This window comes from Microcaecilia unicolor, chromosome 11, assembly GCF_901765095.1.
Source record: "Microcaecilia unicolor chromosome 11, aMicUni1.1, whole genome shotgun sequence".
NCBI classification, from domain to species: domain Eukaryota; kingdom Metazoa; phylum Chordata; class Amphibia; order Gymnophiona; family Siphonopidae; genus Microcaecilia; species Microcaecilia unicolor.
Window position 1 is genome coordinate 122,343,830 of NC_044041.1, and position 123,869 is coordinate 122,467,698.

The 123,869-nt window shown below is 44.0% G+C and overlaps 1 protein-coding gene and 1 long non-coding RNA gene across 2 annotated transcripts; both read right to left on the minus strand.

The window, feature by feature from the left end:
- Positions 1–10,757: 10,757 nt before the first annotated feature.
- LOC115479931 lies at positions 10,758–21,768 on the minus strand. The gene is made up of 2 exons (XR_003943770.1): positions 21,162–21,768; positions 10,758–11,835 (listed from the first exon to the last, which is right to left on the minus strand). It is a non-coding gene; the product is annotated as an uncharacterized LOC115479931 (long non-coding RNA).
- Positions 21,769–59,682: 37,914 nt separating this feature from the next.
- FRMD8 (FERM domain containing 8) lies at positions 59,683–121,469 on the minus strand. The gene is made up of 11 exons (XM_030218251.1): positions 121,380–121,469; positions 120,155–120,275; positions 119,774–119,944; positions 107,291–107,392; positions 99,710–99,768; positions 98,859–99,025; positions 85,485–85,706; positions 80,091–80,214; positions 79,844–79,987; positions 60,644–60,857; positions 59,683–60,464 (listed from the first exon to the last, which is right to left on the minus strand). The coding sequence occupies exons 2-11, from the start codon at positions 120,234–120,236 to the stop codon at positions 60,346–60,348; spliced, it is 1,404 nt and encodes a 467-aa protein (XP_030074111.1). The 5' UTR covers positions 120,237–120,275; positions 121,380–121,469; the 3' UTR covers positions 59,683–60,345.
- Positions 121,470–123,869: the final 2,400 nt, after the last annotated feature.

Consider the following 123,869-nt stretch of genomic DNA (forward strand, 5'->3'; position numbering starts at 1 on the left):
CGCCCTCCGCCGCTGTGTAAGAGATGAGGAGTAGTCCTGAAATACTTTTATTAATCCTCCTTCGTACTTCGCTTCCTCTTTGTTGGCTTTATAAAGGCGCAGTATTGCTGCCTTCTGCGAGTAATCGTGGAATTTTGCTATAACCACCCGAGGGCGATTGTCGCGTGGCTGCTTCTGGCCTATTCTGTGCGCTCTGTCTAGGCGAATGTCCATGCCTTCCCGGGCCTCCGGATAGCGCGCCTGCAACCACGTTTCCAAAGTTGTCTTTAATTGCCCCTCAGCCAGGGACTCTGGAAATCCAATGAACCGTAAATTCTCTCGTCGAGACCGGTTCTCCAGGTCATCTAGTTTTTGCTGATATTCCATTGTCAGCTGTTCCAGCTTATCTATGCTCGTCCTCTGTTCTTGCTGCATGTCCTCTACTTCGGACACCCGGGCTTCGAGCTCGCCAGTGCGGCGCGTAAGTTCTGAAGTCATATTTTTAAGCTCAGCTATTTGCTCCGATAGTAAATTAAATCTGGAGTCCAGCGCGTGAACAACCGCCTCCGTTAACTCTGTTACCAGGGTATCAGTTGGGGCATGCGCCGGAGACACGGACGGGGACACCGGCGCCATCTTGTTTTCCGCCCCGCGGAGTCTCTTGTCCTTACGTTTAGCTGCTTTCGTGCTCGCCGACATTTTCTGCTGGATCAAAAATTTGTCCATATATCCCAGGTCCGGTCAGAAGCTCTTTTTCCGTTCAATTGCGGGGTTTGAGAGCTTTAATTGTTAGGTTTAGCAGGGGGCTCCGGAGCCACGATGTAACTTGCGTCCACCGCCGCTCACTGCATCACGTGACCTCACTATTAAAGGTTATTAAAACACGTATGAACTGTGAAATATTGCAGGAAGACCTTAGGAAATTGAAAGACTGGGCATCCAAATGGCAGATAAAATTTAATGTGGACAAATGCAAAATGATGCACATTGGAAAGAATAATCCGAATCATAGTTACCTGATGCTAGGGTCCACCTTAGGGGTCAGCACTCAAGAAAAAGATCTGGGTGTCATTGTACATAATACGCTGAAATATTCTGCTCAGTGTGTGGTGGTGGCACCCAAAAAAGCAAACAATGCAAGGAATTATTAGGAAACGGATAGTGAATAAGACCAAAAATACTATAATGCCTTTGTATTGCTCCATGGTGCTTCCGCACCTTGAGTATTGTGTTCAGTTCTGGTTGCTGTATCTCAAAAAAGATACAGCGGAATTAGAAAAAGTTCAAAGAAGAGCGAACAAAATGATAAAGGAGATGGAACTCCTCTCATATGAGGAAAGGCTAAAGAGGTTAGGGCTCTTCAGCTTGGAAAAGAGACAGATGAGGGAAGGTATGATTGAGGTCTACAAAATCCTGAGTGGTGTAGAACGAGTAGAAGTAAATCATTTTTTTTACTTGTTCCAAACATACAAAGACTAGGGGACACTCAAGGAACTTACATGGAAATACTTTTAAAACAAATAGGAGGAAATATTTTTTTACTCAACAAATAGTTAAGCTCTGGAACTCATAGCCAGAGGATGTGGTAACAGCGGTTAGTGTATCTGGGTTTAAAAAAGGTTTGGACAAATTTCTGGAGGAAAAATCCGTAGTCTGAGACAGACATGTAAAGCAACTGCTTGCCCTGGGATTTATAGTATGGAGTGTTACCACAATTTGGGTTCTTCCAGGTATTTGTGACCTGGCTTGGCCACTACAGTGCACTCCATTTAAGTGCACGTTGGATAAGCGCATGCTCTGTTTAACTGCATGCCGTACTTCAGTCCTGTTTTTGGCACCATCAATTTCTATGGAGACAAACTTTGTTTAGCGCACCACTGATAAGTGCAAGATTCGCTTATACGCATGGTTTAAGACCACTCCTCTGCAGGAAAGACGCCACATAAGCGCACGCACGGATTATGGAAGCCAATTGGCATGTGACAAAGGGGCGGTTAACTGCCACAGGCAGAATAAGCGAAAGAACGTTGTTAGAGTGTACACTGGAGTCGTCGTCATTGTGCAACTGTAAGACTTTAACACTGGCTGAACGAATAGAAATTTTTTTTAAATTAGAAGACTATGAGGCATATTTTCAAAGCACTTAGCCTTCCAAGGTTTCTATGGAACTTTGGAAGGCTAAGTGCTTTGAAAATATGCCTTAAAGTCAAGCATCTATTGCTAAAGAATATGGTGTCAATCCCAGTCAAATTTCACATATCTTGAAGCAGAAAGACCAGCTTCTGGAAGACTGGCAAAACAATACAAATCCACACTGAAAACGTAAACGTGCGGGAAAAGCTGAGGATGTAGAAGATGCTCTTCTTCAGTGGTTTTCTCAAGTCAAGAGCAGACAGTTTCCTGTCAGTGGTCCACTGCTTATGGAGAAAGCTAATCAGCTAGCTGAAAGTCGTGGACTAACTGAATTCAAAGCCACTGTTGGATGGTTGGAAAGATGGAAGAAGGAGAGGAACAACAAAAAATTCAAGAAACAGCATGGCGAAAAACAAGACGCTGATGACTTTGGTGCTGAAAATTGGGTTGTTTCAGTTCTTCCTACCATCTTGAATGAGTTTGTACCTCGTGACATTTCAATGCTGACGAAACGGTCTCTACTGGCGAGCGATTCCTGATGGAACACTTGCATTCAAACAAGCCGAAACTACTGGAGATAAAACGTCGAAGGACTGACTGACGATCCTCCTTTGCTGCAATATGGATGGGAGTGAGAAGTTGGGACCCCTCGTCATTGGAAAGAGCAAACAGCCCTTTTGCTTCAAGAAAGTTAAGTGACTTCCTGTGTCATATGAGGCTTAACGCAAATTCATGGATGACTGGGGAAATTTGGAAGCAGTGGCTAAAGAAGTTAGACACTAGGATGCGGGCACAAAAGCGTCAGATTTTGTTGCTTTGTGATAATTTTGCTGCACACAGTGATGATGTCAGACTGTCTAACGTCAAGGTGGTCTTCCTGCCACCAAACACTACCTCTCTGATCCAACCTATGGATCAGGGCATAATAGCCAATTTCAAACATTATTGGGCTCTTGTTCTACGTTGTCTGATGAGCATTATGGATGACCAGACTGGCAAGTCCCCTTTCTCTAGTTCTGTTCTCGGCACATTGCCTGCCCTGCTTCCCCTCACGTTCATGTGCATGCTTGGTTTTAGTGAAAACTGAGCATGCATGAAGTGTCGTGCATGCTCAGTTTCACTAAAACTGAGCATGCATGCGACGTGAAGAGGAAACAGGGCAGGCAATGCATAGAGAACAGTGCTGGAGAAAGGCTTCAGCTGGCAGGTGTTGGGGACCCCCGCCAGCCAAACCAGGGGCCCCGGATCAATTTGGGGGCCCAGGCCCCCAAGGATCCCTCCCCCTAGTTTGTGCCACTGGACAGTATATACCTGGCTCTATGACAGCTTCAGATATATATATAGCCATTCGTATTAGAGCAGCAAGCTGGTCCAGGAGTAGGCTAGTGGTCAGTGCACTGGACTCAGAGAAGGGGACCCAGGGCCATATCTCACTCTAATGGTACTCTTGTGTGCCCTCCAAAAATTAGTAAATACCTGTTGTACCTACATATAGGTGACTCCCACACACTTAAGTGGAGAGGAAGCCTAATGCTTAGTGCAGCAGGCTTTGATCTTGGTGACTTGGGTTTAATTCCCACTGCAGCTCCCCGTGACCCTTGGTAAGCCACTTACTACAAAACTACTACTACTACAAATCATTTCTATAGCGCTACCAGTCATACGCAGCACTTCACAATTGAACATGAAGACAGTCCCTGCTCAAAATATAGGGGGCAAAACTTGCACTGAACTTGCAAAATTTGCACTGTTTACTTTATTTGGACTTTTGTGGACTTTTGCACTAGCAGGATTTTCTATTTGGACTTTGCATTCACACTTGCACCTTTGCATTGTACCAAAACCTCAGCTTTTCTATGATGAGCCTAAACTAAAACCTAAAACTGTGCAGTTTGGACTTTTACTAGTAACATCTATTTGTTAACCAGCAGCTAGATACAAGTTGTAGTAGTCAGCAATTTAGGTTTGTAAGGGAGACAGCTGGCTCTGCCCGTGCGTCTCGTGATCCATGTACAGAGGCTGTATGTTGTGATGTGCTGAAACACTGCAATAAGTTACATTTCTTGCAAAGTAAACAATCTCTATGAAAGCTATGAAACTGACGTATCTTTTCTCTGTGAGAACTACAGAACTACTAATGTACTGCGCATGTGCATGTACTGCGCATGTGTATGTGTGTTGTATGGTGTGTTTTATGCGCATGACCACTAATTTGTATAAGAACGAGTGTCAGGTGACGCTCGGGGCGCAGTATCCTGAGTCTGAACTTAGTACTGTGACAGCTAGCTAATAAAAGTTGCCTTGCTTTGGAAGTCTGTGTCTTGGCCTCCTGATTTACTTGCTGATCAGTCCGGTTACAAAAAGAGCTTGCAATCTAAGGACAGACAGGACAAAAGGGATAACAGTAGGGCAGACAGATAGGACACATAGGAAAGGGACTGTTGAAGAGAGGAAGACAAGATAAGGTTACAAGCAGGTGACAAGTTAAGATTTAAAAGCAGCATCAAACAGGTAGGCCTTTAGCCCGGTTTTGAAGGTGGCCTAGGGTTGGAGCTTGATGTAATGGCTCAGGAAGTCTATTCCAGGCATAAGGTGCGGTGAGATAAAAGAACTGGAGTCTGGAGTTAGCGATGGAGGAGAGGGTTGGCAATTAGCAGAGATTTGCCTAGTGAATGGAGTTCTTGGGAAGGAGTGTAGGGAGAGATAAGGGTGGAGAGGTAGTGAGGGGCAGGCACTTAACCCTCCTTGCCCCAGGTACAAAAACTTAGATTGTGAACCCTCTAGGGACAGAGAAAGTACTGCTATAATGTGTACAACACTGTGTCACGATCCCAGGCTTTAAACAAACAGTCACGAACTCTGGAACAACGTGAGCCCTTGGCCTACTGTCATTGAGCAGCAGCAGGAGGCAAAACCCCCCAAGCAGGACTGGACTAACAAGCTTGACTTGGCTGGAACCAGATGCTGGGACGGATTTGGCTTGACAGGAACTGGATGCAGGACTGGACTTGGCTTGACTGGAACAGGATTCAGGATACTGGAACAAGCTTGGCAGGAACAGGATTCAGGATACTCAAGCAGGATTCCGGATTTTCAAACAAGCTTAGCAGGAACAGGATTCTGGATACTGGAACAGGATACTCAACCAGGATTCAGGATTTTCAAACAAGCTTGGCTGGAACAGGATTCAGGATATTTGGAACAGGATTCAAGATACTCAAACAAGCTTGGCAGGAACAGAAGCTGAAAGCAAACAGGGCAGAGACAAGCAGGAAGGGGACTGGAGCTGAAGACAAACATGGCAGACACAAGCAGGATACAAAGCTGACCCACACAGACAAACAACAGAACTATGGCTGAAGGCTGAACCTAGCACACATACAGACCGAGAAAAACAGAAGCAGAAGTGCACACAGGCACCCTAAACAAGGAATCAAGACAGAAGTGCCCACATGCACACAGGCTAAGAACAAAGCAACAAGAAATCAAGGCAGAAGTGCCCACAGACACACAGATAATAAACAAGGCAGAAGTTTTTCACTGCACACGCACTAACCTGGAGACCTTTGGCATTGCAAAGGCACTGAATGAAAGTGCACCACTCCTTATAAACAGGATAGAGGCAGGACACACAGAGGATAGAGGCAGCAAAGTGAGGCTTGACAACAGAGGAAGTGGAAACCCTACAGGACAGAGGCAGGAAATACACAAAACCCAAAGTGAGGCTTGGAAACACAGGAAGTGGAAACCCTACAGGACAGAGGCAGGAAATACACAGAACCCAAAGTGAGGCTTGAAACACACAGGAAAGAAACCCTACAGACAGTAGCCAGCACAGCAGCTGACCATCGGGACATAAGGTGGGTCAGAGAGGGTCACGCCACAGTCGTGACAGTAGGGCTACTGTAGTGGTGCACAGTGAAGCTAGAGTTGTTGTTGGGGTTTTTTTTCTATACTTGGGATCTTTTTATGTGAAGTAACATAGAGGAGAATAATCGAACGGTGCCGGCAAAATACATGGCCCGGTGATGTATTTTGGCGGCGCCGCAACAGCTGGCCAGACCCATATTTCGAAAAAGATGGCCGGCCATCTTTTGTTTCGATAATATGGTTCCGGCCAGCCAAATGCATTGGATTTGGCCGGGGTTTGAGATGGCTGGCTTCGTTTTTAGCGATAATGGAAAGTTATGTCGGCCATCTCAACCCTGGCCAAATTCAAGGCATTTTGGCCGTGGGAGGAGCCAGCATTTTTAGGGCACTGGCCCCCCTGATATGCCAGGACACCAACCGGGCTCCCTAGGGTCACTGCGGTGGACTTCAGAAAAGCTCCCACGTGCATAGCTCCCTTACTTTGGGAGCTGAGCCCCCCAACTCCCCCCCCCCCCCAAACCCACTACTACCCACAAATGTACTGCACCCACTAAACTGCTCCAGGGACCTGCGTACAGCCTCTAGACTTATTGCTGCTGTATAACTTTGGCACACCAGTTCACACCTGAAAACTAATCTCTCTGAAAACGTCCTTTCTTGAAATAACCACGTTTACTCACAGTTAACTGCAGATCAGAGGTTGTGCCCCACTGGCAAAGAGTCCCCTGGTACTAAGATTAGCAGTAGGTCAGAGCTGGCACAATGGTGTACAATGCCCTCTTTCAGCACCATTCAAGGTAAGAAATACGTTCTCTGACATGGGTAACATAGGAAAGGGATCTAAAACTGTCTTACAAAAATGGCCACTAATGCATAGACTACAACAGGAAACAAAACAGGGCACACTCTGACCCAGTAAGCAGGGGGAAAAGCAGAGCCTACCAACTACCAATACCTATACCCACCACAATGCATTGCTGATGTGACTCTGCAGTGCAAATAACAGAAAAGGTGCCACACTCACCCCAGAGCCACATCACAAGCAGGCAAAGGCTGTCGGAGGACAGAACACATTCTGCTGTCATGGGAGGTGGGTACGGCATTTGAGGCTGGCATAGAGGCTGGCAAAAAAGTATTTGTAACCTGTTTTTTATGCTGGGAGGGGGTTGGTGACCACTGGGGGAGTACGGGGAGGTCATCCCCGATTCCTTCCGTGGTCATGTGGTCAGTTCGGCCACCTTTTTGAAGCTTGGACCTGAAAAAAAAGGGACCGAGTAAAAGCGGCCAAATGCTCTTCATCGCCGGGTTTTTTTTTTCCATTATGGGCTAAAGCCGGCCATTTCGTTACCCCGCCCATGCCCACCCATGTCCCGCCTTCGCGTCGCTGCCAACACGCCCCCTTGAAGTTTCACCGGCTCTGCGACGGGAAAGCTACCTACGTTCCTGTACCCGCTCCGCCGAACGCCTCTGGCGGAAATCTCGGGCCCTTGCTGATTTCTTACACTTTAAGTTCATGCTGACCTCCTTCCAATCTGCTCTTTTACGTGCCAAACAGGATTATATATCCAACCTGACCAACTCTCTTGGCTCTAATCCTCGACTTCTCTTCACCACATTGAACTCTCCTCCTCAAGGTGCCCCCTCCCCCAACTCCCCCTTCATTATCTCCTCAGACCCTTGCTGAATTCTTTCACAACAAGGTTCAAAAGATAAACCTTGCTTTCTCTACCTCACCACCTCTCCCTCTACTAGTCCATTCCCCTCTCTCTCCTTCCCCTCATTCCCTTCCTCCTTTCCTGAAGTTACTATTGAGGAAACTACACTTCTCCTTTCTTCCTCAAAATGTACCACCTGTTCCTCTGATCCCATTCCCACCCACCTTCTTAATGCCATCTCTCCTGCTCTTATTCCTTTTATCTGTCACATTCTCAACCTCTCACTTTCCACTGCGACTGTCCCTGCTGCCTTTAAACATGCTGTGGTCACACCTCTCCTTAAGAAGCCTTCACTCAACCCTACTTGTCCCTCTAATTACTGACCCATCTCCCTCCTTCCTTTTCTCTCCAAATTACTTGAGCGTGCTGTTCACCGCCGCTGCCTGAGTTTCTCTCCTCACATGCTATTCTTGACCCACTACATCTGGTTTTCGCCCTCTCCACTCAACCGAAACTGCGCTTACTAAAGTCTCCAATGACCTATTACTGGCTAAATCCAGAGGTCAATATTCCATCCTCATTCTTCTTGATCTTTCTGCTGCTTTTGACACTGTCGATCACAGCATACTTCTCGATACCCTGTCCTCACTTGGATTCCAGGGCTCTGTCCTTTCCTTGTTCTCTTCCTACCTCTCCCTCCGCACTTTAGTGTTCACCTCTGGTGGATCCTCTTCTACTTCTATCCCTCTGCCTGTCGGCGTACCTCAGGGTTCTGTTCTTGGTCCCCTCCTCTTTTCTATCTACACTTCTTCCCTTGGTTCATAATCTCATCCCAGGCTTTTCCTACATCTCTATGCTGATGACTCCCAAATCTACCTTTCTACCCCTGATATCTCACCTTGCATCCAAACCAAAGTTTCAGCGTGCTTGTCTGACATTGCTGTCTGGATGTCTCAACGCCACCTGAAATTAAATATGACCAAAACCGAGTTTCTCATTTTCCCCCACAAACCCACCTCCCCGCTCCCCCCGTTTTCTATTTTCTGTTGATGGCTCTCTCATTCTCCCTGTCTCCTCAGCTCGAAACCTTGGGGTCATCTTTGACATCTTCTCTCTCCTTCTCTGCTCATATCCAGCAGATTGCCAAGACCTGTCGTTTCTTTCTTTACAACATCCGTAAAATCCGCCCCTTTCTTTCCAAGCACTCTACCAAACCCTCATCCACACCCTTGTCACCTCTCGTTTAGACTACTGCAATCTGCTTCTTGCTGGCCTCCCACTTAGTCACCTCTCCCCTCTCCAGTCAGTTCAAAACTCTGCTGCCCTATCTTCCGCCAGGGTCGCTTTACTCATACTACCCCTCTCCTCAAGACCCTTCACTGGCTCCCTATCCGTTTTCGCATCCTGTTCAAACTTCTTCTACTAACCTATAAATGTACTCACTCTGCTGCTCCCCAGTATCTCTCCACACTCGTCCATCCCTACACCCCTTCCCGTGCACTCCGCTCCATGGATAAATCCTTCTTATCTGTTCCCTTCTCCACTACTGCCAACTCCAGACTTCGTGCCTTCTGTCTCGCTCCTCCCTACGCCTGGAATAAACTTCCTGAGCCCCTACGTCTTGCCCCATCCTTGGCCACCTTTAAATCTAGACTGAAAGTCCACCTCTTTAACATTGCTTTTGACTCGTAACCACTTGTAACCACTCGCCTCCACCTACCCTCCTCTCTTCCTTCCCATTCACATTAATTGATTTGATTTGCTTACTTTATTTTTTTTTTTTTTGTCTATTAGATTGTAAGCTTTTTGAGCAGGGACTGTCTTTCTTCTATGTTTGTGCAGCGCTGCGTACGCCTTGTAGCGCTATAGAAATTCTAAATAGTAGTAGTAGTAGTAGTAGGAAAGCGGCGATTGTTTCAAAATAGCGGCTTTCGATTATACCGATTTGGCCGCTTTTGCGAGATCGCCGGCCATCTCCCGATTTGTTTCAGAAGATGGCCGGCGATCACTTTCGAAAATGAGCTGGATAGTAACATAGTAGATGACGGCAGAAAAAGACCTGCACTGTCCATCCAGTCTGCCCAACAAGATAAACTTACTTGCGCCATTTTTTTGTGTATACCTTACCTTGATTTGTACCTGTCTTTTTCAGGGCACAGACCGTATAAGTCTGCCCAGCACTATTCCTGCCCCCAACCACCCGCCCCGCCTCCCACCACCGGCTCTGGCACAGACCGTATAAGTCTGCCCAGCACTATCCCTGCCTCCCAACCACCAGCCCCGCTTTCCACCACCGGCTCTGGCACAGACCATATAAGTCTGCCCAGCACTATCCCCACCTCCCAACCACCAGCCCTGCCTCCCACCACCGGCTAAGCTTCTGGGGATCCCTTCCTTCTGAGCAGGATTCCTTTATGTTTATCCCACGCATGTTTGAATTCCGTTACCGTTTTCCTCTCCACCACCTCCCGCGGGAGGGCATTCCAAGCATCCATTACTCTCTCTGTGAAAAAATACTTCCTGACATTTTTCTTGAGTCTGCCCCCCTTCAATCTCATTTCATGTCCTCTAGTTCTACCACCTTCCCATCTCCTGAAAAGGTTCGTTTGCGGATTAATACCTTTCAAATATTTGAACGTCTGTATCATACCACCCCTGTTTCTCCTTTCCTTCAGGGTATACATGTTCAGGTCAACAAGTCTCTCCTCATACGTCTTGCAACGCAAATCCCATACCATTCTTGTAGCTTTTCTTTGCACCGCTTCCATTTCTTTAACATCCTTCGCAAGATACGGCCTCCAAAATTGAACACAATACTCCAGGTGGGGCCTCACCAACGTCTTATACAGAGGTATACTGCAGCACCCCCTAGGTTGCCCTACTGTTGTGCTAGTATGTCTGTTTGGCCAGTACTAAAAATGCTGGCCCCCAGAAATCCCAATGGCATGTTTTGGTTTTTTTTTGCAGTTTTCACTAGGACTTTTTTTTAATGGTACCTAAAGAAAGGCGCACTATGCACAAAAACATCTAAAAATGGCGATTTTCAAAACTAAAAAAAAAATAAATGTTTTTCTAGCTTGAAAATCGCTCTATTTGTCACTCAATTTTTGAATGTTTTTGTACAAAATGTCCCAAATTGGACTTAGACGTCATATCAAAAATGGATGTGGCATATTTGATCCTGTGAGTATAATTTATTGTTTGTAATATTGTTCTATGAGCATATGCTAGCATGCAAGAAGAAACCACTATATTCCGGCAGTTTTTATTTTTCCTTTTGAGTCAATAAAGATATGTGACACATGTAAATAAAAATAAAAAACAGGCTGACTAGAGAAGGGGACAGCCATTTTATTAAAAGTATGAGTAATTGTTTTATAGCAGCATGCAAGAGCTGTAATATTTGTAATAAGCAAGGTGTATTATGCTCCCTTTATGACGACCACACTGTTATAAAAAAGGGGATCACCACACTTAAGTTCTTTCTGATTCTAGAAGGATGTGTAGCACTATGAAGAACACTATAACACTAGGAATGTTGATGCAACCAGCCTATTTTCAGTTTTGACCTGTACTTTATATTATTGTTTCATTCTTGATATTTTTGGAAAGTGGGGGCAGAAGTTCAGGTCTCATCCTGAACTGGACTCCTGGGATTACTCAAAAGTCTCCTGGCAAAACCTACAGATCCTCAGCACTGTACAGAGTGCAGTAGTGGAAGGCAAGGGTTACCCTTTCTATAAGGAACTTTCCTCTTTAGGGTCTCAGTTACCCCTATCTATCAGTTGGGAGAAACTAACAGGACTTCCATGCTGTAGCCTCTTGATAGCTGTGAATTTCCTGAAGCAAGGCTAGGCATAAGTACACCCAAAACAGCTGGGTTTCCATAAAAGGTCAAGGCTGCTTGACAGACCTGATTTAGAACATGGCTGTAATGGAGTCTGAGAAGTAAACAACATTCCTCTCTTCCTTCCTTCCTCCCTCCCTCCCTCCCAATCTTGGCATGCAGCAAACAAATCGAAGCCAAGTTACAAACAGTTCAGGTCTCTTAGCTACAGTCCTTCAAAACAAGAAGAAATGGAAAATTCCACTGAGCTTGCCAATAGTGTGGGTGGAGTTCAGATTTTTTTTTTTTATAATCCATCTTGCACAACTGGTGACTTTGGATCTTCTGTAATAGATTCTTCAGTATTGATATCTGAAAACAATCAACAGACATTATCTTATGGTACAATTAAAAGAGCTTGAATTCTGTTGTGTATTACATTTACATACAAACATCTAGCAAAACAGTGCAGGCAGCAAATTTTTAATGATTTTGCCCCAGATATGCTGTTTTACTGGAACGGGGTTTCAGATGAGCTCTGATAGGTTGAATATGAATTCCATTAAACCTCAGAGAGTGCAGTAGCTATGCCAGGAAAATGTGGGACTGAAAATAATGGGAGAGGACTCCAGCACAGTGCAGACAGTACAGGGAGTGAAAGCACTGGCAGAGATTCCAGCAACATGCAGAGAGTATGATTCAGAGACTGCAAATAGCAACGGAAAATATAGCAACATGAAGAGCAAGCAGGGGCTAGAAATAAGCAAAATGCAGAACATAGGGGCTGAAAATCATTACAGGCTGGATACTTGAGGGATAGGTTATGTTTTCATCGTTAAACAGCCTCTTCCACACTCTTAATAGACAATTGCAAGAAGCGGTACATTCAAGTAACATAGTAGATGACAGCAGATAAAGACCTGCATGGTCCATCCAGTCTTCCCAACAAGATAAACTCCTAGTACATGATATGATAACATATGCATACTTGATCTTGAGTTGTCCTTGCACAGGGCACAGACTATAGAAATCTACCCGGTCCTGGCTTAATTTTCAACTACTGAAGTTGTCATCGAAGCCCACTCCAGAGTCCAGCCCAATCTGACTGAACTAGCTATAATCAGGACACAGACCAGAGAAGTCTGGCTGGCACTAGCCTCACTTCCTAACTACTGGATTTTCCACTTAAGCTTGGTTATTTTAAGTCTGTTCTCTTTCCATATATGAATCCCTTTGTGCTTATCCCATGCAGTCTTGAATTCCATTACCATTTTTGTCTCCACCATCTTCTGCGGGAGGACATTCTAGGCATCCACCACCTTCTCCGTGAAAAAGTTCTTCCTAACATTACTGATAAGTCAACCCCCCTGTAACCTCAATTTATGTCCTCTTGTTCTACCGCTTAAGTACTTAGAAGAAGAGGATAATTAAAAGACACAAGCAAATTTGTCTGTGGAAGGAATATTAAGGGAAAGCCCAGTTAGGGTGCATGTAGTAAGAAAGGATACAATTTAAAAAATCGTTAAATATAAGAGTACTGTGTAATTGTGCTCTAAAGAAACATAGAAACATGATGGCAGATAAAGGCCAAATGGCCCATCCAGTAACTACTAACTCCTCCTTTTCCTAAGGGATCCCACATGTCTGTCCCATGCTTTTTAAAATTCTGACAGTCTTTATCTTCACAACCTCCACCAGGAGATCATTCCACGCATCTACCACCCTTTCTGTGAAAGTGTTTTCTTATATTCCTCCTAAGCCTATTTCCTTTTAGCTTCATCCTATGCCCTCTCATTCCAGAGTTTTCCTCATTTGAAAAAGGCTCACCTGTATATTGATGCCACTGAGGTATTTAAATGTCTATCATATCCCCTCTCTCCCACGTCTCTTCCAGCGTATATATGTTGAGGTTCATAAGCCTGTCCCTATATGTTTTATGACAGAGACTGCTTACCAATATTGTAGCAACCCTCTAGACTGACTCCATCCTGTTTAATTTTTCTGTAGGTGCAGTCTCCAGAATTGCACACAGTACTCTAAATGGGGCCTCACCAGAGACTTATATAAGGGCACTATCACCTCTTTTTTCCGCTGGTCATCCAAGCATCCTTCTGGGTTTGACCATCACCTTTTCTACCTGTTTGGCCACCTTAAGGTCATGAGACACAATCACCCCCCAAATCCTGCTTTTCTTTCATACACAGAAGCATTTCACCCCCTATATTGTACCATTCCCTTGGATTCTTGTAACCCAAGCACATGACCCTGCATTTCTCAGCATTAAATCTTAGTTGACAATTATTGGGCCATTCTTCAAGCTTCGCTAGATTCTTCCTCATGCCATCCACACCCTTCGGAGTGTCCACCCTACTACAGTTTGGCATCACCCACAAAGAGACAAACCTTACCAGTCAGCCCTTCCTCAATATCACTCACAAAGGTGCTAAAGAGAGCTGGCCCAAGGACTGATCTCTGTGGTACACCACCAATAACATCCCTTTCCTCGGAGCAAACTCCCTTTACTACTACCCTCTGTCTCCTCCCACTTAACCAGTTTTTGACCCAGTCAGACACTTTAGGTCCCATACCGAGGGCACTCAATTTATTTATCAGTCGCCTGTGCAGAACCGTGTCAAAGGCTTTGCTAAAATCCAAGTACACCACATCTCACGTTCAACTGTTTGGTCACCCAGTCAAAGAAATCAATCAGATTTGTCTGACACGACCTGCCTGTAGTGAAGCCATGCTTCCTCAGATCCTGCAGTCCAGAAGTCTGTGTTATTGTTAGAACTCCACATTATGGTCATTAAATTGTGAGCCCACTGGGGATAGAGAAAGTACCTGCATATAAATATATGTAAACTACTTTGGCTGTACCTCAGAAAGGCAGTATATCAAATCCATGACCCTATTACATTTTACATCAAATCTCCAACATATTATAAATGTTCTTGAAACATTTTATGGATGATGTAATAAATCTCTCAAACCTCCCAAGCCCCTAGCATTAATCTGGCAGCAGCTGTCACTGGGTGTTATGATAATTCTTGCAAAATCCTCCAGCGATGTAAATGACTCTCAACTGACCTGGCAGGGATGAGGCAAGACAAGCAGATTTGATGCCATGTCACACCCTTTCACCAACACACCCTATGCCCTCATTCCATGGGTCCAGGAATGGTAGTACTGTCTGTCTTATCCAGAAAGGACGAGACTGAATAATGAAGCATTATTTTGATGAGACAGCGATACATGCTTTTCTCATCTTGATTATAGTAAGATGGTATATGCTGGTATAACAAGTAATAGTATTAAGCATTTGCAAATGCTACAGAACCCAGCTCTTAGAGTTCTTGGTAATTTTCATAAATACAACCACATAACCCCTTTGTTTATAAAATATCATTAGCTGCCAGTCCGATTTTGTATTTCTTTCAAAATTCTTACCTTGGCATATAATGTTGCGGCTCATTTTCAATGCACATAGATTTACAAAGTTACATAGGTTACTAGAGGGCTCATTTTCAAAGCACTTAGACTTACAAAGTTATATAGGCAGTGGTATGCTGGAGCCGGCTCGCACCAGCTTGCAAGAGCCGGTTACATTTTTAAAGCTCTTGCGAGCCGGCTCCCAGGGGCGGCGCAACCCGGCGGTAAGTGAGGTAAGCATGGCAGGAGGGTGCCACAAGCCATGCTGATTACCTCACCCACCACCATGGGGGTTTTAAATCTTTGATTTACCTCCGTCGCAGCAGCCGCAGTGAAAGCCCTGCCTGTCTCTATTCTTCCCTTCGTTCCCGTCATTGTCCCGCCTTCTTCTGATGTCATTTCCTCTTTCCGTGAGGGCGGGACACTGACAGGAAATGAAGGGAAGGCTAGAGATGGGCAAGGCTTTAACTGATGCGGCCACTGCGACGGAGGTAAATAAAAGATTTAAACCACACAGGGTGGCAGGAGCAAAAAGAGGGATGTTGGGGGGAGAAGAGGGTGGGCAGGTGGACATGGGAGCGAGGAGCATTGAAGCCATCGATGGGCATGGATGGGAGGGCAGGGCACAGGGAGAGAGGAGAAATTGCTGAACATGGAGGGGAGGGCAGGGGAGAGAGGAGAATTGCTGAATATGGTTGGAAGGCAGGGGAGAGGACAGTTCCTGGACATGGGTGGGTGGATGGATGGAAGGGAGGGGAGAGGAGAGTTGCTGGACATGGGTGGATGGAAGGGAGGGCAGGGGAGAGAGGAGGGTTGCTGGACATGGATGGATGGATGGAGGGGAGGGCAGGGGAGAGAGGAGAGTTCCAGGACATGGATGGAGAGGAGGGCAGGAGAAATTCTGGACATGGATGGAGGGGAAGGAAGACAGGAAGGAGATGCACATGGATGGAGGGGAAGTGAGAGAGAGAAGAAATGCTGGACATGGAGGGGAGGGAAGAGAGAGGAAGTGAGATGAACATGGAGGGGAGAAAGGAGAAATGCTGGACATGGATGGAGGAGAGGAAAGGGAGAGAGAGGAAGGAGATGAGAGGAAGAGAGGAGAAAAACTGCACATGGATGGAGAAAATAGGCAGAAGCTGGATCCACTGGACAGCCAAGTCTGTGGAGGACCCAGCTTTTACTTATGGAGGGCAAGAAATGAAGAAGAAAGGAGGAAAGAAAATAAATAAATGGAAAGGAAGCCCTGGAAGCGGAGCAAAGATGGAACATATAGATAGGTAAGAGAGTAAGAGGAGTTAGAATGTAAGGTGACTAATTTAAAGAAAAGTGCACATGAGGTCAGAGAGATGGTTAAATATTATCTCAGCTATGGTAGGAGTAGATAAACATGTCCTGCTGCAGTATGTGCAGCCTGTGTCACTTCTCGTGTGTGTGAGTGAGACTAACAAGTTAGTTACTTCTTCCATTAAAGGCCTGGTTGAAGAGCCAAGCTTTCACCTGCTCACTGAAGTACAGATAGTCTTGTGTTAAGCGGAACCTTTCAGGGAGTGCATTCCAGAGTGTGGTGGCTACTCCGGAGAAGGGATGCTTGCGAGTATCACATCGTATAATGTATTTTGGAGAGAGTGTGGTTAGTGATAGTTCTTGAGAGGACCTTATTGTCCTTGGAGATGTGTAGAGGATCATCCTATTCAGGTATTCGGGGCCATTTCATTTAAGGGCCTTGAAGATCAAACATAGAGTTTTAAATTTAGCTCTGTGTTGTTCTGGTAGCCAGTGAAGTTTTTGCATTGTATGAGTCTTGCTGCTGCATTCTGAATCAACTGGAGCTGGTGCAGGTCCTTTGTAGTCAGACCATTGTATAGTACATTGCAGTAATCCAGTCTTGATGTTATCATGGCATGCACAACTGGGATAAGATTTACCTTCTCAATGTAAGGAGAGGGGCAGCGTAGCTGTCGCAAATAGTAGAAGCAGCTCTTGAAGGTTGCTTGGATTTGGAGAATCAGAGTAAGTGTTGAATCTAACTGTATTGCAAGGTTCCTGACTTGTGATTTGAGGGGGAGTTTGTATTTCCTAAAAGAGATTTTGATGTATCCACTTGTGTTAGGACCCAGAGAAGCTCAGTTTTACTTGGGTTCAGGCAAAGTTTGCTGTGTTTAGCCCATTCTTGAATTGATGTAGACAGGTAATCAGGGCTGTAGGTAAGTCAGGTTCAATGGGTATGAGTAGCTGCACATCATCCGCATAGAAGTAGAACTGAATATCCATTGACCGAATCAGCTCAGCTAATGGCTTGAGGTAGATAATGAACAGAATAGGTGACAGTATCAATCCTTGTGGTACCCCACAGGTACCCATGGTGGCAATGAGTTACTGACAAACATTATGGATTGTTGCTTGTCTGATAGACAGGATCTAAACCAAGCGAGTACTGTTCCATTGATACCTGTTTCTGTCAGTCGTATTAGCATGATATCATGATCCACAGTGTCAAAAGCTGCTGAGAAATCTAGCAGTACTAATACTGAAACGAATCCCCCGTCTCGGTTTCTGTGAAGATCTACTCTCTTCTAGCAAATCACTGAGTTAAACACAGACTGTTCTCTAAGTTTCCCTAGAAATGGGATGTTGGATACTGGCCAGTAACTTTCAAGTTTGTCCCAGTCAAGGTTGTTTGTCTTTAGCATAGGGTGAACCACTCCCCTTTTTAGTGCTGTTGGTAGTTGCCCATTAGAAAGAGAGGAGTTCATTTTTGTGGTGCCTTCTGTGAGGTCCATACTTGTCTGCAGCATTATCTTTGATGGGCAGGGGTCGTAAGAGCAGGTAGTTGGTTGAAGGTCTCTTATAATTTTGTCAAGGCTCTCCTCTGTCATTGGGTTAAAAGTGTCCCATCTGTCTCTTGTCAGGAGGGGGTGAGTTTGTGCACTCCTAGTTAACTGATTGGAGACTAGGTGGGATTGCTTGTAAATCCTGGTGGATACTTTTAATTATGTTGGCAAAGTATGCACCAAAATCATTACAGTTCAGTTTAGACTGGGCAGGCTGGTTCTGTTGTGAGGTTTGCAGTAGACTGTTTACTATACTGAACAACTGCTTGGTTGAATTGGCAGCCTGTGCAATGCATTGACAGAAATATTGTTTGTCATATGCTTCCTACAGTTTAGCCTTTCTTCATGCAGGCAAGATTTATGCCATCTCCTTTCAAGTTTCTGCCCTTCATGTTTAAGGATCCAAAGTTCTGGATAAAACCAAAGTGAGCGTTTGCTAGTGGGACATAAGACCTTTTCTAGTGGTGCCATTTTCTCTAAGGTCTTGGCTAAGTGTGTATTCCAAATGTCAACCTGTTCTGACACTGTAGTTGTCATTTCTTCCACATGTGGATAGTCCAAGGCCTCTAGGAAATTCTCAATGGTTAGCTTTTTTGTCTCTGATCTCCTTCCAAACTCTAGGAGGTGCCATTTGTTTCAAGTGGTCACTTAGGGAAAATTAGTCATCTGTGCAGAGAAGCTCTGCCTTAAAGTGACCTACTGGGCAGGCCAATGAGTTTTAAATGGTGGCTGTCACCCCCTCTAGCCCATGAGAAATGCAGCACTGACCTTCTTGTGGCCAAAGAGATCTAGACACAGTGCCTTGCTTGGTGCCAGTTCAATTGTGAAGCTCCTGATCTGCCTCCTTCTCACAGGGGATGACTAGTGTAGGCACAGGCTGGGCTTATAGTTGTGCAAGTAAGAGGGCCCACTATAGCACTGATATCACCTAAAGGGTGAGAGAGAGCAGTGCTGCTCAGCCACCTGTGGCTATCCCTAGCCACAGAATGGTGCTACCCCCTTCATGCAAAGGTAATGGATGCCACCATTACTTTGCTTCATCCCATGCATGCCATTGCCCTCTGTATGGTTAAAACTGACTCTACCACAGAGTCAATGCTTTAATTTGCCTCCTCTTCATGTCAGCTTTCTGCCTTGGTACCAGGCGTCAATAACCCCTGGTTTTTCCCTTGCTTTTCTGCCCTTTGAATTCCCTGCTCCTTGGTGATATCTCAGCAGCATTCTCTTCCTGCTGTACAGCCTGGGATAAGATGTAGCAACAGGCATCTCTAGGGCTCAGTCCACTTTAAAAAGTAACAATGGGGCATCTCTGAGCTCATATCGCTCTTACTGTGACTGTTCTCTCCATCATGCCTCCAGGCACCAATTATAACATAAGTGCAGCACTAAATAGCCTTGTACAGTGGTGTTGACAGAACAGCACTGCCAAGGGCCTGATGGGTTCTACTTCTTCCTTAGTGTCGATTCGTCCCCCGCCTCCTTCTGCTGATGCTGACCACAGTGAGCCTTACCTCCATCGCTTCATCAGTAGAGAGCTGGAAGACCCTCCTTTTCTCCTTCCATCTGTTCTTATATCTCTGCTGCTGGTTCTAGGTGATTACCAGGGCCAACAAAAAAAGGGGGGGGGCAAGATTCCCCAGGCACAGCCTCCAAGGGAAGCCTGGCACTAGAAGGTTCTGCTCCCTCTGTCTGTCTCTCTCCTGCTCCTGTGTGTCAGGACCTGGGTGATTGCATTAACATGATAACCTGGCTCCCCGTACACAGGAGCGACAGACCGAGGGAGGATCAGATGCAGGAAACTAAGGGGGTGGCCTGAGTGGAGGGGTCGGTGGTAGTGGAGGTCCTGCTCTGGGTCCGGCTCTGTTACTTGGAAGTCCTGGTGATTACTACATCCAAATGAGGCAGATAGCTACCTGCTATGTCTGGAAGGGGCTGACTAGAGAGAACCCGTGATCTGCAGGCAGAACTTTGCTATAGCCTGCTGTCCTGTAGACCTTTGAGACAGAGTCTTGTGCTAACAACCAAGAAAACCACAGCACAAGTAACTCTTATACTTTTTGTGACCTTGGGCAAAATCACTCCATTGTCTCAGATACAAATTGTAGGGCAGATATAATAGGCATGCCTTTAGATTAGTGTGCTGAAGTTCAGCGCACACTTCTCCCAGAGATGCAGACTGGCCTTCCCCACCAGTTAAGGCATTTTCTCCTAGGATCTGCTAGTCCTGGATCTTCCTAAGGATGCTCCAGAGCTTATCATGAGATTTTTCAGAAGGAGATTTTAGCACATACCCACAGTCCTACTCACTGCCTTCTAGTTCCACCTCCTGCCCCACCTCAACCCCCTGGTCATTCTAGAAAATGCCATAATTTATATTGATAGAATTACTCCATTGCTTAAATCTTTACACTGGCTTCTTATATCTGCCAGCATACAATTCAACATCCTGTGCTTGGTACACAAAATTGTTAATGGAAATTGTCCTGAGTATTTGAGTTCTTTGATTACACTGAGAAGCAATCAAGCCACTTGCTGGTCTTTTCATAGAAATAAAATTTTGGTTGTCTCATCGTCCTCTATAAAGTTAAATTCATCTTGTAAGAAACTTTTCCAGTTTACTGCAGTTTAATCTTGGAATCTATTACCTACTGATCTTAGTTTTATTTATGTATTTAAAATATTCATAAACCGCTGTATCCAATCGCCCTAGGTGGTGTACAACATAGGAACATACACAATCATCAGCATCAAGACAGCACATATTAAAAAAACAAACAAACAAACAACACTGTAACTAACAGTGTACGGTGAGCAGCCCCCTACATTGCAACTCCAAATGGCTAAGTAAAAAAGAGTGATTTTGACTGCATCCTGAACTGTGCAAGGTATTCCTAATTGAGGTGCCAGCAATTTGAAGCATTGCAGATCAATTAGCCTCAAGCAGACGCACCTAAATGAAGAGACATCTAATAAGCACTTATCAACAGAACGTAAATTTTGAGAGGGCTGATAAAAGCTAAAAGAAGAACCAAGGAGGAAGGAGCGTCACCCCTCAAGGCTTTAAAAATCGGAGTCAGAGCTTTGAACCTGATCCACCAGTACACTGGAAGCCAGTGCAGATCCCTCAAAGCCAGAGTGATATCGAAGTGTGTTACACTATATCAGCATTTTCATCTTTTTCACAGAGAAAGAGAGCTTTCTATTTTTTAGCTGCTTCTAATTGTGGTTTTGCTAATTCAGGTTTCAGTCCTTACTTGCAGTTCCGTGACCACTGAAACAGGCGGCTAGTTCACCGAACACAGACCCTTGTCAGGTCTCACTTTGGTGCCTTAATAAATACTTTTTTACTGCTACTTTCATTGAGAGTCCAAAGTTCATAGCATCTTCTTACAGTTACATTTCACTGTCCCTTCAAGGTGACTCCCTAGGACTCACCTCTTCTTGAAGCCATATTTCTTGCGCTCATAGAATGAATTGGTCTTGGAGTTCCCTAGGTTGCCAAGCTTCGGCCAGCCATCTCAGTCTTTCTCCTGGATGGTGCACTTGAGAGTCGTGAATCATCTTCTACTCCATGTTGCATCAAAGTTTGACAAACCAGCCAAATCTTGGCAGAATTTTGCATAATCTGCAGGGAATGAATCATGGACTTTGAGATGCCAAGGTACAGAGTGTTACTGTAATCCTACACTGTCAGTACCAAGCCTGCAAAACAGTCCGAAAATTAACTTCAGAGAGCAGCTTCTTCAAATGTTGCAACAATCTCAGTCTATAATAATACCTTCTTTGAGACTTAAAAGATAGCTTAGAGTCCAAGATCACACCAAGGTACTTTCACTCAGCAGTTAAAGGAATTTCAGCACTGGCAAAATTCACTGTACCAAGCCAAGACCCAGGATCTAAATGATCTGACAGAAACAGAATCTGAGTTTTTTCTAGATTAAGCCTCAATCTGTTGGCAGAACATCAAGCACTTAGCTTTTGAAAGCACATCGTAAGAAAAGACAAAGTATCTGGAACAGACCACTGCACCGGAAAAAAAGAACTGAATGTCATCAGCATAAAGCCAAGACCAATATTGAACTCCCAAGCATGAGATCACACAGCAGACTGGCATCAAATAAATATTAAATAAGATTGCAGAAAGGGCAGAACCCTGAGGGACTCCTGTTGTGATAGGAGACTAAGCTGACTTGTTACCATCCAGAAAAGCTTGAAAATAAGGGTCAGACAAAAAAAGAGCAAAACTACTGTAACACAGTACCCTGAATACCCAAGGAATACAGCCTATTAATCAGTATTTCATGATGAAATGTGGCAAAGGTGGCAAAAACATCCAAGAATATCATAAGATATTCCTTGCCGCGATCAAATTCAGCATGAATGGAATCCAAAACAGAGACTAACAACATCTCGGTTGAATGCTTAGCTCTAAAGTCATACTGACATAAAATGAACTAATTCTGCTCCAGAAAATCCTGCAGAAAATCCTCCAGAAATTTGCCAAAATCTTTCCCAGAAATTTCAATGATAAAATAGGACGATAATTAACCACCTGAGTTGGATCCAGAGCACTACCCTTCAACAAGGGATGAATAGAGGGCTTTTATAGAGCCACGGGAACAGCCCCTTCCTGCAATGACTTATTCACGATGGCAGACAGAGGATCTAAATGGCCATTTTTCAGAGCTTTAATAATTATCAGGGCACAGTCATCCAACGGACAGAAAGAGGGGTTAACCCTACCCACCACAGTCCTCACCTGCTCCTTGGAGACTATTGAAAAACTCAACCATCTATCTTCCCGAACACAGGCCTGCTCCTGAGCTAATCCAACATCTCCAAAGGAACTACAGCTACCTTCTTTAGGAAAAAGTCTGCAAACTCCAGACATGGTGTACTACAGTTAGGGTTACCATACGTACGGATTTACCCGGACATGTCCTCTTTTTGAGGACATGTCCAGGCGTCCAGACGGGTTTTGCCAGTCCGCCCGTTTGTCCGGATTTCTGGACAAGTGGGTGGATGGGCGGCGGGCCTATCCTAGCCTCCCCTCCCCTTATTTACTATCTACTGCCCTGGTGGTCTACTGACCTCTTTGGGCATAGGCGGTCGGTGGCCCAACTGTTTGGGGAGGCTAAAGGGGGCGGGGTTATGGGTGGTACCAGGGGGCGGGGCTTACATCCATAATTGTCCGACAACACACAGGAAAAATAAATAAAAGTAAAATAGTCACAATTAATACCTTTAACAATTCAACATCAGATCCTCCAAAATATTATAAAACTATGTCTGATGTTATGACAAACTAAAATGAATTTAAAGTGTTGATGTCACCTTAGTACGGCCAACACACAATCTTTCCACTGCAAAACACTATACACAAACTTGTGCAAAAACACACTCAGAAACTTACCAAATCATAACAGCACTAATTCCAAGGACAGGACGAGCTACAATCTTATGCGTGGAAAAGCAGCACTGTAATTACACCAGGCTCTAAAACACCAATACACTACCTAGTGAAAACACCAAAACCAAAAGGGCTGCAAATAGTACACGCTAGCAGAATACTGCACCTTGATCACACATGAAAAACACATGACAACAGATATGACAAAAGGAACTAGAAATCAAAAGATATGAAGGCAAAATTATGAATTGGAAAATTACCTCAAGAAGTCAGACTTGGCATGCAGCAATACTAGAGAAATTGAAACTTACGTGCAAAATATCACAGATGCACATTTCCAAAAGCTGACATATTCCAATTAATACATTCTGAATAAAATACTTTTTTCTACCTTTGTTTTCTGAGCATTTAGTTTTTCTATTCGCTTTGGTCCCAGTGTCGACTGTTTTATGGTGTCTTTTTTCCATTTGATATTCTTTCATTCACCATGTCCACCATCCTCCTGTGTCCTTATGCGTTCTGTCTACCATCTGTGGCACCCTGTCCCTATCCTTCCTCCAGTTGCAGCATCTGCCCTCAAAGCGTTTCAATCCAGTCCTTAAATTCAGCAGTTTCCCCTCCATCCATATTCAGCATTTCTCCTCACTCCCCTCCCCTCCCCTCCATTCATCCATCCATCCGTGTCCAGCAACTCTCCTCCCTCCCCTGTCCTCCATCCATATCTAGCAAATCTCCTTTCTCCCCGGTTCTTCCATCCATCCATCTAGCAAATCTCCTCTCTCCCCTGACCCCTCCATCCTTCCATATCTAGCAATTCTCCTCTCTCCCCTGCCCTCCCCTACATGTCCAGTCCAGTGATTTCTCTTCTCTCCCGTCCCGTCTATCCCCCCTCTCCTCATCCTTCCATCCGTTTTCCCTCTTTATCTCCCCATCCTTCTGTCTTCCTCTTCCCTCTTTCTCTCCATGTCCTTCCATTCGTCTACCCCCTCTCCTGATCCTGCCATCCAACATCTACCCCCCTCTCTCCCAATCCTTCCATCCAGTGTCTCTCTCTCTCTCTATCCCCTTTTCCATCCAGTGTCTCTCTCTCTACCCTTTTCCATTCATCATGCCCCCCTCTCTCTCCCCATCCTTCAATGTTTCTCCTCCTGTTAGTTTCTCTCTCCCTTCCAGTGTCTTCCCTCTTTCACCCCCCCCCCCTCCCATTTTCTCCTCATTTTAAGCAGCTTCTCCCTTTCTCCAGGACTCCAGCCCTTCTCCATGTCCCCTCCTTCTCTCCCCATCTTCCCACTCTCTCCATTATACCTGCCTAGTGCCTCTCGCTCCCCCTTCCACCCGGTATTAATTTGTTGGCCACTGCTGCTGCTTCTCCTCTTCAGCAGCAGCAGCGCCCCGAGTCCAGACAAAAAAAAAAAAAGGTAGCACGCGTTACACGCACCCAAAGTGCAGGAATCAGCTGGGAGGACCGACACCACACGCAGCTTCAACCGTTTTGGAGCCCCCAGGAGCAACAGTTGGCTGCTGGAACAAGCGCGGGGCTGTACCGTAGCAGCTTTCAGCATGGGCTATCGGCACTGCAGCCGCTCCTCTCTGTCCCCGGAGCAGAGCAGGAAGTCGATGTCAACTTCCTTCCTGCTCCTCCAGGGGCAGAGAGAGGAGCGGCTGCAGCGCAGACAGCCCATGCTTGAAGGCTGCCACGGCCCCGCTCTTGCTTCTTTTTTTTGTTTTATCGCGCGACTCGCGCTGAAGAGGAGACTTTCTTCCCACTTTGCCGGCCCAGACTCGTGAGTGCGGGAGACTCCGGACTTGGCAGGTCTGGATGAGTGGGCCTCGGGCCTGGAGGGAAAGTGGCTACGTTTGGTGGGGGGGGGGGGGGCAATGCAGCATGGGCGGGAAAGGTCACGGCTGGGGAGGCTTAGCCTCCCCAAGCCTCTTATACGGGGCGCCTATGTCTTTGGGGCAGGAAAGAGCCTCCTCTTTCCTGCCTGGAACACTGCCTTTCCCTGCATTCTGTTGCTGTGACGGTCTCGGGATTCAAAATGGCCACCGAGAGTTGAAGCGGCCTCGCGAGACTTCAACTCTCGGCGGCCATTTAAAATCCCGAGATCGTCACAGCAACAGGATGCGGGCAAGGACAGAGCTCCGGGCAGGAGAGAGGGGGCTCTTTCCTGCCTCGATGAGGTCACTAGACCACCAGGGCAGTAAATAGTAAGTAAGGGGAGGGGAGGTGACCGGGGGAGGGGGGTAGGGGAGGGGAATATGTGACAGGGGACGGGGTGTGGGCAGGGGCGGGGCGGGACATGTGTCCTCTTTTTCAGAGGATAAAATATGGTAACCCTAATTACAGTAAGGCGCAGATGGAAGAGAAGTTAAAGTCTTAACCTGCTTAAACAATTCATGGGCAGGGAAAAAAGCCTTAGCACTTCTTTGCAAGTAACAACTCCCACTGATAAATGTTCTATAATGTTCTACTTCAGGTATACTGCACTACTTCCCACCTCCATCTTTCTTTTACTGTCAGTCAAATGCAGGAATTTCTAGCTGATCACAAACTCTGATAAGGCCTCCTGTTGTTAGGGCAACTCAGCTGCCTGGTATAACTTGTTACAAATGTAATTTACTGAGAAGAGGTGTGGCAAGGACCCAAATTACAAGCCTCCAGCACATATGAAGGTCCAATTGCAAGTCTCCAGCACATATGCAGCACCTATTGTTATGGAATTTGTCATGCAACTATGCTTCTTTGTGCTTTGTAAGCATTACACCTTGAAGGGAGCAATAATATCCAAACACTCCACCTCTGAGCTATACTAAAGGTCAACAGCATCAGAAGCAGATAGAGCACTTATGTTAGCCAGCTTGGGAACCCAAAGACCCTTCAATTGTACAGGATCAACAGCACCCCTTAGATGCCTGGCCCAGCAAAACTCCAGGCCGACAAGTTTTATGAACATCAGAACAACCAAAGAGATCGAATGGTGATCAGACCATGGCACAGGTGTCAGAAAGGCATGACTAGATATGAAAGACTCATACAGAAAGCATAAGTCAAGCATATAACCACCATATGAGTACCAGAAGTAAAAATTTGCTTCCAGCCCAAACCCACAAGAGCCCCAGAAAAATCAGAAGCAACTGAGTCAGAAGTGACTAGATCAAAATGGAAATTGAAATCACTTAATAAGATAGCATTATGAAGGGAGATGCCATTAGAAAGCAAAATATCAGAACTACTTGCATAAAGAGCCTCAGGCAGTGGTGTGCTGGTAAATGTTTAACAACAGGCTCTCTCCCCGGTCCACCTCTGCGCCCCTCGTCCACCTCTGCGCCCCCCCCCCCCCCAAATTGCAGAGCTGGCTATAGCCGGGGAGAGAGCCTGGGGGGGGGGGGGGCAATGTATTACTCCAGGAAAAAAAAATTAAATGATCCCAGGTTCCAATCTAATTCATGTTTAATGTGGGATAAAGTGCCATAAATAAGTAAATAAATATAAACTTTTAATGTTGAGCACCTGATTCTCAAAGTGGACATATTCCAAACACTATAATGAATATAAAATTATTTTTTCTACCTTTGTTGTCTGGTGACTTTGTTTTTCTGATCATGCTGGCCCAGTATCCGATTCTGCTGCTATCTGTCCTCTTAACTTCGTTTCCAGGGCTTCCTTTCCATTTATTTCTTTACTTTCCTGCTTTCTTTTTCATTTCTTGCCCTACATCCATAAGTAAAAGCTGGGTCCTCCACAGACTTGACTGTCCAGTAGGTCCAGCTTCTGCCTATTTTCTTCATCCATGTGCAGTTTTTCTCCTCTCTTCCTTTTCCCTCATCTCATCTCCTTCTTCACTCTTCCCTTCCCTCCATCCATGCCCAGCATTTCTCCTCTCTCCCTTCCCTCTCCTCCATCCATATCCAGCAACCCTCCCCTCCCCTGCCCTCCCCTCCATCCACCCATGTCCAGCAACCCTCCCTTCCCCCCTGCCCTCCCCTCCATCCACCCATGTCCAGTAACCCTCCTCTCCCCCTGCCCTCCCCTCCATCCATCCATGTCCAGCAACTCTCCTTTCCCCTACCCCTCTCCATCCATCCATACCCAGCGATTCTCTTGTCTCCCCTGCCCCCCTCCAGCCATCCATACCCAGCGATTCTCTTCTCTCCCCTGCCCCCCTCCAGCCTCCCATACCCAGCGATTCTCTTCTCTCCCCTGATTACCTCCGTCGAAGTGGCCGTGTTATTGAAAGCCCTGCCCATCTCTAGCCTTCTCTTTGAGTTCGTTTCCTCAGAGTCCCACCCTTGCGGAAAGAGGAAATTACACCAGAAGGCGGGACTCTGAGGGAACGAACTCATGAAATGAAGGCTAGAGACAGGCAGGGCTTTCAATGACGTGGCCGCTTTGACGGAGGTAATCAGGGGAGAGAGGAAAATTGCTGGGTGGTGCAGGCAAACGAGGGCAGTGGTGGGAGGTGAGGTAAACAGGGTAAGCATGGCTTGTGGCTCCCTCCTGCCATGCTTACCTCGTTTACCGGAGCTGGCTTGCCATGCTGAACAACCAGCTTGCAAGATCTTTAAAAAGTTAACAACCGGCTCTTACGAGCTGGTGCGAGCCGGCTCCAGCACAACACTGGCCTCAGGAGAACAATAGCAATGCTTGTACAGATAGAGGTACATAGGAAAACAAAATTTGCCAGGGCTAGGATGGAACTATGAGAGATTACATTGGCTTGGACATGATTTATGTTTTGTATAGTTTTCAATATTGGACAAATAGGGAAGTACGCATAGAAGAGACCTGTTTCCTAGCCTGTGCTGAAAGTATCTGCTAACAAACTATGCCTGTTTGGTCTCATAAACAGAACTGAGGAACTTTCTTGTTTGAATTGGAATCAAACATCTATTTGTGGAAGATGCCATTGGTTAGGTGAATTCCACCTTGGTGTCAGTTCAAGACTGGCTGCTTCAAGAAGTGGTATCACTTCTTGACCTTATGGCTAAGATTAAGTGCAGTTTCCCACAGACTCATACAGTGGAATTTGATTCGGGAACTGGAAATCAACAAAAGTTTCATCTCTAAATACGTTATAATACCCAACAAATTGGGAGGTATGAGACTGATTTTAGACTTGCAATTGCATCCTCTGTTGCCAACAAGTATGTTCCTGAATTTTCATGGTCTTTGTGCAGAGGGAGTAAGATCTTATGTTCCCTTGCTTGTTTATGCAGAACATTACTGTTTAGATATCTGTATGGATCAATGTGGTTCTCTGCAACTTACCCACTATCAACTTTTGAAAGACAGAATCAAACAAAATTGTCCAGCTAAAAGTAAGCCTCCTGCCCTTGCATCTCTAGCACATTGCATCAGATTGAATCCTGGGAGCTATATTGCTAGTTCCTGGCAACATGAGGTCAGGAGATGGAAGGCATAATGGCAGACAAATTGTGAATGTCAGCATTCAAAAGCAGTAGTTTGATGCATACAGGACTGGAAATTAAAATAGAATTATTAAATTTTTGCTGTGTCTATTTCCCAGTCCAGTTTAATTCTTAAAACAACACTAACATTGTTTAGAAGATATTGTGTTATATGCATTGCACAGTGTATAAATGCAGATATTTCAGATAGTTGGTAAAAAACTGTAATAGTAAATACTGGTTTGGTGGGGGGGAATTGGGAGCAAGGTGGATGCACTCTTCTTTCATAACATCTTGATGAACTGCTTGGCATAAGCAGTCTTGCTCTGTAAGAAGGTGCATGGGTTTTTCTTTGAATTGCTAATCTTTCACCAGCACCTGTGAACTTGGAGGGGCATTTTCAATATGACGTCTACATCGGACTTTGGACATTTTGCACTAAATGTCTCAAATCTGAATAGGAAATATAGCCTTTTTTGAAACAGCAACACAAATGGCAACAGACAAGATGTTTTTTTGTGCTCTATGCATTTATCTTTTTGGTCCATTTTTGAAAAAAAAAAAAAAGTCCAAGTGAAAAATGCAAAAAATCAAGCTATTGGAATGTAGGAGGAGCCAGCATGCTTAGGAGACTGACCAAACAGACATCACAGGAGAGCAATGGGGCACCCTAGGGGGCACTACTGTGGACTTCATATAAAAGCTCCCAGGTACACATCTCACCATTGCTCCCTTATCTTGTCTGCTGAGCCCTCTAAAACTTACCCAAAACCCACCGCCCTCAACTGTACACCACTACAATAGCCCTTATGGATGAAGGATTGAGCTCTATGTGGGTACAGTAGGTTTCTGGTGCGTTTGGGAGGGCTCACACTTTCCACCACAAGTGTAACAGTTGGAATGGGATATGGGCCTGAGTCCTCCTCTCTACAGTGCACTATACTCACCACCACACTACTCTAGGGACCTGCTTGCTGATCTAGTAGAACTGGCTATAACATCTGAAGCTGCCATAAGGGCTGGTATGTACTGTTTTATTCTCATCTTTGGGGGGGGGGGGGGGGTGGGAAGGGGTCAGTGACCACTAGGGGAGTCATCCCTGATTCCCTCTAGTAGTCTTCTGGTCATTTAGGGCACCTTTTTGTGTCTTGTTATAAAAACAGGTCTAGACCAAAACGTTGAAGTTGTAGCAGTAAAACGTCCAAGTGTAAGGAACGCTGTAAGCCCACCCTAATCCCGCCCATAACATGTCCCCTTGTGATTTGGATGCACTGCAGATGAAATGCATAGATAAATGTCTGCAGAATAGGTTTCGAGAATATCGATTTGGACGCTTTGTGAAGAAATTTATCCAAATGCTGGTTTATGACACTTTTTGGACATTTTTTTCTCTTTCGAAAATGAGCCCCTTGGTCTTTCTGTGACTTCCACAATAAAATCTTAATTTTACCACCAGAGGTAAAGATTTCTGCATTAAGCGGGGAGTAAATGAATGAACAACAAAAAAAAAAAGATAAAATTGTGTCTCCCTTTCCCACACTAGCAGTAGTTTTTATTCTGTCAATATGCCTGCATTTACATCTTATCTTCTTTACCCTTTAGCATGGTGGTTTAGTTAATGTTTTTCACGATAAAACCCTTAGTACTGTATATCAGGAAGTCATATCTAAATAAATCTAAATAAATGAATAAAATATTACCGTGAAAAAAAAATCTACACAACAACTGATAGCATAGCATATTACATTAGTCCCTCTCTGCCAGATTCTATATATCTTGCCTTAATTTTTACGTGGAAATTGAAACGTATTCTATAACAATGCGCGCAACTTAGTTGGTTAACTAGCTAATCAGTGCTGTCAATTGGATGATAAGCAATTATCAGCATTAATTGGCATTAAAATTGACACGCAGAACTCGCTAAGCTTATTCTGTAACACGGTACGCGTGCATTCTAAGTCGCAGAGTTCAAAAGGAGGAATGGCCACGGACGGGCCATGGGCGTTCTACAACCTATGTGCGTTGTTATAGAATACACCTGCTCTGCACCTAATATAGGCATCAGGATTTACGCCAAGTAAAATGTGGTGTAAATGGTAGTGTCTAAGAACCATGTTTACTAAGCTGCATTATAGGCATGTTAGCGTTTTTAACGCGTGTTAACCATGTACGCGCCTACAATATACTTATAGATGCCTACATGGTTAGCGCGCGTGCTAATTGTAGGTGTGTTAAAAATGCTAACATACCTTAGTAAACAGGGCCCTAAATTTGGTGGCGTGGAGAGGTGCTTGGGGTATTCTGTATACGACACAGAAATTTAAGCCAATTCTATAAAATGTAGGCGTACATTACAGAATACTCCTGGAGCCAACTTTTCAAAATTATTGGGAGTGCTAAGCCCAATGGAAATGACCCCTCCTTGAACACAGACAAGGAATTTTTCTCAATATTGGGGGTGCTCAAGCACCCACAGCACCCACAGAGTCGGCTGCAATGTAGTATTTTTTTCCTCGCATGGAATTTTTAGCCCTCTGTGTGTGACCTTGAGAGTGAGTCACATTCTCAGTCTTGTTTTAATCCCCGGCTCTGTCCCCATATGTGACCTTGCAGTGAGTCACATTATCTTTATATGCCTCTGTGAGCTAAGGCGTGTTCTAATTTTTGCTTTCTCAATCAACTTTAGAACATGACACGTCTGCACTGCACCACAGAAACAAGAAAAACAAATTCAGTTATTACATCCTGCCTAGGCATGCACAAAACAGCTATAAACAGAGTTCTGAAAGCCAAGATGTACAAATCCTTTAACAAGTGGCTACATGAGAACATTTTATCAGGGAAAAGATATTCCAGGTCAAGTGGTTGCCTGTTTACAGTCAGCAGACTAGCTTCAGAAGTGGTGGGGGTGGGGCTAGAAGCAGAAGTCAGCCAGAGGTGGCTTACTGGTTGTGCTACGCCACCTTGTGGGAAAACAGGATTGGAGATGTACTCCATGGAGTACTCAGAATTTCCAAAGCCACCTTTACTAATGCTAAAGCTAGGCTTATATTTGGAAAAACGCGTTTTGACAGCGCCAAACCCCTCCGAGAAAAACTGCACTGGCTCCCAATCAAAGAACGGATTGCTTTCAAAATCTGCATGATAGTTCATAAAATTATCTACGGTGAAGCCCCGGGATACATGACAGACCTCATAGACCTACCAACCAGAAACATTACAAAATCAGCACGATCATACCTAAACCTCCTCTACCCAAGCACCAAAGGACTCAAATACAAATCTACTTATGCATCCAGCTTTTCCTACTTAAGCGCACAACTATGGAACGCACTGCCAAAAGTAGTAAAAACTACGCTCGACCAGCTAAATTTCCAAAAAGCACTAAAAACAAACCTGTTCAGAAAGGCTTACCCCACCGACCCAACATAAAAAACCTGGTTACCTGCGACATAACATAACCAAAGACCGTAATGGACATATCCTAACTCTTCCTCTTCCTCTAAGTTCCCCTAATGTATTCACCATCCATGAACCTTAGTCTACCACAATATCACCTTGTATTTGTTCATACCGGAACTAGCTAACGCCGTTACGGAACTATGTAAGCCACATTGAGCCTGCAAATAGGTGGGAAAATGTGGAATACAAATGTAACAAATAAAAAAAGACATAAAATACAAATATATAGGTGTTTTGGAGGATGAGGAAAGGAAGGTCCTCCAGCAGCTATTGGGGAAGTGTATGCATATCTTTGTGCTCCTGCTGTAAACTCCTGTACATAGAGCTTTGAATGATAACCTGGGAAGCTAGTTTCCAAGCTTATTTAGTATATACTACCCTGTCCTATGGAAGCCATCAGGGCGGTTTACAATCTAAAATAAGAGGAGAACAATATGGAGGTAGAAAAAATAAAAATGCAATAGACGAGAGGCTTGACACAATGAGGGTAGTAAGGGGAGAACTACAATTATGATAGTAAAGGGGGTGGGAAAAAAGCAATAAGAGTGCTCAGCTATGAACAGACTACTATGTCCAGACATTCAAAATAGAATCATTGATAGGCATCTGCAAATAGGTGAGTTTTAAGGCGGTTAGCTTGGCAGAGTTTAAAAAGGGGTTGGATGGTTTCCTAAAGGACAAGTCCATAGACCGCTACCGCTACTAAATGGACTTGGGAAAAATCCACAATTTCAGGAATAACATGTATAAAATGTTTGTAAGTTTGGGTAGCTTGCCAGGTGCCCTTGACCTGGATTGGCCACTGTCGGGGACAGGATGCTGGGCTCGATGGACCTTTGGTCTTTTCCCAGTATGGCATTACTTATGTACTTATGTACTTAAGTTCAGTTTTGAAAGTTGACAAAGCAGATTGAAGTCTAATACCCCACTGCTGCTCCTTGTGATCCTGGGCAAGTCACTTAACTCTTCATTGCCTCAGCTACAAACTTAAGGCCTCTTTTAAGTACCTGAATATATGTAAACCAGGGGCGTATCTGCGTGGGGCCACAGGGGCCTGGGCCCCCGCAGATTTCGCCCTGGACCCCCCTACCACCGACCCTCTCCACCTCACTTCCGCCCGCCACCAACCCGTCGCCGATCTTTGCTGGCGGGGGACCCCAAGCCCCCGCCAGCCGAAGTCCTCTCTTCCGTGCAGGATGCAAGTTGCAACGCTTCCTGTTCTTCTGAGTCTGACGTCCTGCACGTACAACAGGAAGCATTGCAACTTGCAGCCTGCACGGAAGAGAGGACCTCGGCTGGCGGGGGGTTGGGGTCCCCCGCCAGCAAAGGTAAGTGACAGCAGCGGGGGAGGGTTGGCGGCGGCGGGAGGGGGTGGAGAGTGTCATTGGTGGCGAGGGGGGGGGTCTGGCAGTGGCGAGGGGGTCCGGAAATGGTGTGGGGGGGATCGGTGGTGCTGGGGGGGGGGCTAAAATGTGCCCCCTCCCTCTGGCTCTGGCCCCCCCTACCGCCAGAGTCCAGATACTCCCCTGATGTAAACCGCTTTGAATGTAGTTGCAAAAACCTCAGAAAGGTGGTATATCAAGTCCCATTTCCATTTCTCTTTTAATAAACCATGCTAGCGATTCCTATGTGGCAAATGTGTTGCTGCCCATTGGGCTGTATTGCATTTGCCGCACGGGAATTGCTAGCGCAGTTCAATAAAAGAGGCCCTTAGATTGTAAGCTCTTTGGGAACAGGGAAATACCTAGTATACTTGAATATAACTTACCTTGACCTACTACTGAAAAGGTGTGAACTAAATCCAAATAAATAGTAAATAATAGCAGATAAAATTATTTACCTGTAGCAGATGCTCTCTGTGGATAGTAGGATACAGATCCTCACTGGTGGGTAACAGGATCCATTAGAACCCAGGATGGTACATGTAAACAAAGCTTTTCGATTTTAAAGCTTTCTGGAGTATGTATGTGCATAATTTCCTGTGCTGACATCACACAGGGCTACCTGGGGGAGTGGAGTTGGATTCTATCCACCTTATAATTGAAAGAGAAAAACGCCTAGATTTCGACCCAAATCGGGAGATAGACGTTTATCTCACAAAAACGAATAAATCGGTATAATGGAAAGCCGATTTTGGACGTTTTCAACTGCACTCCATCGCGGAAGCGTACAAAGTTGACGGGGGCGTGTCGGAGGCATGGCAAAGGTGGAGCTGGGGCGTGGTTATCGGCTGAGGAGAGATGGGCGCCTTTCGCCGATAATGGAAAAAAAGTATGCGTTTGTAGCTAGAATTTAGGGCACTTTTCCTGGACCCTGTTTTTTCACAAATAAAGCCCCAAAAAGTGCCCTAAATGACCAGATTACCCACAGAGGGAATCGGGGATGACCTCCCCTGACTCCCCCAGTGGTCACTAACCCCCTCCCACCACAAAAAATGATGTTTCACAACTTTTTATTTTCACCCTCAAATGTCATACCCACCTCCCTGGCAGCAGTATGCAGGTCCCTGGAGCAGTTGTTAGGGGGTGCAGTGGACTTCAGGCAGGTGGACCCAGGCCCATCCCCCCCCTACCTGTTACAATTGTGCTGCTTAATGCTTAGTCGTCCAACCCTCCCAAACCCACTGTACCCACATATAGGTGCCCACCTTCACCCCTTAGGGCTATAGTAACGGTGTAGACTTGTGGGCAGTGGGTTTTGAGGGGGATTTGGGGGGCTCAACACACAAGGGAAGGGTGCTATGCACCTGGGAGCTCTTTTACCTTTTTTTTTTGTAGTAAAAGTGCCCCCTAGGGTGCCCGGTTGGTGTCCTGGCATGTGAGGGGGACCAGTGCACTACGAATCCTGGCCCCTCCCACGAACAAATGCCTTGGATTTATTCGTTTTTGAGCTGGGCGCTTTCATTTTCCATTATCACTGAAAAACAAAAACGCCCAGCTCACAAATTGTCGAATAAAACATGGACGTCTATTTTTTTTCGAAAATACGGTTCGGTCCGCCCCTTCACGGACCCGTTCTCGGAGATAAACGCCCATGGAGATAGACGTTTTCGTTCAATTATGCCCCTCCACGTCTCAAAGATTTCTCATGACAGAATAATGAAATTTACTGTCACTTCAAGAATCCCTTGCCAAACAATAATGAATGCATAGAATGAAGACCACGTCACAGTCACCCAGAGTCCTCCTTCACTGAGCTACTGACTCTGCCAGAACTCTAACACTAGTCTTAATGTGCCCTGCAAGACTCAAGCCTTCCTGGGTATAATAAAGAAGATGCAGTCTCAGGGGCGTAGCCAGACAGCAGATTTTGGGTGGGCCTAGGCAACAAGTGGGTGGGCACCAAATGTTCTCTCCCCCACCCCCACATAAAAAAAAATATCTCAGCCGGTGGGAAAATATTTCTCTCCAGTCTCCACCTTGGTAGTCTGCAGCAGGCATGCGCTGAAAACTGAGCATGCAAAGGTGCCAGTATTGTGGAGAGCAGCATTTTCATTACCATGTGCTACTGTTGGATGGCCCTGGCCCACACAGGCCCACCTGTGGCCAAGCCACTGTGCAGTATGCTAACCAATTAGGTACAGTGTGTCTGCAACAGCAAATTGAAGTTTATGGAGATCAAAATAAAAGCAAAGCTGAGTTGACTTTTAGTCCACTCCAGGTAGAAGACTAAGCATTGTCCCTGGTTTCTCAATAGATTTTTTGAAGATTCTGCGATATACTTTCAAGTTTGCATATTAAATTATTACATTTGTAAAAAAAAATATGATGTAATTTTCTGGAATTTATTTTTTTGGGGGGGAGGGGTCAGTTACTTTATTTAGCTTTTGGGGGTAGGGGGAAGTGAATGTCATGTTTGGAGCTGTGAAGGGTGGGGAAAATCAGGGAGTGAAGGAAGGAAAGGTGCCCAGGATCAAGAGGGTGTTTTCTATATGCAAAGTATTTCCATAGCAAAAAACTCTCAGACCCTCTTCCAGACATTAATCTCTTCTCTCACTTACACTCTGCCCCATCTCAACCCATTAGTTCACAGTCCTTTCAATCTCCTTTACTCGTCCCTTGTTCCACATTCATTCACATGCTTGCCTGTACTCCCCCATCCACTCACTTGCTCGCTCTCCTCCTCCCTCTGCCCATCTGCTCCCTCATTCTCTCCATCACCTCCTTCCATCTACCCCCTCACTCTCCGTCATCCTCTTACTCACTTTCCCTTGCCCCCCAACCCATACTCTGATTCACTGTCCTATCTCAGCTGGTGCTGCCATCGGCAGTGTAGCACAGTGTATAGAACCAGATTTGGCCTTTATATCACATGATTTCAAGGCAGTCTCAGACATAGAGCAGAATAAAGAAAAAGTGACTGGAAACACTGAGCTGTGTTGGCTGAGGAGTGGGGACAAGGGCAGGAAGTCAAAAATAACACAGCTGCCTCCAATATTGCAATCTGCAGAAACTTTAGCCCTCGGTCACCTGTGGCAATTCCATAAGAATTGTTGCAATTCAGTGTTTGTGTTCTTTATGTTGGATATAAAATATATGCTAATCATATCTGATTTTTTTTTCTTGCCTGTTAGTGATAGTCTCTTGTTTGGTCTATGGAGGCTTTGTTATCTTACTGTAATTTGTGATTGGCTAGACAAAAATTCTCTCATGCTGTACCTTCATAAAACTGAAGCTTTTATTAAAACTAAAGGATTTACTGTTGACATGCTTGTTTTAGAGATAAAGGGGCCCTTTTACTAAGCCGCGTAGGTGCCCACGAGTGCCCAACGTGCGCCAATTTGGAGTTACCATCCGGCTACCGTGTGGTCCTTGCGGTAATTTCATTTTTGATGTGCGTCCACTACGTGCACCAGAAATTAATTTTTATTTTCTGGTGCATAGCAGATACCGGGCGATAATCATTTCCATGCATGTAGATTACTGCACAGTTAACGCGTACGACCTTACCGCTAAAATGGATGCACGCCAATTTTGATTTTGCTGTACGTCCATTTTCGGACAGGGGCAGTGGGTCACTGTAAATGAAAATAAAATCATTCAGTATCTAATAACAAAATCCTATAACACCATAATTATAAATAAATAAATAAACTATAAAAACACAAGAGGAACTCTTAATAACAGCACCATACTAAAAACCCAAGGGGTTCTTGTACTAAGTCGCATAAGCATCTACGCGCACTCAACATGCGCCAAAATGGAGTTACCGCTCGATTATCACATGGCTCTTGCGGTAATTTCATTTTTGGCGCGCATCCAATACGTGTATCTGAAAAATATTTTTTATTTTCGGGTGCATGTAATGGATGCGCGCTAAGTGCCATTTGTCGTGCATAGGTCATTATCACCCGGTTACCGCTTGAGTTTTTACCGCTAGATCAATGGTTGGCGGTAAGGTCTCAGACCCAAAATGGACAGGCAGCAATTTTAATTTTGCCACACGTCCATTTTCGGCAAAAATTTTAAAAAGGCCTTTTTCACAGGCATGCTGAAAGATGGATTGGCGTGCGCCCAAAACCCGTGCCTACACTACCACAAGCCATTTTTCAGGGCCCCTTTGTAAAAGGACCCCCCCTAATGTCTAGGTGCTAAAACAATATACAATGGTAAAACAATAAAGCAACCAGAAAGGCTTACCCAGCTGATATAAAATTCCAAAAATAGCCTGGCTGGTTTAACGTAGCATAGCTGAGGTCATGCACACATAATTAGTGCTAAAAATAAACCAGTTCAAAACAAGCAATACTTGGTTAAAAACTAGTAAAATATGCCTGAAATGCAGAACCACTAAAAACAGCTTGAGAGTGTCATTAAACCAAAAAATTGCCAGTGCTTACATCTGTGGACAATCACTAAAATGATTGGAAATAAAAATATAAAATGAACATCCTGAGATGTTCTAGGATCCATAACAACTAAAATAGCTGCAAAAAACTTCTTAAAGGGTCTTTAAAACAGAAAAAATGATTTAAAAACATGGTGGAAAGCATAGAGAGCTTAATTATGCGTTCAATGACATCAATGTAAACACTGATAATTTTTTGGTTTAAGGGCACCCTCAAGCTGTTTTTAGTGGTTCTGCATTTCAGGTTTTTAACCAAGTATTGCTTGTTTTGAACTGGTTTATAAGTTTATTTTTTGCAATAATTATGTATGCATGACCTCAGCATATATGCTTGGTTGATACAGTAAGTTTGCTTTCACTACAATCACAGCATTTTTATGAGAGACTGATCCCAGAATCTGTAACTATATTGTGCACTTTTAATGGATTCATTTTCTTTGATTCATTTTCTTTTTTAGCCCAGTTAAGCTGCTTTTATAATCTGTGGTGTTTTTGTTTGTTTTTTAGAGCATGCTATGTTTTAACAGTTTTACATCAGCCAGGCTATTTTTGGAATTTTACATCAGCTGGGTAAGCCTCTCTGGTTGCTTTATTGTTTTACCTTTGCACATTCTTTTAGCACCTAGACATTAGGTTTTTTAATATGATGCTGTTATTAAGAGTTCTATAATTATGCTGTTATAGGATTTTGTTATTAGATACTGAATGATTTTATTTTAATTTACAGTAACCCACTGCCCCTGATGCAGCCATTTTAAACTGGCGAAACATGGCCATGTTGGGCATTTTATTTACTCACAATGAATATTTAATGAGAGAGATTTGCATGCAGTAGAGGTAGTGCATGCAAATCTCTCTCATGAATATTCATTGTGAGCATCCTGAAAACCTGACTGGCTGGGGTGCCTCCAGGACCCAGGTTTGGGAACCATTGGCATAAGGTATGATGTGATTCTACATATGTATGCTTGATCTTGAATTGTCCTTGCCATTTTCAGGGCTTAGACTGTAGCAGTCTGCCCAGCTGTTGTAGCCTAAAAACAATTTGGGTGTTTTCTGGTTGCAGTATCTCCAGGTTCTAAATTTTCTTTTTTTTTTTCTCTCTGTTGAAGGCTGCTTCTAGCTAGGGAGTCCCATATGTAAGGATTTAATTATACTGCTTGTCCTTGGAGAAAACAGTTTCTTAACTGTAGATGTTCTCCAAAGACAGCAGGATAATCCTCCTCCCCCAGTTGTATTCTAAAAGCTTGCAAGGGACTGTACAAATCATTGATGAGGCCCCTCTTGGAGTATTGTGTTCAGTTTTGGAGGCCACATCTTGCTAAGGACGTAAAAAGAAGCGGTTCAGAGAAAAGCAACAAAAATGGTAAGGGGTTTGCATTGCAAGATGTATGAGGAGAGACTTGAGGACCTGAACATATATACCCTGGAGGAAAGGAGAAACAGGGGTGATATGATACAGACATTTAAATATTTGAAAGGTATTACTTTACAAACAAACCTTTTCCAGAGATGACTTGAGGTAGGGGGGCTGACTCAGGAATAATATCAGAAAGCACATCTTCACGGAGAGGGTGGTAGATACCTGGAATGCCCTTCTGCGGGAGGTGGTGATGAAAATGGTAACAACATTTTAAAATGCATGGGATAAACACACAGGAATCCTTTACAGAAAACATGGAACCAAACAAGTTAGTGGTAAGATGACAAAACCAGTAATTGGGAACTAAAGTCAGTGCTGGGCAGTCTTCTACAGTCTGTGCCTTGAAAATGGCAAGGACAAATCAAGATCAAGTGTATGTATGTAGTATCACATTATTCCTTATACTATAAGTTTATCTTGTTGGGCAGACTGGATGGACCGTACAGGTCTTTATCTGCCATCATCTACTATGTTACTGAGGGGGTCCTATGCCAACAGCAGCAGGCAGGAGCAGGTGTGCCTGTACAGTAAAGCATTCTCAAAAGCTCTGGCGAAATCTTCCCATGTGAGCTCCATCAAATCTGAGAATTCCTATCCTGCTGTTCTTGGAGAACACCTGCCACAGGTAAGTAACTGTTTTACAGTTTCCAGTGGATAAGATGTTCCACCTTATTGTGCCTCTTTGTGTTTTGGAGGGCTGCAGTTTTGCAGCAGAGTTATCTAATTTCTTCTTGTTTGGGTTCATTGGGAAAGTGGGGTGGAAAGCATTTTATGCTATTTCCATAGGTACATCAGTTGCCTCAACTGGGATCAGACCTTTATGTGCCATCTTGGCTGGGTTGTCTTTTCTTTTAATTCTGTTTTTTTTTTCCTGGTTCACAGCTAGTGATCTTCTTTTCTTTATGTGCTTTTCTTTTCCAGTGGAGAAGAGCGATACGCATCTGTGTGGAAGCAACAGAGCATGCTCCGAAAGACTTGATTGTAAAGGAAACAATGATACAGTATGGGCTCCTTCCAGAGAACATTGCCACAAGTATGCCAAAATTTCCCCGTTTTTCCACCATGAAATCTCTTCTCCGACCAAGAATTGATAGTGTTGCTTTTTGCTCAGCATCAGTGTCCATCAGTACCAGAACTGCTAGATTGGAGTCCTTCAGTGTAAGCAAGCAGGAACTTGATAGGTGTAGATGGCCTGTACAAGTGACCATCTCCAAAGGGGAATGATGACAATACATCCCTAACATCTGGTGCGACCTCTTGGTCCTTTGGGATCAATGCCTCCAATGCCAGATTACTTGGGTCAATCTTAGGGGAGCCAAAAGGCTTTTTCCTATGATTTTGGCAGCCATAAAATATCCTCTACACAGCTTTCTGACAATGCACAAGGTCTTGTAGTCAGGCCCCAGACATATATCTTGGGTATCTGTGTCAGATAATCTTAGGGCATTGACTGTAATGCCTGAGACCAATGCCCTTTCCCTAGGGCATTGGTCAAAAATAGCCACACCAACATCCGACTAGATGATGAAAAACTACCTGCTCAGTACACTAATGTCAGTGGAAGACACAGCAACATGAAAACTTAAGAAAGCTTTACTTGACTAAAAATTCTAAGGCAACAGACTGAGAGGGATGAAGAGAAAATAGATGGCGACCTAGCAGCAATGCAAGAAAACTTTTAACTGTAACTGTGAGGAGATACCTCTAAATGGCTCTGCAGAAAAATGGAAACTGAGGTGGCCCCGGGTGATTTTGCCAGCATGGGATGCAAAGGGAAGGTATTCTGGATTTAGCTCATACCGTTTCCAATAGCAACATACATTACTAAGGTGGTGTAGAAGACTGTAAACGTTAAGAGTTTTGTGTGTACATGCTCCCTGTTGGACTCTGGCAGATAACATTGTCTGAAAAGTTGAGAGCCTTTCTCCTCATACGTGTGTATAAATTTTCTAAATGCAACTTTCTTCTTGCTCATGTCTTCAACCTGAATTCCCAACCTATCTCTCCCAAGCACGACCAAAGTATATTGCAGCTCTGGTTCTCCATGTTTTTTGGAGTCCTAGCACAACTGTACCACTGCCATGTAGGGTTATAACTGACGCTCTATGCAGTTTACCTGCCCACTGTTTCATGTCCATCATCAGCCATTATGAGATCCTCTGTGTGTTTTCAATGCATACATATAAACTTAGAGAAATTCCAAGAAAAAAATCTGATACATGTAATCTGTCTGCACATAAACATAAAAAAAGGTCAGAGATGGACTTGGGTACAAGAATATATCTCACATTACACAAATTTTACTCACATGCTGGCAGAGGGTAGTGAAGCCAGCAGAGCTCTCTACATGGAGAACTGATGCTATCTTCTTCCTGTACAGCAACACTCAGTGCTTGATTTGTGCAGTACAAAGTCCTGTGCTGTTCTCACAAGACATCAAGAAACACCACAGACTTTCAGGTGCTGGGTGGCTCACACTTAAGACAGATAAGTACATAAGTATTACCACACTGGGACAGACCAAAGGTCCATCAAGCCCAGCATCCTGTTTCCAACAGTGGCCAATCCAGGTCACAAATACCTTTATGCTGCTTATCCCAGAAATAAGCAATGGATTTTCCCCAAGTCAATGTAATAATGGTCTATGGACTTTTCCTTTAGGAAGCCGGCCAGACCTTTTTTAAACCCCGCTAAGCTAACTGCTTTTACTACATTCTCTGGTTACAAATTCCAGAGTTTAATTACACGTTGAGTGAAGAAAAATTTTCTCCAATTCATATTAAATTTATTACTTTGTAACTTCATCGCATGCCCCCTAGTCCTAGTATTTTTGGAAAGAGTAAACCGATTCCCATCTACCCGTTCTACTCCAGGATGACAATAACTGTGGAAGGAGAGACAGAAGAGAGCTAGCTGGAGATGGGGAGAGTGTCTGAGGATATATTGCAGGAGTATTTGTGGCAGGAGAGAAGTTGTGGAAGGGGCAGAAAAAGTAGTTAGAGGAGGGGGAGACTGATCTATTGCCATATGGTTAGAGTTTATGGATTTTAGAAATCTTAATTTGCAATCTGAAAAAAAACAAGCAAAGTACAGGCAGTACCAGTTTCTTCCAATAGCTGCCATTTGTAGAAACTACCATGAATACTACCGTGTTGCCTCAAGTATGGTAGCTGGAAGATGCCATACTTGCCAGCCTTGGACTCCATGGATTGGACTGTTTTACTCCTGGCATAATTCTGCACCAAAAATATGAATATATCTTATAGAAATACAACAACATGTATTTCTCCTTTGAAGTTTAAATTATTTATTACTCAGTTATACTGTATTTTGATAAATTATAAGAATTTTGCTGAATTTTTAAATATGAGAAAGGACTACCTAGAAGCATAAGTAATAGAATATATGAGGGGAAATATGAATTATTTTGGTGCTCATTTTCAAAACAGAAAAACATCCTAAAAATGGCACAAAGCAAATGGACGTTTTATTTGCCAGAGTTCAAATTGCTAATTTTGAAACCCATTTAAAGATGGGTTTCTATGCAGTTCATCCAAATCACAAGGGGGCATGTTGGAGGCAGGATCTGGGCATTCCCAAAACTGGGAAGTTTTTCTGCCATAACAGAATAAAGCAAAAACGCCCAGGGCTAAAAGTTGGCCTGTTTCAATCACAACTAAGGGGTCCTTTTACTAAGCCTCGCTAAAAAGTGTCCAGTGACAGTTTGAGCTTGTGGCTTCCCCACACATTCCAGCCACTTTTTTTTTTTTTTTTTTTTTTTTATGTTTAAACTTTTTTTATTATCGAAAGGCACAATACAATGCAACTTGGAGGCTTCATACAACAAAGTTCAGTTTTCCAATCAGCATTGCAATAACATTATATCTGCTTCATTCACTGAATCCCATTTTTTTTCCCGTCCCCCCCCCCCTCAACCCCCTCCCCACCTTATATCATTATTGTCCACAATTGTTAAAAGAAAGTCATAACACATTAACAATATAACACAACTTTTGCTTTGGCAAATATACAATTGTTAATCAACCATTGTTATACCGTGATGTAAAGTGATCAGCTTATCACACTAATGTAATTCAAAATCTCTTATTCCTTTATCCCCTTCCCTACACCCTCCTCCCACTCTTCCCTATTAACCCCCCCCCCCCACCCCCCTTGACTAACTCAAATTAATATATCCCAATATTGTAGTGATGTATGGTTCTTTTATAAAGTATTAATGACCAAACTTCGGCCTCTCTGTGTCATTTTTTCCAGGTAGCTACCCCATGTTTTAAGAAACCTTATTTTCCTTTTATATTGTCCTTTAACTTCTTTCGCCTCCCACACTAACAATTGATGCACCCTGTTACGCCAATGCCAGTAAGGTGGTGAACTGGCTACAGTCCAATATTGCATAATACATTTTTTCGCCACCAGACATAACTTTCGATATAATAATGTTTTGTCAGCATTGAGTCTTAAAGGTTCATCCTTCAAATCTAATATCAACTGTCGTGGATTCATGGCTATTCTCCTACCCAAAACATGTGACAGGTAAGTAACTATTTGTCTCCAATATCTCTGTAGTACTACACACCCCCATATCGCATGGTATAAAGTATTGTCATGTCTATTACATTTCAAACAGAGCGCTGTCTCTATACCCCCTGATTTATATAATTGTACCTGAGTAAAATAAGCTCTGTAAATTATTCGATACGCGCATTCCCTGTAATCTGCGCCCCCAATTATTCTTGGTATATTTTTTATCTGCGCAGTAATATCCCATGATTCCAAATTACAACTCATATCTTTTTCCCATCTCTGTCTAATCATGGTTGTCTCCTTCAATGGAGCCAGCTCCCACAACTTCCGATGTATCTGGGATATAGATGGGGCGTTTTCAGATATCTCATCAAAGAATTTTTTGATTTTGTTGCCCAGATTACTCTGCAATGCTGTTTTATCTAATGTTTGTACATAATGTTTAAGTTGACAGTGCGCGTATACATCACCCCAGACCTGCTCCCTCTGAGCCAATAGCTGTGACAGTGGCAGTATGTCCCCTCTCTCTCCCAGTACATCAGCTATACAAGTAACACCTGCCTGTGCCCACCTATCAAATGTTTTATTTTCCAGCCCGGGTACGAAAGACGGATTTCCCCTAATGTTTAAATACTCAGTTACTCTTGAATCTCCCCCCAATAGTTCCCCTAAGAATCTCCACGCTGCTCTAAGTGATAATATCAGAACATTTTGTCTAAGTCTATACGGTATCTCCTTTTTCTGTAAATGTGCTAATGTTATCCCATGATATGGACTATATAACGCTTCCTCCATCTCTAGAGGTGTGTGTTCCTGGGTTTGGTATAGCCAATCTCGTGTTTGGCGCAGGAGGCATGCCATATTATAAAACTTTATATTAGGTATTCCCAGGCCCCCTTGCCTCCATCCCCCCAACATATGTTTCAACTGCATCTTAGCCAGTTTTTTTGCCCAGCAGAATCTAGATATCAATCGATATAAGTGCTTAATATCTTTTTGCAATAACACTATGGGCAGTACCTGTAATGTGTATAGCCATCTTGGCAATATCACCATTTTGATAAGACTAATCCTCCCCATCAAAGATAGTGTTAAACTGCCCCATGAATCCAACTGTTGAGTTGTCTGTTCCAACATGTTTGTAACATTTAAAGTATAAAGCTCCTTCAATTTAGCCGGTAGTTCAATCCCTAAATATGTAAAAGACTTGCTCGTACGTTTCAAAGGAAATCCTTCCGGCCAATAGGCCCGAATGTCTAAGTTTATCCCAAGAGCTTCAGATTTGTCTATGTTTAATTTAAAGCCCGAGTAATCTCCATATTCTTGAATTAACTCTAGTAGATTGTACAGGGTCTCCTTCGGTTTTGTAATAACCATCATTAGGTCATCCGCAAACGCGGCAAGCTTAAATTCCTGATTTTTAAGTTGTACCCCAGGAATCGCCGCACAATCATATATGTCTCTAATTAAGGGGTCCAACTGCAGTGCAAAAAGTAGAGGTGAGAGCGGACACCCCTGTCTAGTACCTCTACTAATCTGGATCTCCTCCGATATATTCCCATTCACCATCACCTGTGCTCTAGGTTGGTGATACAATGCCCTAATCGCCTGTACAAATCCACCCTGAAATCCATATCTTTCCAGCACAGAATACAGGAAGGGCCACTCCACTCTATCAAATGCTTTCTCAGCATCGAAGCTTATCATTAATGCTTGTGCCTGGGAGTGGCCCAAACCTTCTAATGCTGTCAGAATACTCCTCAAATTTTTGGAAACTGATCTACCCTGTACAAACCCCACCTGAGCTGTGTGGATAAGACGAGGTAGCACTCGCCCCAGTCTATTTGCTAGAATTTTTGCAAATAATTTTGCTTCCTGGTTAATTAATGAAATAGGTCTATAGGAGGTTACCAGTTTTTCATCTCTTTTAGGCTTAGGAAACACAACTATCCTAGCCAAATTTAATTGGTCTGGCATCCTACCATTCTCCATCCATTCATTAAACACCTTGACCAGTGTTGGGACCACCGAGTCACCCACCAATTTATAAAATTCTGCTTTATACCCATCCGGGCCCGGGGCCTTGCCCATTTTACTTTGTGTTATTACCCATGTCACCTCATCAGCATTAATCTTTGCATTTAATTGAGTACTATCCCCATCTTGTAGTTTAGGGGTCTGAACCCCATCTAAAAATAGCTCTCCCGGAAGTCCTTCTTGTTTCGACGCCTTATAAAGGCTTTGGTAATATGCCTGGAACGCTGATCTAATCTCTTTATTAGTGTGGAGATAATTCCCCTCTTTATTTTTAATAGCTGTTACATTTTTAGATGAATATTTAGATGCTATAAGTCTAGCTAGAAATTTGCCTCCTTTATTTCCATGCTTATATAGCTGAAAGCGATAATAGGCTTGAGATTTCAATTCTCTATCATGTATCAGGGAGTTCAAAGTTGTTTGTAGTTCTATCACCTCTTGTCTAATCTTACTACATGGGGTTAGACCATATTGTCTATTCAACTTAATTAGTCTCTTTTCTAGCCGCACAATTTCCCTATCACGGGCACGTTTATATTGTGACACATAACTTATTATCTCCCCTCTCAATACTGCTTTCGCGGCTTCCCAAAAGCTGGTGGAACTGTCTACCGTACCCTCGTTAAAGTGCTTATATTCAGTCCATTTAGCCCGTAAATATTCCCCAAATCGTGGGTCTTTAAACAAGTAGATTGGAAACGTCCAACTATTTAATTTCTCTTCCTCCCCTCCTCCTTTCCAGCACATTCTAATCACTGAATGATCCGATATAACACAAGGTTCTATATGTGCCTCAGTAATATCTGTTAATAAAGTGTGGGAAGCTAGCAAATAGTCAATTCTGGCTGAGGTGCCATGTGCTCTAGATTGATGGGTATATTCTTTGTCTAGTGGATGCAGTGTCCTCCATATATCTATGAGCCCGAGTGTTGTGCATAGATCCGGCAGACCTCTGGTACTAATCCGCCTTAAATCAGCCGGGGGATGTGATCTGTCCATTATAGGGTCCCAAGTCATATTAAAATCACCTCCCAGCAATAAGGGCAATGGTTCCAGTTGAGTGATCTGCCTAAGCAATCTTTTATAAAATTTTAAATCCAATGTATTAGGAGCGTAAATACTACCCAAGATTATTTTCTGTCTATTTATTGTGGCAATGCAGAGTACAAACCGGCCTTCCACATCTTTAATCGTTTTATGCACTTGGACAGTTATACCTTTTCTAAAAAGTATCGCCACCCCCCCTTTCCGGCCCAAGGCCGCCGTTGCCACACAGTCCGCAACCCACCACTTAGCCAATTTGGTGTGTTCAGCATCTGACAAGTGCGTTTCTTGTAACAGCGCTATATCTGTTCCAAGACGTTTAAGCTGTCGCAGAATCTTGGAGCGCTTAATAGGGGAGTGTATACCTCCTACATTCCATGAGACTACCTTAATTGTTTACCCTCCAAAGTCTCGCCAATCTGTATCAGATTCATCTTCTCTTTTTGAGAGAGGCCAGCCCAGCCTCCAGCCTCCCTCTCGTAAATTTCGGTCCTCTACAAGTTGTAATAATTTCACTTTTAATACAAATTGAGTTAGTCCCCCCCCCTCCCCTTTCCCAACCCAATGTTCTCCCTCTTCCCGTTCCCTCCCAGTTCCCCCTCTCTACCCCTTCTGTTCCCTAAGGAAATGGATCACTTCCGACACCCCTTCTCCTCTCTTAATAATAATCTTCTATATGGTTACTCATCTCTTGACGTTTCAACATTACGTTTTGCATTCCTCATCTCACCATATAGGTCTATATATCAATCGTGCTATCACATCCATTCTATCACATATTTCTTTACCGCATTTAAACATTCTTATCAATTAAATTGTCTATCTTTTCTCTTCAGTATGTCCCATATCAGTTGCTATCTGGGAGATTATCTCCCCTTCTTTATACGATACCTGAAGCATTGATAAACAGTTCACTTTTACTTCTGTCTATGTTTACCAGGTTGACGAGTTATAATGCCTTCTTCAATTATTAAGGTTTACTAAAATAGTCCAGTTTCCAACGACATTTATCAGCAACTGTCTCAGTCTCTATGATCTTCTCCTTGACTATTTGATATAGCCTCATCTTTTAATTTACTCTTCCCACTGAGTTTCCCCAGTGGGACATAGCTTTAGGGTCTATATGCAGACTTTTTATAATTCCTTGGTGCGTCTTTTATCCGTAATCAGTCCCCCTACAAATTATTCTCAATCTCAGATTTTATGGCATCGCATCATATCACCGCATTATTGTCCATTTTCCATCTGTTGTACAAAAAGTTTTGCTGTTTCCACTGAGTCAAATATTTTTATTCCCGAGTGATGATTAATTCTCAATTTCGCCGGGTATAGTAGCGCAAATTTAGCTTTCCGGTTGACGAGTTCAGAACAGATTGGCGAAAACTTTTTCCTTTGCGCTGCCACTGCTGCTGAGTAATCTTGAAAACATAATACTTTGCGATTTCCACTGTGCAGTTCTTTCCCATTCCTTAAGGCCTGCAAAATCGCGTTTTTATGGGCAAAGTTTAAAATTTTGCAAATGACTACACGTGGTCTACCTTCTGCCGTCTGCTTTGGGCCTAGGCGGTGAGCTCGTTCAATTTTCAGCGGGCCCAAAGATTCCGGTAGTTCAAGTTCCTCTGCCAACCATGTTTCCAAGTATCTGCTTAAATCTCGATCTCCTTGTCCCTCCGCCAGACCCACCATACGAAGATTATTTCGTCTTGACCTGTTTTCTAAGTCCTCAAGCTTTTCTTCATAAGAGGCAAGTGTTTTTTTCAGCTGGTTTACTTCTGACTCTAAAGTACCAACGCGATCTTCAGTATCACTGGCTCGCTGTTGGTAAGTCACCATTTCTAGCTGAATTTGATTTACACTGTTATGCAGCGATTCTAACTTAGTGTCTAGTGAGCTGAGTTTTTTCTCCAAAATAGCTTCCAAAGCTTGCGTGACTTCGCCCACTATCTCGGCGGCCCATGCGGATCCAACCGCTGAAGTTCCCGGGCTCGCCGGCGCCGCCATTTTGTCCTCAGCCTGCCGGTTTTTATCTTTCTCTTTTCTGGTTGATTTGGTCGCCATTAGCTTCTGAATCGATAATAAGTAAATCCTCTAACGTTTCCCAAATCTTCCTCTTGCCGATAACAATCAAACAAATGCTTTTAGATTGAGTTTTTTCAACTCGATTCTTGAGGAGAAGGCAGGAGCAATTCGACTAGCGTCCGCTCCTGTGCATAGCGTCACGTGATCCACTCCAGCCACTTTTTAGCGTGGCTCTAAAAATGGCTGAATTTCTATTTCTCCATTAATGGCCACACGCTAATTTCCAAATGAACACGCGGTCATTACTGCCTCAGCCCTTATCATCACCTATTTGGTAGGCAGGAAGGGCTCACATGCTACTTGTGCAATGCGTGGCTACATACCTACACTGCCCGATTACAATCAGGCAAACCTACTACCTGCCCCAGAAAAATAAACATTATTTTCTAGCATGGGAAACGGTGCGTGGCAAAAAACAGAACTACCACAGGGTGCCTGGGCACACGTGTTTTGCTCTACCACGCCTTTGTAAAGGGCCCCTATGTCACAAAAAGGTACCTGAAATGACCACTGGAAGGATTACAGCATGACCCTTTCCAACCCCCCCCCCCCCCCCCCCCCCCCCGAGACATGAAAGAAACATACCAGCCTCTATGACAGCTTCAGATGTTATGGCCTGTCCTATTAGCACCAAATCAAATCCCCAAACCGCTCTGGTATCCAATACACATGATATCCACAAACCAAGGGAATCAAAATCGCTCATATAACTTATACAATAATGTGCATACACAGTGTAATCATTTAAAATTAAAACTTAAGCCCCTCAAAACTATAACTCACCCATGCAGCTTACCAGAAATATGGTAGCTCAAGAGGATGGACAAGGACCTGATGAATGAAAACAAAACTGTCCACCTTCTTTAGCTAAGCTGCATGGGTCATATTTCTGAGGGTGTTTAATTTTAGTTTAAAGCAATTTTTATTGAACTTTCATTGAAACATTACAACTATGAATTTGTATCACTTATTCATTTTCTCCCCCTTCCCCCCAATTACATATTATCCCTCCTTCCTTTACAAGAAAATTATCGCTTCTCTATATATACTAACAAATCCAAGCTAATTCCTACCATCCTAATAATGACATATCATTCACACCAATGGGGATGGTTCGAAACCTAAGACTAATCTCGCCTAAGTTGAGCAGAGTCATGAATGTCCGTCTCTGTAAATACATATTAATAGTCTTTGACAATTGCTCCTTCCCCCCTCCCCTATTACCCTCCCTCCCTTCCCACCCATATCTCCCCTCTCCCTTTCCTCCCCCCCCCCCCAAATGGTCAAGTCTTTCATATGTTGGGATTGACTGTTACCAGCTTGTAGTGGGATGCACCCTCCATTCCATTAAAGACCTCCTAATTGGTTGAGAACAGTACTGCACGCACGTGGGGCCAAAGTTTGTATGTAAGCTTTCCATATTAAATAAAACGTTTTTTGTCTCTTGAAGTTCCATTGCACTTCTCGCAGCTCCATTAATAATAACGCATGTAGTCTATTACGCCATTGCCAATACGTAGGAGCCTCTTGATGGACCCAGTTAGTTAAAATGCATTTTTCCCTATTAAAAATGCTCTATACAGCAGAAGATCCTGATGGACAGCACCAGCACCCCCCAGTGTCTCTACTCCTAGCAATACACTCTCTGGGCCCATTAGGATATGTTGGTTCAGTATGTGTGCCATAAACCGACCTATCCTTACCCAGAATTGTTTTATCAGAGGACAATCCCACATGGCATGAAAGTATGTACATTGTGGCCCTCCACATTTAACACATTTTGGTGAGTCCACTCCTCCCATTTTATACAATCTAAATGTGGAGGTATATGCTCGAAACAACATTCTGCCCTGACACTCTCTTAGATCTGCACTACTTATTTTCTGTGGAATGTGTCGCATGCTACTCAGTAGCCTTTGTGCAGTAATTTCTTTTTGTAAGTCCTCTGTCCACTTCTCCCTCAAGTGCGCGCGTGCAGTACTATGCATAAGCTGTTTCTGTATTAAGGAAATAGATATGGGTTCCTCAGTAGGCATGTCAAACAATTTTTCTATCATGTTAAGTACATCAATAGCAAGAGATTGGTGCGGGAGGCTGGCAATATAATGGGATATCTGCTGGTATGCAAATTTATCCATCCACACAGGGGTGTGCTGGTAAAATTTTAACAACAGGCTCTTTCTCCGGACGTAGCCAGCTCTGCAGTTGGAAGGGCCAGGGGTGGCCGGGGGTGGGGGAGCAGCAACACTTGCCTCTCTCTCCTCCCTCCCTTCGTGCGGGCATGCTAGGCATACCTTTGCTGGCAGCCAATAAATGGACTGCCACCACTCCCAACATCTTGCTCTGAGCTGCATGCTGGAACTTCTCTCACATGCTGGAGAAGTCCCAGCCTGCTGCTCAGAGCTGGAAACAAGGAGTGGGGAGCAGCAGCAGTCTATTTACTTGGCTGGTAGGGCTCAGCATCCCCACCAGCAAAGTAAAAGAGAATTCAGCAGGGGGCCCAAGCCCACATTTTGGGAGCCAGTTGTTAAAGTAGCCATGGAGGGCCCTACTTTAACAACCGGCTCCCAAAATTCTTAAAAACTTAACAACCGGCTCTTGCGAGCCTGTGAGAGCCTGCTCCAGCACACCACTGCATCCACATTAGATCTCCAAGACCCAGAGAATCCAGTTTTTTGATATGACCATTGGAATCCACAATATCCTGTAGGAGAATAAGCCCTTTTTGCTGCCATCGTTTGAATCGCGTGCCTTCTATACCCGGAAGAAATTCTCCATTCCCTGTTATAGGTAAAAGTCTGCTGTGGTGTTCATCAAACATCCAAAGTCAGCCCAGATCTCGCCATACCAATCTATGGGGTCGGACCACTATATTCCTCCGTAAATATGCTGGCAGTACTTTTAACTTTGCCTGCAGCACATAATGGAGTTTCAAGGGGTATACCCACTCTTCTTCTACTGCCCTCGGGGTATAATGTGAGGTTCCCAACAGCCAGTCCCCTATATGTCACAACAGGCAAGCTTTATTATAACGATTTAAATCTAAGACCCCAAATCCCCCTCGATTCCACGGGTCTAACAGGTTTTGCCAACTGATCTGTGGACGTTGTCTATTCCAAAAAAATTTTTGAAAGGAGACCCATCAATTTTTTCCAATCTCTTTTAGTCAGATAAAGTGCCAAGATCTGGAAACAATAGAGCCACCTTGGAAAAAGTATCATATTGAACAGAGAAATCCTCCCTGATAATGAAATTGGTAAATCAGCCCACCTCCCTAACGTCTGCTTCGTATGCTCAAATAATTGAGCCATATTTAAGTGGTATAATTGTGCCGGATCTCCCGGTAGTTGTATGCTAAGGTACTTAAACGAGCAGTCCACTCTTTTAAAGGGGCAGCATAAATACACCCATTCCTCTTCAGACATCCACAAGGGCTGGACCTCAGATTTATCTAAGTTCAAGCAAAACCCTGAGAAATCCCCATATTCCTTAAATATTTCCAAAAGAGCTGATAATGAGTCCTTTGGAGTCTGGAGGATAACTAAGAGATCATCTGCAAAAGCAGAGATTTTGAATTGTTCAGCTCCTAAACATACTCCTTTGTATATCTTCTGAGTTCATAATATCCCGGATTAAGGGGTCTAACGCCAGTACAAACAGAAGAGGCAAAAGAGGGCATCCCTATCTAGTACCTCTGGTAATTGGGAACTGGCGTGAAATCACTCCATTCATGGACACCTCTGCCACTGGGTTTTTATATAAAGCTTGTATGGCGTCCTTAAAGAATCCTCCAATTCCGTATGGCTCCAGGACTCCAAACATGAAGTCCCACCTCACTCTATCAAATGCTTTATGTGCATCGAAACTAATAAGGAGGGGGTCTTCATATATTTGACTTGTTCCAATGCTAGTAGTATTTTTCTTAAATTCTTTGCCACAGAACATTCCTGGACAAATCCCACCTGCGGATCTAATATCAATTGTGGGAGAAATCTGGCTAATCGGTTGGCCAGGATTTTGGCCAACAATTTAGCTTCAAAAGAGATCGAGATGGGCCTATAAGATTCTGCCCGGCTCGGCTCTTTCCCTGGTTTCAATAGCACAATTATCTGCACTGTTCGCAGCGAGCTTGGCAACTCTCCCCTAAGCATATGCGAGTTGAACAACTTAGCCATACAAAGTGCAATGTCTTCCACTAAAATTTTATACCACTCCACTGTATACCCATCTACTCCCGGTGTTTTATACAGGGAACTAGCCCGTATGTTCCAACTAACGTCATCTTCCGTGATATCCGCCTCCAGGACGTCTTGCTGTCGTCTCGTGAGTTGTGGAAATTTTTGTCCCTCTAAGTATGTCATTGCCTCTAAGCCCTCATCTTGTGGTGGAGCATACAACTGAGTATAAAAGGTTTAAAAAACCTTACCAATCTCTTCATTCGTATGATGACTCACACACTGTGTGTCTTGTATCTTTGACACCCATCGTCTGCCTCCTACCTGTTGCACCAATCTCGCTAGTAGCTTCCCTTGCTTGTTAGTGTGTTTATACATCTGGTATTTATAGTATATCTGAGACTGCTGTGTACGGGTGTGAATCAGATGACTTAATTCTATTTGTGCCATTAGATATAAATTCTTGTGGGTAGTGGAATGTGTTTGCCCATAAATTTGTCTCAGTTTCCGTACCTTTGTTTCCAGCCTTAACATTTCAGCTTCCCTTACTTTCTTTTTGTGGGTAGAATAAGAGATAATATGCCCCCTCTATACAGCTTTGGCCGCTTCCCAAAAAAGTATGGGATCCACTTGAAAGCTGTCCCTATTTAACTCAGCATATTCGAGGGTGTTTAATTTTAAATGTGTATACACATTATTGTATAAGTTATATGATTGACTTTGATTCCCTTGGTTTATGGATATTAACTGTCCCATTGGAGCAACAAGCAAATTCCCTGGAGTAGCCCAGTGGTCGGTGCAGGGTCCATAACTGGTACACTGGTGTAAAGTGTGAGCCCACCAAAAACCTACTGCACCCAAATACAGGTGCCACCTGCAGATGAGGGCTATTCTAGTGGGGTACAGTATGTTTTTGGAGGGCTCACCATACAATATAAGGGGGTAATGGCGAGATGTGTAGCTGGGACCTTTTATGTAAGCTCACTACAGTGCTTCCTAGGGTGCCCCACTGCTCTACTTAAGTCTGTGTAGCCAGTCTACTAAGAATGCTGGCTCACAGTCTACTAAGACATTGCAATGGCTTCTTTTTGTTTTTTTTCCCTCGAAAATGGTCCAAAATGATAGACGCACTGAACACAAAACATCTAGCAAATAGCCATTTTCAAAACATAAAGCTGGATGTTGTTCTGGTTTGAAAACAGCATGTTCACTATTGGATTTTTTCTGCAAAACATCTAAAATTGGATTTAGACATATTGAAAATGCCCCTCTTTATCTGGCATGAATCAACACTTCTGAAAAACAGATTTGATACTTACCATTGCATATACAATTCAAAAATAAAAATTTTCAAGAAGTGGGTGAAGAATTTCCCCAGGAGTAAACTGCAATATTATGCATGCAGAATGTGAAAATAAGGGCTGCAGATGAACACCCCAACCATAGCAAAAAGGCGGAGCCAATATTGCCACAGCCATAACTCATCAATGCTTCTCTCCATACCGCTGATCATGTCAACAGAAGGGATTTGTGCCTGAGACAGTCCTCCTACTTTCCTCCCAGAGCCCAAGTAATCTTCTCATGTAGCTAACAGCACCAGTAGCATTCCAAGTGACTAAAAATGCTGTTCTCCTCCTCCACAATGGCATGGAAGGAGGTGAGGAATGGTAATAGAGATGAGAGATCAAAGACATTTTTTTAAAAAATAAAATTGATCCACAGTTCTGCTTGTGTTAACACAAAAAACACAATCCTAAGTTGCCATGTAATTTAAGACTTGTTTAATAATATACATGATGCTCAGGACTAAGTAGGAGGCTTAGGTTCTATCCCCCTCTGGCTCCTGCAAAAGTTAGGCAACCTGTTGGGTTCCAATTCCAGGCTCAAGCTTTTAGGGCTGGGAGTGCTACATGTTAGGAGACCCAAGCTCCAGCCCTGCTTCTTAGAACAGTCAATTGCTGCTGTTCTACCAACACCACATGGTCATTCAAACAGCATCAGTGGCCACAGTTGTAACCTCTTAAGGCTGAAGGAAGCTCTTCAACCCTCGGTTGTAGACAGGGGTGGAACCAGAAATTTATATTTGGAGGGGGGCCAGGTATTTTCTCCCTCTCTTCTCTCCCCCCCCCAGGTGCCGCCATCACATTGCGGCATACCCTTTGCTGTCAGGGATACCAAGCCCCACCAAAGAGATCTCCTCTGTAAGTCCTGCCTGAGCAACTTTCAAATCAGGAGCACACTTCAGCCATTTCGTCGGCACTCCTGCACATGCTCAGTTCAGTCACTGAACTGAGCATGCATAAGAGAGCCGGCATCAAAGGCTTAAGTGCCCCTTTGGCAGCACAGACAGGACTCTCAGAGGAGATCTCTTCAGCTGGCAGGGCTTAGCAGCCCCATCAGCCATTAAAGCAGAGGGAGCCTAGGCCCCCGTGGCTATGCCACTGGTTGTATATAACAGAAAAAGTGAGAGAAAAAAAAAACGTGTTATGAAAGCAAACAAACTCCAAACATTACAGTTTCATGAAATACACACAAGACACAAAAGATCAAAACACTCCTAAATGTCAAGTTTTATTCATGTGAAAACATTCTTTGGCATTGCAAGTGGATTTGTATTCTTATTTCTTGACCCATAACAGGCACAGCTATGCAAGAAGAAGGCACGTTACAGAGGCACTTTGGGTCAGGGAGTGATTTAGACAGCTTTTCCAATTTCTCATATACATTGCAGGCATAAGCCTCATCTTCTTAGCACTACAATTTGTTCCATTTAAACCTGCCAGAAAGGAGCCCTCCAGCTGACTTATGGCTTGTCAGGGATAGACAGACAAGGAAAGGCAATGCCTCAGTTGGATGTGTACAAGCAGTGAGCTTCACATGAGTTCCTCCAATGGAAATAAAAGGTGCTCACACACAGGGTGATAGAAACACCCAAATGGCCAGTAATTGCAAAGGAATGTGCTTAATACAGATACAAAACACATGGCAAAAAAAAAAAAAGGCACAGTACAGAATACATAAACATCACTCTGTTTAACAGAATGGAATGGATTTTATTTCCTACTTCCCTTATCATTCTTTATTTTTACCCTTCTGACATACTAACAATGTAAACTAAGCAGAAAGAATAAAAGCTTAAGGCACTTCTTGTAATGAAATGTGATCCATACAGCTTTAAAAGGCAGAGATAGCAGCAGACACAGTGACAGAATATACCTCTCCCTCTAGGACAAGGTGCTGTCTTTTGACTACTTCAGGCTCTACTAGTTCCAGCTTTCAAACTACCAAGTGGCAATTCTTATGAAGTATAAGCTATCTTTGCCATGCTGCAGCTAGCAGATGGTGGCTCATGAATTCATTAATCACAGTTGTCCAGTTGTTGGGCCTGATGTACATAAATCCTTTTTACATAATGCTTCACTTGAAAAAGTTTGGTTTTTAAAGGCAGAGATTCTCAACCAGGTTTTCAGGATATCCACAATAAATACACATACGACAGATTTATTTGCATTACTTCTACTGTTTGCAAGTCTTGTGCAGAACATCCTGAAAACCTGACTGGTTCAATATAGCTCTAGTACTGGGTTGTTCTACAGTGCTCTATTTGGTAATATGAAATGCATCAATTTTTTTCACTTGATTAAACTGAGTCCTCCAGCTACAATGAACAGATGAATGCAGGAAATGACTGACAAACAGACACATACATAAGCAATCTGTTCCTTTTTTAAAACAGTTATGACTTACACAGATAATTTGAGGTGCTCTTGGTTTATAAGAGCTGTGCAGAACAGCAGACATGTAGTAGGTTTGACGGAGCCTGGATTAAGGGGGCAATTCTCTAAACCATTTTTGCATGTAAATTAGTTCTTGTAACATTAAGATACATCTAAAAGCATACTTGGTGCAAGGTAGTGCACATTTGTACCAGGGGCAGAGTCACGATATATGTACATTTTTGTTAAAACAGATGCAGCTGCACGTGTTGTACTGTGTCCATTTACACCTTCTCTTGAGCAGGTGTAATGGCTGCAGAACTGGTGCTGGGATTTCTTTTGTTTTATATAGACACAGATAGCATGTGTCTTTTTGAATTAGGAAAAATGTAGGTGCATTTCTGCTCTATTTTGCTAGGCATCTGTTAGGAAATTACTCCCACTGAGGTTAATTCCTTAACAGGGAAATAGGCAAGAAGTCTACTTTATGCCTGTCTTATAAAAGGACCAAAAATATGAGTTTAGCTCCTGCGCAAAAGGGTACAGATATTTACACCAAAAAAATATGTTTTTTTTTCTTTTCTCCAAACGACCTCAGAACCGTAACTGAACTCCAATGTAGAAGTAATATCACTGCTGTAGGTGGCTCTGTTATAATTATCAGTCCTTTCTTTAAATTATCAAATTTGAAACATTCTACATTTTTTTTCAGTAATTCAGTTAAGAATTAGCTGTATGCCCATAAGAAACAATAAATCATTTTTTTCTTAATTGAATTACTAAAGAGAAAAAATTTAGAAAGTTTTAAATTGTTAGATTGTCATGTGATTATAGCATAGAGCCACTTGAGAGATTAATACACTCAGACATTGGTGTGTCCCAAATGAACCCAATTGCCGTTTTGAAAGATGACCGCACTGGTGACAGAAGCAATTGGGCACTGTCCCTGCCTTTTAGAGGTGGCAGTGGTGTGGGGGGGGGGGGGGGGGGGGTGGAATGTCTGGGTAGTTGGAGAGGTATCTAGGGGAGCTTTCCAGTAGCACCACTGCAGTTCACTGACACCATTATGTACATTTTGAAAACTTTGGCACAATTCCCTTGGGTTTACTTTTTGAGCAGCTGAGCTTATATTTGGGATTTCATCATAAGGAAGGTGAAACTAATGATGAAATCCCAACTTAGGTGTCTAAGTGCATTTATAAAACAGGCTTTCAGAACCAGTCCAGTAGCAAAACCTTCTCACACAGGTTTACACTTGCTCTGAAGGAGTAAATGTGCGCGTGTACTCTATGAAAGTAGAGTGCCGCCAACTGCCCCCCCCCCCCTCCTTGGGCCACCGCCGCCCACTCGGGCTGCCCTCCACATTCAGGCCACTGCCCCCCCTTTACCTTCCTGTCTCCTCTCGCTCCTGTGTGCCAGGACCCGGATGACTGCATTAACTTGATAACCGGAGTCACATGTTAATATAATCATCCAGGTCCTGGCTCACTCACAGCAGGAGAGAGAGACCCAGGAGACGGCAGGCAGGAAGAAGCTTGTTGGCACCATGCCTCCTCCTTGGAGGCCGGGCCCAGGGAATTTTGCCTCCCCCTGTCCCCTCCTTTCTGCGGCCCTGTCAATGTATGAAGTATGCCTATATATTGCAACTTTGCCCCTGTGAACACTTATGTGCAGAATGTGTAAAAGTTACATGTGTACTTTTACTTACATACACATCTGTGCAATTTCCCAACAGCCATTTTCCATGTGTAAAGCATATAATACACACAGAAAATGCTTTATAAAATTATTCTATAAAAGGCACACTTTTCTGTAGTCTACCTAGATGCAAAGTTCAGATACTTTTGTATCCCTCTACATAGTAGTTCATTCTCAAAGTTAAACTACCGAAGCATTTCCTTTTGGGAAATTATGTATAAGGGCTACAACCTTACATTTTGATCCTATTTCTACAGGCAGAGGAACAGGGTGGGGTAGGAGCAGAGTAAAAAAAAAAAAAAAAAAAGACAGATTTTAAAATGGAATTCTATGCACACAGTTTACTTTAACTACACCCCTGTGAATACATCTTTTTAATCCAACTAAAAGCATACACATTGTCAAAGAGCAAGTAGTACTTTCAGTCAGTCAGATAAAAAGGTGGCTTTCACCAGGGGGTAGCTATCCAACAAGAATGCTATTAAAATCATCCTTAGAAGTGACCCTTTCTATGGACTGTGCCCTTCTGACCAATACAAAAGGTAAGTTTTCACTGCACCTTTTAAATATGGCACAAAATATAGGCTACTCCAAAAGCACCTAGGCTTTCTTCAAACACACCCAATGGGCCTCAATAATACTATCCTGTGGAGTGTATCCATTTTACGACTTTTTGAGAGGGGAAATCTATTAGTAACCTTCCTTACTGCCACATTTAATCCAAAGGCTCTTGGCACATCTTAACATATGCTTAAGTTACTGCTTTCTTTAGGCTTCGGACCTATTGTGCTTTCCAAAGAAGCAAAGCCAGGGGAACTCTTTCCTCAACACGCTGATGTTAGGAAATAATCCCTTCCAAAGAGATGTAAAAAAAAGTTACAAAATGGATATTTTTACCAGAGCACAGAAAAAAATATATATATATGCAATTTTCAAAGGTCTACATAAACCCTGGCACTGGTTCAAATAATCTGATAAGATGTTCCAGATTTTACTAATTATATTCTTTGGTGGTTAGATTAGTTAACCGAATAGGACAGTGGGGTAATAGATGAGTCAATAACTAGGGAACAAATTCTAGCTTGCAATGCTCCTACCAGTACACAGTGTAAGGTAAAGATAGAACACTTATTAGAAGCTCTTACTTATTTTCAGACAGCCCAGAAACAGTGTCTGCGGCTCATTTCAGGACTCAGATTTACCGTAGGTTTTGGCAACAAAACCCATTTTTCTTGACCAGTTTTCATTTGATACGCTAGCACAAGATTCCTAAGGCTGAAGTCACAGTTGTGTGGTCTTTGTAGGCACACCGCTATTGTGGAAGCCACCCTTCCAGAAATATCAGCCCTGGGACTAGGACGGGTTCAAAATGGCAGAAAGCTCTCAGACTTAGTGACCGACTGGCTACTTAGGAAATCCAGTGGCCGATTCAGGTGCTGTAGTTTGACAGACATTAGATTTCTTCCTTTATAGCTCTGAATGTTGCTGGCTGTGTGGCCACTTAAGAAACATGGCTGCCTCAGTTTTTATGGTTGACATTGCTCACTGCATTTCTGCCAGACTGTATGGACTTCTTGTGAGGGAGAAGAGGGATCATGGGAGAACACAAACCACACTGCAGCAGCAAAGGGCAGCTAAGGGGGCAATTTAATGCCCATACCATAAAGTGAGTAATTTCTGCTTCCACTGAAAACAGCCCATTGCTCAGGGTGGTCTGGGTGCTTAAATCTGAACCCTGGCTCAAATCAAGCAGTTCTGTTTGGTCCTTGGTCACTCAGCCCTGTTCAAGGCCCTCTGTGCCCTGCACCACAGAATAAGGGGCATGGCTGTGCGATGACTGGCGGGAGAAAAAGGAGGCCGTACGCCTGGGTTTCACGCGTTTTATCTCCTTACCTGGAAGTGAAAAGAACAGCAGTGGTCGGTCAGGATATTCAAACAAGGCTTGGCCCTCACCCCCTCGTGCCACACGTCAGGAAAGAAAGGGGACGCTATTTACCCATCAGTTGAACCACAGAGCTAAGACAGGATCACAGAATTCAGTCCATGTAAAAAGAACTGGATCTAGTCCTTACCGTCATCCACATAATCTATGGTGGCCAAGTGCTGAATGCGATTGCAGAGAACACTGCTCTGCCGCCGTAGTCTGCCCCGTCTTCCAGCAAGCTGTGAAACAGGAGGAGAGTCACATGGAGAGGCATTTGTTGCATTTGTGGTCTCCTGGGCTGCAGCTTCTGTGATGGCATTCAGATCAATGCAGTACTCAATCAACCCACTCATAAGCTCTGCCTGTAATGTAAGAGATCCAATTGATTGACCAAACATTTTTCAAAACAATGTGGGTACTTGAATATAACTAAAATATACAAAGTGTCCCAAACATTAACATTACAGCAGGAAAATCGAATCCAAAATCTACCATATTTATTATTTTTTTCATAAATGTTTTGGGGATCATCAGATCTTAGTGCAACTCACACCATTAGAACAACTTGTTCTTTCTTCATATTGAAAAACATGGTTGCGGTGCAAATCCTCATTAGATCACCCTTATTTTTTATATTTGTGACCTATATCTTTATAACAAATCATGATTATTCTTAGAACCTATGGTGTAGCACAGCACAGCACTTATCTTATGTGGTTGGCGACAATGTTTAGTAGCAGGAGAATCTCCACCGACATGGCCAGGTTTCTATGCAGGAGTACAGGACACATATGCTTTGAGAACCTCTTCCCCGAGGAAGTTTTTTTACGAAACCGATAATGGAAACCAAGGACGCCCATCTCAGAAATGACCAAATGCAAGCCCTTTGGTTGTGGGAGGAGCCAGCATTTGTAGTGCACTGGTCCCCCTGATATGCTAGGACACCAACCGGGCACCCTAGGGGGCACTGCAGTGGACTTCATAAAATGCTCCCAGGAACATAGAGCTCCCTTACCTTGTCTGCTGAGCCTCCCAAACCCCCCTACCCCCAACTGTACACCACTACCATAGCCCTTACAGGTGAAGGGGGGCACCTAGATGTGGGTACAGTGGGTTTCTGGAGGGTTTTGGAGGGCTCTCGCTGTTTCCTCCACAAACGTAACAGGTATGGAGGGGGATGGGCCTGGGTCCGCCTGCCTGAAATGCACTGCACCCACTAAAACTGCTCCAGGGACCTGCATACTGCTGTCATGGACCTGAGTATGACATCTGAGGCTGGCAAAAAATATTTTTAAAGATGTTTTTTGAGGGTGGGAGGGGGTTAGTGACCACTGTGGGAGTAAGGGGAGGTCATCCCCGATTCTCTCCGGTGGTCATCTGGTCATTTCGGCCACCTTTTTGTGCCTTGGTCATAAGAAAAACAGGATCAGGTAAAGTCGTCCAAGTACTCGTCAGGGACGCCCTTTTTTTTTTCATTATGGGTCGAAGACGTCCATGTGTTAGGCACGCCCAAGTCCCACCTTCGCTACACCTCCGATATGCCCCCTTGAACTTTGGCTGTCCCTGCGACGGAAAGCAGTTGGGGATGTCCAAAATCGGCTTTCGATTATACCGATTTGGACGACCCTGTGAGGACGTCCATCTTCCAAATTGTGTTGAAAGATGGGCATCCTTCTCTTTCGAAAATGAGCCTGATAGTCTCATATAAGAAATTAAAGGTAGGCCTTAAAATGTGGTTATTTGACCAATTTTTTAAATTAAGTAGGTCGAGACAGACAACCTGGACTATGACAGATCTAAATTCTCTCTCTTTCAGTAAAACCCTCCTTAACTGTCCAATATTATTGTCCTCAGATTTAAAACTGATGTGCTATACATTACTTTTACCTTTTGTGTCTATCAAGAAAATATTGTTGTTTTTAAAGTCTGTGTCCAATATATATTGTTTTACATAATCCATTTTATATAATGTATTATACACCACCTTGATATAAATCAGTGAAAGGTGTTATAACAAATTAAAAAAAAACCCATGGGAGACGGAGAGACTATTTTGAGACAGTCTTCATGAAAATGTGATGTTTCATTTTTTTTTCTTGTTTGAATGTCTCAACTGGAAGGGGGCTGAATCCCCTGAAGCAGTTTTGAAACAGGGTCTCTGTTAGTGATCCATCGAGAATGAGACAGCTCTTTCGAAATTAAAGTACTAGCACTTGGTGGCATATTTTTGAGAACTGTAGAACTACTGCATGGACTATATAATTCAAGTTGATTATACTATTTAACATCTCATTCACAACGCTACTTATGGGTCTTCTTCTGCCCTGGAAGTGACTGTCCATTCAGTAACCGAGTAATACTTTAACATAATATTGGTAGAGTTTTTTTTTTCTGTGACCAATGACTGAATTCGCTCCAGCCTGATGTACTAGTTGCAATCAACAGGCTTAAGAGCAATGTGGTTCTCAGGTCTTTTCTCGCCACCATTTGGATAATTTTAGATGAAATTTGGAGCAGAGGAACTGTAATAGTATCTTTTGAGCTGTATTTATTATTTTTGATCTTCAGGACTGGATGCAGTTTATATTTCTTTTTTTGTTTGTGATTATTAGACATGCAATGGCAACACCTGGTGGCTGATTTAGGATACAGGAGCTTTAGATGAATTTAGTGCAGTCAGCATTGGAGTGCTGTTCTGACTGATAAGGTTGCTCAGATGTTGGGATGTGGTTTAGTGTTTAGTTATACTTAGGCACCCTTTTTTCTCCCCTAATAAAAATGGAGAAATGGATTATAGTAGGGTTTTAGTACGTTTTGTGATGCATATTCATATTTATCAAGAGCCTGAAAACTGGAAAAAAATATTTTAAAATTTCCGATGTACTGTTAATACTTAATATTGATTTAACTTCATTTTGTTTCTACGCTTGCTTTGATATTAAACTTAATAAATTATGTGTTTATCGATGTATTATTATTGGTTCAATTGCATTTATAAATGTACTGTGTTTTTAGTTTTTATTGCAACATACATTTAGTGCTGGTCTCACCAGAAGGGGACAACAAAACAAACTGCATACAGGGATCAGGAAGCTCGGAGCCTAGATATCTCCTGGCCTCGGAACTGTTGCTGTAATGACCAGATTAGAAGCAGTGGGAGGTCTATTTAACCAGGTATGGAAGGATAAACGTTGCTGGGTCTAGAAAGAATAGTTGCTTACTTGTACAGGGGTTCTCCATGTACTGGGCAGAGGGATAAAGCAGATACACTTGGCTCTCATTGGCTAGCCAGTCATAATGGCTCTCTTGAGCTTGCTGAAATTTTTTTTGACCAATTAAAATCGATCACACTTCCTGCCCAACTGACATTGCTTGCATCATCTCTCAGTCCATACAAAGCAAAAACAGTTTGTAAAAGGTACAGTTTAAGAAAGACATTAAAAAACCACTTGTGAAGGAAAACTCTATCCTTGTTCCCTGTTCTTGTTTTTTTTTTTGTTTTAACTGATGAGGTACATTGAAGGAATGGTGGGAGGGATCATGTGTCTGCATTATCCTGCTGTCCATGGAAAATGCCCATTACAGGCAAGCAGTAACTAGGCTTTCCCCATGGACAGAGGATAATGCAACCACACTTGGTGACTCCCAAGCTAAGGGTTGCTGACCGTGTCCAATATGAATGATGCAACCTGAGTAAAACATGGTGATGGAGAAAAATTTAAGCAAACAGATTTTGAAGTACAGTTTGTCCGAAACATCCATCTGCTCTAACCACAGTATTTATACAATATTCGGTTAAAGTATGCAACGAGGACCAAGTTGTTGCTTTGCATATATCTGGGATTGATATGCCACATAAATGCACTGTCAAAGTGGATGCTGATCTTAGACAATGAGCTCCAATTCTAGCTGGAGGTTCGCTTAATGATAACAAATCAATGCAATCTGCATTCCAATTTAAAAGTGTACCTTTAGAAAGCGGAAGACCCATACAATGCTCTTGAAAACAGCGAGGAAATATCTGAGAGGATTTCCGATAAGACTTTGTTCAGTCCAGACAGAACAAAAGTGTACGCCTGCAGTCTAAATTGTGGCGGGTAGCCTCAGCTGCATGAGTATGAGTCTTTGGGGGGAAAAGTTGATAGCACAATATCTTGGCTGAGATGAAAATGAGAAACTGTTTTAGGTAAAAACTTGTGATGAGTGCACAGAACAACTGTATTTGGGAAAAATCTAGTGTATGGAGGGTAATACACTAGAGCTTGGATCTCACAGATTCTTCTCGCTGATGTGATTGCAATGAGAAAAACTGTCTTCCAAGTAAGAAATTACAGTGAAGTGGTTGCTAAAGGCTCAAAAGGAGGTTCAAGAAGTTGGGATAAAACCAAAATTTAGATCCCACACAGGTGTTGGGGGTTAAATAGATGGATGAACACAGTCATCAAACTTGTAACTGTGTCACTGCTGGATGAAAGGAAATGTTTTTTTCTGAACTGAAGCATGGGAGGCAGCAATTGCTGCTAGATGCACTCTCAATGATGCGGTCTTAAGATGAAGATCAGAAAGATTCATAAGGTATTGCAGGACAGCAGATATTGAGCATGTGGACAGAATAAAGTTATGTGATTTACACCACAAAGAGAAACGTTTCCATTTAAATGAGTATGATTTTTGAGTAGGTTTCTTTGCTGCAGTTATAACTTCATGAATTGGAACTGGAAGATCTTATCTTGAACCCTTGAGTTGTTAGCGCAAGGTTCTTGAGCATGGGATGAAGGAGACAACCTTTTTGCTAAGAGGTGTCAGTTATATTTACTGTTAAGGAAGGGGAGAGGCAACGTACTTTATTAAAAAGTGTATCTTTGTACTAATTTCTGTGGAAAGAGCTTATGCCCGTTTTTGTATTTAAAATTTAACAAACAAATAATTACAATAAAAGAAGTGGACAAGAACCCAAGGATAGAGGGTGATCTACGGAGAAGACTGAACTACAGGAATCATGGCTGATGAATTAAATCTATCGAGTCTTGAATTGGTTTTTTCTTAGAACTCTGGAAATTAAGGGAATGGGGGGATATCATACAGCAGGCCTGATGTCCATGGAATGGTGAAACCATCTGGAAAAATGCTGTGAGGAGACAGAACCCTGAAGCAAAAAACACGACAGTGTTAGTCTCTGTAGAACATAAGTCTATAACAGGAGTGCCCCACAGATGAAAAATGGTTTGAACTGTCTGAGAAAGGGACCATTCGTAAGGTTGAAGAATGCGACTGAGGTTGTCTGCCAATTTGTTCTCTGGACCTGGAAGATAAGTGGCATGTAGAAGTATCCCCAAGGTGATAATCAGTTCCCAAATTCAACAGGCTTCTCCGCAGAGAAGCGGAGACCCCATGCTTCTCTGCTTGTTTAAATAAAATATTGCCACTTGATTGTCCCTGCATAATAATACTGTTGTATTTCTTAAACCATTTCTAAAAAGTAAGGATGGCATATAGTATGGCTTGGAGTTCAAAGAAGTTTATGGTAAAATTATGTATAATCATACCTGATAATTTTCTTTCCATTAATCATAGCTGATCAATCCATAGACTGGTGGGTTGTGTCCATCTACCAGCAGGTGGAGATAGAGAGCAAACTTTTGCCTCCCTATATGTGGTCATGTGCTGCCGGAAACTCCTCAGTATGTCGATATCAAAGCTCCATCCGCAGGACTCAGCACTTAGAGAATTACACCCACGAAGGGACACTCTGCCCAGCTCACCACCGCCGAAATGGGGGAGGGGAATTAACCCAGCTCATCCCCACACAAGTGGGGGAGGGGAATCCGTCCAGCTCATCCCCGCGGAGCGGGGGAGGGACACCACACCCGCCGATGCGGGGGGATCTGGCTTATCCTGCAACCGCAACCGCGGGAGGAGCTGACTGACCCTAACACCGCCGAAGCGGGAAGGGTACAAAGCTGCCCTACAGCCGCACGAAGCGGGAGGGAGTGCCGGCAGAATTTTAAGTCTCAATCCAGCCCCGTAAAACGGAGGGGAGAGGAATGCAGCAGCTCACTGTAACACAAACTCGTCTTAACTCTTGAAGAATCCAAGTGAAAAAACTTGAACACAAAGTCTTTCTGAAGTAACTGAAGACTAAACTTGAACCTGAAATGCAACCAGAATAAAAACAGTACAGATATCTGGGAGGGGCTATGGATTGATCAGCTATGATTAATGGAAAGAAAATTATCAGGTATGATTATACATAATTTTACCTTCCATATCATCAAGCTGATCAATCCATAGACTGGTGGGATGTACCGAAGCAGTACTCACCCAGGGCGGGACATTGAAATCCCTGACCTCAACACTGAAGCTCCAAACCGGGCCTCCGCCCGTGCAGCCACAGTCAAACGGTAATGCTTGGAGAATGTATGAGCCGAAGCCCAAGTTGCCGCCTTGCATATCTCTTCCAAGGAGACGGATCCGGCCTCTGCCATCGAGGCCGCCTGAGCTCTTGTGGAGTGAGCCTTCAGCTGGATAGGCGGCACCTTCCCCGCGGCCACATAAGCCGCTGCAATGGCTTCCTTGACCCATCTTGCCACTGTAGGCTTAGCAGCCTGCAGACCCTTACGAGGACCTGCACACAGGACAAACAGATGATCTGACTTCCGGAAATCATTGGTCACTTCCAAGTATTTGATGATGACTCGTCTCACATCCAGATATTTAAGAGCAGAGTACTCCTCTGGGTAGTCCTCCCTACGAAAGGAAGGGAGACAGAGCTGCTGATTCACATGGAATCGAGAAACAATCTTGGGCAGGAAGGAAGGCACTGTGCGAATAGTCACTCCTGCCTCAGTGAACTGCAGAAAAGGCTCTCGACAAGAGAGCGCCTGGAGCTCGGAAACTCTTCTGGCTGAAGTGATAGCCACCAAAAAGACTGCTTTCAACGTCAGGTCTTTCAGAGATGCCCTCGACAAGGGTTCAAAAGGCCGCTTCTGCAATGCTCTTAGCACCAGGTTGAGATTCCACGCAGGCACCACTGAGTGCAGAGGAGGGCGCAGGTGATTAACTCCCTTGAGAAAGCGCACCACATCTGGCTGCGAAGCCAGGGAAACACCCTTCAGGCGGCCCCTGAAGCAAGCCAGAGCCGCTACCTGGACTTTAAGGGAACTGAGCGACAGGCCTTTCTCTAGACCTTCTTGCAGGAACGCCAACACTGAAGAAATTGGAGCAGTGAAGGGAGAAAGTGAGCCTGCTTCACACCACGCTGCAAAGATACGCCAAACCCTGGCGTAAGCAGTAGAAGTAGAGCGCTTCCTCGCTCTCAGCATAGTGGCGATGACCTTGTCTGAGAAGCCCTTCTTCCTCAGACGCTGCCGCTCAATAGCCAGGCCGTAAGACCAAAGGGGGAGGGATCCTCCATCACCACGGGACCCTGATGTAACAGGCCCTGCTCCACTGGCAGTCGCAGAGGATCGTCGACTGAGAGCCTGATCAAGTCCGCATACCAGGGACGTCTGGGCCAATCCGGACCCACCAGGATTACCCTGCCGGGATGCTTTGCCACCCGGTCTAGCACCCTGCCCAACATGGGCCAGGGCGGGAACACATAGAGAAGCTCTTGTGTCGGCCACTGTTGGAGAAGAGCATCTACTCCCAGGGATCGAGGGTCCCGTCCTCTGCTGAAGAAGCGCGGCACTTGGCAATTGGCCGATGACGCCATCAGATCTAGGCTCGGCTGGCCCCAGCGCTTCGTGATGTCCAAGAACGCCTGAGCAGATAGCTGCCACTCTCCGGGCTCCAAGGTATGGCGACTGAGAAAGTCCGCCTTGACATTCATGACTCCGGCAATGTGGGCCGCTGAAAGCTGCTCCAGGTTCGCTTCCGCCCACTGGCATAGATTCATAGCCTCCTTGGCTAGAGGGGCGCTCTTGGTACCTCCCTGGCGGTTGACATAGGCCACAGCCGTGGCATTGTCCGACAGGACCCGTACAGGCTTCCACACCAGTACCGGGATGAACTCCAAAAGCGCCAACCGAATGGCTCTGAGTTCCAGGAGGTTGATAGACCACTTTGCCTCTGCAGGAGACCAGAGCCCCTGCGCTGTCCTTCCCAAGCAGTGGGCTCCCCAGCCCGACAAAGAGGCGTCCGTCGTGACGACAATCCACTCTGGGGTCACCAGAGGCATTCCCGCAGACAATTTGTCTGTCTGCATCCACCAGCTCAGCGACTTGCGCACTGCTGGGTCCAAGGGAAGTCGCACAGCATAATCCTCCGACATCGGAGTCCAGCGCTGCAGCAGAGAGTGTTGAAGTGGTCTCATATGAGCCCTGGCCCAGGGCACTACTTCCATCGTGGCCGTCATAGAGCCCAACAGCTGCACATAGTCCCAAGCCCGAAGAGGAGAGGCTACTAGGAACTGGTTCACCTGAGCCTGAAGCTTGACAATCCGATTGTCTGGCAGGAACACTCTGCCCACTTGGGTGTCGAATCGAACCCCCAGATACTCCAGGGACTGAGTGGGGCGCAGCTGGCTTTTCTCCCAGTTGATGATCCATCCCAGGGAGCTCAAAAGAGCAACCACCCGGTTCACCGCTTTGCCGCACTCTGCATAAGAGGGGGCTCGGATCAACCAGTCGTCCAGATAAGGATGGACTTGTACTCCTTCCTTCCTCAGGAAGGCCGCGATGACCACCATCACTTTGGAGAAGGTCCGCGGAGCAGTAGCCAACCCGAAGGGGAGGGCTCTGAACTGGAAGTGTCGGCCCAGTACTGCAAAACGCAGGAAGCGTTGATGAGGAGGCCAGATGGGAATATGCAAGTACGCTTCCTTGATGTCCAAGGATGCCAGGTACTCCCCTGCCTTCACTGCCGCTATAACAGAGCGGAGAGTCTCCATGCGAAAGTGCCGAACTTTCAAGGCCCGATTGACCCCCTTGAGGTCGAGGATAGGCCGGACAGAACCTCCTTTCTTTGGTACCACAAAGTAAATGGAGTAACGTCCCTTGCCAAGCTGATTTTCTGGCACCGGAACGACCGCCCCCAGGCGGATGAGATTGTCCAAGGTCTGCTGCACTGCCACAGCTTTGACCGGAGACTTGCAGGGAGAGAGTACAAACCCGTCTCTTAAGGGTCGGCAGAACTCTAGCTTGTAGCCGTCTCTGATGACTTCCAGCACCCAAGCGTCTGAAGTTATTGTGGTCCACTCGCCCAGAAACGAGGACAGCCGTCCTCCAATCTGCACTGGAGCGTGGACCAAGACCCCGTCATTGGGTACGAGACCCTGGGGGAGGACCGGAGGGAGCACCTCCGGGACGGCGGTCTCTGCGAAAGGAACGCTGCTTGGGGGAGAAGGTCCTCTTAAAGGAAGAGGAGGCAGAAGAGCCCGACCTGCCCGGGCGGTACCGACGGGCTTCCTGAAACCGTCCTCTGGAGGTACCGGGGCGAGCACTAGCTCGAGCCCTGACCTCTGGTAACTTCTTGCCCTTAGACGTGCCGAGATCGGTCACGATTTTGTCCAGCTCGACCCCAAAGAGCAGCTTGCCTTTAAAAGGCAACCTAGCCAGGCGGGATTTAGAGGCGTGGTCAGCAGACCAATGCTTCAGCCAAAGCCACCGCCGCGCAGAGATTGTCTGAGCCATGCCTTTAGCTGAGGCTCTCAAGACATCATACAGCAAGTCTGCCAAATAGGCCAAGCCCGATTCCAGGGTCGGCCAATCATCCCTCAAGGAAGAATCCGAGGGGGAAGCCCGCCGCACCATAGTCAGGCACGCCCTGGCCACATAGGAACCGCAAACTGAGGCCTGCAAATTTAAAGCAGTAGCCTCGTAGGACGACCTTAAGGCCGCCTCCAATCTTCTGTCTTGGGCGTCCTTTAGGGCCGTGCCACCTTCCACCGGCAACGCCGTTTTCTTAGTCACCGCAGTGATTAAAGAATCCACGGTAGGCCACAGATAGACCTCACGTTCACTCACAGCCAAAGGATAGAGGCGGGACATAGCCCTAGCCACTTTAAGGCTCGCTTCTGGGACATCCCATTGAGCCGAAATTAAGGTGTGCATAGCATCATGCACGTGGAAGGTTCTAGGCGGGCGCTTCGTCCCCAGCATAATGGCAGAGCCAACAGGGGCTGAGGGAGAGACGTCCTCCGGAGAGGAAATCTTCAAAGTGTCCATGGCCTGTAGCAACAGGTTGGGCAAATCCTCTGGGCTAAAAAGCCGCGCTGCAGAGGGGTCATCCGCTCCAACCGAGCAGGGATCCGTCTCCTCCAAGGAATCCGCAAAGGACCGTTGGGAGACCTCAGACACGCTGCCCTCATCTACATCGGAGGAGACAAATTCCTCCAAGGCCTGGGAATCAACCCGAGGGCGTTTGCCTCTGGGAACCTCAACCTCTTTACCAGACGAGGGAGCAGGGGCAGCGTTGTGCATGAGGAAGGCCTGATGCAGCAGCAAAACAAACTCGGGGGAGAAACCCCCCAGACTGTGCACTTCCGCAGCCTGGGCAACAGCCCTAGACGCACCCTCAACCGGCGCTCGCAAGAGCGGGGGAGAGACATGCTGCGCATCCAAGATGGCGTCCGGCGCGACACTCCGCGAAGGAGCCGCGCGGGAAGAACGGCTCTTAACTTTAGCCGCTTTTGTGCCGTTGCCCAAATTAAGGGCGTTCATGGCATTAAAGTCTCCAACCTCAAGGGCGGCCCAAGAAGAAGCCGTCCGAGCCGCGTGGCCGGCCAAGATGGCGGAGGCGAGGAGCGGGGGATGGGCGTTTATGGCGGGAAAAACCACCACGCCGGAGGAAGGACCGGGACATACATCGGTCACGAAACTGTCACCCAACAAGGGCGAATCAGGCTTGAAGACCCCCGCATCCCCTCTAGAAGCGCTCCAGCGATCCGGGGAGCGACCCTTTGCGCCCTCGCCCTCCGACGCCATATGCCACGAGGAGAAGAATCGGGGAACCCCCTGCCCGCTATAAAAAGGTAAAAATTACCTGCTGTCCGCTCCGAGCTGTAACGACCTGGTGTCCCAGTGAGTAGCTGCAATAGACGCTTAAATAAACGTCGAAATAAACGCCTTTAAGGACGTTCAAAATTTTTTTTTTTTTTTTTTTTTTAACGGAGCCAGCGGGAGGGGGGAGAAAAGGAGGGACCTGGCACCACCAGGTTTGCACTTGCTCAAAAGAGCCCTCAACCCCAGGCACTCAACAAAACCTAAAAATTAGGCTTGGAGGCCTAGCCAGAGCTGCTGCTGTGTGTGACCACCACCTGCTGAGATAGAGAACATACTGAGGAGTTTCCGGCAGCACATGACCACATATAGGGAGGCAAAAGTTTGCTCTCTATCTCCACCTGCTGGTAGATGGACACAACCCACCAGTCTATGGATTGATCAGCTTGATGATATGGAAGTGGAGGTTGAACTCTTTCTCCGATTCGTTTTAAATTTACTACATTGTAGCTTCATCGCATGCCCCTCAAGGTTCACCACTATCACCAATACTCTTCAACATAATGATGATCCCACTGGCCAAATCCTTAGCCAATCAAGGCCTCAACCCGTTCATCTATGCAGATGATGTCACAATTTACATTCCCTTCAAACACAATTTGACAGAAATCACTAATGAAATCAAGCTCGGTTTGAACACCATGGACTCATGGGCAAACTCATTCCAACTGAAACTGAATACTGAAAAAACTCATTGCCTCATCCTCTCATCACCACACAAGTATACACCCACAACCATAAACACCCCACACCCTCCCTATCTCAGACAGCTTAAAAATACTCGGCGTCATAATCAACCGCAACCTTACACTTGAGAACCAAGTAAACTCCATAACAAAGAAAATGTTCTATTCAATGTGGAAACTTAAACGTATAAAACCTTTCTTCCCGAGGGAAATATTTTGCAATCTAATACAATCAATGGTACTAAGCCATGCAGACTATTGTAGCAGAATGTACGCGGGATGCAAAGAAAAACTCACAAAAAAACTCCAGACCGCCCAAAACACAGCAGCCAGGCTGATTTTCAGTAAAACACGATTTGACAGTGCCAAACCCCTTCGGGAAAAATTGCACTGGCTCCCAATCCAAGAACGTTATCACCTTCAAAATCTGCACCCTGGTCCACAAAATTATTTACGGCAAAGTCCCAGGTTACATGACAGACCTCATAGATCTACCAACCAGAAACAGAACGGGATCATCACGAACATACCTAAACCTCCACTACCCAAACTGCAAAGGACTCAAATACAAAGCATCCTATGCATCCAGCTTCTCCTATATAAGCACACAACTATGGAACGCACTGCCAAAAGCTGTGAAAACAATACACAATCATCTAAATTTCAGGAAATCACTAAAAACCAACCTGTTCATAAAGGCATACCCCACTGACCCAACATAAATGCCTAATCTCTGCAACACAGCAAAACCAAAGATCGTACTGGACACTATATAACCTTCCTCTCTACAACCCCATAGCACCGAAACCCACCCCAGCCACCCAACACCGAAACACCCAACACCGAAACACAAATACCTTATTCTACCACAACATCAGTTTGTACCTGTCTCCCTACCAGACTGGGCGAACGCCTTCACGGTACTATGTAAGCCACATTGAGCCTGCAAATGAGTGGGAAAATGTGGGATACAAATCCACTATAATACAACTCACCCTCAATGTTCTGAAGACACTGACGTCACTGCAGCCACTCAGACACCGGTTCGTAAGTTCATGGTGGTGAAGCCACAACACTCACCATGTCTCCATGCCCCGCCCGCGCGTCAGACGTGATGACGTCGAGGGCGGAACAATTACAAAACAACGAAAATGAACGAACGGGAGGAGTAGGGAAACACGCAGAGCATGTTTCCCTACTCCCCCCCTTCCAACGAATCGCTGCAGACTGCCTAACAAACAAAAGCGGCCGAGGACGTGCCCAAACGAAGCCATCTCTCTCTACCCATGTCTCCTAGCCCCGCCCTCACGTCAAACGTTATGACGTCGAGGGCGGAGACATGGCCAGAGATAGATGGCTTCAACCGACGAACCCCACAGTGACCACCGACTAAAAACGTGCCAGCTACCCTCCAACCACCCCTCCACAAATGGCCCCGCCACAATCGCAGTCGTCATTCGACAAAGTGGTGAGTTACAGGGGAGTGGGAGAGGAGAGGGAGGACGGCCTCGAACTCTGAGGGGACGAAAGGAGGGCGTGGGACGGAGGACAGAGAGGGAGACAGCAACGGAGGGAGGGGGGAACCCTTGCTAGCGCCAGTTTCATTTCAGGCAGAAACGGGCCTTTTTTTACTAGTGTAATAATAATAATATCCTTCATTTTTTTTATATAAATTGTATAACTTACAAATTAAACATTTGCAATAGAAACCAGGAACATAAAAATAGAAAAAAAAATAATAAAATCAAGGAAAACATAAATTTCTTCCTTAGAACACAATTTTTTTTTTTTTGGGGGGGGGGGAGGGGGGCAGGAATATAAGGAGATATTACAGAGGAAAATTAAGCAAAACTGCTCTCATTGTCATATGGCCTTTAATATGAAAACAAACTCCCACTGATTATCACGCTTAAATCTTGAAGATCAGATGTGGTGTGTTATCAACTCTCAAGAGTAAGCATGAAGAGTACTTCAGAGAACCTTCCACCTTGTGCAGAGGTGCAAAAGCTGATAACATTTGGTCACCCTTTCAGTTACCACATCTGACAGTGTTAAGTCCTTTTTATTAAAATATTCTAGCTTTTGAGCCACAAGTATCCAATGTTGTGTCCAAATTCCTTAAAACCTTATGGAAACTGAGAATAAGATGCTTCTTCCCTATTGTAACCTATAGACCCTTAGTGCAGACATTCGTTTTCTCACAATTAGACTAATGCAATGCAATCTATGCTGGCTGCAGGGAACTCCTGTTAAGAAAACTCCAGACTGCCCAAAAAACTGCAGCTCAGGTTGTCTGTAAAGTTTCGCGTTTTGAGAGGGCATCTCCGCTGCTATCTAAGCTGCATTGGCTCCCAATAAAAGCAAGGATCACTTTTAAACTTTGTGCACATCTACCAAATATTGTATGGTATGGCTCCTGGATATACATTATCTCTTGTGGATCTTCCACCTTGTAATGTTGCTCTTGGGTCTAGCGAGACATGTTTCACTATCCAAGTTGTAAGAAAACTGTTTACAAATCTGTTCTTTCAGCAGGATTTGCTTATCAGGGTATGAAATGCTGGAATTCCTTCCTGGAAGTCAATTAGGGGTCAGTGTGATTACCTGTTAAAAACCTTCCTCTTTGGAAAGTTTTTTTTTTTTTTAATTATTTATTTATTGATTTATATAATACAAAACAAGCAAACAATACTTGTCAAGAAATTAAACTTTGGCATCCATCATACAATAAAAAGAGAAGTTTAAAGAAATACCCACAGCCAGTTTTACTAAAGTCTACAATTATAAGATTCAAAATAGGTAGATATGGATACAAATTTAAAGAAATTATTCAAGGAAATTTAGACTATTTTTATTTATTTATAGCATTTATACCCCGCTCTTTCCCGCTCGATAGCAGGTTCAGTGCGGCTTACAAGGTATGGTACAAAGTATCACAGAGATAACCCATTTATATAGAGTTGGACAGTAGGAGAGACGTGGGGAGAGGATTGGAGTATGGGTGGTGCCAGTGGTGTGGATTAGGTTCGCAATTTAAGTTGGGTTGTTTGGTAGGCTTGTTTGAAGAGGTAAGTTTTCAGCAGCTTTCGGAAGGGTAGGTGTTTAGTTTAATAAGAGCTATAAACCAATACCCCCCAAAGTCCCTTTAGCTGCCAAAAAAGTAGAGAGTTGTGAAGGTTCAAAAAATACATACTTATTTGCCTGATATTTTATTACACATTTGCAAGGGTATTTGAGAAAGAAAGTTCCACCTAACTGGAGTACACCTGGTCTCATCAGTAGAAACCTCTGTCTACGTTTTTGTGCTTCTTTTGTAACATCAGGGAAGAGCTGAAACTTCAACCCGAGAAAGCTCTTCTCTCCGTTTTGGAAGAATAATCTCATTAGCCAGTTCTTGTCTAGTGATAGAGCCACCGTAGCTATCAATGTAGATGGAATTATTGAATCACTATCTGAGGCTTCCAATATCATCGAGATATCCAGAACTGGTTTATTCTGAGATATTTGGTTTTTTGAAGGTAAATAATAAATTTGTGTAAATGGAGGAATCATTTCCTCTGAAGCTTCTAATTAGGCATATTTTCAAAGCACTTAGCCTTCCAAAGTTCCATAGGTTTCTATGGAACTTTGGAAGGTTAAGTGCTTTGAAAATGAGCCCAAATATCTCCTTAATATATTTTCATAGCATTTCTCTTGGTAGAGTCCCAAATTGTTTAGGAAAATTCAAAAATCTAATATTATTCCTTGTTACATTTTCCAAAAATTATGTTCTCCTTCTAAGTGTTGTTAAGTCTTTTATCATTGTCTCTTGGTGTAAATGTAATTCTTTTAATTCTGTTTCCATTTCCTTATGTTGGTTCGATAAAGTTCATCATGTTATGTTGGTTCGATAAAGTTCATCACGTACCTTCTTAAACCTCCACTACCCCAATTGTAGAGGACTCAAATACAAATCACTACTCGCATCTACCTTCACATACCTCTTCACAAAATCATGGAATAAACTACCGAATGCTATAAAAACGCATGACTTGACAACCTTCCGGAAGTTACTGAAGACGCACCTGTTCGAAGAGACTTACAATAAAAATCCTCCTTAATGACTTGATTCCATTCTATATCTAAAGCAACTAATACTGATCCCTTCTAATTTGATTATGTTAATCACATTATCACTATTGGTCATTATATCTTATCTGTTTTATTTTGTGTTATGTAAATAATTCTACTGACCTATCTACCTAATTTCTTACACAGTAATATGTTAAATTAGACCATACCTCTTACTCTGTTTATGATGATACCTTTTGCAACATAGTGTAAGCTACATTGAGCCTGCAAATAGGTGGGAAAATGTGGGGTACAAATGCAGCAAATAAATACATAAATAAATAAATATTTATTTATTTATTTGCTGCATTTGTCAAGATGGAGTCTTTATTTATTTAAAGACTCCACCTTGACATCAGTATCTTGTACCCGTCAATCTAGACTAGCTATATCTTGGGAGAATTGTTTTATTTGTGGGTTTAGGAATTTCCCCAAATCCACGATCAAGGTCCAAAGAGTATCAAGTGTTACCTCCTTAGGTTTTTCAAATATAGGAAAATTTACCTCTATTGCAGTAGATGAAGAAAGTTGTATCCGTGTTGCTCCACAAGTCTCAACTTGTTCTGGCATAATGGCGGATGTTTCTTCTTCCCTCTGGTTGCCTGGCTCTCCTAAAGGGCCTGCACCTTCTGCGGATTTTACTTCCTCCTTTTTCCCTCCGCCCGCACCATTCCTCGGTTGCGGTACAGGGGATTCCTACATTGGCGTGCTAGTTCCAGAGGGTTGTGGGGGAGGTGCTCTTCCATTGGGGCTGAGCGACAGCTCCAACCCTGGAAATGCCGAGTTGTCTCCATTCCCACCCGGGCGGTCAAGCGGGTTTCTCTCCCGATGTCGTGGGTATCTGGATTCTCTGAAGGTAATTCTGTATAGTAGATTGAGTTAAAGAGGAATTCTGTCGTGGAGGGGCAGTGGAGGACAGGCGGCCCCTTCTCTTCGGCATCGCAAACAGAGAATCCTCAGAAGCGTCCAACACAGGTGGCACCCATCTGTCTAGTCAATTTTTGGTTACTGAACCTTTGTTTTCATTGTTCTGTATTGTTTTTTTTTTTTTTTTTTCTCTTTTTACGGCAATGCACTATAATTATAGACTAGTAGTATGTTCACTTTGTGTTCTATATGATGTGATTTCACTGTATTGTTAGCCATATTGAACTCAGGTTGCTGGGATAATGTGGGATATAAACGTCATAAATAAATAAATAAAAAGGTCAAACAGACCTTCTTCAGGTCCAGAAGAAAGGCATGCAACTGTTCCAGCACATAAAACATATTTAGCACCCAAATATTTAATAAAAGACATTTACAAGGATAGGCCAAAATAAATGCTGCACCCATGGACAGGACTTCTTGCCTTAAGGCCAAAAACGCTTGAGTCTGCTTTGTAACATTGGAAAACATCCACATTTTTATACCACAAAGCAGTACTTCAGAATTCTGAAAATAACATTGCAGAACTGTATTAAAGTCTTGTTCAAAGACAAAAGCAGCAACTAAAGTAGTTCTCGCAGAATCCTCAGATAAGCCAAAGCTACCAACAATTCTCCACTCGCCGACTCCCTCGGCAGTCCTGCTCTGACCCTAGTCATCTCACATGACTTCTGCAGAATGTGCTCCAGCAGCTGCTTGTATGTTGGTTCGGCACGGCAGTGGTTCAAACTTTGGAGAGGATAGAGTGACTTCTAACTCAAACGCAGAGAGGTCTCATTCTCCCTGCAAAACAGATTCACCTTTCCAATTCCAATAATGGGAGTCCTTGCTGCATAATAGTCAACTATTTGCTGTATATGTGAAGAGGTTCTAACGACTGGGGGAACCACTTTGATTACCCCCTCTCTCTTAACATGTGGTATAAGTATAATGAAGAAAAATCCAACAGCAACCGAGAGAACTCGCTAAACGCAGTAAGGGTTCATTCCGCCATCTTGCCATGCTCTCAGCACAGACCTTGCTTTTTTCTTTTAAAGCCGATTCAAGGACTAAAGCCTGATGAGGTAATTGCGAATTATCGTGGCCCAGAGCTGGCTGGTCCTTGTATTTTGCATCGAGTCTGGATTTATTACGGATCTTCACCTGTAAGCTTTGCAATACAGAATGAATAGGCCCTTTCGGGGAGTCTATAACCTTCATGACAGCGTCAAAATTTTTTATCCATGGAAATCTCATCTTCTCCTAAAACTAGGAATTTCAAAATTTTTGCATAAATTGAAAATATGTAGTACCTTGTGGAACAGTATCTTGCTTCTTTTCTGCTGAGGGAACAGGCTGAGTAGGAGTAGGAGATAACAGAATAGGACACTCTGAGGTATATGAGGGGGAAAAATTCTATGCCCTCTGAAGAGACAGGAAAAGTGTGTGGTGGAGAAACATTCTGCTACTGCGGGTGTAGAGTAGGTGGGCTTTGAGATATATGACCAGGAGCTGGTGACGGGCTGCGAGTCTGAGGTCAATTCTTAGGTTGAGCCAAGTCAGCTAAAGTATCTCCTTGCTGAAGAAAAGGAAAACTTTGAGTTACAGGTTGTTGTAAAGTTCTCTGGAAGAGCTTTACTAAAAGCACCACATCATCCTGGGTAGCTTAAGAAGCCTGGCAAGGAAAACTACTGGGAGTGGTAGAGTGTCTGGTGTAGATACAGGTGCGGAAATGGAAGTAAGCACAGCAGCAGATACAACTGAAGAAGTATATTTGCTAGGCAGTGTTTGAGATGTTTCTGCCTTAGCAGGGAGTTCTGGTATTAGTAAGTCTTTAAGAGCAAGCAGCAGCCTCTGACAAAACTGTGCCATCTAGAGAGCTAGCCGGTTGATGCTCTGACCCATGAGAAGACTTTTGAGAGGGCAGTCTCAATGCTGCAGCTACGCTGAGATGGGGTCATGTGTGTTTAGACATTTAACTGTGTGCTTTAAAAGTGGCGTTTCTGCTGCACATTTTTGAGATATCTTACTCACAGGCATAGCGTGGGTTGAAGCTAACATCTTTGAAGATGCAGAGATTGTGCCCAGACCTTTCGGTACTCTGAGCCCGCAGGGTCTAAAGCACGGTTACACTAGCATTTTCGGAGCCCATCAGTACCTGTATGAGCCCCTTTGGTTCAGAACTTCATTGACTGACAGTTGCTTTTTGCTCTGTGCGGAGCTTAGACAGCAAATGTTTGTCAGCAGAGGAAAAAAAAAAAAAGATGATGCAAGCCAATGTCAGCTGGGCAGGTAGCCTACTTGATCTCAATTGGTCAAAACATTTTTCAGCAAGCTTAAAAGGGCCATTCCAACTGGTCACCAATGAAAACCAAATGTGGCTACATTATTCTCTGTCCATGAAAAATATAGTAACACTGGATTTGTTCTGTAATAAGTTTATGTATCTTCTTAACTATGATTATGAGCTTATGTTATGTGAAAATAAAAAAGTTAAGATAAAATGGGGAAAAAATCCCCAGGTTGTGTAATTGAAGACTCATGGTGACAGAATATCAGTGCTGGTTCCAACTGGACTTGAAGAAACTGGCAACCCTCCGCCACTCTCCCCCCTCCCCCAACCACCACAATGAGATCTAGCCTTACCTGCTTTGAGTAGATTTTTAGCAACTTGTTGACTGGTGTTCCCTCATTGTCCCCATCAAATTCCAACCAGAGAATATGCTCCTCTTCATCAGGATAGGTGTGATCCCAGGAGAGTTCATGGAAACGCAGGCCTAGCAGCAGGTGCTGAGGACAAGTGCAGACAGTTGGTTACATCTAGACTGCTCCCAAAAGAAGGCTGCAATCCATCACTCTATGTTCTCAGCGAGCATAATGCACAGCACATTACCTTTTCTTTGGTGTCAATAACATACACCCCATCCATGCTGATCCCCACAGACACAGCCTTGCGCCCACCCCGATGCAAGAAGCTCTGAGCAGGCTTGTCAATTGTTCCCAAGAAAAAAGCACATCTGAAATTAAAAGCAGAGGCAAATGAAGATGGCAGAGAACTATGATTTTACTGATATATCCAGGCAGATTGTTCCATTTACTCGGTTGGATGCTCATACTTTTATACTATGAATGTTTACTGGTTCGAATAGTTCCATGCAGTTGGCCTAACTCTGACTCATTCTCCTATTAAAAGAAAAAAAAAATCCTCATGCTTTAGTGTCCTTGCTTTAGATAGATCCAGATAGTTAAAAACATTTTTATTAGATTTTATATCCTTAAACAGAACAAGCACAATAAACTTAATAGGTCCCACCTCACCACTCATCATCCCCAAATCCTAAATCAACCCAACTCCCCCTTTACTTAGAAGCAATTGTCACCCTCAGTCTGGGTTCTTATGGCCTCCATCAACATTTGATCCTGGTAGTTTTTAATAGAACACCGAAGTTTGGTAAAATCACCTTTGGCTTATGCTCAAAGCTTAAAAAGGCATTATGAGAAAGTGCCTGCCTGATTCACTACAGCTGTAAGACGTGCTACAGTGTGTGTGAGAGAGAGTAAATGTACTCTTGTTTTAAATGTTAATTTTCTAGCACTCCCCTGATGTTTTAATGCACACATGATCAAACTGAAAAGTAATATACAGTTTTTTATGTGGCACAGGGGTCCTTTTACTAAGCCGCGTAAGTGTCTATGTGTGCCCAACGCGTGCCAAAATGGAGTTACCGCCCGACTACTGTGTGGCTCTTGTGGTAATTTCATTTTTGGCACACGTCCGATACGCGTGTCTGAAAAAAATATATATATTTTTTTCGGGCATGTGTAATGGACGCACGCCAAGTGGCATTAGGCATGCGTAGGTCATTACCGCTAGGTCAATAGCTGGCGGTAAGTTCTCAGGCCCAAAATGGACGTGCCAACTCAAACCAGAACTTCACGCAGAAAAAAATCAACACCATGGTTCAATGAAGACCTGAAAAAACTCAAAACACAAGTTAGAAGATTAGAACGTGCATGGTATAAAAAGAAGGACGAACCCACACAACGCATGGAAACAACTTCAAAGAAAATACAGATATACCATAAGACAAACTAAAAGACTATACTACAAAACTGAAATTGGACCAAACTACAAGGACACACACAAACTCTTCCAACTCATGAATAAACTACTAGATACCACACCAGTCACTACCAATAACGAAGATACACCAGGAGCAGACAACCTCACGAAATACTTCAACGAGAAAATTGTTCCATTGCAAAAAAAAAAATACCTGTCAGTACCATTGACTACGCCGAACTCCTTGACCACCTAGACCCAGACCCTAGTGTATACCCAGCAGACAGAAACTGGACCAACTTCGAGACATTATCGGAGGAAAACATCTTCCAAACGCTCAAAAGATTTGCCAAATCTCACTGCAAATTAGACACATGCCCCTCAACAATTTATAATGGACCTAACGAATCACTTGAACTATATGTTACAAAACGGACTCTTCCCAAAAGAGAAAGGAAAGATTCTACTTACCCCTACACCCAAAGATGTGAAGAAAAGTGTTAGTGAAATAACCAACTACAGACCAGTAGCATCCATTCCCTTAATAACCAAAATAACGGAAGGAATGGTGACTAAACAACTCACACACTACCTACACAAATTCTCAGTATTACACGACTCCCAGTCAGGATTTCGTTCAAACCACAGCACAGAAACAGTACTAGTCACTCTTATGACTAAATTCAAACAAATGATCGCAACTGGCAAGAACATACTACCTCTACAATTCGACATGTCTAGAGCCTTCGACATGGTTGGCCATGGAATACTACTACATATCCTTGAGTACTTCGGAATCGGAGGTAACGTTCTCAAATGGTTCAAGGGGTTCCTAACCACAAGATCATACCAAGTGTCATCCAAATCGACCACATCAGCCACATGGATACCTGAATGTGGAGTCCCACAGGGATCCCCCCCCCCCTCACCGACTCTATTCAACTTAATGATGATACCCTTGGCCAAACTACTAAGAAACCAGAATCTCAACCCATACATATACGCAGACGACGTAATGATCTACATCCCATTCAATCAAGATTTAAAGGAAATCTCCAATGAAATCAACCAAAGTCTACAAATCATGCACTCATGGGCGGATGCATTTCAGCTGAAACTCCATACAGAAAAAACCCAATGCCTAATACTCACCTCTCAGCACAACACGAACAAATTCACCACCATAAACACACCTAAACTGAATCTTCCAATCTCAGACACCTTAAAAATCCTTGGAGTCACTATTGACCGACACCTAACACTTGAGAACCATACGAAAAACACAAACAAGAAAATGTTCCACTCAATGTGGAAATTAAAAAGAGTAAGACCTTTCTTCCCAAGGTCCGTCTTCTGTAACCTGGTGCAATCAATGGTACTCAGCCATCCAGACTATTGCAATGCACTATACGCTGGCTGCAAAGAGCAAAATAATCAAGAAACTCCATACAGCCCAGAACACTGCAGCTAGACTCATATTCGGTAAAACAAAATATGAAAGTGCTCAACCCCTACGAGAAAAGCTACACTGGCTCCCAATCAAAGAACGCATCACGTTAAAGATATGCTCCCTAGTTCACAAAATAATTCATGGGGATGCACCAGCCTACATGTCAGACCTGATAGACCTACCACCCAGGAATGCCAAAAAATCATCCCGCACATTCAACCTTCACTTCCCCAACTGCAAAGGTCTAAAATACAAACTAACGCATGCGTCAACCTTTTCCTACCTGAGCACACAATTCTGGAACGCGCTACCGCGTAATTTAAAAACCAACTATGAACTTACTAACTTCCGCAAACTACTGAAGACCCATCTCTTTAACAAGGCAAACCATAAAGACCAACAAATGTGAACCTCTCCACATATATCCAGAAAAGACTTAGAGGCATATTTTCAAAGCACTTAGCCTTCCAAAGTTCCATAGAAACCTATGGAACTTTGGAAGGCTAAGTGCTTTGAAAATATGCCTCTTAGTATATCTGCTTGTTAGACTACTATCTTGTCTTATCATAATCATGTCACCCAAGATCTGTCTGTAATACTAAATATCTATCTTATCATGTATTTCCATTATTCATGATGTATTGTAAGCCACATTGAGCCTGCAAAGAGGTGGGAAAATATGGGATACAAATGCAATAAATAAATATTAAATCAGTATTTATGTCCTTTATTAGTAGTTTTATATTTAATATTGCTGTTCCTTTATTTGCATGGTCTTATAAGTTTGTAGTGTTGTGTATTTATTTACTTCTATGTAGTTTTTTTATGATATGATACTGTGATTTTATATATTAACAGTCTTTTTACCCCTGATGCAACCCTGCAAAGGGTGAAACACAGCCTGTGTCGGGCATCTGGTTCTTTTATCTACTGTAGTTAATAACATCCTTTTAAATATAAGATTTTCTTCAGATCTGCTGCATTGCTTTTACCAATTTGAATTAAAGACATATTTACAATGTGGACACTGCAGAGAAACTATAAAAACCCACCAGACCCAGAGTGGAAGTGAATCTCTCAATTATGTAATATTTCAGTTGATGCTCTTATATCCACTACTCTGCTGGATAGGATTTGCACATAACAGATGACTCTGAATAGGAGGTGATTTGGTCTCGGGCTCATTTAGTCTCCATGTGTTACAAAAAAGTGGAACGGAAGTATAGATTGTTGACTGGACTTACCAATCCCCCTCTTTGTATGTTCATCATGTGGGCACTAACACTTAATTGTACTGGAGGCAATATGAAGGCCAGGAGAATTGTAATCACATGTGGTGGACTTTTCCAGTAGTGCCTCATTTATGGAGATAGATGCACAATGAGATCAGATGCCTTGGGTGGAAATCTTTTACTTTAGACTAGGGTTGTCCAACCTCAGTTCTTGAGGGCCACAATCCAGTTGGGTTTTCAGGATTTCTCAATGAATATGCATGAAATCTATTTGTATGCACTGCCTCCTCTGCATGCAAATAGATGTCATGCATATTCAATGGAAAACTCCGGAAAACCCAACCTTGCAAGGGTCGAGGATGGACACCCCTGCTTTAATTGCTGGGTGGCTACTTTTTGGAAAACTCTGATGGCAACACACTGGTCCTCTCAAGTGGCAGAGATCTCCCTTATTGAAAACTGTCTTACATTTTTGGGAGATGTGACTGTGTACAATAATGTGTGGCACAAGGACTGGAGATATAGGGAGAGAAGCACCCGTTGGTTATTCCTCTCCCAAATGTTCATGGTTATATCTTGGAGTAGGACATTTATATCCGAGTCCAACTAGTTTGAATTTGGAGTAATATCTTTGTATTGCATGTTGTATTCCTTGTCGAACTAAACAAACAGTTAAAAAAAAAAAAAACACAACACACACCACTTGTGGTGTAAATTCTACCAAACAGCTGCGCCTTATCTATAGCGACTCCTATATTTTCTGAAGTGGATTCTCCCTACTCTGGGGTCCTTAATTTGAACTGCTGCCACTGAAACCAGTCAACTATTCTAACATCTGCCGAGAAGGTGTGGACTAGTGGCTACAATGAGCTGGGAATCAGGGTTCAAATCCTGCTTCTCCACTAACAAGCCTTGTGATCTTGGGCAGGTCACTATTTCCTCTCGTACCCCCTTAGACTGCAAGCTCTTTGGGGCAGTGACACAGGCTGCACATACTGCAGCAGGACATGTTTATCCACTCCTACCCTAGCTAATACCATCCTTGACTTCATGTGCACCTTTCTTTAACCAAGTAACCTTATTTTCTAACTCCTCTTACCCTATTACCTATCTATGCGTTAACCATCTCTCTGACCTCATGTGTAACTTTCTTTAGCCACCTTACTTTCTAACTCCTCTTACTCTCTTATCTATCTATATGTTCCACCTTTGCTTATACCCTACACCGTCAATTAAAATGTTCTATTATGTATTGTGTTGACATTGTAAGTAGTATACCATGCGTTACTTTGTATTGTTATTTGAATGTTTATTGCGTTATTTGAATACATTTCTGTAATTGTCTATTGCTCATGTTTGATTTATTCTTATTGTACACCACCTTGAGTGAATTCCTTCAGAAAGGCGGTAAATAAATCCTAATAAATAAATTTCTTAATTCTAATAATGCTATATGAAAATGCCTTTCTAAATCATGCTTAACAATCCAGTTTAAGACAATTGTCACCTTTTATTTCTAGAAGATATTGGTGTACTACTCACCCATAATAGGGCAGCTCATGGCACCTTTGCAAGTATTCTCTGTAATGTTTCTTCAGTACTTCAACCTCTTCGCATGCACTGCCATCTGTAACCTGCCTGTACGTATCCAGCAGGGTCTGCTCAAAGCTGTCCTGCTTGGACCCTCGGCTTCGGAATGCCATGAGCAGCCCACTAGACCTCTTCTTGCACAGGTATCCCGGAAGGAATGAGTGCAGCTTCCCCCTGCAGGAAAAGAATAAGCATTGAAAGAGTTCAGCCATCCCCTGGCAGCTTTAGTAGGTTTTAACATCTTACACCCAAGCTGCAAGAGGAAACTTCTGGAGTTTGTTCCTACCTGGTGTGAGCTGTGTTTAAAGCGAGGAAAGGAAGGATTGATCTGTGTTTATTACTGCTAGTGAGTGTTGTCATCTTGTGTTTTGGAGGGGACTATAAAAAGCCCTGTGCTTAGGGTTGTTCAGACTGGAGAAGGAGCTGCAGGGAGCTGCCCTCTTTTCATTGATTAGGCCTTCTGCAAAGAAGAATTTCCTAGGCTGGTGTTTTCTAGGAGGGTAATGGAGTAGACAAAGGTGCTTAATAACCCACTACCCACAAAACATCACCCACCCCCAAAACCTACCCTCCTTGCAACTGCCCCACCACACACACAAGTTGGAAAGAATTCCATGAACCATGCTCAGAATGCTTTTCCCGCTCATCTTATTTTAAATGCTTCTGGTGCTTTTGTTTTGGTGTGTGATTAAAAAAAAAAAAAATCATCACCCACTCTATAGCCACACAACTGAGTGAACATTTATTAGTGAGCAGAGTGGCATTTTCAAAATTTTTGTTACCCAGTGAACTCCCATTAATGATGTTTTACAAATTCTTTTGTGGACCCTCTGCAGCTGGCAGGCCAAATCACCCAGGCTACACAACTAAATATAGATTCAACTTCATGGAAAAAAACTACTAACTAGACCGTTTTAAAACAGCAAACCTCTGAATAGTCTACACACAAAGATATGACTGTATGTAGTGAATGGGCTGTTACTGGAATCCAGAGCTCGTCACAAGAATGCATCAGTGGGAGCGCTGGGGCTGACAAAGAAATGAATTGTTTTCACTGGTGACACTTCAGTGCTGCAATCTGCAAAGCTCGACACTGCTCAGCATCTTAAGCCAATATTCAAGTGCAAGCTTTGAACTTTGAGCAGACAACAGTCCCTTCTTGTTTTTTTTTGTGCTGAGATAGAGACCCAGAAACAATAACAAAACAGAAGCCGAAAAAAGACCAACCAACTAAGCCAGTCTGCTCAGTTATTGATGCCCACTGCTAAGCATTAACCCAACTGTTTCTAAGACAAATTTTTTGTCATTCTTGCTCTTAACAACTTGGTAGATATGTATACAAGATCCTCTACTTAGTTCACATCCAGAACCTCTCCCCACCCACGTCTAACCACCGAGGTTGGTAATAAACTAAGAGCTACCAGTATTAGCATTAGGAAAGGAATAACAATAAAAGAAAGAATATTATAATGCCTCTGTATCACTCCATGAGGATCACACCTTGAGTACTGTGTGCAATTCTGGTTGCTGCATCTACATAGAAACATAGAAAATGAAGGCAGATAAAGACCATATGGCCTATCCAGTCTGCCCATCCAAATCTTCTACTATCCCTTCCTCTCCCTTAGAGATCCTATGTACTTGTCCCAAGCTTGCTTGAATTCAGATACAGTCTTCGTCTCCACCGGGAGGCTGTTCCACAAATTCACCACCCCTTTCCGTGAAGTATTTCCTTAGGTTACTCTTGAGTCTGTCCCCTTTCATCTTCATCCTATGCTCCCTCATTCCCTTCAACCGAGACTCGCCTCCTGTGCATTTATGTCATGGAGGTATTTTAAATCTCCATCATCTCTCCTCTCCCACCTTTCTACCAAAGTATACAGTCACGTGAAAAAGTATTTACTCGCCTTCTGATTTCCCTTATTATTGCATGCATATCACACTAGATGATTTCTGATCTTTAATCAAAATGTAATATTAGACAAAGGGAACCTGAGTAATTAAAACAAAAATTGTGTTTATTACTTCATTTATTTAAAGAAGAAACGGGACGATGTTCAGAACTCCAGCAATATAGGGAATAGCCAATACCATGGAACCAGAGCACAACAATAACTTCCCAATGCTCAAAGTTAACTGCAAGCAAATTCTACACTCGCCCAAAAGGGAGGAACATGCCTGGCGCATGTGTACAAGAGTTTTGTGGTAAGCAAAGCTCTTGTCCACATGTCCATTCAAACCCTGAAGTGCCGGTACACATCAGCGCTGTTCTTCTGCTCCTTAAATATAAGCTTTTCAAAATTTTTTTTCACTTTAAAAGCTTAAGTGCAGAAAACAGGCACCAACATATACTTCCACTTTTGATTTTGCTCAAACTCTCACACATTTGTTCCTCACCACCAATGCTCAGAGGTTTGCATAGACTTTTTTTTTTGTTACATTTGTACCCCGCGCTTTCCCACTCATGGCAGGCTCAATGCGGCTTACATATTGTATACAGGTACTTATTTGTACCTGGGGCAATGGAGGGTTAAGTGACTTGCCCAGAGTCACAAGGAGCTGCCTGTGCCTGAAGTGGAAATCGAACTCAGTTCCCCTTCTTTCCTCTTTCAAATAAAATAAAAACCAGCAGATTTTAAATGGAAAAATCATGAGAAATCACCTCTTCTAACCCTTCAATGTGACTTTGGAGCCGGCAGTAGGTTTCCAGCGTTAGGGCAGGGTCTTTTTTTGAGTGCTGTTTCTCTGAGCGTTGGGAAGGAATAGCTAATACCTCATTTACATCTGTTTGCCTACATTTAAATGCAATTGTGCTAATCTTTGGTGCGCAAGTTGTTTACTGTACAACAGCCTTCTGAGCATTATGCGCACATTAATGCTGGCGCTAGTCCAGCGCTAATTGCCTCTAGCACCAGCGTTTTTTCAGCATCGGCCCATAAGTTATCTAAACCCATACGAAAAACTAACTGCCTCCAAAAATTAGTGGCTGGTTGCACTACCTTTAGCAGCAATAACTGCAACCAAATGCTTCCTATAACTTGATATTAATCTTTCACATCGCTGTTGAGAAATCTTAGCCCACTCTTCTTTACCAAACTGTTTTAATGCAGACACATTCAAGAATTGCTCGCTTCAGGTTGTGCACAGCACGTCTGCTGGGTTCAAGTCAGAACTTTGACTAGGCAATCCAAAACTTTAATTTTGTTTCTCCTCAGTCATTCAGATGTAGACTTGCTTTTGCATTCAAGATCGTCTTGCTGTATAACCCAATTATGCTTCAGTCTCAGCTCATGGATGGACGACTGGCAATTCTCCTTTTCTGATACAGTGCAGAATTCACGGGCCCTTCAATAATGGCAAGCTTTCCAGGTCCTGAGGCAGCAAAGCATCCCCACATCATCACACCACCACCATTATGTTTGGGTATTAGTATGTTTTTACTGTGGAATGCTATACTTGGCTTTACACCAGACATACGGGACACCTGTGTTGTCCAAAGCGTTTCATTTCGGACTCATCTGTCCATGGAACATTATCCCAAAAGGTTTGTGGGATCATCTAGGTGTGTTTTTCCAAACGTGAAGCAAGCACTGATGTTACTCTTGGATAGCAGCAGTTTGTGTCTGGTACTCTCCCATGACTCTCATTGTGCCTAATCTCCTCCTCATTATAGAGTCGAACTCTGACCTTAGTTGATGCTAGAGAAGATTGCAATTCTTTGAATGATTCGTGACTTCCCAGATAAGTTGTTGTTACACCCCTGGAGTAATTTTGGCAGGTAAGTAAGCCACTACTGGGAAGATTCACCACTGTTCCAAGTCTTCTTCATTTGGAGATAATGGCTGGCACTTTAGTTCAGTGACATCACAAAGATTTAGAAATGGCTTTGTAACCCTTTCCAAACTGATATATTTCAACAACTGTTTCAAATTTCTTCGATCATGGCATAGCATTCTTGTAGAAATTTTGTGGCAACTACTTCACTCTCATGGTAAGGTTCAATATATAGCGAGGTTTAGATTCAACAAGGCTGGCTACAATCAGCTGAATCTAATTATCAACTAAACTTGGTCAATTGGTTGATTGAGTAACTAAGGGAGCACTTCCTTTTACACAAGGGTGATATGGGTGCTGGATAACATTGTTCCTTAACCCATTAGTACCCAATGTTCCCATAATAAGCTCCCATATGGGAACGTTGGGCACTAATGGGTTAAATAAATTTAAAAAATTGTTACATGTTTACTCAGGCTTCGTTTGTCTAATATTTATGTTTAAGGATCAGAAACTTGTGAAGGGGTAAATACCTTTCCACATCACTGTACATATTGAGGTCTTTAAATCTGTCTCCATATGCTTCATGATGGAGACCACTGACCATTTTAACAGCTGCCCTCTGGACCGACTCCATCTTGTTTATATCTTTTTGAAAGTGCAGACTCTAGAATTGTACACAGTACTCTATGTTTAAATCGTTTTTATTAATAAATTGACAGATAACAAATACTTGTCAAAGAAAATACATATCAAAAATTGTCATCTAACATCTTATGTTCAATACAAGATAATACAATATATATTTTTTTTTTTTTTATATTTTCCCCACCTTCCCTCCCTCCCTCCCTACCTGAATTAGTCTTTAAGTCCCTCCCATCCCACCCCCCACCCTAATCTTTGTCTCTACAACTTCAATATGATATGATGGACTGTATAGGCCTCCAACCAGTAGCAGATGCAACTGACTTGCCTTCACATCCCTGGTATCTGGAGTGTGCTCAATGTGTTGCGATTTACACTGAAAGTCCCATTTATTAGGAAGATATAAACGGTATTATCCTGTCAACCAGTTCTTTGCTAAAGACCAATTTCAAAAAATCTCGTGGAAGGGTCAAAAGTTCAAGAGTAGACTACGTGCTTTCGGTGTGAGAGTACCCCACAAGGGCTCCCATTGTGCCCGGAACTTTAGACCCCCTGTGCTTTCTAAGTCAGGCACCCCACACCTATCTATTCTCATTTGCTTTACTAATTGAGAGCGCCACACCTGTAATGGGGGCGCCTCTTGTGCTCTCCAAAATTGTAGTATAGTATTTATTCCAAAATAAATTGCTACCTTTGCAAATGCTCTGAAACCGTCTGGGGGGTCTGCGGTGTATTTAAATATGTTAAATAAAATTAAAGGTTCCCTCAGGAGGGTACAGTCCCACATTTGACCTATTCCCTTTAGTGCTTGTTTCCAGAATCGCTCTGCGTAAGGACAGCTCCAAAACATATGGCCTAGGGTTGCCGCATTCTGACTACATTTGGGGCACGCACCTGATGTATTAAATCCCGCTTTTTGTGCTCTCTGCGGAGATATATGTGTCCTAAGCAGCCACCTATATAGCCGTTCCCTCTGTGGGATGGAAAGCCTCTGCTTGTAAATGGATTTTAAATATGCCCTACATTCTTCCTCAGTAAATGTGCAACCTAGATCCCCCGACCATTCTCGTGCTATCCGCCGGAAATCCAGCTCTGCTGTGGTATCTTTGAGTTGTCTATGGTGAAATTTTAGCGGCACCGGGAGCTGAGCTCCTAGTGTAAACTCTTCAGATAGGACCTCCACCACATCTTCTGTAAGATCTGTCCATTCTAATGTGGCTACATAGTGTCTCAGTTGATAATATGCAAAGTAGTGTACTGGGGGAATCCCGTATCTGGCCTGGAGCTCCGCATATTCCTGAATTCGTCCCTCTTCTGTAACTATGTGCGCCAAGTATATGATCCCTTTTTTTGCCCAACTACTAAATGTATTAATCCCTTTACCGGGGGGGAATGCTGGGTTATTACAAATTGACATCCAAGGGGACACACGAGAAGAAAAATGATATTTTCTACACACCCATCTCCAAGTCTCCCTAAGAGGCTTCAAAAGTGGATGCCTCTTAAATGCCATCGTGGGCAACGGAACACCCGTGTGTAGCAAATGACTGAAATGTATATCCGGAAACACCGAGGTCTCCACCAATGTAACGGAGAAATCTGATGTCCCCCGATACCAATCATTTATATGTCGCATAGAGCATGCAGTCGCCAAGAATTTGATATTTAAAAGTCCCATGCCACCTCCTTCCCTTGGCGTCACTATTTGGCCGTATGATATTCTTGGTTTCTTTCCCTGCCAGAGATATGTTTGTATTAAACGTTGTAGCTGTTTATCATCTTTGTGTTTCAAAAAGAGTGGTAGTTGCTGAAAAACATAACCATCTAGGGGCCACCATCATGTTAAATAGTGCTATTCTGCCCCAAATAGTAAGTGGGAGCTCCTTCCACATCATCAGTTTACTTTTAGTCATCTCCATTAATGGGCCTACATTAACTCTATACATAGTGGACCTATCACAAGGGATGTATACTCCTAGGTATCTCAATTTTGTTGTCTCCCACCTAAGGGGGGCCTCCCCCTGCCAGTGTGGCTCAGTTCCCAAGTTCATAGGCATCGCACAAGATTTAGAGAGGTTAAGTTCAAATCCCGATAATGTCCCATATTCCTTTATCAATGATAAGGCCGCCTCAAATGATTCCCGCGGCTTGGTCAGCACCAGGAGAACATCATCTGCGTAGGCTAATGCACGGATCTCCTGTCCCCCCAACTGTACCCCATGAATTCTGGGGTCGGAGTTAAGAAGGCGCAACAATGGTTCTAACGTTAGGTCAAATAGGAGTGGGGACAAGGGGCAACCCTGCCGTGTTCCTCTCCCTATCTTGAACCGTGTCGAGAGTCCCCCATTAGCTGTTATACATGCTTCCATGCCAGAATATAAGGTCTCAATAGTTTGAATTATTCCAGGAGGGAGTCCTATCCACTCCAACACATGGAACAGAAAGTTCCACCCCACTCTATCAAAAGCTTTAGTGGCATCAAGGCTCACCAATATCCCAGGTGTCTCGTTGAACTGACACTGCGCCATTGCAAGCAACATTCTCCGTATATGTACAACAGAATGTCTTTTAGGAATAAAGCCCACCTGCGCCGGGTCTATCACACTGGGTATACATCTGCCGAGCCGTGAAGCCATGATCTTTGCTAATAACTTAATATCAACATTGATTAGCGAAATAGGTCTATAGGATTCTGGTTCTTCGACCACTTTCCCAGGTTTCAACAATAGCGATATACATGCAGTGTTTTCATATAAGGGAAATTTCCCTTCTTGTATCACCGCTTGGTGGTACTCAAAAAGTGGCCGTAGCAATTGGGGTTGTAACATCTTATAAAATTCTCCTGAATACCCATCCACCCCTGGTGCCGAAAATGATTTCAGTCCTTTTATTGCCTCTATTAATTCTCTAGGTTGAATGGGAACTTCTAAACCCGCTATATCTGGCTCCCCGAGTTTTGGCATCTTGGCCCTTTTCAGAAAGTCACTCATTTGTGCTTCCCCAACCGGGCGCTCGGCTGTATATAGTTGTGTAAAATGTTCTTGGAGTAATTGAAGAATTCTATCTGGGCAGTTGGTAAGACTTCCCGTCTTTTCTTTTAAAACCGATATGGTTCTACCTCCCTCCCGTCTCTTAACTATCCGAGCCAACATTCCCCCGGTTCTGTTCCCAAACCTATGGAAATTATACTTCTGAAAAATCCTATTTTTTTCCACTCTCTCATGCAGCAGGGAATTCACAGCTGCCTGAATAGATAGATAAGTATCTCTATTCGTTATGGTTTGCCGTGCCATATAACGGTTTCTAGCTTTCTGTAATTGTCTATTTAGGTGTAGGAGGCTAGTCGTGTTCTTTTTCCGCTTATTTGCAATAAAGGCGATTATGTCCCCTCTGAGAACCGCCTTTCCAGTGCACCAAAATAGTCGGGGATTAGATTCATGTTTATTAAACCAAACATATTCTTCCCATTTTTTGACTAAAAATTTTTGAAAAGACTTATCCTTTACTAAATAACTAGGGAATCTCCATTGTCTGGTCAGTTTGTAACTCCCTGGTGCCTCCAGTTCCAACCAGACAGGGCTATGATCTGATATCAATATTTCTTCGATTTTAGTGTTTTTAATACATGTAAATAGTGCAGGGGAAGTAAACATGTAATCTATTCTGCCCCAGGTTCCGTGCGCCCTGGATCTGTGTGTGTATTCCCTCGAGCCTGGGTGTAAATTACGCCATGTATCTATTACAGATAGTGAATTGCTGAATTCCTTTAACATTCGATATCCTTTACGATTCTCTCTCCCCTCCTGACTTCCCCTCGAACAGTCAATTCTTGGGTCCATCAGTACATTCATATCTCCCACAATCACCAGCTGTTTACTTTCATAAGGGAGCAACTGCCTAGACAGCCTAGGAAAGAAGGAATCATCTGGGGGAGTGGGAGCATATATATTTAGAAGGTATAATTCCCTCCCTTGCAACCACATTTTAATCAACACGTATCTCCCATTAGGATCCTGCAAAATCGTCTCCACCGTGCACGCCAGTTGCCGGCGTATACAAATTGCCACACCCCCTCTCCGCCCTTCTGGAGATGCATAAATCACTTGTCCCACCCAGCCCTGTCTCAACTTTTCGTGCTCTGCAGCTGTCAGTTTCGTTTCTTGTAGGCACGCAATATCTGCTTTGAGGTGTTTTAGATGCGTTAGAATCTTTTTCCTTTTAATAGGAGATGAAATACCTCCCACATTCCAAGTGACTATTTTACAATGTGTTATCACTTAAGCTTACTGATATCATGATAGTGTGCTTGTAAAATTCAGCCACTGGGTCCCAGCCCTTCCCCAGTAGCTGTAGAAGATGTACTCTACTACTTGCTCTGCTCTTCATACCCATGCAGTTCCTATGCGAGCCATTCTTTTGTTTGACCTGAATTAGAGACCTATACCCTCTTATTGAAATCCCCCCCACCCTTGTTTTGGAATCCCCTGTAAGCTCTCCCTCCCCCCGCCCCTTGCCCTCCATTAAGGACCTTTGCCTCTAGTCTAACCCCTAACTTCTTCCCTTCCTTAGATGTAGTACCGCTTTATGACTCTCCCCCCCCCCCCCCCCCCGAGCTCCCTGTTTTCTCCCCCTAATCCGGAAAGGGGGATGGAATTCCCCCCCTCCCCCCCATGTGGTCCCCCCGAACTGCCTTATGGAACCTTCAGGTAACTTTCTAATCAACAGTTAATACTTGTGAAACATTCAACATAACATTTCTTAATCCACTCTATATGGCAAATATAACATTACTTTCATAATTGCATCCGCGCTGTTCTCTTTGGGTCTGCAAGCAGAAGACAAAGCCCGGCCTTACACTCAAACATTAGTTTTTGAAGTCATGTTCACGGTGGTTCATCCGCTGGCGCCATGAACTCTGTGTCAATAAATTGTTGAGCCTCTGAGACTGAGTGGAAAGACCGCCATCGGTTTTCATGATGAATTTTCAAAATAGCCGGATAAATCAGCATAAACCGTGTTCTCTTGTTTACCAATGTTGTACAAAGCGGATGAAACCGGCGTCTTTGCTCTTGTACTCCGGCTGAGTAATCTTGAAATATTTTAATCGGGTTCCCATCATATTTCAAGGTATCTCTTTTCAGTCTAAAGCCCCTCATTATCTCCTCTTTGTGTAAGTAGTTGTGAACTTTGATGATCACCAGTCTAGGTCGTTGTTGCCCTTGTTGCCAGCGGCCAAGTCTATGGGCTCTCTCTATACACAGTTCTCCATAGCTGTCTGATAAAGCCAATTCTTTTTTAAGCCATTGTTCTAGTAAATGTCCCAGGGATTTTTCAGGGATTGTTTCTGGCAAGCCCACGATTCTTAAATTGCATCTCCTTGCTCTGTTCTCCATATCCTCAATCTTGTCTTGTTGAGTTTTAAGTTGTTCCATTAATCGGGTGACGTCTTGTGCAGTTTGTGCTCTTGTGTCTTCCACAGTTGAAATTCTATTTTCCGCCTCTCCCACACGTCTCACTGTATCTGCCATAGTAGCTTCTAAACTGCTCATTTGTCGTTCGAGCAAATCAAACCTTGGGTTAAGTGCGGCACTGACCGCCATAGTTATCTGCGCTAATTGTTTTTCAGAGAAGTCCCCAAGCTTTTCCAGCTTCCCTTCTGCCATCTTGGCTCCTGTATTCAATGTGGGACTCTTCCCTTTATCGTATTTGGCCCCGCTTCGGGTTGTTCCTGTTAGTTTAGGCTTCAAAAATTGCTCCATGCAGAGTATGTTACGTCTTTGTAGAGACTAGGCGTCTGATCTTGCAGCGTGGGTACTCGTGGTGTATATATTATAGAGGTGCTTTATGCCTGGGCCCCACGAACCCACCTCCTCTTATTTTCCACTAATATTGGGAGTCAATTCTGTGGGTCTATAACTCTCTCAGATTTTTCAGTCTGTCAAGGAAAGCGGCTCGATTCTATTTAATTAGCTTTGTACTTGTGTGATAATATACAAATATTTGTTTAAATTAGTCCACAAATGGAGCGTCACAGTCCTGCCCACACTGCAAGCCCTGTATCTCTCCAGGATCCCCAAGAACAGCGTTCCACCACTCTCCACTGGTAGATATAATCTCTGTGGGGATTATTTAACTTAATTGTCTTGAATGTTCAAATGTTCCTGGTCTCTGCTATAGCGAGCCTGGCTTTGGTCCCACTGAATTCCAGCGCCGCTTCCACTGTTCACCCGCCGGGGATGGGGGGGGTGGGGGGAATCCGGGAGAAAAACAAATGAGGTTTAATTTATCACGCTCCCCCTTATCCTCTATTCCGTTCTCCCTTCGAACTCCCTCGATTCAAGCCCCCGAGTTCTTACTCTGAATGTCATGCCATCTGCTCTGGTAGCTCTCCGTTTTCTTGTGCGCTGCACTTCCGGCCGCCATTTTGGTTCCGATCGCGCGTGCCGCTACCTTCGACTGTGCTGCACTCCCAGACGTACCAAAAGGTATTCTATATACGCCCGCATGCATTGGGGAGCTTTAAGTGTCGCCAGTTTGCCGTGGAGGGGTTCTTAAGAGTGGGGGGCGGAGGGCCCGTCAGCGGTGTTGCGGAGCTCTCTCAGACCGCGGCCATCTTGCCGCTCGGCTCCGCCGGAAGTCGTACACAGTACTCTAAATGGGATCTCACCAGAGATTTATACAGAGGAATTATTACCTCCTTTTTCCTGCTGGCCATTCCTCTCCCTATGCAGCTAAGTATCCTTCTGTTTTTTGCTGTCACCTTTTCTACCTGTTTGACCACCTTAAGATCACCTCATATGATTCACACCTAAGTCCCACTCTTCTCTTCCGTGCACAGAAGTACTTCACCCCTATATTATACCACTCCCTTGGGTTTTTGTAGCTGAAATGTATGACCCTGCATTTTTAAGCATTAAGTCTTAGTTGCCAAATTCTGGACCATTCTTCAAGCTTTGATAGGTCCTTCCTCATATCTCAAAAAAAAAAAACTAGCAGAATTAGAAAAGGTACAGAGAAGGGCAATCAAAATTAAAGGGGATGGAATGGCTCTTATATGAGGAAAGGCTATTGGAGTTAGGGTCATACTGGGTCAGCTTAGTGAAGTGACGGCTGAGGGAAGATATGATAGAGATCCATAAAATCCTGAGAGAAATGGAATAGTAAAAACATGAATTGATTGTTTACTCTTTCCAAAAGTACAAAGACTAGAGGACACTTCATGAAGTTACATAGTAGCACATTTAAAAACAAACAGGAGAAAATATTTTTTTCACTCAAGGTATAGTTAAGCTCTAGAACTCGTCACTAAAGCAAGTGGTAAAAGCAGTTAATATAGTTGAGTTTAAAAAGGGTTGTTCACATTCCAGGAGGAAAAGTCCATAAAACATTATTAAGGTAAACTTGGGGAAAGCCACTGTTTATCTCTGGGGTTGGTAGCATGGAATCTTGCTACTTCTTGGTATACCAGGAACTTATGACCTGGATTGGCTACTACTGCGATTAGGGCAACTCATGTTCTTATATTTGAATGAAGAGCCTCTCATGTCCAAATGGCCTGCTAGACAGCCCTACCTATGTGAGCATCTGCATTTCTGCAACAAGCTTCTGGCAGTCATGAGAACATTAGCCATACTGGGTCAGACCAATGGTCCATCTAGCCCAGTATCCTGTTTCCAACAATCACAGGTACCTGGCAGAAACCCAAATAGTAGCAAAATTTGATGCTACCAATCCCAGGGCAAGAAGTGGCTTCCCCATATCTCTCTCAATAGCAGATTATTCCTCCAGGAACTTATCCAAACCTTTTTTAAACCCAGATACGCTAACAGCTGTTACATCTACAGGCAAAGAGTTCCAGAGCTTAACTGAAAAACCAACTTCCTCCTAATTGTTTTAAAAGTATTTCCATGTAACTTCATCAAGTGTCCCCTAGTTTTTGTACTTTCTGAAAGAGTGAAAAATCAATTCACTTCTACTCGCTCTACACCACTCAGGATTTTGTAGATCTCAATCATATCTCCCCTCAGTCATCTCTTTTCCAAGCTGAACAGCCCTAACCTGTTTAGCCTTTCCTCATATTAGAGTTCTTTTTCTATTTTCTCATTTTTAAAATTTTGTACATCGCTTTGCTTTCTCCAGAGATGAAAGGCAATTAACTAAATCCTAATAATCAAATCAAGTCATTTACACCAAGGCCAAAAAGTATCCTCCTCAAGTGCATGCTAAAGCGGAATATCATATTTCTAAACATAACATGCATACCAGGACTATGGGGCATGCGATGAAACTACAGTATAGTAAATTTAAAACAAATAGGAGAAAATTTTTCTTCACCCAACGTGTAATTAAACTCTGGAATTCGTTGCCGGAGAATGTAGTGAAGGTGGTTAGCTTGGCAGAGTTTAAAAAAAGGGTTGGGCGGTTTCCTAAAGGACAAGTCCATAGACCGCTACTAAATGGACTTGGGAAAAATCCACAATTTCGGGAATAACATGTATAAAATGTTTGTACGTTTGGGTAGCTTGCCAGGTGCCCTTGGCCTGGATTGGCCGCTGTCGGGGACGGGATGCTGGGCTCGATGGACCTTTGGTCTTTTCCCAGTATGGCATTACTTATGTACTAATATTAAAAGGAAGCATTTAGGTCATGGAGGAAAAAGCAGCAACATGACTGTCTTGGGTGGGGGGGAGGATGGGGAGACAATACCTGCATAGAGCAGCAATTGCAATCCTAACACATCTCAGTGGACCATTTTGGTCCTTATCTGCTGTCACCTACAAGGTCACTGATCAGACTACTGTGTGTCAGCGCCCTACATGTCAACTGTAGCCTGAAAAGCAGCATGTCACTACACACACAAATTCCTAAGGAGGGACAGGTAAGTTTCCTTTCTAAGCATCTCCTTACTTGAAGGCAGAGGGTGTATGCTGATCCTGATCAAAGGGGCCCAGCTCCAGTCTGCAGACCAAGGCGCCCAATTTTTCACAATCCTCCACATCGCATGGGTACCGTCCTTCTAGTACATTGAATTTGGCCTCTTCATACATAAGTCTCAAGATGTCCTCGTTCTCAATCTGCAAAAGCCATCATACAAATATTGAAAGAGGGATCGATTATATCTGGTAGATGCTGTCATTAGTAGGTGGACCCTAGGCATAGAATGAAAGGGAAGGGAATGGCTCTACAGACTGTATATGCAGATGGAGCACTAGTCGTCCTCTTCACCACAGTCACATCAAAGCAAATACTCCACCACCACCCATAAAAAAAAAAAGAGAAATCCAAATATACGTTTTAAAGCTTTATATCTGACTAGTAAAAAAAAGCCCCGTTTCTGATGCAAATGAAACGGGGGCTAGCAATGTTTTCTTCTGTGTGCATGTGGGAGTGTGTGTGTCCCTGCCCTCTGGCCTCTCTCCCCTCCCCCCTCTGAGTCCTTCACTGTTACAGAGCCAGCGATTTGATTTCGTGCTCTGCTGTTTTCCTTCACTGACTGTTACAGAGAGGGCGGGGCAGACACTCATAGGGAAACCGGGTATCTCGCCCCCTTCACACTTCCGGCTGGAGGCTTCATAGAACGTTGGTTTTGCCTTTTATATAGAGAAATTCCAGAAACATCTTACTTTGCAGAACACACCACTGCTCTTAGGTAGCAGTTGCTTTCATATACATTTTTGATAAGAAAAGATTAGGTGCTATTCATACTTTTAGTTTTATTGTATTGCATCCTAACAGCCTCACTTGCCTCTTCAACTTACCTGTAACTCTCTCCTCTTTGGAAAAAACACATTTCTTCGGAACTGTACGGATGGCTCATCTGGGAGAAAAAACATTCAGAATATCAGCAGGGTCTCCTGATCTCTGGCAAGTCTGCAGCCCAAAGACACAAAACCCATCCCTTTCCATGAACTGCCACAGGAGAGCACTGGTTTAAACTAGGTTGAAGAGCTGGCAGGAGAATCTTTCATGCATTCTTACTCCCCTCCCATGCTAACTGAGCAGTAAGAAGGAGAGACTTGAATGTTGGGACCATGTCCTCCTCCTCTGCTGCCCGATGTGAACTGCATGGCTCACAGCAGAAGAAAACACCGCAACCTGACATGTTGCTGTTCTCCTCTTTTTACTGCCCAATTAGTATGGAGGCAGGCTGGATAGCTAGGAGAGATTGAGCGAACTGGCTTGGATGTAAGGGTTTCCTGTGATTTTATGGTGGCAGAAGGGCCACAAAATCCATCCCTTCTTGTAATGCCAGGTCTCTGTGGAAGAGATGTAGGAGACCAGAGACCAAAGCAACCAATGGAACACAAGTATCAGCGCTGGTGGCAATAACAAATCTCCTCTCCTGTGCTAATCCTGCACCGTATTGCTGATGTCCTCAGGTAGTGTTATCTTCCTCTGCTGCTGGGGGTGACTATAGTGTTTTCCCAGGCAGCAGAGTGGAAAGATGTAGGTTGAAGTACTATACGCTCAGCGTTCCTCTTTCTTGCAAGCAGGGTAGAGAATGAAGGAGGGAATGAGATTCCAACAACTGCATCAAATTCCATTACCAACAAAGCACAATGTTACTGTTGCAATTTATGGATAACACTCTTCTAATCTGGAAGAAAAAAAAAGCCTCAGAACCCAAGCTAAAGTTCACTGCTACTTTCAGACTATTCACAGATAATCACCTCATGGGGTGCAAATTTTTTTCACTTATTTTAATAAAGTCCCTCTATTTTAGTGAATCTGAGCACTAAAATAGTTCTGAGGCTTTTTTTCTTCCAGATTAGAAGAGCATAGACTGTTCTGTTCATAAACTGCAACAGTAACATTGTGCTTTGTTGTTAGTGGAATTTGATGCAATTGTTAGAATATGTAATTGTTCCACAGTCCTTTTTTGTTTTGTTTTTTTATATTGAAGAGACTGAGATTCCCCCATCTTTCATTTCAACTGCACACTATCGCTCCCTTTCCCTTTTTGATTTCCATTCTTCAATTCCTTACTTTGAGATCACCTCTCCTCCTCCCTACGATCCCTGCCTCTTTCCCAATTCCCTTCCCAGCAATGATCAACATAGTTTCCCTATCAAAAAGGTGAGAAAATATCAACTGAGCACATAAAAATATGCCAGGAAAGGCCAGACAATTTTCAAAGCAATTTAACCAGGCAAAAAAGCCTTCTATCCAGTTAAAGTACTTGTTCCTACGTAACTACTAATATTCAGTGATATTTAGTTTAGTTTATTCGGAATTTAATATACTACTTTAGCCAAAAGGATCACAGCAGTTTACAAAAAAACATGACAATAAAAATGTCCCCCCCCCCATATAATAAAAAGCACCTCCAACGTTGTGAAGCTGACTGTGACTGCGTGAACAAAAAAAACTTGAGGCATTTGTGCTCATGACGTCAGCACTTCCTGGTACGTCACCACCGACAACAACCAACCACCAGAAAGCAACACGCCCAAAACAGCGTGCACCAACGTCGGCACACAACTGCCGAGAAGTACAGTGTAGCGCAGGTAAACCACAGAAAACCTCTCAAACACAATTGATAAAAGCCCCCCCCCCCCCGGTGCTCTGACACTCGCCCCTCCCGAGATGCCACTGGACCACGTCATCCTGCAACAGACACCGCCATCTGATTTCAGACACCCGCACTCAAATATCAGACTCCGGAACTCCCCCTCCTCCACCAAAAGACTCCCTCCCGAATCAGCGAAAACATCAACCATTATCTCACCCCTCACATCACGACACGCCTCTGAGCTTTGAGGACCCCACGCTTTCCCCCCGCCCTCACGGGTCGTCCCTCTGTAACACCCTACCTCACACTCGCAGGCAAGCTCCATCGACGAAGTTACGAACCCCCCCCCCCCCCCAGCAAAAACAAGAACACAACCCACTCCACCCCTCAACAAATGCAGACCCCACTCCAAACACCCCCACATTTCACACACCCACGGACCCCTCTCCACTGTCACTGACAGACACAAACACACAACACATCCCCCCTCCACCCCCCCCAAAAAACAGGCAGAACCACCTCCAAAACCACAACAAAACCCTATAAGTTCAAAAACAAATCCTTCTCCTTTGACAGCACAACACACACAAAAAAACCCCCCAAGCAAAAACATGGACAACCAACTCCACCCCTCAGCAAACGCTGACCCCCCTCCAACCACCCTCACATTTCACCAACCCATGGACCCCCCCAACCCCCCCCTGTCAGAGACAGACAAAATCACACACATTCCACTGCCAACACCCTGCAACAATAACCATCCTCAAAGTCAAACACCACTCCATCCCACTTTGCCAGCATGGCACATCACCCAATCCCCCCCCCCCCCCCCCAAAAAAAAAAAAAACCAACAACAACATTTAACACAAAAATATCACAAAAACACAGACACTGACCACCAACCTCCAAACACACACACACACAAACTTAACTCTGTGACACAGACACACACGGTCTTTCACAAGACCCCCTCCCCTACAAAACCACAGAAGATGCACAAGGATACATGCACAAAGAGACCCAGGAAATTGGAGGGAGGGAGGGAGGGAGGGAGGGAGACCCAGGAAATTGGAGGGAGGGAGGGAGGGACGGAGGGAGGGAGACCCAGGAAATTGGAGGGAGGGAGACCCTGGAAATTAGACGCAGACCCTGGAAATTACAGGGACAGAGGGAGGGAGACCCTGGAAATTACAAGGAGGGAGACCCTGGAAATTGCAGGGAGGGCGGCGACCCTGGAGCACATTCTCTCTCTCACATACACAATCGCACCCAGTATCACTCTCTCTCTCTCACACTCACTCTCTCACACAGTCTCACACACACTCTCTCAAACATACACACTCCAAGGAGAACCTTGCTAGCGCCCGTTTCATTTATGTCAGAAACGGGCCTGATTTACTAGTATAACATAAGAAAAACAAAAGGAACAAAGTGAAGGAATTCAAATCAATCTGGAATTTGACTCTCAAAAGCAATAAGGAAAAATGGGCTTTTAAAACAGGCTATACATTTACTACTACTTCCTTCAGACTAAATAATTTCATGTTTTTTAAACATTTTTGGTGCCTTTTGGGGTTTATTGTATTTTTTCTTGATCTTTTTTAGATTACTAAATACAATTTGGCAAATAGGGGAGAGTTTGTTTACAATCCCTATTAAGTATATGTCCTTTTTGATTTGTGACTTTTTATTATGATATTGCTTTCCTGTCTGCATTTCACATAGTTGGAGACTACCCAAACTATTCTGCTTGTGCCAAAAGATAACTGGAACGCTTTTAATGGGGCCATACTCTACACAAATGATATAGTATAATGCATCTGTATTGTAAGGAAGTGCTTCTGAACCCTCTCTGGGAAACACAAGGTTTCAGCATTACTATAATGAATGAGATATTTGCTTGCAATGGGTCTCTGTTATATGCAAATGTACCTCATGCATTTTCATTGTGGTAAACCTGAAAGCCTAACCGGGTAGGTGTGCCTCGAGGAGAGGGTACAGAAGCACTGGTCTAAGGTATGAAAAAAACCTCTCTGCTCTTTTGAGTACATGGTTTTGAAAAATGTTAGTAATTTTATATAGAATGAATTTCAAATTAACAACCACCGTTGGTAGAAATTTCTAGAGTCCTCAACAACAACTCATTTTGGTAGATTTGGATATAAGGGAATAATGAATTAGCACACATCATTTACATCTTTGGTGATGTGACTGCCATGTGTCTTCCAGGAAACAAATTACAGGTGAGTAGACTCCACTGGATTGAAAGTTGGCTTCATCAACTGCAATAAATTTGTTGCCACCAGTGTGGTTCTTTTTTGGAAATGGCATGTTCATTAAAGTTTACATGAATTTGCCTATAAGTGACCATATTGAAATTGGTGTTCTACCCACCAGTTCATAGCAAACATACTATGTTTAGTATCACTGGTTCTGTACTGTGAAACAAGACTCCCTTCACATTTATGTCTGGAAACTAACATAAGTGTTGCCACATTGGGACAGACTGAAGGTCCATCAAGCCCAGCATCCTGTTTCCAACAGTGGCCAATCCAGGTAACACGTACCTGGCAAGAACCCAAAACAGTACAATACATTTTATGCTGCATAAGCAGTGGATTTTTCCCAAGTCCATCTTAATAATGGTTCATGGATTTTTAGGAAGTTATCCAAACCTTTTTTTAAACTCCACTAAGCTAACTGCTTTTACCACATTCTCTGGCAACAAATTCCAGAGTTTAATTACACACTGAGTGAAGAAATATTTTTTCTTGTTTTAAATTTACTACTTTGTAGCTTCATTGTGTGCCCCCTAGTCCTAGTATTTTTGGAAAGAGTAAACAAGCGATGTAGTTCCAGATGGATGTTTTTCATTTCTTGTGCTAGCTGTTAACCCGCTTCGAACATACATTTAGGGAGCGATGCAGGCTATAAATATCCATATTTTTTATTAAAAAAACAAATCCAACTGGTCACACTTGACTGAGCTGGACCTGTGGTCAGGTAGAAATGTCCTGTTTTTCCTGTTTGCTTGTAAATGTATAAATATTGGAGAAATTCAGAATCCCCAACAGTGACCATGTGGAAGAATGAGCTATACCAAAGTTGGAACATTTGGATGCTTGAAAGTGTTCTTCCCAAAACTGGAGAGGTTTTCAATAGAGTGAGGCATATTTTCAAAGCGCTTAGACTTACACAATTCCACAGTAACCTCTGGAAATTTGTAAGTCTAAGTGCTTTGAAAATGAGCCCCTTGGTCTCCTGTTTGGGAGTTTTTGACACATAGGGCTCATAGTTTGTTATTAAATGTGTAATGTTTTGGAACACTAAGGGGGGGGGGGGGGTTGGGTAGGGAAGAGTTGGTGGAAGTTTAAATTTTGTTTGAGGCTGCTCTGAAGGAACCATACGAACAGGAGTGTTCATGTTTATAATTTTGGCCACACATATGTACTTTGGTTTGCTACTTGTATGGTGTTTCTTTCCATTGCTGCTTGTAATGAGATTTTGTGATCCAGTAAAAACAATTTATAAAAAAGAAAAAAACTCTGAGGCCTGCTGAAAAATGCCGAGGGGGGAGAACACACTTGAAGGAGGGAGGCTGTTCGTAGAGCTTACCCGCATTGAGGATGAGTGCGCCTTAAAACTGAGGCCATTCCAGCCCAGTCAATGGCGCAAGGTAGTACAACCCATACAGGTGGGACCATCTTAGTGTCTGCGCATCAGGTGTCAGAGTATAGCATCACAGCCCTGTTGGAAGGAGCTGCAGGTATGCTGTGGCTCGGTGTCTCTCCAGTGTCTGGACTGGGGGTTAGTGAGCTATAGGCCACATGAAAAGGTCAGCAAATTAAGCTGCCGTAGTTGTGAGCATAGCAGAGGCAGATACAGTTTCTTGCTTTTGGAGACGGGTCCTCCCAGATCTAAACATAAAGGTCTGAAGGGGTATGCAGAGGAGCAGGAAGTTATCATCCAGTCTGCCAACTCAGACGGCCCCATGCTTTGCTGGTCAAGAAGAGGCATGCTGTAGACTAGACTGAAAAGGAAGTGTCCAAAAGTCACAGGCGCCCAAATGGCAGCACTCAAAAGACACATAAAGCAATGTTTTTCACCCCATCTTCAGGGCAAACCAAGCTAGTCAGGTTTTCATTATAACCATAATACCAATCAACTCCTGTATACGGCTAAATCCCCAGAAATAGGTTCAACTCGGTTTACAGCATAACACAATTTAAGTTAACAAACTACCAAATACCAATACATGATGAAAATAATCTTAAAAAAAAAAAAAAAAAAGAGAGAGAAAAAAGCTAGAATTATCTTTTATCAAACAAAAACATTTTAAAGTTTTTACGAAAACCTAAATAACTCAATTCTGTTCTAATAGTTAAAGGAAGAGAATCCAAAAAGAAATCCCAGAAAAAGGAAAAAAAAAAAGAGAATTAGCTAACCTGGAAACCCACAACCCCTTAAGAACGGGAGGGTGGAGAGCCAGTTGATTTTGTAGAGAAGAAAATCTAAACAAAGGGGCACTCACTAAATGTATCACTAAACTTGGATTTGATGCATAAGTCACCTGAAATATCAAATGGGCTAATTTGAATAACATTTTTTCTCTCTTTAAACAAAAGCCAATGAAGTTTCTTAATGTATGAAGGAACACTATTAACCTTTTTAAGCCCATAAATTAATCTGGCTGAATGACTCCCCAACAACTGAATTGAAGTATTTTCAATAATATCACTCACAAACCTGAACACGTTACAATAATCAACAGATGGTAGTGTAAACATCTGAACTAGCAGAATAAGGATTGGTAGATCAAAGTAAGATCTAATCAACCTTAACTGTTTTAATTTAAAGAAAGCATTTTTCCAAAGTCAATTTACTTGGGTCTCAAAAGTTAATGCAGAATCTAAGACCACAGAAGAAAATCTGCATGCACTACCTCCACTATATGCAAATCTTTCTCGCTCACTGACCCATAGTAACACAGCAATTACAGCTCTCCTCTCATAGGTACAGAGAACCAAAACAGATACACACACACACACATTAACATGCCCACTCACATACACACATGCATACGTGCACACAGCTTTTCTCCCACGTGTTATAAATTAAGGAAAAAAAAAATATGCAAAACTTAAGAAAGTGTTACATAAAATTGCTATAGAAATTTGTAAAAAAAATCTGCCACAGAAATTTACAAACTCTTGCTGCACAATCTTGAAATTTGCCACAAGAACCTGAGAGCTTTCATCAGCATATTCTACTAGAATATCCCTTCACAGAAACACACATGGAAGGGGTTGCATCTTGTTTACCCACAGTCACTAGATACATGGAAGAGATTTTGGCTATTTTAGCTGATCTTATTTTGTGGAGTCTGCGGTTTTGGCTCTCTTCCTACAGAGCAGTCAGGGGCAGATTGCCCTAGCCATGGGCCTCTAATGTAAAACTGCGACTGTACACCCTCTCAAATCTGTCCTCTTAAAGGTGCAGAGGTTCACAGGAATAGTTGCCAACGCATAATTCCCTGTGCCATTAAGAAGGAAGACCTGTAGGGGGATGTAATGTTAGTGCAATTTGTTTACACTGCTTGCAGGCAAGAGTCCAGCAGCAATGAAGCCAGAACCTGGAGCAGTACAGGCCACAGCATCAAGAGTTAGGTGGGTAGAAGGCAGAGGCCAGGCACAGAATCCTCATACCTGGGCCAATTTTAAATCAGCCTATCCTATCACAAAGAAGATGCTAATAGTGCAAATTTATCACCTGGTTATCTGTATATAGCTCAAGAGAATTACAACTTTCCAATGACAAGATTACCAACCCTGAATAATGTCATCCTCTGAACTGTCGGTGAACCGGAAGAGCAGATCCTGCCACTGTCGACACACTTTGTATGGCTGGTGCTTCGGTTTCAGTTGCAGTTCTTTTAAAAAGAGAAGAGAAAAACAAAATCAATCCTAAGCAGGCAGAAGCAGGATTTTTGGCTGGCAAAATTTTCAGCAGTCCCCAATTCAGCTAAAAGGCAAGTACTGTGCTATTCACTTTGGGGGTAATTCTCTAAGAATAGCACCAACAATTGGGCGCCAAGAAAGCCAATTAAATACTAATAATCTGGCAATGTATTATTCAATAATATAGCACCTAAATGGAATTGCATGTAGTTTGAAATGTTTGTGAACAAATACTATAAAACTATACATTTATTTTTAAATCTAGGTGAGCATTGCACTACCGATCTCTCTCTCTCCCTCTATATATATATATATATATATATATATATATATATATATATATACAGTGGGGGAAATAAGTATTTGATCCCTTGCTGATTTTGTAAGTTTGCCCACTGACAAAGACATGAGCAGCCCATAATTGAAGGGTAGGTTATTGGTAACAGTGAGAGATAGCACATCACAAATTAAATCCGGAAAATCACATTGTGGAAAGTATATGAATTTATTTGCATTCTGCAGAGGGAAATAAGTATTTGATCCCCCACCAACCAGTAAGAGATCTGGCCCCTAGAGACCAGGTAGATGCTCCAAATCAACTCGTTACCTGCATGACAGACAGCTGTCGGCAATGGTCACCTGTATGAAAGACACCTGTCCACAGACTCAGTGAATCAGTCAGACTCTAACCTCTACAAAATGGCCAAGAGCAAGGAGCTGTCTAAGGATGTCAGGGACAAGATCATACACCTGCACAAGGCTGGAATGGGCTACAAAACCATCAGTAAGACGCTGGGCGAGAAGGAGACAACTGTTGGTGCCATAGTAAGAAAATGGAAGAAGTACAAAATGACTGTCAATCGACAAAGATCTGGGGCTCCACGCAAAATCTCACCTCGTGGGGTATCCTTGATCATGAGGAAGGTTAGAAATCAGCCTACAACTACAAGGGGGGAACTTGTCAATGATCTCAAGGCAGCTGGGACCACTGTCACCACGAAAACCATTGGTAACACATTACGACATAACGGATTGCAATCCTGCAGTGCCCGCAAGGTCCCCCTGCTCCGGAAGGCACATGTGACGGCCCGTCTGAAGTTTGCCAGTGAACACCTGGATGATGCCGAGAGTGATTGGGAGAAGGTGCTGTGGTCAGATGAGACAAAAATTGAGCTCTTTGGCATGAACTCAACTCGCCGTGTTTGGAGGAAGAGAAATGCTGCCTATGACCCAAAGAACACCGTCCCCACTGTCAAGCATGGAGGTGGAAATGTTATGTTTTGGGGGTGTTTCTCTGCTAAGGGCACAGGACTACTTCACCGCATCAATGGGAGAATGGATGGGGCCATGTACCGTACAATTCTGAGTGACAACCTCCTTCCCTCCGCCAGGGCCTTAAAAATGGGTCGTGGCTGGGTCTTCCAGCACGACAATGACCCAAAACATACAGCCAAGGCAACAAAGGAGTGGCTCAGGAAGAAGCACATTAGGGTCATGGAGTGGCCTAGCCAGTCACCAGACCTTAATCCCATTGAAAACTTATGGAGGGAGCTGAAGCTGCGAGTTGCCAAGCGACAGCCCAGAACTCTTAATGATTTAGAGATGATCTGCAAAGAGGAGTGGACCAAAATTCCTCCTGACATGTGTGCAAACCTCATCATCAACTACAGAAGACGTCTGACCGCTGTGCTTGCCAACAAGGGTTTTGCCACCAAGTATTAGGTCTTGTTTGCCAGAGGGATCAAATACTTATTTCCCTCTGCAGAATGCAAATAAATTCATATACTTTCCACAATGTGATTTTCCGGATTTAATTTGTGATGTGCTATCTCTCACTGTTACCAATAACCTACCCTTCAATTATGGGCTGCTCATGTCTTTGTCAGTGGGCAAACTTACAAAATCAGCAAGGGATCAAATACTTATTTCCCCCACTGTATATATATATATATATATATATAAACGGATTTGCTCTCCTATGCTAGTACTCCATAAAGGAAGTAAACACCTAATTTTCTTTATAGGTTTTCCCTTATAGAATTACCCTTTACGATTAGAAAAAGATCTTACAATCAGCACTCTTCGTTCTTCTCTTAACATTTACTTATTTAGTCATCATACTTACATACCATTAAGGAATAATTAGGCCTTACCTGATAATTTTTTCCCCCATTAGCCCTTCCCACTATTCCAGAACCTGTGGGATAGTTGTGTCCATCAACCAGCAGGTGGAGACAGAGACATATCTCTCTTGGCATCCAATCCAGCTCATCAGTATTTACGTAGAAAAGCAGTAAGCAGAAACTAAGAATAAAAACAACAACCTTAAACAACTTGCTAACCTAACACTAACCAAACACGGAGCCTGTTCCCTAAAAGCAAATAAACCGACAACTGTCTCCCTCAGCCATCTTTAGCCACCTAGCAATTGTGGGCTTGGAAGCCATGAGGCCAAGCATTCGTTTACCAAAAAGTTTGTCCAATTTGCAAAACTCATTAGTGACTTCCAGGTATCTGGCCTCTTCGTCCTCTCTGCGAAAGAAGAGAAGCTCCACAGATTGGTTGAAATGAAACGCTGATACCACTTTTGAAAGAAAGGAAGGAACTGTGCACAGGGCGACCTCCGCCTCTGAAATGCAAAGAAAGGGATCCCGACAAGAGAGAGCTTGAAGCTCCAAAACCTAAGTGCTAATACAACAGCCACCAAGAATGATGTCTTTTGTGTAAGATCCTTCTAGGAGGCCTTCTGGAGTGGCTCAAAAGGAGGCTTCTGAAGAGCCACAAAGACTAAATTAAGGTTCCTCTCTGGACATGGGAGACGAAAAGGAGGCTGCAAGTGACCCGCAACCCGCAAAAAATCGAATGACATCCAGGTGAGCTGCAAGGGACGTCTTCTGTAGTTGGCACCTGAAATAGGCCAAAAGCCACATCTCCAACTTTTAGAGAACCCAAAGTCAATCCTTTCTGAAGGACTACAAGGAGAAACTCTAGGATATGCACAATCTGAGCAGAGAAGGGAGAAGTCCATGCTCACAACCCAGCCCTCAGATTTCTCCATACTCTAGCATAAGCCATGGATGTAGAGTGTTGCTGAGCTTGAAGCAAGGTAGAAATGACCGAATCAGAATAGCCTTTTTTTCTCAACCAAGTCCTTTCAATGGCCATGCCGTAAGACCAAGGGGGGACAGATCCTCCATGAGCACCAGACCTTGCTTCAGTAGGCAGTGTACCTGCGGAAGACGGAGAGGACCCACGTCCAGCGTATCAAATCAGGTCCACATACCTTGGCCTCTGTGGCCAATTCAGGGCTATGATAATTATTTGACCACGGTGCAACGCAACCTTTTTCAACACATGGCCTACCATGGGCCAAGAAGGGAAGACAGAGAGAGGCATATTTTCAAAGCTCCATAGAAACCTATGGAACTTTGGAAGGCTAAGTGCTTTGAAAATGAGCCCCATAGTAGACGTGTCTCTGGCCAAGGCATCCATGCCCTTCAAGCCCAGTTCCTTCCAACAGCTGAAGATGGCAATGAAAAGGAATGCTAAAGTATCCAAGCCCAAAAGCAGAGAATCCCATCGGCCCACCATCAGCTGAAACCCCTGGCTGAATAGTTCCCATTCCCCTGGGTCCAAGGAGTACCTGCTGAGACTTCCATATTCAAGGACCACACAATGTGAGTTGCCAACAGAAGATTTTTCTCCACCCAACTCATGAGGGAGGCCGCATCCATCACCATCGGACGACGGCTGGTCCCGCCTTGCTTGTTGATGAGCCACCACTGTCGCATTGTTTGAGAAAACTCAGACCGGGGCCTCCACCAGAAAGGGAGCAAAGTCGCTTTAAGGCACTCCGCACTGCCCTGAGCTTCAAGTGATTTATCGACCACTGAAACTCCTGTTCCGTCCAGGTGTCCCTGTGCCAGATGGAACGTATAATGAGCTCCCCAACCTGACTTTCTGGTATCCATTGTCACCACCTTCCGTTGTGTTACTGGACAGATAGCTCTAATGGTCAAATTCCTGGGCAAAAACCACTACTGCATACCCCATCTGGTAACCAGCATCCAAGGAAGATTGAGGTCATACTTATGTGACACTGGAGATCAGTGGCAGAGAAGAGATTCCTATAATAGCTACATATGAGCACTTGCCCATGGCACCACTTCCATTACCACCATCACTGACCTCAGAACCTAGACATAATCCCAGACCCTAGGCCTGCCTTGACTGAGGAGAAGACAAATCTGCTGAACTAGCTTTGACCTCCTTCACTCTGTGAGGAAGATCCTCTCCTGTGTTATGTCAAATAGAATCCCCAATTACTTCAGCATCGCCACCATGCTGTCCAAATAGGACAATGCAAGAATGAGCCAGTTGTCGAGATACAGGTGAACTCTGATTCTCTGGTTTCGAAGGAAGGCCGCCACCACCACAACCTTCATAAACATTCTTGGAACAGTGGTGAGACCAAAGGGCAAAGACCTGAACTGGAAGTGATGGCTCAACTCCACAAAACATGGAAACTCCTGATGCGCTGGCCATATGTACAAGTATGCCTCCTTGAAAGCAAAGGTAGTGAAAAATTCTCCCACTTGAACTGAGACTATCCCAGCTCTTACTATCTCCATGCAAAAGTGGGACGCTCAGAGGCAGTGATTTATACCTTTCACAGTCGCTTGAAGGCCAAAAGAGGCCACTTCCAAGGCTTGTTTAATCAAGCCTTCTAGCTTCCTAACCTGTAGGTCTTTTAGGGCAATGCCTCCTTCCACCAGCAAGGTGATCTTCTTACTCACCATTGTAACCAGACAGTTCACCCTGGAAAGCTGCAATTTCTTTCTTCTCCAGAGCTAATGGGTAGAGGCGAGCCATGGCTCTTCCCATTCTCAGCCCCACGTCCGACAGGCCCCATTCTGATGTAATCAGGTCCTGAATGTCTGGATGCATCAATAAGGCCTTATAAATCCTCTAAATCCCCTCATGATCGACAAAGATGGAACTCCTGACTCTGAAGCAGAAGGCTCCTCAATGGAAAGCACCACCATTACTTCACAAATAAGAGTGCTGCGTTCCTCTTTACGAAATAACCTCAGTACTTTCGGATCATCTCCCTCCTCCAATGGCTCCTTCAACAATGGCTCTTCTGAATAGACCGAGGCCACATCAAATAAGGAAGGAGAAGCAACAGACTCATCTGCCTACTCCTGGATGTCTAAATGAAATCTCTTAGGAGCCAGAGGAGCAGCGAGGCGAGAAACTAAGCACCTTGCAGCAACCCTGTCTGTCCCTGCTTCAGTAAACAGGCCTGGTGTAAGAGCAATATTAACTGCAGAAAAAACAAAGATCCTGATGCAGCTGAATGCTCTGTTGGGCCCTGAGGGTATAAAATGGTGGCTGTGCTCTACACGTGATTAGACAGCAGCTGCTCCTCAGTGCCAGTCGGCCCTGACAAAACAGTGCCTGTTCCCACGCTCTTCTGCATCAAACTGCACACTGGCCCTGCCATATTCAGATGAGGCACCAAATCCGGACTTGCTGCCGCCGACCCTTTCCTCCACATCCCGCGGGATTCCCAGCATGCACACACTGCAACTCCCCAATGCCAGCCAGCAGGTCCCACAGCAGGAACACCATTTAACTGCCTTTGCGGGAGTCACCATTCACAACTGTCACGAGTACAGCACATCGTGGCCCAAACGGTGAGTTAGGACCCCTCCCCTGCACCAAGAAGAACTTGCAGCCCTCCAAGCAGTTCCAAGTCAAACTGTAGTCGGACTTATCACTGTCAGCTGCTCCCCCTAAGCTCACAGTCTCCACAAATCTCACCACAAATGAGAAAGGCTCAGGACTGATACTCTGTCCCACGCTCTCAAGAGAAACTCTTTCTTTCTTTTGTAGGTTGTTGTGCTAGAAAAGGAAAGCTTTACAGGAAACATGGGAGGGAAGAAGTAATTTGCAGGGCACCATAGACAGATCTGATGACCTTTAGATATGATGACTCTGCAGACTCATGCTGCCCACAAAGCTCAACTGGGAACCAGCTAACCGACCATTCAGAACCAGAGAATGAAAGTGTGTCCATCCACCTGCTGGAGACAGAGAACTGAAAACTGAGCTGAGACATCTCTCTTGGCATCCACTCCAGCTCCTCAGTATTTTCTTTTCTATCTCCACCTTGCTGATTGATGGACACAACTATCCCACAGGTTCTGGAACAGTGATAAGCTACATTATGGAGCAACATAATTATCTTAAGCTATGCTGATGTTACTGACATTTTAGCGTTACTACCTAGTGATTTTTGCGTGTTAAAAATGTTTGAGCTAAAACGCAGTAAAATAAATTCATTCAAACAATTCAATTACCAATGTGTCAGAATTTCACAATCACTGTGAATGCTCAGTGTGTTCACCCCCAGCTTTAACATAGGCCTCCAGTCGCTTTGGAAAGTTCTTAACAGCCTTGTCAATTGGTTCCTGTGGCAGGCTGTCTCAGATCATCCGCAGCATTTCCTTGAGTTCAGCAATTGTTTGTGGCTTTGGATGGAGCTTGTGATAGGCCTCCAACATTGCTCCCCAGACAAAAATCTATGTCACTGACATCATTAACAGTAAGCTGGTACCCCAGGATTTTTTTTTCCCCAAAAATGGTAGCTTTATGGTACAAACATTTTTGAACACATGACAATCACTGGGTGGTCACCATAAAAAGTCTGTAACTTGCCGTATTTAAAGAATCTCATTCAACTCAGCACATAAACACAGAAAGTAAAAAAGCTGTAAAATTTCATGTTGAAATTCCAAGCAGTTGCTGAGAAAACAACAACAAAAACTAGAGTAGCTTTTTTTTTTGCCTGATCCTGTATACCTATCACTTTTTATCTTAAAATAAATCCAAAATTCACTTGGTTGTCAAATTTAAAGCAGGTAGCTCCAATAGCACTATCCAATAATATTACTGTCATTATGATTTATATAGCACACACAAAAAGGTATGAATAGAAATACAGAGTCCATACTGCTTGGAGCTTTTTCATCTAGTCAGACACAGAAAGGGCGAGATTATGAAAACAAATATGCTTCCAATTACAACAGCAAGGCCATGACAGGCAATTTAAGGTAAGTGGGATTAAATTGAAGGAAGGTAGATTTTGTAAATTTGAGTATTTTATGATGCTTTTTGTGAGAGATCTGGTTACAAAAATTGTTGTTAATCGGAATTTTTCTCGTATCTAGTATAAAGCAGGTATGGAATATCCAAAGCTGGCTTTACTATTAGGAGAATTAGGCACCTGCTTAGGTGGCAGCTGCTAAGGGGTGGGAAGGAGCAGCTGAATTCAAGGCAAAACATTAGGCCTGGACAGCCACAACATGTAAACAAACAGCTCATATTTTTACTCACAGGGTGGGCAATTTTCAAACAGTCGATTCAGGTAGATAAATGTCTTTTGGGAAAAGGCCAAATGATGTAAATACAATGTCCATTTTGTGCCTGAGTTTATTTATCAAAATCTCAGTTTATTTAGGGGGGGGTGGGGTGGGGGATTGAAGGTAGCATCTTTATACCAGCCCTGGGAATATCAAGCCAAGATGAGAAACAGAATAATGCACAACCAAGTCTAGAAATTGCAATTAAAAAATATGTTACAGGTGTAGGATTGAGGGAGGGAAGGTTAACTGAGTAACATGACAAGGAAACAACAATATCTAATTAGCAAATCAGTCTAAAAAGAAAATCTTAACCCCAGAAACAACATATAATACATAAGGGTGGGAGAAGGAGCTGAAGAGACCAAATTCAGGTTTTTCAAGGGTAAGTTTTTTTTTTTTTTAACTTTCTGCACTTGGAAAAAAAACCTGTCAAAATGTACAGGCTTCAAGAAATCTGATTAACTAAACCAGGAAGCAGTTTTAATTACAAAATGGGACACTTGAATAATTTATTTTTATATATACATTGGTTTTGGACTAGAGAGTTGCATGAGGACAGAAATCTTACCCATCCCCGCAAAACTTTAACCCATCCCCACAAGAATTTAATGGTACATAAAAGAAAATTTCAGTCAGCTCCCTCACTCTCTCTCTGGATTTGAGCCACAGCACCATAGGCAAGGAAGGAATGGAAATTGAAACTTGGAACACTCTGGTGTGCACATGTAAGATTTGTCTCTGATTTACTGGCACTGTGTGCTGAGAGATCACCACACGCACGTGCCAGTAGGTCAGGTGACATCCGATGCTTATGCCTGTATCAGAGCTGAGGTCGGCGCATCAGACCGGGAGCAAATTGTAACATAGTAAGTGACAACAAATAAAGACCTGAATGCAGGGCCGTGCCTAGGGTCTCTGGTGCCCCCCTGCAGACTATCAGTTGGCGCCCCCCCCCCCCCCCCGGTCTAGTATAAAATGCCATAAATAAATAAAAACTTTTAACGTTGAGAACCTGATTATCAAAGTGCACATATTCCAAACACTATAATGAAAATAAAATGATTTTTTCTACCTTTGTCGTCTGGTGACTTTGTTTTTCTGATCATGCTGGCCCAGTACCTGATTCTGCTGCTATCTGTCCTCTTAATTCCATTTCCAGGTCTTCCTTTCCATTTATTTCTTTACTTTCCTCCTTTCTTGCCTTACATTGGTAAGTAAAAGCTGGGTCCTCTGCAGACTTGATTGTCCAGTGGATCCAGCTTCTGCCTATTTTCTCCATCCATGTGCAGGTTTTCTCCCTTTTCCCTCATCTCATCTGCTTCCTCTCTCTTCCCTCCCCTCCATCCATGTCGATCATTTCTTCTCTCTCCCTTCCCCTCCATCCATCTGCATTGCCTTCCTCTGTCTTCCTTCCCCTCCATCCATGTTCAGAATTTCTCCCCTTCATCCATGTGCATCTCCTTCCTGTCTTCCCTCCCCTCCATCCATGTCCAGCAACCCTCCTCTCCCACCTGCCTTCCCCTCCATCCACCCATGTCCAGCACCTTCCCTCTTTCTCTCCTACCCTTCCAGCCAGTGTCATCCCTCTTTCTCTCTCCATCCTTCCACCCATTACCCTCTCCCAATCCTTCCGTCCATTGTCTCCCTCTATCTCCCCTTCCTTCTAGACAGTTCTCTTTCTCGACCCTTTTCCATTCAGCATGTCCTCTCTCTCCCCATCCTTCCAGTGTCTTTCCTCTTTCCCTCCCTACCAGAGTCTTCCCTCATTCTGACCCCTCCTTCCAGCATTTTTCCTTTCTCCCTCCTTTCATCCAGCCTTTCTCAGTCTGACAGCTAGGGTCTCCCCCAGTTTCTCCCCAGCAGCTTCTCTCTCTCCTACCCATGTCCCCTCTTTCCACTCATCTCTCTCTCTCTGTACCCCCTTCCATCCAGCATCTTCTCTCTAGCTCTCCCCTGCTCTTTTCCATGTCCCTGGCTCTCCCCTGCTCTTTTCCATGGCCCCTCTTTCTCTCCCCATCTCTTTCTGGCTCTCCCCTGATTTTTTCCATGTCCCTGGCTCTCCCCTGATTTTTTCCATGTCCCTGGCTCTCCCCTGCTCTTTTCCATGGCCCCTCTTTCTCTCCCCATCTCTTTCTGGCTCTCCCCTGCTTTTTTTTCCATGTCCCTGGCTCTCCCCTGCTTTTTTCCACGTCCCTGGCTCTCCCCTGTTCTTTTCCATGGCCCCTCTTTCTCTCCCCATCTCTTTCTGGCTCTCCCCTGCTTTTTTCCATGTCCCTGGCTCTCCCCTGCTCTTTTCCATGGCCCCTCTTTCTCTCCCCATCTCTTTCTGGCTCTCCCCTGCTTTTTTTCCATGTCCCTGGCTCTCCCCTGCTTTTTTCCATGTCCCTGGCTCTCCCCTGTTCTTTTCCATGGCCCCTCTTTCTCTCCCCATCTCTTTCTGGCTCTCCCCTGCTTTTTTCCATGTCCCTGGCTCTCCCCTGCTCTTTTCCATGGCCCCTCTTTCTCTCCCCATCTCTTTCTGGCTCTCCCCTGCTCTTTTCCATGTCCATGGCTCTCTGCTGCTCTTTTCCATGTCCCCTCTTTCTCTCCCTCTCTCGCTCCTCCTACCGTTTCCAGCCACGTTCTCTTCTCTCCCTCCGGGCCTCTTTACAGTTCCAGTTACCCAGTTCCAGGCTGGAAATTTTGGGACAGTCCTGCATTTCTGCCCATTCTATGCTGTTGCATTATGGGACTCGAAGCACTCAATGGGCACTACAAATCCCACACTGTTTTGGGATATAAGTTCAAAACCAGGATTGCCCCAAAATCTCCAGCCTGGAACTGAATAGCTTGGCATCTCTGCAGCTCTGCCCTTCCCTACCCTTCATGCCCCAACATCTGCCCTGCCCTTGCCTACCCCTTTCCCCATCCTTCCTTGTAACTCAACATCAGTCCTGTCCTTCCCTTCCCCCATAGCTCAGCATCAGCTCTCCTACCTACTCATAGTTGGGAACAGTCCTGCCCTTCCCTCCCCATAGTCTAACATCTCCTCTTCCCTTCTTACAGATGGACCTACACATCGGGGGTCCCTTATTTCTAATCTTTTTGCTATTGTTTTCAATAGCATTTACTATCATTGTGGGTTAAATCTAGATAGCCTCCCCCCCCCAGTCCAGCACCGCTGTTTTCCCTCTCTCCAACCCCCCCCCCCCCGAGCACCGCTGTTTCCCCCCTCTCTCCAACGCTTTGTTTTCCCCTTTTTCTCTCCCCCAAGTCCAGCGCCATTTTGTTCCCCCCTCCTATCTCTCCCCGTGTCCAGCGCCCCTTTTGTCACTCCTCCCTCCACGGACCGTCAAACCTTACCTTAACAAAGACGAAAGCACACTGCCCACATCCTTCCCTCGCTCCTCTGAGTCCTGCTCTCGCTCACACACTTCCTGTTTGCGCGAGGGTGGGACTCGTGAATGACGAAAGCAGAGGGAAGGATCCGACGCCGGCTGGGCTCAAATCAGCTTCTTATTGCTGCAACAAAGTAAGAGAAAACTTGACAGTCGGGGCCTGGGGGTGGGAGGATGAGAGGGAGAACGGAACGTGGTTGGTGGTAGGCTTGGGAAGGGGCTGGGTCTCGGGAGGCGTGTTGCGGAACGGTAGGTGGGAGGAAAGGGAGGGGAGGAAGCACAAATTTAAAAAAATGTGCCTGCCTGCATTTTTTTTAAAATCCGTTTTTAGTTACGCCACTGCCCGGGGGAGGATATGCGAGGGGATGTTGGGTGGGCGGGCTCCAGCGCTGCTGTCGGGGTCCGGGAGCTGAGGTAGGTGGCGGCGGTAAGCATGGCGCGGCGGCGCCCTCCAGAGGTCGGCGCCCTCCTGCCATGCTTACCTCGCTTACCGGGTTGGCACGGCCCTGCCTGAATGGTCCATCCAGTCTGCCCAATAGTCACACTCATTGTCAATTGATGATAAATCGAGTGTGATATTTTATACTTGATTAAGGTCTCTTTTTCATGTTTTCGGAACATAAACCATAGAAGTCTACCTGGCCCATCCCTATGTTCCAACTGATGAGTTGTCGTTGAAGCCCACTCCAGTCTATTCGTCTTCTCATTTGTGGGACACAGACCGTAAAAATCTGTCCATCATTGAAGTTGCTGTCTAAGCCCTTTCCAGCCCATCCTAAACCAGACTGCCGTATATTAGACACAGACCATACAACTCTGCCCAGTATCGGCCCTAGTTAATCACAGCCAGAGTCGCCATCTAAGCATCACTTGACACATCCACACACATGCGGCCATTTAAGGTTAGGTTTTTTATAACTTCCATTTTCTAATTAGAGATCCTCTGTGTTCATCCCACGCCTTTTTGAATTCCATCATCATTTGTGTCTCTACCACCTCCTTAATGGAAGACTTTCCACATTTGTGCTGTTAAAGCAAGGAGGAGGAGGAGACGCACTCAAAGAACTTGGTACTTGGTGGATGAGAGGCTGGTGCAGCTTACACTTCCACAGGAACCCCGCAGAACTGCTTCCACCCCCGTGGGAACCCCGCAGGAACTGCTTCCGTCCCCGCGGGAATCCCGTTCCCATGCAGCTCTCTATTTTGGACAAAACCTGTGAAGTTCTGCTGGGAAGAAAGATGGGAAGGTGGTGGGTGGAAGAGACAGAAGCAGATGGTTTTGGAAGGACTGGCCATATGCCGAGATAACTGTTAGTCACAGAACACCATATAGCAAAACCTGGCAACTTCTCTTAGACAGAGACTAATAAAAATTCTGATGATAACATGAAAAAGTTGGCATTCTGAGCTGTCAGAACTATTGATTTACTAACAAGCTCTTTGATTTATCAAAATCAATCACCATCACCAAGTAAATGAAAAATACTCAGTCTGGAGGGAGAACAGTGCCACAGGTACACCACACAAGAGTTAAAACATCTCTTACCAAGTAGTGGGGAGATAAGCCAGAGAGCAAAAACCTCCTGTGAGATTTCTGGAAGTTGCAGTGCCTCACGGACAATACGGTGTAGCTCCAGTGCTGTGATGGATGCGAGATTCTCTACCATTAGTGGCACTGCAGTATCATTTATTAAATATACCACCACATCCAGAGATGCTAGATCAGAGTAGAAAGAAGCAGAGAGAGTCTTGAATGAGTTAAAAACAGGCAAAAATAAAGGTCCAGACAAACAGAACCAATTAAGCTTACATTTAAGTGAGAAATCAAACAAAATATTGAAATTGTTTTTGGGTTGAAAACATACTCATTTAATGGACATCTCCATTCTTAAAAGAAGCCAGATAAAAACAACAAAAATTTACATACATTTTGCTCCTGTGGAAGACACACTGCTCCTCTGGGAATGTTCTGTTAGTCCTGCATGACCCCCTGCGTCGCTCCCTTCCATCTGAGGAGGCTATGCTTACAGCCAAAAACTAGTGTCCTCCTGAAAACAGTGTATTCCAAACTTTCAGTTATCTCCAGAAGCACTGAACTTCTAAGCTCTAGCAATCAAAACATCAGCAGTCTCAGCACGAAATAGTTATAGACCATAGGTGATGCAAGAATATATGTGGTCTGTGCCTCAATTGGGATTTGTAATCATAGTAAGCGCAGTCTTCATTAACTAATTGGCATGAAAACATTTTAACCATCATAAAAGGATGTCACGATGATACACCAGTAAGTTATCCAACTGTGATTTTTTAAATAATTTAGGTAATTAATAGCGATAAGTGGTTTAACAAAAATAGTTTTCCTCATAACAGCTAAAAGTATGCACAGATTACCAGAGTGTGAGATGTATTCTTGTGCACAAGTTTAAGCCAATTTATACAATATACACAATTGCTATTTACCCTTTGTGACCAGTACAAATAGTAAATGCAAATGCCACAAATGCTTTTAATGCATGTAATCTGCACTTGCTAAGTTTCCGTTTGAAAATCTGCTTAATATGCAAGTTAATTACCTCCATACGAGCCAACTTTTCAAAACGACTGGCGGTACTAAACCCAATGGACCTTACACCTCCCTGGACATAGTCAAAAAGCTTGCTCAATATTGGGGGTAATCAAGCCCCCTACATCAATAGCCATCCTCCTCACTGCTCCCCAGAACACCCCCAGCCTCTTTTATGTCTTTCTCACACACCATGGATTGAGCAGAGGGGAAGTAGGGGCGCAGAGGGAAGCCACACACGTCCTAACCTTCCCTCCACATCACTCTCCTGAGTGCCTACAACCTAACCTTTCTCCCTTTGAGTACACAATCCAGCCCCTTCCTCTCCACGGCATCCTGACCTCCTTCCACTACACAATCTCCAGAACAGAGTGCCTCCAAACCTCTCCTCCCTCTGCCCCACTAACTCCAGAGATACCAATGACTGTCCTCACACTCTCACAGGCGATCGGGAAGCGGAGATTCTTCCTGTCTCTCCATCGCAATCTACCATCTCTTCCGCTTTTCCCCCTAGCCAGCATATCTGCCCCTCTCTTCTCCGTCCGCGGTCCGACACCTCTCCCTCAAACTCCCAACCCCCGTTTCCTACCTTCCAACTTCTGTTTGATGTTGTCCGTAACCGGCCCCGCAATTTTCCCTTCTCCAGCGTCCCGCCACCTCTGACGCAAACTGTCTTTCAGTCGGCTCGACGACGGCCACGTCCCTCCCCCTCAGAAGCGACTTCCGGCTTTGCTTCCGGCAGGGCGGGGCGCTGCCGAGCGAAGGAAAGACGTTGCGTGACGTCAGGTCAGGTCAGGTCAGGTCAGGTGTTGGCGGGATCGTTCATCATCATGGGTGACTTGAAAGATACGTTTGAAGGTAAGAGGTACATAAGTATACTGGGAAAGACCAAAGATCCATCAAGCCCAGCATCCTGTTTCCAACAGTGGCCAATCCAGGTCACAAATACCTGGCAAGATCCCAAAAAAGTACAAAACATTTTATACTGCTTATCCCAGAAATAGTGGATTTTCCCCAAGTCCATTTAATAATGGTCTATGGACTTTTTCTTTAGGAAGCCGTCCAAACCTTTTTAAAACTCCGCTAAGTGCTAGTGCTTTATCAAGATAAGTTTGGACTTTGAGGATAAATTCAGTGTGTGTGTGTGTGTCAGTATCTAGTGCTAGCGCTTAGCTAAACTAAGTTTAGACTTTGAAAAGTTCACTATAGTTAAACACAGCATTAAAAAACATAAAAATAAAAAAAAATTTGAAAAAAGAGATGATTAAAAAGATATTTAAGAAGATATTTTTCACTGGGAAGGTTTTATGCTGAATGAAGAGAAGATCGTTTGATCTGATTCAGCTGTATAAATCTTTGAGGCTTTTTCCTTCCTTTTATGAATATTTACAAATGTTTTTTTTACTAGCATTTTCATGTTGTGGATTTTTCTTGTTTATGTTAGTACACATACAAGCAGGAGCATGTGTACTTTTTGGAAGTCTGGCTCTCTGTGCCTGATGTGTGCATTTGGGAGGGGCTGCTGCATACTTACTACTACTAATCATTTCTATAGCGCTACTAGATATGCGCAGTGCTGTACATATTATATACAGGTACTTTCTCTGTCCCTAGGGGGCTCACAATCTAAGTTTGTGTACCTGAGGTAATGTAGGATTAAGTGACTTGTTCAAGGTCACAAGGAGCTGCAGTGGGAGTTGAACCCAGGTTGCTAGGATCAAAGCCTGCTGCAATAACCATTAGGCCACACCTCCCTAATGTGTGTTTTATATAACACTAGTAAATAAGGCCCGTTTCTGACAAATGAAACGGGCGCTAGCAAGGTTTTCCTCGGAGTGTGTATGTTTGAGAGAATGTGAGTGAGAGTGACTGTGTGAGAGACTTACAAGGGTGGCCTCGCAAGACTCCAGCAAAAGTCTTGACAGCAGTGTGGCAGCGGGAAGGTCAGCACCAGCAGTGGACTGGGGATCTTTCCTGCCCCGAGGAATCCACTACACCACCAGGGCGGCTGCCTTTAGGTATGTGCTGGGACCCTGTGACTCGAGGGGAGGAGAGGCAAACCGTCATGCCCTGCCTGAACAACCGGCTCACAAAATACTACAAAAATTAACAGCCGGCTCTTGCGAGCCGGTTGAACCGGCTCCAGCACACCACTAGTATTAGTCCTCTGTAACATTACTTTCCACTGTATTTGGCAACAGGTGTTAGACCAATAAGTTATCTCAGTTTGTAAAGGGTGTTCCTTCTTGATGAGAGAGGAACTCCATTCATGTATTAACAGCTGCCCCAGTCTACTGGGTGATGTGGTGAACTAGGCAAAGTTTCTGAAATGGAACAGTTGTGCATTTTTATTTAATAAAACTAGGTCAGATGTCACTGAGCCCAGAGATGAATTTAAAGAAACTTGATTTTTATTATTATTTTTTTTTTTTGTAAAGAGTATTTCTTATCTTATTGACCATACCAATGGGTTGTGTCCCTTCCTGATCTGCAGATGGAAGTACAGAATCTTTTCCAATGACATCCCCAGTATGAGGGCTAGTGCCTGCTGGAATCCTTTAGTATTTATCTCCAGCAGGTAAGGTCGGGTTAGTGCTGTGGGTAGGTGAAGTAGGCCTGATCCTCTGGAAGGCAGTCCTTGACCTGCATTCCTGGGGATGGTCTGTAGGCTATTTTGCTCTTAGGGGTTTGGACTATGGCTTTACCGCAGCAGATCCAGGAGTACTGCTCAATCTCCTGCTCAGTCTAGGCTGTAGCTCACTGGACTGGCCAGCCCGGGGTATCTGCTGGTGTGGGAAAGAGGTTCATCAGGTCAACTACATTAGTAATAATAGCCCAGAGGTGGCTTTGGCTCTGTAATTGAACAGGGGATGCGGCCTCACTCTGGGTAAAGTAAAGCCTCAGCATCTGCCAGGTTAAGGCATTAGCTTTTCTTGGGGCCTGGCAAGTCATGGTCTCAAGACTGGGGGAGATTTCGTCAGGGTAAGAGGCCAGGCAGTGGCTCCTGGGGCAGTCCTTTTCCAGGTGTGAGAAGGCTCAAGAGCTCTGAGGTTGAGGGGCAGGTGTCATGTCCCCTACC

Bases quoted from the DNA above. Each gene is read 5' to 3' on its own strand.
- FRMD8 (XM_030218251.1), bottom strand. From the start codon at position 120,236: ATGGAAGGGAGCGACGCAGGGGGTCATGCAGGACTAACAGAACATTCC. The intron at 80,215-85,484 runs GTGAGTAGTACA...TTTTAATTTCAG, and splicing joins CATGAGCTGCCCTATTATGG to ATGTGCTTTTTTCTTGGGAA. The intron at 60,465-60,643 runs GTAAGGACTAGA...TTTCACTTCCAG, and splicing joins CATAGATTATGTGGATGACG to GTAAGGAGATAAAACGCGTG.